This window comes from Coloeus monedula (genome assembly GCF_965178545.1).
Source record: "Coloeus monedula genome assembly, chromosome: 5".
NCBI classification, from domain to species: Eukaryota; Metazoa; Chordata; class Aves; order Passeriformes; family Corvidae; genus Coloeus; species Coloeus monedula.
Window position 1 is genome coordinate 47,715,239 of NC_138785.1, and position 120,712 is coordinate 47,835,950.

Below are 120,712 nucleotides of genomic sequence, written 5' to 3' on the forward strand. Positions count from 1 at the left end.
AACAGGAGAATATTATGTTCTATTTAAACATTTCATTTGAAACTAATTGAATTCTTTCAACATTCTTCTATGCAAAAGGAGAGATCTTAGGAAACATTTGTATAACGACAACAAATGTCCCCTTCATGATTATTTATACAACAAAGACATTTTTCCAGTTGCTATTCTCCAGTCTAGAGTCCAATCCAAAACACCAAAACACTCCATTAAATTTTACAGGGTACTGGTAGGAAACTCTTAAGACAAGCTGAAATACTTAAGGTTAGCCACACTGATCTGAAACTTTGAGCTTGAGAAATCTGTCTGGAAATCTCTTATATTCAGGCTTTATTTTTTATCTAGAATTCTGATACTTCCTGGTCTGTTCTGAGCAAAATACCAAAAAAACCACTTCTCTTCCAAAGAAGTGTAGAAATGAGAAAATTGCAGTGTGGGGACAGTGAAAGGTGAACTTCTTCTGGGTACATTCTCATCAGAGGTACAGATTTATTCCTTCATTTAGTTTTTTGCTGTGATTTACAAATTTGCAGAAACTTGTCCTCAAGAAAACTTGTCCTCAAAAATTATCAGATCTCATGTTAAAATGATACACTGTCATCTTCTGTGTAAGCAAGTTGAACAACAACCTAAGGATGTGTGAGCTGTTTTCCAATGTGGATTTCACTGAGCTGTTAATTACTCCAAAATATTTTAGATGCTGTTAAAGACTTACATATTTTCTTTTGACTTCTGCTCTATTTTGATAGCATAGATGGCAAAATGTTTTACTGTAGATAAATGTAACTATGGGCTTATGACTTTACTAATAATCATGAGTCAATAGGTCTCATGACACCTACAGTAGCTCACTAGATAAAGCAATATACAGATGCTTATCTCTGCAGAAAGATAAAATAGTAGAAAAACTTAGTAATGCTGACTGTCCTTCAATTCAGCATTGCTTAAGTTCATTGCAGGTCAGTTTAAAACTAAATCCAAGTCCAGTTGCCAATATCTGAAATTTGTTCTGTGTTCTCTCCCCCCAAAAAAATCCTTTCTAAAATGTCCCATGCTGCTTTCTGATCAGACCAAACATTGTCTGCTACTTTAGTCCTAGAGAGAAGCAGAAAAGGAGTGCAAAAATTATGTTTTTAAAGTGTGTTCCCTTTTGATTGTCACTCCTCAGGAGCAAAGTGTTAACCCTGGAAACCTGCAAAATGGTCTGCTAAAGAACTACAAATGTGCTTTGTTTTATGGATTATCATGAAGAGAATTATATTTTAGCTCAGAGAGTTTGGAGGAAGCTGGGAGGAGGAGGTATGGGCCATTAAGTAAGTCTAAGAAGCTTATACTACTTTTCATTTATTTAGGAATTGATGGGATTAACTTCAGGCTGATTAAAGGAAACTATACAGAAGGAGGCTACAGGGGTAGAGGAGGAGGTGCTGCAGATCCAGTCATGCTGCAGGAGAGCTGAGCAACACATTGCTGTGGCAAAAGGCTTGTGCATTAATAATCCTGCAATATCGTGTGGAAACCTGGAGGTGGGCCTGAGGCACTTGGCACGACTTGGGCTTGGGATTTGCAGCTCAGATGCTCTTCCATGAGGCAAGGAGATACCCAGGCTCACCTAGTGCATGAGCCAGCTGTGCCTTGGGGAGCAGTAAGGGATTCCTTGGTATTCCCTAAACAGTGTGAGGGCTAGGGCCAGCAAGGCAGCCTTTGAAGGCAGCAGAAAGCTGAGGAATTGGTGGCCTGTAGATGTGGAGGAGTTACTCAAATCTCTTCTCTGTAACTGGTTCCCAAGGCTGCCATCCTCCCACAGAATAAGAATTTGCACATGGTCCATGGTTTTCCACAAAAACCATCTCTCTAGTTATTATGCAAATCATATACCCTAATGCAAAGAAAACACGACTGCTGCTGTGGAGTTACAACTCTTGTTCCAACTCAGGAAAAGAGCCTTCTCCACGCCAGTGAAGCAACTCCATTGCAGTATGAGGGCAAGGTTTGATTGAAGTATATCATTCAGCCTGTTCAAAAGAAGCAGCTTGGTATCTTTCTGATCTTCAGAGCCTGAACAGGAATAATCCCACTTCTGCTGGACCAAACTGTGAATCACCCAGGAAATTTGGCTGGAATGCCTTGCCAATCAAGCCACATAAAACTATTAAGGAGAGAAAAAAGCAAGAAACTTTGTTTCTGAGCTGACCAGAAAGAAAACCAGCCAGCTTTAAATTGAGATTTTTAATGAAATTTTACAAGTATTTCCTGGAATGTCCTTACCCTGGGCTCATTCTTGAAAACACTCTCATGTTGTTATTTAAACTGCTCTATCTCAGCACTATTCAAAATGCTCAGACTGAAGTACTGGAAGCAAAGTGACATGGTTTCCTCTTTCCAGAGCTGTAAATTTGTTTCCTTCTTAAGGAAATATAGTTGAAACATGTCAGACTTGAGAAATGTGACTGGCAGCTGAGCTGTTGCACGTTTTCTAGGAGCTCTGTTAGTGGCTGCCAAAGAGAAGTCACCTGTGAGCCAGAGAAAGTGAGCAGAGGGCAACTGTCAGCAGTTTCAGAAAGGAGATCTTTGGAAGGGCCCAAAGACAACCTTTCCTCTTGCAATTTCTTCAGGTTCTGCTTTCTACAGGCTTGCCTTTGTTAGGGCAGTTAAAGGGAGGTAAGATTGGCTTGGATGCTTTTGCTTCTGTCTAGACATCCAGAGGCATTTTCATTTTGGATGCTGTACGTTGGTGCATTTCTGAAGAGCTTCAAAACCATCTCCTCCTGACCACCACTTTCGGATGTGGAACAGTGGGTTAATGTTGCTGACCCTGGTAAACCTTCAAGGGGAAATTCAGATGCCTTAACAAGCCAAGCATACCCAGTACAGTGTGTTCCTTTGCCTGCTGATCTTGGAAGTATTTTACCAACATCCGGCAGTTCACAGATCTGGGCAAGACCCACTGCTACTACAGAATAAGCTCCTTGGCACAGAAACACAGTGGTTCTGGCCATGCTCATCTGTATGTGAGCACCCATATCCATCACAGCACCGCCATTTGCTGCCCGCTCTGCAAAACGCTTTCTTCCCGAGGAAATAGAAAATCGGTGACATTTACAGGGCAGGGTGGGTTTCGGGGAGTAATCTGTTTCCCAAACACTAGATGGAGCTGGGTAATTGAGGTTCATTTCCAGCCTCCCGGCAGGCAGTGGCTTATGGAGGAGCTGAGGGAGGCGGTGGGGTTGGCAGCCCTTCACCCTGGTACCTTCTAGAAGCTGGTTCCAGACCTCTGTAATAGGGTTTGCTTTTTTTTTATGTGCAACAATAGCCTTATAGAGCAAGGCCAGCCTCATCCTGACATTACATTAAATAGGTCAGTATTTGGATAGACAGATTTATTGTGCAGTTTGCATTTAGGCTTAACAGTTAAAATAAATAGTTCTTTTCTTCCCTTAGGAGCTGATGAGCCAGAGTCACTTCCAAACAACTGAAGACTTCTGTACTTTTTGACAAACACAGTTCTCCAATTAAGAACAGTAAATAGGATTATACAGTATGAAAAGGCTCTTTATTGCCAGAAAGTTTGTATGTGGGAAGTGGGGGTCTCTCTTTAGCATTCATTGTAATTCTTTTAAAATACTAATGATTTTGTCACATCCAGAGTTCAGGGCTTTCAAAGGGAAAAGCTGCTTAAAGGCAGCCAGCCTTCTGATGGAAGAGATCTGCATCCATATGATTAATTCTGTATAATATATGCAGATTTAATATATATTTTTTAATCAAACTGTCTAAGATGCAATCTTTGCTTTAAGCCACGTGAAGAAATAAGTCGTATTTATTTTTCTTTCAGGAGAGATTTTTATTATGTGAGGTTGATATATATACACATGTATATACACGTATTTGCCTTTAATTCAAAGTGAAATAAATGACACAGGTCAGACAAGGCCAAATAGTTTAACACATCTGGAACTCAGTGGGACGTCTCTCTTGCCAGTTGCTTTAAATTTAATGCAAGGCCAGTGCAGAGGAGATAGAAAATAACCTGTTAGTAAGGGAAGTTTGATCCAAAACTCCATCAATAAGTACCTGGGTGATACTGTACAACATGAGGGCTTCCATCCTATATCACATGGCTGCAGATGTTCATATTATGTATACAATCATCTAATCTCTCTTGACTCTAGAACATCTGTGACATAGATTAATTATGCATTGTGTAAAGACAAACCATGGTGATTTAATTAGTTTTCTGATTACTGATTTCCAATTCCATTGGCTCCCTCTCTTGCCCTTGTAATATGAAACAGGATTTACCAGTTTATTTTCCTTTCATTTTTTTTTTCCTTCCTCTACAGTCCAGCTCTCTCACCAGGGCAGTTTTCCCTGTACTTTTCTCATTTTTTTTTTCACTTCCCTATGTCCCTTCCATTTCTGCTGTTTCTTTGAGATTAAGTGTCTAGAAATGTAAATATTAATCTAGGTGGAGGGAATGCCATCTGTTTCCAGTTTGGTATCCTTGGGTTTTTTGCATTCCAGATGCAGAATGATGAAATGAACTGCAATATGCAGAGAATACAGTTATGATGATATTGTAAGCCAGACAAATGATGCCCTGGACTTGCTACAGTATAATTTATACTGATGTAGATTACATTTATGTCCTTTCTATTGGTATCAGTTACATCCTTTTTTTCTCATTTTGTTTTCTTAGACACTCCTTAAAAGCTCAAGAAGTATCTGCAATTTTGTCACTTAGCCAAATTTTGCAAGGTTACTTTTGTTCCTGAGTTCTGTTTTTCTCCAGGGACAGGTACACCTCTCAGAGACTGTTACAAGCTGATTTTGCTGTCTCCCACACTTCTAATTTACAGGCAAATTTGAACTGCTTTCTTCTGCTTGTGATGTGCCTCAGGTCTGCTGGGCACTGAGATCGCATGGTAATTCCTATCTTTTCCTTACAGCTTGATGCTGAGCTGGCTCTTCTGCCCTCCTGCTCCCAATTTCCCCTCTCAAATTGTTTTGGGGATCATCACACTAGTCAAATGATGAGAAATAAAAACTGAAAAATAGGGTTTAAAATTAAAAGTTTAAATCACATCACTGATTAATTTTTGGTGTTTATGTACTACTCTTTGCATTCCCTGCACTTTTCCACAAACAGGGAGGGATCTGATGAAAGATGCTCAGTTCTAAGCACTTTCATAGCTCACCTCATGTGTGGGAGTGTGTAGATTTAGAGTACCAAAGAAAGAATTTACACGTGCTTTAAAGGAGATTGTCTTTTCATTTTTACTGTAATTCCCCAACTTGCTTACACTTGAAACATGCCCTTTTTCTCACATAAAGAGGAACCCAACCAGCCAGGGTGGGAGAGTGGAGCTCAGTGTGGAGTAAGACACACTGCAGCTGCAGTTGTTGGAAATAGTCTTTTAACGTCCTGGCTTGATGCCCCTGCTTTCTTGGTGCCCAAGGCAGTTTCACACATTTCCTAGCAATCCATCTGTGAACGACAGAAATGCAGCAACAATGCTCAATGCACAAGCATCAGCGACGGCAGAGGAAGAGCCTTTGCTCTCAATGGCTGAGCCCAGTAAAACACTGAGAAATTAATTCAGTTTGGTTGACATGTGCTGCAGAGCAAAAGGATGTTCAGGAAAAAAAGCTTTACAACACATTATAAAACACACATCTGTAAGTGACTGTAATTGCTAAGGTACCTCTTCCCCAAAACAGAGGTATAGAATATTAAGATTGTGGTGGTGACTATCTGCAAGAGAGGTTTTTGCTAATAGGTAACTGTTGGGATTATAAAATTACGAAATTGCATTCTGACACCATGAAAAGCCAGTGATACTCTCTTGGAAGGTGAATTTTCAATAAAAATGTCCTCAGTGACTTTCAGTTAGAGTATTTCAATTTTACCTGAAGTGTGTGTGGTAAAATATTATCACTCTCAGGAACACAGGATCTTGCTGTTTTAAATAAATAAAAAAATATAGCCTGTTTGCTTAGCATTCCATACTATATATATCCTTTTCATCTCTAATTAATTCCTTTAATGCCTTTCATTTTTGAGAAGCGTCGTCTTTAGACCTTTAGATGTTTAGTTAAGCTGGGTGATTTTCATGGAAGCAGGAGTTAGACTTACCAGTTCAGGAATGATCTGAAACTACATATGTAGGCTATCTATACATGAAGGCCAGCCTTTGCTTTTTTTCTATATAAGCTTGGCCTTTTCAAGCTCTGCCTCAAAAGGTACACCTCTCTTTTCAGTGGTATTGACTATTCATCCAGTGTGTGGTGTATTCTATGGGTGCCTACTGAGGCTAAGACCCTGTGCAATAAGATCAATGCTTGTGCTGAGTGTTTTTGTCATGTGCAACATGACACAACCTCTGAAATCCTTTGGCTTCTGCTCACAAAGGGAGAGCTTCGCCAGGAGGTGAATGCTGCATGAACCACCAGAGCTGCTACTGTACATCATTTTATGGTAGCTCATGCCCTATGGTGTAACCCTGCAAAGAGGTGCTTTCTGGTGTAGCTCAGAAAGGAGAGGACACACAGCTACTGGTAACCAGTTTCTCCAGCCCTCATAAGTAGGGCAAGGCCCTGGCCTCCCACCCTTTGAAGGAGCTGGCTCCCCAGGATCTGCAAGGACCTGGTGTATTTCCTACCCAGGGACATCGGAGGGAGGTCTTTGACCAAGCAAAGGGACACCCCGCTGCAGAGATGTGAGCACCACTGGCTCCTCTTGGATCACACTGCTGCCTACACCAGGTTAAGCAGAATGTGCTGTGGAAATAGCACACACAGTTGGACGAAAGGCAGAGAAGCAGCCCAGCGACCCAAAAGCAGGAGTGTTTGCCATAAATCCCAAAGCTAGTTTCTGGAACTAGAAAAAAAGAAAACAAAAAAGAAAAAAGAAACCTTTTTGGCTGAAATAAACCTGCCACAATACACTTCTAGGCTGAGTGGAAGTGAACACAAAGTGCCTCCTGTACTCCAAGGGTGTACTCTCACCCTTGGTACTTTTTCAAATCTGAGCAGTTTTAACAAAGAGGTGTATCAGAAGACTGACATTGTCAGGACAAGCACTCAAAATTCGCAAATGCTTCATTTGTTTTATTTAACCCGAAAGCTGATCTGTAAAGAGCATCTTCTGACAAGCCAGAAGCTTTGTGCTGAAAGAGTGCAGCAGTTCATCCAGTGTGGGCAAAGGCTCTTATTGCAGTGTCCAGTCTGCAAACATGACCAAGACTTCACAGCCGTAAGTGAGAGGTGGTATTATTATTGGTGCATGGAATGCATTTTAATATTGCTTCACATCAAAGGGCCTTGATATTTGCTACTTGACCATGAAGATTCAGGAATGAGCAGAACATTCAAGATTATTAACTCCAGTGAACCCTGAAATAAGAAGATATTACCTAGTTTACAATCTGTTTCTGAGATGGTAGAATGGCTTTCCCTTATAACACTTTCATTTTGAATTTCCTTTTCTTTTTCCTTTTTGCCCCCTCAGATTATTCTCATTTTAGTAGTATCATTGTCCCAGTAATTAACACTGTACATGACAAAGGTATTTCCTTATCAATGTGGTATTATTGATTTTATATGTCTGCATTCATATTTTTATACTTGCCACAATAGGATGCTTTGAAGCAGAAATGATGAAGTCATTCACATTAACACCTGGACTTCCTGAAATATCTGTTTGTCTCCCAGTTCAAAACCTCTGCCTTCTGGGGAGGGGAAAAAGGGAGGAACTTTTTTTTTCTCATTTGTGTTTTTAATGGACTGGAAAACCCAATGGATTTATTGTAATTACAGTGCATTTAGTTTCACAGAATTAATGCTACAAAGGATAAAGTTAATTTAAATTAGAGCTGTATGACTGGGCTTTTTATGCATTTCAGACCAGGAGTGTATGCAGGTACAGAGCCCCATCAGAATTGCTAAAACACTTTAAATTCTAAGTTAATTTGACTTACTGGACTATAATGTATTGTACAGATTCTCTGAGCTGGTCTGTGTGTACCTGAGTGTGTTGCTGGCTACCTTTACCAAAAGATTTGACAATGAAGTCAGAGAGGGATGCCAAACTAGCAGCTAACACTGTCATTAACTTTAGCATTTGCTGTGATTTCTTCGTTGACAAACATGTTTGTTAGAACACATTTCAGGCAGCATCATCCTAGGAGGGAAGCAAGAACAAGGAAATTAAGACAGTTTGCTTGACATGCAAATTATCATCTCAACTCTAACCAGCTTGTGAAAAAGATACGCTTTACAAGAATGACACACACAAGAGAATACACATCAGCCTCATTTTATTTTCAGGAAACTGCTGTTCCATTTTTTCACAGTATTTAAGGTAAACCTCTTCCTTTCCTAAGTATATTATTCTGGATTCTCTTTAAAGAGAGAAGCTTTTCGCTCTGGCTGCAAGTTTCCATCTTATTCACCTTTCTTCTCTCAGGCTGTAATTGAATCTGTAAGGCATGCTTCTTATGGTTCCGTAATCCGGTGTCATGGAAACTTTGGAGTTAGCCAAAAGAAAAGCAATTCAGAGGCTGGCAATCATTGAACAGTGCAAAGGATATTTTCTGAAAACAAAGGCTTCAAAATTTTAGACTTCCACAAAGATACAGAAACAAGTCTCGTTTGAGCCACACCCAGCACATACACAAGCTCATATACTGACATCTTTCCTTAGAGTATTGCAACGATGGAGACCTGCACCAAAGCTACCAGCACTCACACCAAAGCTACCAGGTTCTCACAAACTGAATTTTTCTAATACCTAACACTTAAGCAACTTAAGAACTATTCATGCCTAACAAGAATGGTCTGAAAAAACATTTGTTTGGGGCTAAACTCTTCATTACTAAAAAACTGAAATTAAAATTAAAATTAGATTTAGAATTAAATTTAAATTAAAAACAAAAACAAACCAAAGAAGCCTAGAAGTTGAATTTTTAAGGTAAATCGATATCTTTTATGAACTGGAGCTGTAATAAAAATGCTGTACACGTGTATAAAAGCTATTGTTTCACAAAGAAAATTATTTGATTTGCATTAATGCAATAGATGAGACTACAGCAGAAGAAAGGAGTGACAAATCAAAGTCTATGCTTCTGAACAAATTGAATCTTCCATAGCAGCACTTTTCGTACATACATATTAGGTATAGACACTTAAAGAAGCAAAACTGAACACAGAGAAGGAAGAATCCTGCACTTTTGCACTATAATCTTAGTATTACCTTGTTACAACTGAACTGCACAAATAAAGCAGCAAACTTGTCCCTTCAAGAGTAAGAATAAATAACACCAAATGCAAGTATGACACTATTACAAAAGAAATATATTTTGTCATGAAGAAGAGGACACTGAAAGTTAGGATGTAAAAGCTAGACTGATCTACATTGAATAAAATGTCTATTAAAGGCTTTTTGTAGCTAACAAAAGGCATTCCCAGTTCTCGGTTCTGGAGACAGCTGTGCCCAGCAGCACAACTCAGAAATATATCTTAATGCAGCATTTCAGCTTCTGGACCTACAGCAACTTAGTAAAAAGCCTTTTGCCAATCTCACAATGAGTGATAACAGGGTGTGAGGAACCCAGAATTACTCTGGAAATGGCCTTATCTTCACCTATTTCCAGCACATTGGACGTCTGAAATGGCAACATGGCCTAATAGCTGAGGAACAAAAGGGCAAAAGCAAATTTTTGTTTTTCTCACTTTGCCTTAAACAAAGATTTTGCATTTAGTAACTAGAAGGACAATGCAAAGCGATGGGACACAAATCTGAATAATTTGGTAGTGCTAATATAGTCTACTGGAAAACCTATATCTACCCATATGGTTCTGGCTTTTAAAAAGCCTCATTTTGTTTGCGAGGAAAATAAAAAGGCCAGTTATTCAAACTGATATTGCACAGGCAGTCTCATGAAAATAGGGCAGTTGAGCAAAAGCTTCCCTGATAATCAGAGCCAGCCCTTCTGAACAAGTGCAACACACCCAGCTGAGAGTGAGGGGCACTTTGAGGATTTGGAGAGCATCCCTAGATCTAAGAGCTCACTCTTTACAACACCCAAATTGCCATCACTACCTATGGCCACATGTTTTGGATATGATCCGTCCCTCAGTGATTTTGGTGTGTTTTAACCACATCACAGTGGAAGTGTCAGGCTTTATGTGATGGTTTTGGCAGTAGATACCACTTTAAAACTCCAGCTCGCATTTGGATGCTTCCATTTACAGCATTTACTCGTCTTGGTGATGATTTGACCCCAAGTCCACTACAAGCAAGAAACACTGGCACTGATGGGGTTTTTCTCACTTGTAATTCTTTGAAAGAAATGAGGCGTGATATTTGGGCTGCCCTGATGTTAGCATCTGTTTTGCTTTTGGGATTTTAAACACTGAGGTGTAATTTTCACAGCCAGTATTTATGACCAGACGTGATTGATACAAGTAACCGTCATCTGGTGGTGCCCACATATCAAGCACTGAAGGACCTAAATGGAATTAACTCTTAATTGTGAACATAACATTTTCGCCTGCAACTTGTTTACCTGCAAATTCTGTGCAGGGGGTGTATTCTAGGACTTGAAGATCTGACCTTCAGGTTTTTGGGGGGTTTGGTTTTTTTCCTTCTCTCAGCTTGTATTTCTGCCTTTTTCTGTTCATGTTCAGAGTGTTTTCATAGGAGCAAAACTGACTTTTCAATCTTTGCTCAAGTTAGTAATTTCTATGCAGTGTCCCATTTATTTGAGTAAGTATTACTCACAGGTAGAAGACCTTGCTGTTCTGGACTCCTTTTCAGCAGAAGAGAAGGCACCAGACAGCAGTAATCTATCTTGCAGCACATGGCAAACACCAAATACTGTGAGGAAGTATGTGTTTACTTTGGAATATGAAAAACAACTAAATGAAATGAATAGGCATGAGGCATCTATGAGACAACAGCAGGTGAATGTTTTCTTCTCCCCTCTTTCAAAACAAAAAGATGATGTCCAGGAGAAACAAAATCATGATACCGAATGGTGTCTCAGGAAGCTGTACTTGCCTGATGCTGTGGTTGGCATGAAGGATGATCTGCTATAGCAATGGCCTATGTTTTTCCCACTGATGTTTTATTATAAGCAGTCATATCAAAGAAGAAAAATACCTGTAGCAAGATTTTTGATAAAATGAGGGTTTCTCTCTCTTACTTACACTATTAAACTTACTGTCTTTTTCTAAGAAAGACACAGTAGCATGCTTTATATTTTTTGACATGTATAAAATGTAAATATTTTAACCAAATTGACACAGCTGCATGGCAGAGATATGCTTGGTATGGTTACCTTTCTTGTCAGTGGATTCACAGCTTCTTTTTAATTTGTTTTCTGCTGTGGCACCATGCACATCCTCTCATTTCCCTGGCAAGCAAAACAGAGCCTTAGGTCTCTTAGGGATGGTCCCAGGTCCATGGAACCGTGGCTGACTTTCTTGTCCATGTGTGCCAGCTGAAAGTTGTTCTGATAACATTGCTGTGGAGAGTTTCTGCCAGAACAATGCCACCCTATCATTGAATTTGAAAGTAATTGGATCTGCCAAGGGACGCCTCTGCAAGATGCAAGCTAAAGCATACTTTATTCAGTATATTTTCTTTAATTAATCTGCGTGGTCAAAACTGAGTCACAGATGCTGAAAATTTTTGGTTCATTCCTTCAGTCCATCCATAAACAAAACTAAGCATTCACCAGTGAGGATGGAATTATTCAGTGCAAATAAATTTAGTGTGTACAACAAGTTCCAGCTTAAATAAATTAATAGCTTGCAAAGTGATTGCCGGCTTTTCTTGAAGACATCCTGGCACATAAGGTTTTGCTGGGCACAGTGTCTTGGCTGGAGGGCAGCTAAGCCACAGACCCCTTCCAACACCCACCAGCTCTGCCAAACCACCAGCACCTGAACTCCTGGTGCCTGGAGTGTGATAACTGCAAATGGCAAACTGCATTCATCAAATGAACCTTTAGCACTTGGAAGTGCAAAGCATTTGGGGGCTATAACCATGCTCCACATCCAAGGTCAAACTGAAGGGACTGTCCTCTGTACATGTCACTGTCCCAGTTTTCACCTCTGCCCATGGAAAATGTTCACAAATTGGCTCATCATCTTCTTGATTAGCTGATCTGCTTTGCCTGTGCATGTGTGGGGAGACAGGGAGGAAAGGGATGGCAGCCAGATCACCAAGGAGGTGAAATTACTGAAAGCAAATTTGTCCCTGCGAGGCTCTGCACTTGCAGACATAGCCATGTACTGCAGGCCACTGACCAGCCCAGCACTAATCTGTTTTGTAGGTAATTAGAAACACTCACGATCACCTTTTTGATTAAGTTCTCAGTCCTCAGTATAATACTAAAAGAAGTAGCTTTCTACTATTTTAAGAAGAAAAATTTTTCTTCAGTGAACAAGGAGTCTCTGATACATTCATATTTGCTTTTTAACCAGTAACTTTTCCCAAAGGATAACTAGCTGCCTGCTTTCCTTGGACTTCATGTTGTTGGTGGCAATTCTGTATTGTATAGGATAATGTCTTCAGGATGACTGTGTTAGAGGCAGAAATGTTGCTGGAGACAATGGTGCAGAATGAATATGTTTGTATTTTTTGTATGCTTGGAGCAATGGCTGAAAAATAAGTGATGAATAACAAACCACCTACCCAAGTCAGCCTCTCTAGATGTATCCAACTAACTTTAAAAGTGCAGTGTGGAAAAAAAATTAAACACCAAACACTCTTTCCAAGTGAGTCTCTCTGGTATATCTGGCTTTTTTGCATACACTAAATAATTTGGGGTTTGTTAGGCAGTATTATTTTTACTAAAATGATACTTTGCATTCCACAGCTTCCCATTTCCTGTAAAGGAAAACAGTCTTAAAATACTTGGCTAGGCCACAGGAAGACAGGAACAAGCTAATGCACAGGTTGGCTCCACCTGTATTAGCCAGAATTTAGGAAAAAAACCCAGCAAACAAATAAAAAGTTACAAAGGTGAAGTAAAAGCAGACAGCCTACCTTGAACTTTGCAACTGTATTCAATTCAAAGTATCAAGAAACACAGCACAGTACTCTGTGTAGGCTTTTGAGCTCACACCTTATTAGAGGCAGCCTTTTTTTCCTTCCACAGGCTTCCTGACTCTGAAATAACTTCTCCCAGAGAACTGGTGTCTCTCACAAGGGTGCAGGACTGAGGGAAGCTGCTATTTGCAGGTTACCAGGCAGCTGCTCCAGGGAAGCAACCTGCAGGGATATAGAACTGACCTGGTCTGGGCAGCTTTGGATAAACACCACAAGTGGCCTTCCTTCACCCCAGTTTTCACAACGAGCTGGCTTTACCCTGCTGACACACATTTGTTAGCTCCTCCATGCATCACAGACTTTGTGTGGGCAGAAGCAGATAAGAAGGCCGAGAAAAGCTTTCTGCCAGAGTGTGCAAGTCACAGGACAAGGGACAACACTTTTAAACTAGAAGAGGGTAAGTTTTCATTGCATATAAGGAAGAAAATTTTATTATGAGAGTGGTGAGACACTGGAAGAAATTGCCCAGAGAAATTGTGGATGCCCTATCCCTGTAAGTGTCCAAAGCCAGGCTGAATGAGGCTTTGAGCAACCTGGTCTTGTGGAAGGTGTTCCGTCCATGGCAGGGAGTTGGACTAGATGATTTAAGGTCCCTTCCAAACCAAACTATTCCATGATTCTATGTACAATGAAGGACAAAGGCCATCCTAACAATGAAACCAGTGCAGATGGCTCTCAATATTTTGGCTGTGCTTGGAGGCTCCTAATTCCCAGATGGTAAATACTCAGTGCAAAAAAGTTAACAATCCTGCGTAAAATTAAATAGTGCCATTGCAATGGAATCTCTAATTCCCTGAAAAAACTATGGACAAAGCCACAACAACACATGGAGGAACAAGGCTAGTGAAGTGGCAAAGCCTTGATGCTACCTCCTCACTGGGAGCCAAACTGTGGCTGCCAACTCACTTGGCAGAATCTGTAGGATGTGCATCACATGATGGAGGCATCTCCGGGCCTTTCCCTGCTGCACTGGGAGCAGCGCTGTGCTCGGTGAGTCACACTTGTCACCGGCTGCTGCAGGCATCCAGTTACTGCTGGCACATGAGCAGCATCTGAAAAATTTCTTCTGACTTCTGCTTGGGCTTATTAGTGTTGAATTGAAAGTCCTTCCAAGGCTGGAACTGGAGTATGTCAGACACCTCCTCCCCATCTGTGGTAACTGAGATTGTCAATGCTGAGGTATACACTGGTAACCAGGACAATGGTATTTTCAATGCTAGAGCGCAGGCAAGGAGAAGTCCTAGGAGACAAACTGAGAGGCTAGAAGAAAAAAATAAAAACTTGAGAACAGGCAAACCCAGAGCACAGGAGTCTGGTTTTGTCTCATGCCTTCAACTTCGCTGTGCCTTTTGCCTTCATTGATTATGGAACCAGCCTCTTGATTTTTCTGACATTTAGTTGTTATTTTCCTTGTCTGAGGCTTCTTACACATGGTTTCCAGTTCTGAATTTGTCAAGGAAAGCATCTCAGAAATATTCTTCTTTGTTGATCATTCTCTTCCAGGTTTCTTTACTCACTGCTTTTGCCCATGCCCCAGGATGACCAGAATGTGCAGTGTTTCTACTTCCCTTCTCTCAGATACTCATTTATGAGGGATCTATCTAGCTGGTAACATTTTTCTCATAACAGCAAGATAAAAATGTAGCATTATGTTTTCAGAAAGGGCTGAATGCAACAAAAAGGCTTCCACATCAATTGAATATCCAGACTAGTAGATTCTGTGAGGTCTCCAAGCCTTTTATTGTGAGAACAGTTACCTCTGTAACTGCTGTGTTGGGACTGCAGCTTGCATGAGGGATGAGGAGAATGATTGGAACCCCTAGAAACACTTGAAACCCAGAAAGCAAGTAGCCCTACAACTCTGTTTAACCCAGTGTCTTCCAAAGTCAATGAGGAATATGAAAAATCAGCTGGCTTTGAATCAGGCCCCTGGTACCTTCCTGCTGGTTTGTAAGAAACAGGGAGGGCCAAGTGGTTACATGAAATGCATCATTCCTGGTGGGGATCTACACACAAGACGCAGAGCTGCACACAGATATGTGTGTGTGTGTGTGAAAGTACTGTTCTGCCATGGGAAGTTAGCTTAAACTTTTGCGGTTTTTTAACAGAATTAAAACCAGAAGGTTTTTCAAACTTCAAATATTTATGTGAACAGGAGTACTGTACTATATCAATCGAACACTTGAGGACTGAAGACACATTGAAACCTATGTACCTGCTCTCTCAGAGAGCTCTGTGAGCTGCTTGAAGCTAGTTTATGTTTAAAAAAATCCCTAGCCCAAATGATAATACCAGAGCTTGTTAGTTCTCTGTTTACACTGTGTGAACTTAAGTTACCAGCACGACAGGAGAGGATGTATATTTTAGATAACACAATCTGGTTTCTATCTTTCGTATTTTTAGGTTTTAATCCTATCAGCCTCTTAGCCAAGCAACTGAGTATCAGATTTAACTATTGTTGTGTAGAGGGAAAAATCCCAGCTTATCTTTAAAAAACAATAGGTTTGAGTATATATATATATTTAAAAAGTTAAACCTAATAATTCCTCTTGGAAACTGAGTCAAATTGCTCAGACTCCTCTTTTAGTTCATGAACTTAGCAGTGATAAAACAAAAGGAAATGGATTTCCAGAATTTTTTTTCTGGTGCACGCCTTTTATGAACAGAAATAGACTCTGAGAACTGCCTTCTGCAGGCATTATTTCTGAATGATTTCCATAACATTTCAAGTAAAACATCCATTTTTCCCCTGCCTGCCTTGTAAACACCAATCTGAGAGTCAAGCCAGATACTCTGCTCTTTCCATGCAGTTGCAGAGCCCAGCCCCACACCCAGAGCTGTTCCAGGAGCTAGTGGACCTGCTGGGATTATCTGTGCTGCATGAACAGGCCACCTTCATTTCCTACTCAGTTACTACTGCGTCACCCCACTCTCCTACTCCCTGAAATAACATTTCAAGCTAGTAAGTCTATTTCTTCTCTAGTGAGAAAAAACTGGGGCCTTGGAAGATTTATTAGCATCAGACAAGGTAGCTGGACAATAGTGCTGGAGAGGGAATATTTTGCAAAGATCTGACTGCTGTCCCAGAAAAATGGACTGGTCTTCACAATGACCTTACCCAGCTGTGCTTGAGGTTCAGGAACTGGCTGTGTCCAGGTGCTTTGTCCAAACTCTCCCTCACTGTTACATCCATATCAGTTGTGATGACCACTGCCTGCACAGGACGAGCAAGGATACCTTGGTAAAAGAAAGTTAGTGTCAAACTATATGTGTGGGTCAGGGTATCATGCAAGTTGATTTCTACTAAAGCAAGCAAAGCCAGGACATGACAGGAGCCAAAGCCCTGGTTAAAATAAAGTTTTTCCTGAGTAAGGTTTGTAGCTCAGGCCTTTAATACAAACTAAGTAAAAAAAAATATGTTTGACTCAGCACCAGGCTAGCTATTTAAAAAGCTTTGAGCAATACCTCTGATGTGAGTGACCTTGAAGAAATTTTGAATTCCTACAGCAGCTTTGCAGGGTGGTTTCCTAGGAAATTTATAGCAGTGGTAGCAAAAGCAGCAAAAGCAATTCAGATAAGCAAATAAGTAGATACAGACCTGCACTTTTCAGAGGGAGTAAAATGTAGAGCTAGAGAAAGAAGAGATCTGTGTAACTTAAATTATAGTACTTATTAATAGGTAAGGTATCATTAACACATTATTAATTCCTGAGGGACAATAGTGTGTAACTATTGTTATATATCATAACTATAGTGTATAACAACCATAGCAGCTTTTACTGATGGGCTTCAACTTGCCAGGAGCACAGACTAGGTAACCAGCTGCTGTGTATTCTCTCCCTCTGCAAGCACATTCTCATAGGCTTTCTCCACTTCCCCCAGTGCTACAGGCTGCTGCTCTCCCTCCTGGCCACTGCAGCCACCCACTCTCCTCCCCAACCACACCACCCCTGCCATGACAGGGTTCTGGCTTCTCTGATCCTGCTGCTCCCCCCTCACCTCGCAGCTCTGTTAATAAAGTCCCCAATACATCACCTTGCAGCCACTTAATAACCTTTTCAAAATGGTGTCTTAAACGTACCTGTGTACAAAGAAGAGCAAAGAAATATTCAGGGTTGGTTCCACCTCCAAAGCAATTTTGGAAAAAGTATCTGCAAACACTGGCAATTCCCCTTCATGGGTTTCTTTATGGACTCATTGCCACCAAAGTATTTCTTCCAGTTACTTCTGCATGAGCATGGTAAGTTTTGGTAATGCCTTAGAATATTTCTGAAGGTTTGCTTTGCCCCTGTCTTCATCCTCTTCCTCCTGCAGCCACCCCCAGTGCCCTGTGAGCCCCTGCACCTGTGCCAGCAGTGCTGATGGTCCGATAGGCAGTGCAGGAAGCCCTGAGGGAGGCTGAGTTCATACTGATTCTGGGGCTTCTGGGCATTTCAGATAACCACACCACAAGCTATAGCTGACTTTTGCTTTGGTGGTAGTGGTGGTGCTCAGTGGTCCCCATTGCTTAGCTGTTTTCAGCCCTATTACTTGATTTGCAGGGAGATTTACGATCTTTGTTCTTTGCAGCATGAGGAGCATGACTGATAAAAGGACAAGGTCAGGGGTCTTTTAAAGAGACAGATTATTATAGCCCTGTGACAAAAGTCTGAAGACTTTTGAAGACTAAGGTATCAGATGTCATCCTAGGAACACATTGACCTACTCATTTCAAGATACACTGTCAAAGAAAATTAACTACCTGATGCTTTTCCTTGTCCAGAGCTGTAAATATTTCATATTCATGTTTCATATTTTCCTGTGACCACATATGGTTATACCTTCTTAGCAATAATAAACAGCAATTGTTGCATCCACAGCTACAGGGTCTCAAAGCTTTATCAAATATTAATATTTTGGTTGATCTTCAAAATCCTCTAGGTACAGGATCTGTCTGTGGCATTCTTTAGTTTAATACATCAAATGTGAGGTAAGAGGCAAAGGCACTGACTGGAAACTGGAAACACAAATACCTGGGTGCCCCATTTCCCTTTTTAAAGAGGTTTAAACACCTCTTGGTTTCTGCAGAGGTTTAGGGAGCATATCACCTCTCTCTACAAAGCCTGAATGTGGCAGTGTGCCTGCCATGGGATGGTGTACAGGCCGTGGAAAGGGCCATCTTCTGGGGAGGCTCAGCTCATGCCCTGTAACAGGGGGGCAAAGGGGTTCCTCTTCAGTGTCCTTAATATTCTAATGTTGGCTTTTGTATGCACTGGGTACCATGGTCTCTCCCCTCACTGCAGCAGGGCTGGAGGGCCAGCACATCCCTGACACCATGCTCAGGGCAGTGACCAAAGCCAGCCTGGACATCTCTGAGTGCAGGTGTGCCCAAGACATGGGATGGAGAAAGTCAGGAGAAATGCCTGAGACACAGGTAGATTGAAATTCAGATACAGAGGGGGTTTAGAAAAGGAGGAAAGCAAGACAGATGAATCATCAAATAAATAGCAGCACGCAGTCTCTCTTTTCATACCCCACTTACAAAACAATGTGATTTTCTAATGAGAGATCATGGGACAGACCAGAGGAGAGCCAACAAGTGACTTACATAATAAGTTTACATTAAAAGATGAGATGCCAAAACACCCTGTAACAAGGATACTAGAGAACAGTTTTAATAACGTATTCCAAACTTCCTGAGGTTGTTTATACCTTACTTCAGACTGATTAAATACTTTTTCTTGCATGTGGACTCATGTGAAATAGCTTTCAACTACTCCTCAAAGATCTGGGTGTAAAACACAGCACATACTTTCTCAGCTAAGGACAGAAATTTGCTTAAACACCTCAAGAAAAAAGCCAGTCACTTAATTACAAGATTCAGAGTATATTCCAAAGCATTTCCTTCTATAAATTAATATCTCAACCAGGAGATTAACTGTTATTTTTAGAGTAATTTTATGGCATATTTGTTCTTCTGCAACCTTTTCTTTCTCAGACATTAGAAGTGCTATGGGTATCAATGAAGAGCTATGAAATGTCACATGAAAATAATTAGCCTGACCAGAAAGAGGTGCAGATTCAGTTCTGCACCTGGATGTATGCTCTTGCAAACCTCACTGACAGTGGCACAAAGTTCAAGAGTTACAACCAATAATCAGACCCAGAGTCATTACAAATTCAAACTAGTTACTAATGAATGATTTGTTTGGTGAGCCATATAAAAAAAGATGGTGTTTTCAGTACAGATCCTAGAAGACAGATGTCCACATTTTAGAAATTACTTCCAAACTGGTGCTACTTGGCACTCTCAGAAGAGAGGAAAAGAGATTTGAAATAACACTCTTCATCTAAAAACGTGTTTATGTCTGAACTATATTTACTTTCTGTATATGGCCTGTGAAATTTTGAAGGAAAGAACCATTTTTACAGCTGTGTTGTTGATTGGGGCAATCTTTAGACCTCAGAAATACTTGAATGCGTCTCACCCAAACTGATAAAAGCCAAAAAAGAATGCAGCTATTCTTAGTTTTCGTTCTTCTACAGTGTTGCAGCCCTTTACCCAAGCATCTCTCCACTTGTTTCCAGCTCTTCTGATTTACTGAATTTCCCCAAAGTTGCCGGGTGAGGATGCTGTTACAAAGGATTTAAAATGTGCCCTGCAGACTCAGGCTTCTTGAGCACTTTTCATGGTCCTTTGCACAGCTCAGAGACTGGAGAAGTTTCCACACCCAAAGGGGAACTCCACAGAGCCTCAGGCTTGGCACATATTCAGGGTGGAGGAAAACCCAATTCTGCCCTGCTTTCCTCTGTACAGGGAGATTTGTAACTGCATCCCTTCCCCAGGAGATAGTCTTATCCTTGCAAACTGTTACACCGTACTGAAAGGCTTCAGCAGCCTCTCCCCTTGGTGTGGTCTCACTTTGCACATTGCATTGAACATGAATTGCTCCAGAGGGAGCATTACAGTGCGGTGATTGGGGCACCCAGGTGGGAGCTGGGACACAGAGGACCATCAGCGCTAATAAATATTTAATCTTTGTATGCAAAGTGTAACAGCTTCATTGAGAGAGACTCTGCACCTGCCAGCTCTGCTCAGCCCAGAGCCTGCTCAGCGAGGGCTGCAGGAAGACGCGGCTTGAAGCAGATGGTGGAGTTGAACTTGGATCACCCAAACCATAAGCATGTGCTTTAGTCAATCTGTACATTCAGCCCAATTAGTGAATAGTGCCAGATCTGCCAAAGCCTCATTTTTCTCACGCTAAATGATTGATCAAAACAAAAGAAAACATCTCACCCAGGCTCACCAGTCAGTCTTGCTGCTGATCACGGCCCCACAGGCAGTGCCAGTGTTTCACAACAGTCGCTTTCTTCAGCTGTCAGCATGCATCCTTTAGACACCAGCAGGAAATAAAGCACAAAACTGGAGACAGGAAATTGTTTAATGATAGAAATTGGCAAAGACGGGGTAATCCTCAAGCTACTTTTAGCTCGTTTTAGGAAATAAGCAGGTATCATTTTGACAGCACACTTTTAGCAAAAAAAGGTAGAGATTTCCATGGTAAGACGTGTTCTTCTTAGAGGACCTAGCCCTCATTCTGTTGGTAAATTTTGTGTCAATCATAGTCGGGATGTGAGTTTTTGTGAAATCAATCTAGAAAAGGACACTTTAAATTCAGCTTTCAGTGCCTTTTAATGCTGTTGTTGGATGACAGCTATGGTGTGATACACATTGAAGGAAGTGTATTAGTACCTGCCCTTGATTTCACAGCCTCTGTATAAACACCACCTTTGCCTCTGATATTGTCCTTTCCTCATTTACAGCTGCTCCTTTGCTGCAAACTTGGAACCAGGTTTAACTTTGGTTCATTTAGTCTCTAGCACATTCCCTAGCTGTGGAATTGTCTCTGCTCTTTTCCCGCCTCTTCTCATTAGCCCAAGACATCCAGCTTTTCTTCTCAATTCCCCATTTCTCATTAATTTATTTTCCAAGAAGCAAAAAGTGAAAATAATCATACATCAAAAACACCAGGAAGTACCAAATTAAAACCAGGGAGCTGGTTTGGGTCCTGAGAAGACTGCAAGGTCACAGTCCTCTACTGCTCCTCATTGTGACCAACAAGCTTCCTTGACAGCTTTGACACAAAGAGAGAGAGCAGCCGTAGGAAAAAAAGGGACAAACATCACCCCTCTCCAGCTGTGCCTTCACATACACAGACAAATCCTGCTAGGAAATGACAAGGAGCAGCTAAAGGAAATGGACTTCAGAGATACAAAACACTCATCACTGCCTTGCTTGGAATGGGTGAGATGAAAGAGGAAGTGTCAAATCCAAACCAGACCCTGCATGTACACCTGTGACTGTGTACACACAGCCATCTGAACCTGCAGCAGATGAAAAGCAGATGAACAACTCAGTCTGATAAGGGAATATAGTTATTTATGTTACTGTGTGCTAATGACTGCACACAGGACAGAGTATAAACCTGACTTTGTGAAAATGGAGGAGATAAATAGAAATTAATTATGGCTTTCTTACAGTTCTGCTTTGTGGGTGTTAATATCTGAGACTGAAGGCAGTGCCTAAATCTCCTATTCAATATAGTTCCTGAACTTACTTTCAGTTTTATTCAGATTGATGCTAGTTATTAAAGCTCAACAGGCAAATTCTAGAATTATTTAGCAACAGATTCTGGGATTCTCGTTTTTAAAAAGTTACTAGCAAATTGAAAAAGACAAGAGAAAGGATATTTTTCCCTGACAAAGCATGTAACTGAGTATACAACTCTATCTAATCAGCTGAATGCTGGTGTTTTTCCCACAGAGTGAATTTCTGGAGAAGCTCTGTAATCTGTGAACTCCTGAGGACTTCAGGCAGGAAAGTGGGACTGGTGATGTGCTGTATCAGATTCCTTTGCCATGTCTTTGTGATGTATGGTGAAGTCCCAGCTACTGGAATCACAGCTTGCTCACTTTCATCTGTGCATTGCTAACTCTCATTGTTAAACAGCATCATGTGAAGCAAGCACAAACTTAAAAGTGCATCAAGTGGAACTGAAAGAAGCCAGCATGTTTTGTCTTGGTTTTAAATCTTGCTTTCGAGGATCAGCTTATGACTCCTTGTTGTTTGGTACAGAAATGCTTCAGGTCTTTTCTTGAGCACCAAAATCGTTTTGCCTCCTAGGCATCAATCAGGGTTAATAAGGTCAGCCAGTGAGGAGCAGATTGCCCACTATGTAATCAAGACAGACTTTGAGTCAAAATCTTTCTGTGCCAGTAGGAATATTTTCATACTTGTATTAGAAGATGAATGGGGATGAAACAGCATATGAGGACTTTTTTAATAACCCTTTGATAATATTTTGGAAGCAGAGATGAAAATGTGCCTTCATTTACAAAGGATTGAAGAGTCACAAACTGAGGAACTGGAGATGATATTGGGACACTGGTGCATATTGTCCATTTATCGTTTTGATACTACTGTTTCTCTGCTTTGCCTGTCTCTTCTCCAGCTGGCAGCTCTTGCATCAATATGCATATTTTTAAAGATACAGTCCCTCTGCGTTCCTGCACAGTTACTAACATGTACAGCCCTTTAAAATCGTAGGTTTTCAGCCCAAGGGCAATCTGTGATTCAAAGTATTGCAGTGAGCATGGAGCAAAGTACCTCAGTGAGCACTGAGCAAAGCATTTGTGTCCTCCAGAGCAATGTTCAGGCAAATGACTCACAGCACCTGCAGGGAGGGAAGAAGGAGTCAGACTGATCTTCCAAAGTACTGACCACTGACATATAACGGGGGTGATGTGGCTTTAAGGGAGAGGAAGGACAAGAAAGGACAATAGTGTTGTTAATTTGTGACTTCCATAATTGTATGTTTGCAGAATTAGGAGGGAGAGAAGCAGGAAAGACTGATGTTTATTAGTTGCCACTTTCTGCTTGTTGCATGCTAAGGAATATTTCTGCCAATTTCTTTGCAAAAAGAGCTCAACTTGCTGAAACCTAAGGTGGGGAGATTATACTGGGATAGGACATGGGCAAGCCCAGCCACTGCCCAGGGAGCCCCTGCTCCTCCAACTCTCCCAGGACCTTCTCATTGCCTAGCATCCTTTGCTTTCATTACTCCATCCAAAACAATAATTGCATTTTCATGCAAAGTGCTCTCTGCTGAGGAACTGATGCCCTTTTGAGCAGATATATAGCTGTATATTCACATATTTAGCAGAATTTATTATACAGAATTACTGACAAAATCACATGCAAAGGCTGGTAAGGTAAAACTGCATTTCAACCAACCATTTTTGATGTTGTCATGACAATGTAATGAAGAGTTTGAAAGATGTACAATTTCTGTAATAAATGAATATTTAGTTTTGTTCTGAAATATTAGTACTTGTGTCTAGACATTGAGTACTTCCAATCACAGCGACACTAAAGCCAGAAAAATTCAGATGGTTAGCAATAATGGTATGTCTTCAAGATGTGCCTGCTGTACTAAAAAGATTTGATCTCAGCCTAGGCTGTGGGTTGTGTAAGATAGATAATAATTGATTTTATTATTTATTTTATTTACTGCTATTTTTAAAATAGTTTCTATATTTTAAAATTATTTTTTTATTATCTTCTTTTTTATCAGATTCATTGAAAAATTAGAAACTTGCAAACATTCCCAATATTTGGAGTGCTTGCCTATTCAAAGAGAGACTGTCTATATTTACATATATATATATAGACAATCCAATCCCACGACATTACATCAGGTTCAACAATATAATAATATAAAAATGATAATCTGACAGCATTTTAGCTGCTGCATGTCTACTTGGTGTAAAACTCTAGGTAAAATGAAGAATGGGTGATCTGGGGAGTTGACAGGAGGATCAGTTGTCAGCTGTTCAAATCTAGCCCAGGCTGCCGACAGCAGTAGGGGTAGTAATGGAACTACCACTGCCATTACCTTCTGGCAGCTGTTTGACTGGAGTAAAATGAGACAGTGGACTACTCCCTTCATTTTAGGTTAACCATCCCTCCGTTTTCCAGACAGTGCCGAAAAAGCTCTCAGACCACTCCCTAGAAGAGAGGTGTCAATGCACAAAACTCGGCAAGGGTGTCTTGAGTGATGGTAAGCACATCCAGAAGTAAGAAACTCCAAGCCAGAATCACAACATCCTCTGAAGCCTAAAAGAGCCTCTTTGAATGCAGTGGCTTCTTTTAAGGTTTTGTGAAGGTCTCCTGGTGATAGCCTCAAGACTAAATCCTCAATTGTCCCTCTTGGTGATCCAGGAGTGTCACACTTTTGGACTTACTGGTCTTGACCAGAGTCTTGCTCAATGCTCCTGTGTGAATGAGAACAGAGGTGCTTTGTCCTGGAGATGGTGACAGGGTTTAATCCCTTCTAGGACTCTGGGATGTGTCATATTATGATGTTTATCCTGTCTAGTGCTTACATGGTACCATTCCCTCTCCCACCACCTACAACTGTACAGGGGTCCTTCTACCTTCCTCACCAGCAGCAGATCCAGTGGCCACCTCCTGTTATTGGAGACGTCTCTTGGAACAGAGCCACTGCTCCCCCCACACCATGAGTCAGACAGGTCTCAGCAGTAGGACCAGCAGTATGTGTGTGGCTGAGGAGCCTCATCGGGAGCCTGGGGAAAGCATGATAGACAGGCTGCTGGAATCAGATATAGAGTATATATATTCTTCTTTTCTGCTGACTTAGTACTCTCATGAGCTTCCTGCTCACTCCTTGGTGCAGGAGAAGAAAATAACGTGAGCGGTACTGTGACAAAATTCAGTGCTGGCACAGCAGAGCTCCCCTGGCTGAGATGGTCTCAGGATTAATATGTGGCAGGTTGGCAACATCTTTTATGAGCCCTGTCCACACAGCTGGCAAAACACAGGCAGGACTGGTGGCGTCTCTGACTGGCGTGGAGTTCTAAGGCCATGGTGGGGCTCGGAGCCCTCCTTCATGCTACTCCTGGGCCATAAAGGTGAGGTGCCCATGGGCAGGGAGGAGCGGGCAGGCGCGAGCCCACATACCAGTGCCAGTGCATTATGCTCACATACATGGGCCCTTTGTCAGGGACTCTCTCAGGAAAGGAGGCTCTTGCTGGCTCCCAGAGCTGACTGCCACAGGGCAGAGCAGGGGAACAAAATACATCTTTCATGCCTGGGCATCCCTTATCCACAGCCTGAGCAGCATCCCAGCAGACACAGCTCTCATGCCCGTATCCTCTCTCCCAGCATTTATTTGGAACCTCAGGAGGGAGGAGGTAAAAGTGGATTTCAACCGGGCCCAAAAAACCCAATAGCTCGCTTTTTACTCCATAGCAAAAAGGGAATTTTCAGGAGAAAAATCTGAATACCAAAATATTCAAGCCAAAAAATAAAGTTTTTAATTTTTGGCAGCTCAGGACAGGTTTGGGCTGCTCAGTTTTTGACAGTAAAGCAACATATATTCGCACCATTTTTTTCGTCTTCTTTTACAGTATGCTGACATTTTCAAATGCATTTTCTCTCAAAATGCAGTTTCTCTTGAACATTTTCAACACTTTTTCACGGTATTTAATTCTCAGGGTTTCTCACTGCCAGGGGAACAGCCAAGGATCCAGGGAGGAGCCGTGGAAACGCATTAGCTATGCTGGCTCTCAAGAGCAGCTTGGAGTGGCACTGGACCCCTTCGATTCTGGCCCTTGGCAGTGGTTGGTGTTGTCCAAGTTTGAAGTGGGGCAGAGATGAGCAGAGCTCACAGCCCACCTCTGGAGGAAGCTGAAAAGAGTAGGCACAGGAGAAAAGAGCCAAGTCAAATGCACCTTTGATCAAATGGCGCAGTCTTAGAAAGACAGCAGAAAAAACAGACTATGTCATGCCCCAGCATTGTCTCACTACGTGTGCCAAACCTTGCAGTCAAGAGAGAGCATCTCCTGAGCAGCCCACAGCTGTAAGAGAGCATGGACAGTCCCCTGTACTTGCAACCAAAGCCAGTGTCACAAGAGTCTGTGTTGCTACATTACGTTGTAGTTGGAAATGCAACGGAGGGTCCTCTATACATTCCTGCTTTTGCATACATAAAAACCAAGGGCAAGCAGGTCTGACCCAGCCCAGGAGGGTTTGGCAGTTGCACCCCTCCTGCTCTTCACAGAGCAGTCTCTCTGAGCCAACCAACAGGGAGAAACAGCTCAAAGAAGCATGAGAAGGTCTCGTGACAGAGTGAGAAAACACATTTAACTAAATGCACCTGCATTTTTTTACTGAATGAAAGTGTTATGCCATTTTTTTTTCTATAGGCATCTTTTCTCCTTCAGGCCAGTCCACCTCCACTAACTTCTAGCTAGAGGAGTTCCCGCTTCATATGCAGAGTATCGGAGTGATGCATACACGTAACCGGCCACAGGCAGACACCAGGAACTACACTAAAAACGATTAAAATATGCTGATGAAATCCCACTTCTCAGCTCATCCAGCCCATCAGACTAGAAATTGATGGGGTTTCTGACCTCCTCTGAGCTAACAGCGTGAAAATATAAGTCTTGGTTTGGTGCATGCCCAGAGTGTTGAACTAATAACACTTGTCTCATATGTAAGCAGCTGCAAAACCTGATATTTACACAAGGATTCACAGAGATGAGAAAAGACTGCTTTTTTTTTTTTTTTTTCCCTGCATGACAGGCTCTGGTTCAAATGGGAATTAATTTGGGAAAACCCTCTTCCCATACAGCATGCCAGGTTACATGACTAGAGTAGACTCTATTTTTTGGATAATTGAAGATTAGCTTTAGAACATTGATATCGTTCCCAAATCAGTACAGGAGCATTTTTAGCTACCAAAGCACCCCTCATTTTGCATGTCAAATAGATTGTGAACAAGGTAGAACTCTACCTTTTGTAGCACTCACTCAAGGAGATCACAAATGCACTTGGTATAAATACAATTACACCTAAATACGTTTGCTGGTGAGAGCCGCTTTTTTGCAGAGCTGTCTGGGAACCCACACATGCTTGGCTTACCTTCAACAAGGTGGCTGCAATTTCAAAGCTTAGAGCTGCCTTTAAATAGGCTTTTCTAAGACTCAGGTATCAGCTGGCACATGCTTCTGCTGGCAACACAAGGTCTGTTGTCTCAGCTACCCAGAAGTAATATGCAAAAGATGGCTTTTATGAGGCCAATTAGTAGAGCTGGAAAACACAACCCAGGTTTTAGCTACCCAAGCCTGACCTCAAGACCTGATATGAGTTTCTTCTCATTTTTTTCAAATTTATAAGGTGGTCTAATCTATAAGGTGGTGCAGCAGAGCTAATGGCAGGGTGGATACAGCAGTGTCTGATACATCAGATTGCTGCAGGGAATAGCTTGCAATTCAAGGTAATGTCAAACCTGCATGCCTTCTGGGGGTTACAGTTTGGGGGTCTTGGTACATACATTAGGCTGGTGCCAACTATTTTTTGAGTATCACAAAGGCACATGAATCTGGACCTCAGCTCTGCAGTGCTTCTAGTTCCTCATCTTGCACCAGCACAACGCTAGAGCAACAAAAGAATGAATGCAGAGAAACAGACTTCATCTCAGGTGATATTAGGATATTTAAGGTCTCACTTCTTACCACACTTAAAATCATATTTTATTTTAAATCCCTCCCTCTCTTTCCATGAGAGGTAAGCTTTTTGAGGCAAAAGGCAGAGTGCCCTTCAGCGCTATCACAGATAGCAAGGCAGTTGCCAGTCTCATCCTGCAAAAAACTGTGGTTATCACAGTAGGTTCAAAGTTCTTCCAAACAAAACAGCTGGAGCTGATGGACACTGTATGTTCTTCCTATTGCTTTAAGAGCTCCAGCTGCCCTGCCTCTGCAGTGGCAGTACGTCTGTGTTGCTGTGCAAGCAGAAACAGAGAAAGGATGAGGAAAAGAACAATTTCACATATTTTTGTCTGTTGCTTCCATCTTGTGGCCAACTCAGAAAAGAAAAATTTGGGTCTTTATTTCAATAAAGTTATTATTAACAAATGAAAGGAAACGCTGGAAATTTTAGAGGTGGTTCTAATCCTTACCTCCAGTTGTTTGGATGGGAATGAATTGGGGTTGGAAGTTAGGTTTTCCCTTGGAAAAGCATTGAACATCAATGCTGGCAGACGAAGGGGCTGGTGCCTCCTCTGCCACACACTCTGTTTTGGTGTCACACAAGCTGCTGTGCCAAGGGGTGCAGGACTGAGATGGCAACAGGAGGACAAGCCCATGAGTGCTGAGCCCAACCCCTTACCTTGCTGTAGGCAGCAGTGATGGGACTCCCACAGAGTATGGACTCTGCTTCAGCTGCTGGCTTCATGAGCTAGCCCAGATCCATGAGATGACTTTCTCTCCTCGTTGTTTTTGAGCTGACAAAGGCTTTTCTTTGTTTCCCTTTCACTTTTCCTGGGGACTATGCCAGCACACAGCTCCCATACCACACAACCTCTAACAATGGGGATGTTGATGGGACTCAGCAATCTTGCTGAGACAGTTGCAAAGGCATCATGCCTCAGGTTTCCCGAGCCACTGGGAGCATCTCAAGGTGGCTGGATAACTTCTTTCTGGCTGGTGAACATGCTGCTTCCTTTTTGCACCACTCATAGCCATACAAAAGCTTAGCTAAAAACCTTTTTACCTGCATAACCTAAAGCCATTCCCTTCCTATCCTCCTGGCCAGAAGCCTTCCCTTCTCTGCTCCTGGCAGAGTTCTGCTCTCTCCCAATTCCTCTTTCCTGGGCAGACTGCCTCTGCCGTGTGCCAGTGCACTCCCTCAGCACATTTCCAGCCAAATACTTGCTAGGGATAATACTACATACATATATAGTATTATTATATATGATATACAAATACAGCCTTGAGACAGGGAGCAAGACGATGTCGGATCCCCAGTCTGGTGGAGCAAGGGGACTTTTGCCCAAAATGGATCTGCTTCAGCAAGAAGGTGAGAAGCTCACTACCAGTGCTCCCCAGCACAGACAGATATGCTCACAGGCACACACAGCCATACCCTGTGCTTGTGAGAATGCTCTGTACCCAGGCTCTTGCATAGAGAGAGATTTCGGTACCCCCACCCTTTATCCCACACAGCACAAATAACAAGTCCATTAGTCCTCATGTCTCACACAGCTGCTGAGCTTCCAGAAGAGCAGGTGCACAGCTGAGCAGGATGTAAGGGCATAAACACATCCAGGACTCTTTCCTGTCCCCCTGTGGTGACAGGAAGTGGTGTGTGTCCGTGCAGTGTTACAGGATAAAGAGTTCTTTCAGCAAGGAGACACAAAGGAGAGACAACAACCTACTCTCTTATCTAAGGCAAGGGCCCAGGATGCTGCACCCCATTTGAATGAGGAGGGGGAAATGTTAGATGGAGAGTTTATCTCCCAGCAAGTTCCCAGCAAGAACAGTGACCGCCCCAAGGACAGAAGGTTACTAACCTACCTATCCACAGGGCGTTCCCACAGCCAGCCCTGCCTAGCTCCCACTGGAAAACCAAGACAGGCTTTTGTGCAGGAAGTGCAGCTGTCAAGTTTAACTCTGACTTCAGGTTGAAATCTTGCAAATCTTCTCAAATTCACATTCACTTAAATACACTGTGTAAAATTGATTACTGTGGGAGCACAGAACCATACTAAAAATCTGGTTTGATTCACAGAGGAGGTGAGTTCAGCACAGGTTCAAAAAACGCTGTAGCCAGAGGCCTTTCCTGAGTGTGTGCAGACCAGCAGGCATCAACTCCCCCAGCAGACATGGTGCCAAGGCCAAGGGTTTCATCTTGTGCAGGGAGCCCAGTGCCCACTCACCCACTCAGTGCTGGAGCACCACACCTGCTGTGTCTTGGGAGGTAATATGACTCCGCACGGATGTCACTTGCTATCCAGGTCATTTGCTGCCAGCACTTCCTCACTATACCCACTGGAAGGGCTCGGAGACATACTTGTCATTATTGCTTGATGCCTTTGCAGAGAACTCAACCAAAAACCGCTTGAGGGAAAAAAATCCCTGAGTAAGACTGATTTTTTATAACCATCTTTCAATAAGTGAGTATAGACCCCTCACATATCCTTAAATTATATATCATTTATTGAAATATAGAGATCTTAATTTACAAGATTTTTTCAAAGACAAAATATCAACAGGGGCATTTTTGAAATACATTTTGTGCCTACCACCACTCAGGCCAGTTTGCCCTTCTTCAAACATTTCACAACAGCCATCATTTTGGAAACACTTCCTTTTTTATTATTCTAAAATATAACTTTTGGACATTCAAAGTGCAACAGTTAACGTGCCTGTGGAATATATCACAGTAAAAAAAATATAAACAAAGGCAGTGATATAGCTGTCATAAATGTTTTGGCAGTATTCTAGAAGTCTATATAAAAATACTTATATACATATTGATGTATAACATCATCATATCTCACGTCCTTCATCATGTAATAGGACCATTTTGTACAAGTTGCAGACCACGCTGTAAGGAATTGGTTGGCCATTCCAAATCAAAAGCTGCATTTCATAGGATAACACTGATTGTCGTTATACAATTACTGTAGCAAAAGGTTTGGGAATATCTCTTCCAGTGGCTTCTCAAAAAGTAAGCCGTAAAAAAAAAAGTCTGTAATACTGATAATATTGTGAAACTAAACAATTCATCCTCTCACACTTCTCCCTCTATAGTAAATCCTCTGTCTTCCTCTCCTTCTCATTCCAGTTTCCAGGCCAGCTTATCTGATTCCAAGCCTGCAGTGAGTTGGGTTTGGCTAGACCCCTGCCATGGATGCAATTCATCTGCAAAATACTATGACAAGATGGAGAATTAACATTACCATGTACCAGAAAGTGAGCCAGCTCTGGTTCACCATTTGAGTCTAGCCTGAGATGCACTGTGAGATACAGAATGAAGCTGGTGAGGGGAAGGCAAATCTGCATGAAAATGTCCTTAGATTCCAGTAACTGATATAGTAAAACATGCTGGGGCTGATTTTCAAACCCTGAAGAACACTAGGCCATGTGCAAAAATGCAGGTGAAATTGCTTGCCTAATTTGAATGTCTAGTTGTAAAGACTATACATGCAAATTAAGGCACTTGTGCTCTCAAGTGGCCATACAGATATCTGGGATATCCATAGTTAATTTGTGTTTCCTCAATTCATAGTTCGTAACCGGAGGGAGATTTCACATTGTCTCATCTGTCCTGGCTGCATCAAGAGTCTGTTTCACAGTTGTCCCCATACAGAGCTCAGTGATGTGCTTGGCTAAAGCATGGTCCCAGGTAGACACTTGGTCTTGATCTGTCAAAAGTAGAAGTAGAGAATGCACCATCATTCACCATTCCTTCTGATTGTCAGCTTCCGTCGGGGTTGAAAATGTGGGGGCTCGCTTCAGGTCCTGTTTTCACATTTGCTGTGATTTTGTGCGCTGCCTCAGCCAGGTGACAGTTTGAAACCCAGACCCAGAATTATTTGCCTGTGTGGTGTCCCACACCATAACACTGCCAATATTGCATATGATTTTATTTGGTCCAAAACTGTCCACAATAAGTGAAGTCAAGGGGACTTGCGGAGCTTTTTGTAGGGCCATCTGAAGGTAAACTGTAGTTTAACATGGCAGCATGTTCTGTCAGTCACTGCTGGTCCGCCTTTCACACTTCCTAGGAAAATACTGCAACACAGGAATGAGTTTGCACCACATTTGCATTGGTTATGTTGTAACCGAGGCTGGGCACATCCTAAGAGGTGCTCACTGCACTGAATTAAGGCAAGGTTTGAAAGTTGAGCATCAGAAAGGATGGGGCCCTTGGCAGCGATGTGGCTTTTTTCACATGTAAGTCTTCCAAAGCATCATATCTCAGTAACACATTGTACAGTGATAGCAGTAATCATAATACTTTGCTCATATAAGTGGTGTCAAAAACCAACAATTGCAGACTGAGAACAGGTTCATTTTCATGCACCTTCTTCCAAAAACCACTCCTAGAAGCATTTACCTTTTGTAGTTACAGTCTGCAAAAACAACAGAGCTTTCTGCTCCTGTTTAAACTTGAAAACTAAGACAAGAATATTTGCTGCAGAATTATTTCTGCTTATTTGAACTCGAGTTTCAGTCTCGTATAGGAGATATGTCTTTATTTCTTGAAAAGTTCAAATATCGAATCAGTTCTTCACAGCTAACCCCAGGATAAGATTTATTTTGAGTACCCATGAAACACTAATAATGGGATATTGCTGGTGGTTTATCATAATCTTCCATTCCCCAGCATCTTGGGAATCTGTCATAATTTTTTTTTTTAATTTAAATTTTTAGAACCTCAGTCAGAGGAAAACTAATTGCTTCTAGTATATCCGATTAGAAAAGCTCCTCAGCTCATTAGAGGAAAAAAATCTTAAATTTTTTCTCCATTAAAGTAGTTTTAGCTAACCAGAACAATTATCATTCTGTGTAGATCAGAAAAAAAAAAAAAGAATTGTTTCATAAGAATTTTTGGGCTGGAATTTTCTCCCCTGCACTTAAAAAGCTTTTACTGAAGGACAATGGATTTTAAAATATACATTTAGTGTTACTGAAAACAGTAGTAGTATTATCTTGAAAACAGCTACCTTCTATAGTTAATAAAGACTTACTAGGTTCTAACACCTATTATAGACTGACTTTTAATTATCATTATTATTATCATTATTATTCCCCTTTACTTGCACTAATGGTAAAAAGTAACATGTTTTATAGTACCGGTCAGTCCCTTGTGGTTTTAGACCTTTTTGGTCCAAAAGTGGTTTTTGCATGTTCTTCAATTCACATGATAGTTCAACAGCAGCTGACATTGAGATTGAGGGAGGAAGTACACAAAATTCGTGAGTGACCTCTTCTGAAATCCATGGCATATGTTCAACATGCACCTCAAAAGATCCTTGAGTAGACAGTTATTTACATAATTACAATGGTGAAGTATTGCTGCAGTGGAAAATTGATCCATCAAAGTCATATGAATGCCCTTGAAACACAGAACTGGTCTGTTTGTGGCCTTTCCCTTCATCCTCCTACCAGTTCAAATGGCAAACGACACTGAGATGCTACTGAAGTACTGCAAGAAGCAACACTAAAAAATCCATCTTCAACATGTCTCTTTCATTTATACTCAGGCTGATTCCTCTGCCCATTTCTGGGAGTTCCTCTCTACAAATCCACCTCCTCTTCACATCCTTGACCTTTCAATAAAGTGGTTTTCTCTGTGGAGCAGAAGTCTGTAGACAATACAGGAAGCTTCCCCTTGTGCAGAGCTGGAATGTGTCGGTGGGGTTACAGGAAGCTGTCCTCCACCAGGTCTGAGGAGTCGATCCCAATGTCATCCATCATGTCAATGTCCTCAATGGTCTCGTCCTCTCTCTTGATGAAGGTAGAGCTACTGGAACCAGTTTCAATGGCACTTTCTTCAGATGTCTGTGAACTGGAAGAGACAAATACCTCAGAGATAAGGTACATGGTGACTGTGGCTGGGTAAATATTCCAGTCTCTAGCAGAACCAAACACTACCACCAGTTTCTTAGGACATGACAAATCTCGTATATCAGAAGTAGTGAATCACCTTGGATTTCAAAGGAGCAGGTTGTTCTTATGTTCCTCCAAGCACTTTCAGCCAGACTCTTGTTGGAGAAATAGTTTTATGACACTACTGTGACAATAGGTCACTTAGGTAAATCTAGGGAGGTCAGGTGAAAAGAAGATAGCAATAACAGACAGTAAGAGAACAGAGAGAGGTAATATGTCTTAATTTTGATAGTACTTTTAGGGACTTCTTTCTTCCCTCTCTTGAATAATGCACAAAAATATACCAAAAAAAAAAAAAAATTCTAGGTTGCTGATTCTATATACTATGAATTAAGTGCTGAATTAAACCTGCACCATTCACAATTAGGGTCACACAGTGTTGTGTTGTAGTGGAATTGGTCACACAAGTTGACAAGAGAGAAGTAAAGAGTTCTGGATACCCTGCTTTCATAGAAAACTCTACCATAGAAGATATTATAAACAACTTCTCCAAAATTTTGAAATTTGTCTCATACAAAAAAATCAATCCTTTGAGATCTCATATGAAGCTCCAAGCTGCTGAGCTGTGGAGGTAAGATGTGCTGCAAAATGTGCCCACAGAGCTACCAGACAACCACTGTGACTTGACCAAGCTTTTAAGGGAGTCCCAGAAACATGCAGAAGCACCCTACCAACAGTCCCCTTACCCTGGCAACCACAAAACAGGCAAAATTATTTTTTTCGCATTGGAAACACTGTGGTCAGTCATGCTACCATATTTATATGCAACTCCCCCAATAAGTAGTTTCAAGAGAGCTAAGGAAAACATTTGCAGAGTATGATGCTGGAAAGTGTAATGGACATTGCCAAACATGACCCCAAATGGTGACTATGGGCTACGGGATCTGTGAACTGCACCTACCTGTGTCTGTTTCTTTTGCCAAGCTCATCTTCAGAAACAGGGTCAATGTCAGGCAGGGGAATGATGTATCCACTGTCAGCACTCAGCCTCTGCTCATCAAATCCACTCTCCCTGTCCTTTAGCTTGTCTTCGTTCTTGTAGGTTACACCAATGTAAGCATTGTCACAATCCCCTCTCATGCGTGTGACAGCTGGGTGATCACTTTTCAGGAAGTCCAGATGAATCTTCTCATAGCTCTGAAAATAATCATTTCAACCCCCTCATTAGATGCTATTCACTAAGGCTGCCTTTCTTCAGATGGGCAGCTGTGATTCATTAGCCTAGAAAATATTCTGCCCTATGAGCCAGCAACATTGGATAGAGAAGTCCAGAATCTTCAATTGAAGGGAGAAGTGACACCTAAGTTTTAGATGATGCAGGAGCAAATGTAGCAGCACAAAGCAGACAAATAGATGTGAAAGAAGTGTAGGGAGAAGGGAATTAAGGTTGGTGGGGAAAATGAAACACTCAGTGATGGGGCAGACACAACTTGGCCAGAGCTATCAGAGGTATGAGGGGAGAACTTGCTGGCTTCAGGGTCCAAGGAAAGAGTCAGGGAGATTATACACATGGGCCAAGAAGTCCCTTTTATAGAATTATTTCACTGCCTACAAAATATCATGAAAATACATAGTTCTCCAGTAGAAAAAATGAGTTGATAGGATTTAATTAGACATGAAGAGTTCTGCTTCCCAGTTAATACCGCAGAGCTGCTTCTCTCAGTAAGCTCGAATGAAGAAACTGAACGTGCAAGGTCCCTATGCTAATCACACAATTCACATAGGTTAGAATGTGCCAGTTCAGCACCCATGGCTCTGATGGCTGGAACAATTCTTATAATTCCCTCTGAAGCAGTATACAGAAAACACGGAGAAAATTAAAAGGAGCAAACCTTTTTGTACTCTCCAGGCAATAAACTCTCCACAATTTCACTCAAATGGTAGAAAGAAGGTCTCTTCTCTGGTTCACTGTTCCAGCACTTCACCATAATCTCATACCTGCAGATAAGATGGAAACCAATTTAACCAACTAGTAGAGGAACATAACCGACCAAACAGAAACTAAAGCCAAAATTCTCTGGAGACTGGCCAGGTGTGGAAAAGCCAAATGCACACATACACTTCATTGGTAGCATGATCGGGTTTGGCCATTCGGTATCCACTCTTGATCTTATTGTAGAAAGTGGAATCGACCATCATGCCAGGATACGGTGTGCCACCTGCAGATAAAAGAGAAGCAAAAGTACTACTCTGTACTTGCCTATCCATGCGGAGTTCCCAAATACTGTCTTCCTGTTCATGTCATGCAGTGTTAATGCTGTAATTTAACATGACATCAGAATGATTCTTTCTTAGCCAGTGTTTCACATCAGGGCTATTGTCTTGACGACATTAAGCCCTAATGTGAAACACTGGCTAGGAAAGATTGAAGTAGTTACTAGTTAGAAAAAAAATATTTTTACAGTGTTTTTAGAATGTATTGGGGACAGAGAGTGTATGATACCTGGATGAGGTCATCAGCCTGCATTTGGCATGGCTGAGGTCACCGCTGTGCCCTGCCACTGCCTTTCTGTGAGAACTTAGCCCAGATACTTGCTCTGTCTGGCATTATTGCCTTTGGCACCTGTAGGACAGCTGAGAGTGACACAGCCTGAGTAACACACCTCATCCTGGCTGCAAGCCCAAAGCCTTGGTGTAAGTCCCCTTCATACCCCACTCGTCCCAGCTGGGCAGCTGGCTTCAGACAATAGCTAACATGTCACATGCATGGGTTGTCAAAAAGTTTGGACTTGGCCCAAGCTGACACAGTTAACTAATAATTTGGGGCTGCAGCACAGCGACATCCTTGCACTCATGCTCGGTTGTTCCTGATGTGTAAAAGGGTCATTCAAGCTGAAGTCAGCATGGTAGCAAGATGTTAAAATGTTCTTAACAAACACTGCTGAGGATATGTTTTACCCTCCAAGAAAAAACAACTTTCCCAGATGGAGGAGGCATACAATATTATTACTTCAGAAACCTCAGCCCTTTCAAAAGCAGGATTTTCACCTAAAACTTGGCTTCAGAACCTTCTTTAAAGGTAGGGCAGCAAACTACAGTGCTTCACATCCTGAGCTATCTAACAGCACTCCCATGCCTCCAAGGGGTGTTGGGGAATGGATATTTACAGGATCCTATAATGCCCAGATATTACAGTAATCAATACCATAAATAGTGGTGCAACTGTTGTTTTCTGAGAAGCAGTTATGTGACAACTTATTCTAGAAAATAACATTAGGCTTGGGCTTGCCGTGGGGTAGCAGTAGATCCCATACAGGCATGACTAATTCTGCTGGCAGTAAATCTGGGCAGTGCATGCTCACTGAAGCGGGCCATCCAACCATCCAGGAGGCTAATTAATGAGGCTGACGAGAGAGCCAGGCTGTTCCCAGCTGGGAGCTGTACATTGTCTGTAACTGCTATATATTGTCATAACCACTTTATGCTGCCATAAACCAACTGTGTGAACAGTGTTGACCTGCAAATGAGAAATCAGTGTCCCAGAAGACTGACATTTATTTTCATTCTGTAATGGGACTGAGACAGTCTCTTTTGAAACGGGTATGAAGAGACTGTTTCAAACCAGCTGCTGAGCTGGGCTGCAGCCCCAGGCACCCCATTGCAAGGGAGAAATATGTTCCTTCTCATATTAGACAGAAAATCAATCCTGTTGTGGCACACCGATACTTTTCCACAAAAGATTTTCACACAGTATTTTTAGTTTTATAGAAAAAAAGTATATTTCAAAAACAAACAAACAAAAACAAAACCCCCAAACATTCGAACAAAAAATCCTCACCAAAACTAAAGAGAACTTTGGGAGAGTATGGACATTTTACTTCACACCCAACACTGGAATCTGAAGCCCCATATAGAAGAACAACTAAGAGTGGGTTTCACACATATATTTTTATGTGTAGAATTTGAAATACTTCATGTAGAACAGTTTGAATTGAAAAAACTTAATCACTATACATAGGAAAATATTCACGGTACATACCAAGAGAAAATATTTCCCACAGCAGAATGCCGTAAGACCAGACATCACTTAATGTTGTGTACAGGTTGTCAAAAATACTTTCAGGTGCCATCCATTTTACTGGGAGGAAAGTCTGTAACGAAAAGAAAGAAAGCCCAAACACACAGATTAGTCATTAAAGAAATGCCTACCATTGCAATTGTTGTTTGATAGCCAGGACTAACCTCTCCCTATAAGAAAAGTTGTATTAACCTTGCTAGTCTTTATTTTTAATTCAATTTAATACAGAGGTACCAGGATGCTACTCGTTGCTCCTCACAAAAACTAGTTAAACCATAACTGTATTCATTTTGTTACTAGCAAATGACCAGTCTGATTGAAGGTATGATGCAAAATCTGGCACTGCTGAACTAGGTCTGATATGTCATTGTTTGACAGTTCCTGAATAATTTATCCAGTCACAAAACTTGCCGGTTAAAAATGTACAACTGCGAAGTACTAAATGTGTACTTTTTGGCTTTAAAACAGAATCAGAAAAGTTACAGAAATTAATGAAGATAAATTGTTCTGAGGAGCATTCATCCCAACGGTCAATTACTGTAACCAACACTGAATGGCAAGAACATGAAATAGCATTTAACACCAGCAGTTTTCAGTTCAGTTAAAGCAGAGCTCTGGAGATTAAGTACATACGCTGCCCTTGGAGACATAGTTGGAATCATGCATGATGTCTCTAGCCAGCCCAAAGTCACAGATCTTCACAATTTTTCCTTGAGCTAGGAGGACATTACGAGCGGCCAAGTCACGGTGCACACACTGTATGGAGAAAAATGAAGTTGTTCAAGGACATGCTTATTCCATGAGAGCCATTGCCCTTACAAAAGGGGTTGACTTTCTAGGTACAGTCCTAACAAGAACTTCTACTGAACAAGCACCTGCTAACAGGGGCAGGAAGGCACCAGTCCTCAGGACCAGCGAAGTCTCACATGGATGCATTGTAGGGGGGACGCAAAAGTGAGGTCACCCTTTCCCATTGTACCCATCATGTACTAATGATATGCCTATGCTTCTGACCATGCTGGTCTGTGACTGTATGGACCCTTCACCCAGACTCTGCTCTGATCTTCCAACATCTCTGACACCCTGACTCCAGCAGTGCCACTGGATGCAGCAGGAGAAGAGGCCAGACTGCTGCTTTGATTTTTTTCCCACCATGGTGATCTCTATCTCCAGGTAAGTGAAAAAGCTGTCTATATCTCCAAAAAGAATACTATATTGTGTCATATGCTCAAAATCTAATTTAAAACCCATAGCTGCAGAAGAAAATTTTACACCTTTTTCCATTTTACCTGCTTTTTTAAATTTACTTACATTTTTAGAAGCCAAGAATTCCATTCCCCGTGCAACCTGGTAGGTGAAGCTCAGCAAATCCAGTAGGCTGAGGCCCTCTGAACTGTCATCTGAAAGAAGGTTTTTGACTTCTGATTCTATTGAAAAAAGAAGAAAAATATGGTTTTGCTGTGGGGTGTGAAAGTAGCATTCATCTTTCCCTGCCTATCATGATTCTGAGATGATGATTTTAGCAGAGTACCATGACCAAAACAGTGTTTTGATAGTAACTATTACCACTTTTAATGTCTGCATCAGTCACTGACACATACTGCATTCTTAAAAACAACCAGGGTTAAATAAAGGTTTTGGGTTTTCTCCTGTCTGTAATTTTTTCCCCTGGGAACGATAGGAAAAAGTAAAGTTAAAAAAGTTTCCTGGAATGTCACACAGGTTGTTTATTCAGTGTGTGGTACAAAAATATTTATTCAGAGGTGATGCCTTCATTAGGATTTTGTGCATGCATGTACATTTTTATCTGTTTATTTTTGCTGAATTTTGTTGTTTCCCAGGAATTATTCACTGGGACTAATCCAACACCAGCAAAAAGGGTCAGGAATTCTATGGCAACAGTTCTTATTTCTTTTATGAAAAATGTCAGAAAAAAACAGTCAAAAATTCAGTGATTCATTTTCCCCGACTGTCCTAGAGCACAACATGAGTGCATAAGTCTGCCATGTAAATCTGGGACTGGATATGGTTCCATTTCTGGGGCCTGGAGGCAGAAGTGACAGTGTCTGTTTTTAAACAAAAGCATATTTGCTTTCTGAGAACAGGGACAGGGAATAGGATGCATTCATTAGCTTCATTACATAATCCAGGAAAGTATTTGGGAGTGTTCTGGGTTTGGTAAGTTTCAGTTAATGTGAAATGTAAGTGGAAACAGAATATAAACTACTGATATTATTGGTCATTGCTATTGCTCAAAATCCTTCAAACTACAAGACTGATAAAATCACTGCCTCCAAAGAGTGCCTACAGCCCCATTGCAGAGCACAACCACCCAGCGCTTCAGCACAGAAACAAATTCGCAACTGGATCCCTTCTGCTCCAGCAACATGCACTCCTACCCCCAGAGCATAATGGAAGAACACAACCACAAGCTTTTAGCTTACAGCTTATGCTCTTGCTGAACAGAGCTAAGCAGTTTGTGTGCATTTAGAGGACAAAATAAGATATGTGTTTACACTAGAGTCATTTGTATTAATGATATATGCAGAAGGGACAGTCCTACATTACCTGTCATGGATTTCTTTTTATACGAAGCAGGCCGATCATACACAGATCTCTGAATATCAGAGTATTTAGAGCCCTCCTTCCTCTCCAGCATTGGCACATACTGAGTGGTATCAGCTTGTTTCATGTCCATGTATTCTCCAGTGTTTTCAAACGATAATATCACGTAACTGAAATTGGAAAAAAAATACAAGTGTATTCAGCTAGTGACTTCCCTGTCACAGCATGCATGTATCTAACAGTTCGCTTAAGGTGTACCACTGTACTGATGTGAAATCCAACATCTGGCTTCTTGTTAGGGAATACATATATATACATATATATCATTACCACATATCACATATATAACGTAACCATCACTTATTGTCATACATGAAATCCCTATTTGTGCTTGGTCTTTGCATAGTAAGTGCTTTAACTAATTAATTTTGAGTTAATTATTTTTAAATTGAATGTTACAATTAACCCATCAGCCCAGGTACAAAAATCCAGTTCCATTATCAGTGTTTCCATTTGTTTAAAGTTTATTAATAGAGTTGCACCCTTCCCAGTTAAAATTTTCCCAGTTAAAAATCATAAACTTGCCCCTTTTCAAGCTTCAAACCACTGGTACGCCATAAGAGTTACCTTTCCTGTGTTTACTGTATACTTTTACAAGTGTTTTGAGGTGTATTGGATGTATTTTAATACTTTTTGTAGGTGTTTCACTTGCATTTTGATTCCAAGGCCAAACCCCCCACCCCGTCTTAATAGCCAGCAGCTATTTTTAGCCACTACCATTACTCTGCAGGCAAGTTCCATGGCAACCTGAATACCTGAATTTTAATGAAGGCATTGTATTCCCTTATCTCGACCAATACCACCCCTCCCTGACAACGATGAGCCATTGGTGGACGGAGACGATCCATCAAAGGGGAAGCACCAATCACTTTGGACCGAAGGGGCGGGCTGTGGGCGGGCTGTGGGTGGGCGGGGGGGGGGGGATGCAGAGCAAAAACTATAAAAAGGACGAAGCTGAGAGGTGGGCTCTCTTCTCTCTTCCCCTCTTGCTCTCTCCAGAGTAGCTGTGGGAGACATCGGTGCTGGGGCATTCAAAGCCTTACCCCTTTTAAGGGGCTTTTAGTAATTTTTTTTAAGTCAACCCAGCACTGCAAGTTCTTTTTCTCTACCTGAGGTCTAGTGCTGTCTCAGCCAGAAGATCTCAAATCCCTGCGCTCCTGGGGCATACCATCTACTGAGCCATAGGATCCCAAATTTTTATATTTTTCTGATTTCTGTAATTTTTCAATTTTTCTGTTTTCAATAAATTAATCTTTTTAAGAGTTGTCTCATTTCTCACACTTATTAATACATGTTACTGTGTATCCTGTAGTCAAACACAAGCACTTCAAATGTAGGCTTTTGCCAACAGTCAGGTATGTAACCATGCCTTATGTCCCAAAATCCCACTGAACTCAAGTATCACTACCTAGGGCTTTTAGCTCAAAGTATTCCAAATGATAGATGTAATTTATTCACCCAGACAGTTTGCATCAAATCCAGTCCTGCTGAACAAACCCATGCCCAGATGAATAGTCCTGGCTTTACTCAGCTACCAAGTCAGTTATCTACTTGTCTGAGTGGTTTTTTGAATGAATCTCTGTTTACCTTTTAAATCCTGGCTAGTTTTATGGCATTGCTTTATTGCTGAATGTATGATGACAAGATTCCTCAACCATCGTCTGGAAAAAGCTATGGGATGAACATTAACCATTAGGAAACTGTTGAGAGTGGCTCTGGTAGATAAAGGAGAGGACCTGAACTTGGAGAACAAGCTCTGCCAGATTGTTTGAATGGAAGGAGTTTTAGACAGTGGAAATTCCCCAAGCATGGAAACAAGCAGACAGGTAGATGCCCTTTACTTTCAAAAGTTTGGTGTGTAGAGCCAAAAGGATATTAAAAAAAAAAAAAAAAAAGAAACACTGGGCTGTGATTTATTAACAAAAATCTTCTTTGGGACGTCAGGGTGTCTATGGAGAAACCACAGGGGTCCTTAGACTGCAGGCATCTCTACATGCAGGTAACTCAAATCTAGGACAGGAAGACTGAACAAGAACTATTGAAACCTTCCCAGACCTATGAAACCTGACAAATAAAAGTCTAACGAGAAAAATTAGGGAGGGCTTTAAACTAATGAATGAGAGTAATGGAATAAGGGTTAATAGTGACTTAAGTCCTTAAGTTGCATATCAGGTATTTCTTTTTTCCTTTTTTTCCCCACCTTCTTGTGCTTTCATCAGCAGGGTTCATCCCAAAGATATCCAAATCTTTTTTTGGCTTTTCTGGGTGTCGGTTCAGGAAGTTGTCCCTGTTCTTATGCAAGTAGTTCACCAGATCACCATAAAAACAGTATTCAGTAATGATGTAAATAGGACCTGTTAAAATAAAGCAAAATTATGCATTATGAGTGGGGTCTTTGAAAAACAGAAACAAACACAAAAAGACTCCAAAAGTAGTAGAAAATGGAGTTGTGAGTTAATGCATTTCTATCTATTAAGTTATGACTGCAATTATTACCAAATATCAGGCAGGTTTCTGAAAACTATATTTGTTTATATTTGTTGGTAAATCCTTTACTTGAAACCTGTGTTTATGCCTGGAAATAGAACACAAACTTTTCTAAACAATGTCAGAACAATAATATAAAAGCAAACATTTACTTGAAAGCCTTCGGGTACACAATATAGTAAAAAAAGTGCTCCAAATTAAATTTGTACAATTTTATAAGATCTGGCAATTAGAATATGTAGCCAATGTTGTCCAAACAGAGGAGCAGTTGGTTAGATAATCTGCCTGGGTTCTGCCCCGTTGGAGCTCTCCTCCCAATCTCCTGCCCTACCTTTGTTGTGTCTATGATTACATGGTGCAAAAGAAAAGGTCCTTAGTAAACTAACAGGCAAGACTAAATAAAATTTTTAAAATGCATCAATAAGCATTTGTTCACTGTGGGAAAGAAAGCTGGGAAAGTACTAGAAGTTATACCTAGGCATTTAACAGTCTACAAAGCTACAAATACATGAAGATTACATAAAAAGCCAAAAATCTTTAGGCATTGATGTGCTTGTTAAGTACAGAATGATGACCCCACAGCAAACCTTTATTTTGTCAACCAAACCCACCTGATTTCGTACAAGCTCCAAGCAGATTTACAATATTCAGGTGGGGGCCAAGATGTGTCATTATCTTCAGTTCAGACATGAGTGCCTGTTTTTCACTGGATCTAGCTGTAGCTGTAGAAAAAACACATTAGCCACTCAGTGGGAGCAATCACCTTTTTCATATTAACAAACAATTTCTCCTTGCTTGCCTCATTGGAGCATTGCTGCCATGGTTTCTTGAAGAAGACCATATCCTTTACTTGATAAGTGTCTTTCTTGGGACTTGGAGAGGAGTCACGAATGATTAATAAGGGACTCACTTGATGTGGCTCAGTAGCTGACCCAGTCTGTTTGTTCCTCTCCAGGAGTGTAGTGTGGCACAGAAGCAGTCTACAAGCTGCTCATTCAACACAAGCAAGCGCCCCATGGCTCCTACAGAATCACTGCATCAGATTCTCAGTTCTCATGCACCAGGAAATCTTCAGTGAACTTAAGATTCTTACACAAGACCTGCCTATTTCCCTTTGTTGTGTAGCTCTCATCTGTTCACAGACATTCATGGTTACTTTAGCTTTCTCAGTATTTGTTGAGTTATTGTGGCTGCTCAGCTAAACCTGAACTTTGGATGTTTTCAAAAGCCATGTACCTTCATGCTTGAAATGCCATAAAACAATATAACATATAATTTTAAAATCCAGTCATCCTACCATTCATTTTCAACTTTAGATATGAAGAATTAATTTATAACAAGCAATGTTTGAATAACCCTGTGGGAACCTGCCCTACCTAGCTTGGGAAATGGAACCATGATGACTTACGTTTCAGCATTTTCACAGCTACTTTCATTACTGGCTGAGAGCGACTCAGTCCATATGCAGTCCCTTCAACTACTTTTCCAAATGCACCCGAACCAAGGATCCGACCTGAACACAAAGGAGAGCATTATTTATTTCAGAAAGTAACAGCAATTCAGCTCCTTTCCTGTCTCCATTCCTCTGCAAGTTGATTCTTGTGTGGAAAGGGCACATTCCCTTAGCCAGACCACTGGTATTATTTCTATTCCTGTTGTTTCTAAGCAGAAAAAGCAGATATGAAATACTGTCATTAAGTACAATTCTTAAAAAGATGCAAGCAAACATCAAGAGCACACCTGCACCTGGAAGCTCAGCTCATTGAAATTCATTTCTTCCTGTACCCTGCCATCTTCACTTTGTCCTCTCTAATCATGGCTTGTCCTAGGCTCAAGCTGACCTCTTTGCCTCAGTCATCACCTGATTAAAATATAGGTGTGTACCTGACTTACAAATCTGAATTGGGTCCCTCAGCTGTAGTTTTGGTCTATTATGTAATGCTGGATACATCCAGCAGAAAAATGGACTAAAGCACATCAACAGCACATTCAGAAATAGACAGGCAGGACCGCTGCAGATCTGCAAGAAGCTGAAATGCATGTTGACCATGTATGAAGGGAGACTTCTCTGAAGTTTAATGTACAAGTGTGTTTCATCTGCTGGAATAAATTGTATTGCAAATTTCCAAGTACTGCAATGAAACACCTAATGTTTATAGATCCTTTACTCTTCCCACAAATCACTTTAGACAAAAATTTTGGATTAATATATCCTGTCTTCTAATATGGATACAGTCTCCAGAAGAATTGTGTACAGATTGAGCAATATTTTAGAGAAAAATGAACTGTACAAACATACTCCAAAATACTGTATTTCATAGCTTCTGCATTGAAAACCAAGTTCATCAAGGCAACACTTAGTGAATGAACCTGCATGAGGTCCAGATGCCAGAATATAATCATATGCCTGACAAGCTGTCACTTTGATTTTATGTTACTTTTTTGACTTTGAGCACAGGAAGAATTAGTAGTGACTTTTACTATGGAGATAAAGCATTTTGTCTTTGACATTCATTTGCAGTTTGAACTTGTCACCTTTTACACTTCTGAAGGTGTTATCTGGCATGCAATGCCATATGTTTCTGTTATCCTCTAGTTACTACCCCCACTTTTATTGTACACATGCTTTTGAAAGAAAATTTCCAGCCTAACAATATCTACATCATTAACAAGCACAAGAAATGGTTAGAGAATGCTTAGCTGAGTTAACACTGACAAACCTCTCCAAAATTATGACAGCATAGTTTGTCATGCCCACAGAAACTACGTGATTTCTTTTCAAGATTCCCATGCTCCAAAGGTTGTCCTTTCCAATCAGGATGTGAGAAAGCTTCACACTAAATTTCAGACTAATTCAAACAACATGAGTCTGAAATTTGGCCCCTGAAACTTTTCAGACTAAAGGCCTGGGAGCCATATGGCAGGATGCAGCCCTTCAGAATGTGATGGCATTTGCTGATGCTCCTTGATCTTATTGTCTTCACAAGCCAATTCCTCCCCAAAACCATATCGTCAGCTGAGCATGAGGCACACATCTCCCTCTCCATCACCTCTGCTGGGCTGGGGTGCATGTGGAGACAGTGAGAGCACTTCCGGAGTGGCAGGGAGCCATCACTGCTATTTCCCCTTTTCAACCCTCTCTGCAGATGTAGCCCAAGCCCCATTTCTTTTACATTTGAAATTTGGAGCCAGGTGGGAGCTAACTGTTCAAGAACTGGAAGCATCTGTAATGCCATCGTATTCTTGATGAGTGCTTCATTGAAGCTCAAAATTATAGTGGGAGTTTACTTTTCAGTATAAAGGCACTGCTATGACCTGCTTGCTGAAGGAGCAATGCTGCTTCACCACCATAGAGGGACTGTGCAGACACAGCAGCAGCTCAACACCCCTCAAACTAATGGAGGAACAGCAGCTGATTCAGCCTCTGTACCCATCCACAGAGCTTATCTGCTGTGCCTGCCAGAGAGGTGCTGCTTCTCTGCTCAGAGAACAGAAATACAAAGGTGAAGTCTGTGAATTTGTTCCAGATGCAACCATCTCAGCTGGGTGCTTCTTTTGCTAAAATTGACCTGGGATAATCAACCCACTCCAAATGAAGCAATAAGTCTCTTGGTCTATATTAAAAGCCAAACAAGCATCAAACTTTATAATCTACCCAGTCTAGACTCATGAAATTAGGTACCACATCTCTGAGTGCTGTGTGACTTGAATCTTAACTTGCCTTTTTCAAGTGGGCATGGGTCTGATTCTGTGTCAGACCAGCATTTCATTTTGTTGAGGTCACCAGGACAAATGAGTGGCTTGCTGGGAAGTGATGAGAGCAATTCTGCTGTCTCTGTACAGCCACCCTAGTATCCTGAGCAGCAGCACTCGGACCCCATTCCTCAAAAGGTGCTGCTCTCAGCTCTGTCAGCTAGACAAGGAGGCCCAAGTCCTGCTGGAACCTCACTAATTCTCAGCAGAGCCAGGAGAAGGCAGTGATGTTCAAACAGCTCATGGCATTACTGCACTGTTCCTTCTGGTACACATCTCCTGGACTTGCACCAGTTCATGGGCCCTTTAAACAGCAGTATCAGCATGGCAGATACTGTGGATCAGTGAGTGCAAAGGGAAATTTGCAGTGTAACCTAAATTTATCAATTGAAGCTCCATCCAGCCAATGTTCAGAGTTGGCATTTAACACAGCACTGCACTCCAGGAACTACTGGCTAGAAAAAACAAATAAATGCCAGCTGTCTTACACAGCTAGGATGGGAAACACTCATCTGGCTGAGCCAAAATGGGTTTGTAACCTGCTTCAGAGCCTTCCTGAACTAAAGGTGTAATTGCTTTGCTGTCATCTTCCTCTTAGATAAGAGAAAATCCACACAAACCAGAATTGTCAGCCCTGGAAACAAAAGAGGGTCCCCCCTCACCGGCAAGAATTTAATATGACAGAAGTGCCAGCGGGTAAGTATGTCAAGAAAAGCACTTGTGCAATCCAGATTGCCAAAAGGATATGGAGTATTGGGTTTTAAAGTTACTGACTATTCTGAATACACTTGTAAACAAGAAAGCATTAAAGCAGGCTGGTGTTCATGAGTCAGAGGGAGACAAAGTCACAAAGGTGGTCTTTAACAACTCAGATCTGACAAATCCTATTTAGGTATATAATTAAAGTCTGGGTTGTAATAACATAATTCCATAAAACATCCACCCTCCTCTAGTCTTCAATTAGCAATATGAATTTAATTAAAGGATATTGTTCCTGAACCAGAAATTTTTGTCTTGCTTCTTTCAAGAATTAACTCTTTCCCTCTGATGGTGAAGAACTACACCAGGGGAGTATGTTGAAATATATCAAACAAAAGACATTTCTTCTTCTTCTCCTCTGTTTTGTGATACAATTTGGTGCACAGATATCTCCAAGAGAGGCAAGCCTTGTATGTTTAAAGCACTATTTGGATAGAACATTAAAATTTTCTATAGTCATTACTCTTTCAATTGATATAAAAGCGAGATTGGGCCAGCCTTGAGGAAGTAATTATGACTGAATTCTGTATGAATTCCAATGAGGAACAGCAAAGCAAGAAAGCAGAAGGGGAAGGAAGAAGGACAGTAGCCACAAAAATATGCAGTTACTCAGCACTGATATGTGCGTGGCATGGATTAATAATTTTAAAAATATTTTTAATAAAACTACATAACTAGTTGCAGATTTGCTTGGCCTCTGCATGTAAGTATATAAATGTCTTGCGATAAAATATACTGACGTCCTTCTTGTGGATGCCTTAGTAGAAGTGAGTGTTGAAAAGGGCATTTAACACTGAGACAGTCCCCTAAGTCACATAGGGGTGGACACTGCACACAGGGCACGTGGAGGAGAACTAGAATGGAGGCACAGGAGACACTAACACAAAGACCTCAGGGCTGGTGCCACTGTAGAAGAAGAAGAAGATCAGGAAGGAAAACTGAGGAGAACAGACAGACACAGAGAGACTGTGGACTTTGTGGCCATAACTTCCATTGCAAATCCTGCAGAGACCTCAGAATAGTCATTAAATTTCTCCCCAAAGAAGGGTGAGGTTATTCCCTTACAGAAAACTTACCAAGCACTAACCCATCTCGAGGAAACTCCCATCTGGAGTCATAAGGCAGTTGCATTGGGTCCACATAAATATACTCGTGGCCATCAGGGCTGATAGACTCAATGACTCTCCATCTAATCTCATACCTCGGCTTCTGCAGAGCACATTGAATGCAAAACCAAGCATTAGTCCTGTACCCAACTTTAAAGCAGATCAAAACCCAGCAGGACTCAGCACCCAAACTGAAATACTTTTCTATATTACCTGTTTCCATATGATGACCAGGACAATCAGGGAAATTATCACGATCACTAACAGCACTAAGACAGCAGCAGCCACCGTTAGCTCTGATCTCAAGGCTGTGGAGTAAGAAGATAGACCATATTTTCCTCCTGAACCACATGGAACATCACACAGATAAGACTCTCCTATCACTGCAGTTGCCATGTCCTGCAGAAGGTGGCAGGAGCAGTTCCTGACGCTGGTGACTGTAAAGTCTTTCCAAGGCCAGAGCTGCTCTGCCATCTTGTTTCAAAACCAAATGCAGATTGTCTAGAATAATGTCCCATAGCCAGTGCTAATAAAATGGCAAAATGAATTCTGGAGCCACATAGTAAGCAAAAAACAGATGCACCATAAAGACCTGTAGAATGCCTTACCCTCAGAAGTTCCAGGGTGGAAAAAATATCCAATTTAATTCACTATCTACAACAATTCACATTTTTAGCCATTAGGAAAACTGGGGTGAGTTAGAGGAGGGTCGGACTGGCTGCTGAAATTGCATAGAAGGACAAAGCAAACTCACTGGGAGCCACAAGCTTCAGTTCTCGAGTAACAGCACCAAGGTCATTCCTTGCCACACATCGCACCGCCAGGGTTTCTTCTACCTTCTGGAAGGTCACCTGGCTTTCCACCATATTTTTCTCATCCAGGTGGGCTTCCATGTGAATATCAGAGATATTGTTAGTCAAAAGAGTCCATGAGGTGTCATTGCTGCACCTGCAGAGAAGAATAATGGGGGAAATAGGCATTTGCTTTAAGTATGGGTAAATAAGAGTGAACAGAACAAGAATTACCTTTCCCTGCAAATTTCTTCTGACAACAATACATTTAAGGGCCAGAAGGGTCTTTAGATTGCCTCTGTGAAAAACCTGCACCTTTCTTCCCTCAAAATAATTTGCATAGTGATCCTCCTTACTGTTGATTAGAGGGCCCAACAATGCAGCCCAGCAGGTCTGGTAGAGATAGAGCTTGGTGTCACTGTGTATCCAGTGGAGTTATGGCACTGGATGGATCTCTAGTTCTCACAGAATCCTTAGCCCTGGACAAGGCTTCTGGGGGCAGGGCTAGGAGGACAACCATCCCACCAGGCAGTAAGTAGTTTCAGCATAATAAGAGCAGAACCCAGCCTCCTAGCCTTCTTCCATGCATCATCTACCCCTCCCTGTTGGATAATATCCTAAGGAAAAAAGCAGCTTTCCAGTACACACAGAAAGAGCCAGTATAGAACTAGCAAAAATGGGAGCAATTACACCACATGTCTAAAATACTTAGAAGGTGAAAATTATAATTAGGGGGGAATAATTACAAGTGAAAATATAGAAACACACAGGAGTGGTAATGAGGCAGACTGAACTATTTGGGAAATTAAAAATATTCCCTGAATGAAGGGACAGCTACTTCTCAAAATCCTTACTCAAACCAGGACTGTGAAATCCACAGAGTTGGCTTATTGAACAGAAAGCTAATTATGTTAAGCTAATTGAGGATACAAGTCATATTTCAGATAAGAAACCACCCATTCCTCTTACTTTTTAATGTCCTTGCAAACCAGCCATTCCACATCGGGAAGTGGGGTCCCCTCTGCCAAGCATCTCACTGTCTGCCCACCTGCAGAGCCATGGTGATCATCCACAAGGGCTGAGATCAGAGCTGGAACTGGGAAGGAGTCAGGAGTTTGTTAAACTATTTGTCAGTGCCTACAAAAAACCACAACTTCAAATTTCAAAGCAGGACAGGTGTTGTTTGGCCAGCATCTTAGCAAGAGCTACAGGCACAGACTCATCCAGGAGGTGCTTGTCTCCTGTAGGACAGAGTGGATTCTAGGCCAGAGCAATGAGAAGGAAGTGCTGCAGTTGTGCCACGTCTCCATGTCATGCTAAATTAGCTATCATTCTGCTGCCAGCTGGAATAACTTAGCTGGGAGGATAAAGTTTCTTTTTGGCTCAAGGCCAGTGCAGAAGTGAAAGCCAGGATCAGGGTAGAAAAGCTCCAGAGACTAACACACACGCACTCCTCCACTCACCCTGGTTCATGCCTTTTGTATATCCATACTCCAGGCAATCCAGTGTGTAAGTGGATCAAGTCTTTGCTGTGTGGCATGACTTCTGGGGGGCAAGGCTTTGGGGTTCCTTACCTTGTATTAGCAATGAGAAGGTGTATCTTTTAATCTCATCTTCATTTTCAGCAACCAAAGTGTAGTATCCACTGTCTTCCTCCTTGGCCCGTATCAATTTTAAAATACTCTGAAACCTGCAGAAATGCAAGGTGTTGTTTGTATTTTTAATACAGGCATAAAAAATTCATTTTGGTGCAACACATAATCTGGGTATGTTGCTATTACAACATAGTGACATTTAGCATTTTTAGCACGCCTTTAACTAAAGTCATTACTCAAGTGGTAAATAACTATCAACATACAACTGAGAAAAAGTGGCCTTAGTTACTTTCTGCAAAGACCTGACAAAGCCCTGATTTTACTGGAAATAGCTGCAAATTATTGGTGTGGAGACATGTTGAAGGGAGCGAAGAGGTTTAGTGCTCAGGAACCTTGAAGAGGTTGATGTTATGGAGGGAGTAAGAAGAAGTAAATTAGACATCGCCTTTTAGAATAGAAAACAAATAAACTATTTTTAAATGTTGCTGAGGAAGGAGCAACAAACCAAGGTGTAAAGAGTGAGCAGGAGCGGTGCCCAGGTTTCTTGGGGAGGAACTCGAGTCAGCATGGCAAAGTAAGGATCAGAAGGTTTTTTACCTTGTTTCCTGGACTCTGTTGGAACTAGTAACAATCTCTGTAAGATTTTCAATCAGAGTCACATTATCCTTCAACCAGTACATTTTTGGTGCTGGGTAAGCCTGCACATCAACAACGAAGTTTTTGACTTCATGCAGGTTGACAGCTTCTAGAGGGCTAAACTGAGGCTCCAGGTGAACAAAGCCTTTGTCTGTAAATGAAAAAGCCTTGGGTAAACAACACTATGCAACATTTTTCAAGAATGGTGTTTTCCAATGTGTTAATAATTTACACTTAAATCAGACTATACCATGAACTGTAATGACTACTTTCTTATTTTCCTTAACCTCCTTGGTTGCATGCCGAGCAGTGCATTCATAATCTCCTGTGTCTTTCACTGATGCCTCAGGAATGGTCAAGGTGTAAACCAGCTTCTGCGATGGGACTTTGATATCATCAAGTTTTATCAGACCTTTTTCTTTCTGTAGTTTGGAGAAGGAAAAAAACCTTGCTTAAGTAACTGAGCTGAAAGCACATCATTGAGGATCTTTGATACCCCTGAAATGAGAACAACCATCTAAATCCTGTGTTTCAGAAGACTTGTTTACTCAGTTAAGGATGCCTTTTTCAGCCACAACAGAAAAGCTGTGCCTATAAATAGACCCTTTTGGGAGCGGGCACAGAAGGTTGAGGAGGTTGAGAGCTGATATTTTGTTCACACGAAACAAATACCTTTGAAAAATGGGGTAAGCAACTTGAAAGAGTGATTCACTGTTTATGCACTACCTTTTCCTCAGATGTGAAAGACGCTTGACTCCCCTTTGTTCAGTGCCCATGAAGTAAGATGAATTTTTATCCCCTTCACCAGACAAAAAGTAACCAGTTACTAGATGCTACGTTCTGCATCCTCTCAAAACAAGAATAATTTATTGACAAGGAGAAAACTCCTGAGAGTAAAGGGATGGTAAGAATGACGGACCATGTTACCATGAGAGGCTAGTACAAAAATGTACTGGGGCTAGTTTTGAAAGGTGGTATATAGCAGAGACTATACTGATGTGTAAGATGGAAAACAAAACAAAACTTGCTTAAATAATTTTTCCTCTTGGGCTCATAACTTACCTCAATAAAAGGTGGGATTTGGAGTAACAGCTAGGTACACTTCAATTATACCATTCCTTCAACCAGACTTTTTACATGGGATACTCTGAAATTGCCTGGAACTGGCCCTAGCCAAGTTTCACTGAATAAAAGTTTTCACTGCAAAAGGATGTTAAACCAGTTTGAAAGATTTCAGGGTTCTACAAAAGTTTTAAGATTTTCTTACTAGATGTTTCTCATTAGTAATTACAGTGACTGTAAGACTCATTTCAGTTTACACCTGCATAATGAAGAACACTTAAGATTATAGACTTGATTCTTCATTGTCCGTTATTATCCTCAAGAACCAGGATTTAAGAGAGCCATTTTAGAGCTTCAGACCTTCAGTAGCAAGCAGAGCTCTACTCAGATGTCCAACACACCTAGATCTTTCTATTTTCACAACATTTCTCTTTTTTGCAGCAGCACAAGACCTGAGGGACAGCATTCCTTCCTCAACCATACCTCAACTTCTTCTCAGGTTTTGCTTAGTTACTAACAGCAAATTTACCTTTTGGGACTGACTTTCTTTCACGGTAACCTAAAATTAAAAGAACTTACTTGGTTTTGTCTCCTCAGCTGTCCTCATTCAGATAAGAGAGAATATTTTACAACCCCACTTGCTTGCCTAATAAGTAAGTACAAACATTGAGGAAAAAGAAATAAAGAGAGATATTTACCACTTTCCCAGGATAATTCCACTGTAAATTAACCACCTCATTGTCAAAGACCACACAAGTTACTACGATGGTCTCGCCTGTTTTGTAGACAGTTTTAAGAGCTTCAATTTCAACAGGCAGCTGTGAAGTAGCTAAGGGAAGAGAGAGATCTCATTTAGTTTTTAAAAGATGCAGTTTTCACATGGTGCTGTTTCAGAGGATATCCATTTCACTTCCTCTACTGAGGAATCACCTTGAAAATTCAGTTAAAGTACTGCTGATCTATACTAATATAAACAATTTGTATTTAAAGCATGAACTGTACAGGCATTGAGTTCAATCCCACAAAGAAATTACCCACAAATAAAATTTCAGTTAGAAGTTCCTATCTCAAATCCCCCTGTAAAAAGGCATTGGGTATAAAAGCAATTTCCCCTTTTGCTAATCAGTGACCTTGAGAGTCTTTGAGAATTCCTTGATGGCCAGGAAAAATGTTTTCAAAATAATTAAATCATTACGTTTTTCAGGCTACCCAAAGGTCTACAGTTCAAAGCCACTGGGAAACACCAGCCTTTAAAGTTGTGTTTCAGCAAATAGGATGAAAATACATGGACTACAAAACATTTTTCTTGCAATAATTTTGGAGAAAAGATTAAGTTAGGGACATGTGATTCTCATGAAAATCTTAAGTAAACATGCAACTAAGTAACTGGCAGTACCTGCCAGAGGAGCAAGGAGTTCATCATTAGAGAAATATCTGATATAACCCTGTGATGCTGGTCCTAATATGGCTCTTACAGTGTGGAGAAAGAACACAATCAGTTTTTTCTTTTTTAAAAAATGAACAGAAATAAATACCTCTTATAATATAGATGAGGAACTCATCAGACTTGAACTCCACACCTTTAACCATTGTTTTGCATGTGTATGAGCCCGCAGGAAAATTCCCTATGAAGCCTTGTTTGGTGTCATATAAAGCATACACAGACTTGTCTAAACTGTTAACTAAAGTCACTTGAGCATCTGGGTCGCTTGTCCGACAAGGGATAACTGTGGGATCACCTTCTTCTACTAAGATGAACTGGTCTTCTGGTATAGAAGGAACAAAAGGCATGTCTGGATCTGTAAAAAACAAGAGGTAATATTACACTGTCTTGTTTGTAGCAAGTCCACGTACAAGGATCGGATATCAATGACCACCTATAAGTCATAACTGAAACTTGCATAGTTCATTCTCCCAGTTTTTCAGATATTGAAGGTAAGGTTTTCTAATTTCATGTGGTATCTCATTTTAACTATTTGATGTGACATGTAATGAGACATTTCTCCTAAGCAGAAAACAGGAAAGGGCTTGGGTTCCTTTATGACAACTCAGGATGCAGAATGAAAAGGACTAAAGATCCTCTCCCCAATATGTTAAGTGTTATTAATCACAAGTCACATCATTTTAAGTTAGATTGTTTCCCATTTCTTATTAGTAGCTGTCTCCTAACCAATACATAAGCAGGGGTAAAAATAAAAATAAAATAAAAAATCCAAACACTTTCCAAGTAAAAAAAAAAGTAGAAGTCAGTTTCATATTGTTTATGTTGAACACCACTAAAGCCACATTTCATCAAAAATAGTTCAAGGTACTTATCTTCATGTATTTCTAACATGTCCAACATTACAGTTATGAGACATAGTTAATTATGGTCACAGCATGTGGTTTTCAAAATATAGTATTCAACTAGGAAAAAAAGCAAACAAGGACCTGGTAGTTTTATTTCTTTCAAAGTCAACAAAATACATGCCAACTTTCCTACTCAGCCAATCCAAAGTCTGAGTTTAAAACATAATAGCATAACATTATGCACAAAAAGCATAGCTCTCAAATCATCTCCATTTGGCCAATCAGAATAAACAAATAATCCCTGCTAGCCTGAAGCTTCTGTGCAAAGCTTTATAATAAAATTTAATAAATAGCAATCCAAATCCCTCCAACAATAGACTTTCTGCTGCACTGGCAGGCTCTTTGTAGCAATATTCCAAACACAGCACTCCATCCCAAAAGCTCTGCCAACTCCATGTATTCATTTTCCCACTGTAATTTAAAACAGAAACAGGATTCACCTAGTTTGGTTTTCTATGTGCTGTTAGTGAAAATAGGATATTGTGTGAAGTCTCAATGTAATCCTCCCTGGCTAAAGAGGGTTGCTGCCACCCATTGCCCTCCTAATTCATTGCAGGAAAAATAATTGTAAAGACAAAGTTTATAGTGGAAACAGAGACATTCTCTATAATTTGGAGAAAAGGATATGTTTCTGCGTTTATGACATCTTGATGGTTAGCAAGTGGAAAAAATTACAGGGTGTCTTTGCCCTGCAAATCGGGTAGGCTGGCGTCTAGAGGCTTTCGAAAACCAAACCAAAAAGTCCTCTTGAAGAAATCTTCCATCTCTTTCCTTTATGTTCCTTCACTGTGTGAGTTACAAGACTGCTTTACATAAACAACATCTTCGGGTTATTTGGTTAGAGCTGCTTGGATATTGAGATATATGTGCCAAAGCTGGCAGCCCCTGCTGAAACATCTTGCTTCAAGAATGAGCACAAACACTTTACATTTGTTGTGGCAAATGGAGGGAAAGTCTTGGAAGAATCACTGTCCTTGAATCACACACTGTCAACAGCAAAAACTTAATGCCACTGCAAAATACCCTTTAAAACAAGTCCTGTTATTGCTTCCTGGCTTTTTGCCCTTCCAGAATCTTCCTTGCCATTTGCAGACATCCTCTCCTTCAGAACATACTGCAGTTTTGCAGGATGATTTGCAATCTCTTCTTCTCTCCTTTGTTTCCTGTTCAAAATATTTACTGCCAATCCAGTGGCCTGATCTCTTCTGGCCCTGCAGTTGTGACCCTCACCCCCTGAAGCCCAGCCAATGCCGAGGAAGCATCCAGACAGAGCTTTACAAAAGCAGTCAGTCGTGGCTCAGCCTTTGGTGCCTATCTCAGCTATGGCAATAAAGATTTTCATCCCATGGAGATCGTGGAAAGCCTTTAAGCAGATTTCCAGTCAGAACAAGGGGGTGGGAGAACAAAGCTGGAAATAGGCACTTCCAAAAAGAAGGGATGCCATTTCTTCTGAGTCCAACAGTTTTCCACCACTAAAGAGAAATGCAACACAGGGCTTGGGAAGGCTGTGTTTGCCTTGAAAATTACAGGGCACTGCATAGTAACGCCATGTGTTTAATCTTGCATCAGATTGGCCAGCAAGAACACTTCTTTCGCCTCCTTCTGACGGCCACCCCCAAGACATCTCCGTTGCTTTACTCTTCCCAGACCCTGTGCACACATGAGTTTTTTCCAGTTCTCAGTTCAAGCATAATGCAGGTTAAGAACAAGATATGGCCTTCCTCATCTGGCAGAAGCTTTAGTATCATACATGGCACTGGTTTGGTCAGTACACATCCCAAGATATCTGCCCAAGTTCCCCCTGAAAAGACTAGCATTTCTGTTAATCCCCACCTGGGAGCCAGGTGAACCTAAAGGCTGGACATGCTCCCACAGATGAGCTGACCTGGCCACCAAGGTCTACTCTCCACGCCCTGATGGTCAGAAGGCCTCAGCTCTAAAGTAGTGAGTTCATCATTCTTCTTAAGAAATAAAATTCTTATCAAAAAGCGAAAACCAATAGAAAGAAAGAACATATCCACAGATTCAGAGGGGCTGGTCTTGATTTACACACTAGGAAATGGCCCTGGGGTTATTTCTCTCCCTCTAACAGTAAATTGTCACCAGCAACACACCTCTTCTGAACATCCATGGTTCAGCTCTCCCACCCAAACCTCCAGGTACAGCTGTGGCATCCCCCACTTACCAGGCACATAGATGTAGATGTCCTTCCCTTCCACTTCCCCATCCTCCACTTGTGTGTGGTTATAATAGCAAACATACAAGCCTGTATGAGCCGCCGATGCATTTCCTACTTCCAGCACTGTCACGAAGAGGCCACTGTTGTTTTCTTCGTGTCTAATATCTATCCTGTGGTTTCCCTCGGTCACTGGGTACTGCCAGCTCACTTCACTGTCTCCAGAGCATTTGAGTGTGAAATTGGAATTCAGCTGTACCACCATTTCATTCCTATTGGGAACAATAGTTGGCAGAGGAAGCTGGCAAAATGTTATGAATGGTCCTGCAAAAAGACACAAATAAATAGCATGTGAATACACAAAACAGCCTCAGCATGGGGATGTGAAAGGAAGCAAATAGGATCCAGAGGAGCTTTTTTTTCTGACTATTTCAGACCAGGAAATTTGCCCTTGTTAAAAGCCAGAGCTTTGCCCAAGGGATAGCAAATGGTTTTCCTTTGAAATGTTAAGTGTTTGCTTGCTGACTTCTGTTTGTCAAATCAAGAGGTGAAAGACAGACAAAGGTGAAGTTAGAGATAGCTCCCAATTGACACCACAGGTGTACACAGCTCTACTGCAGACCAGTGAATTCCACACCCTGGCTGCTCAGTCACAGGTATGTCAAACCTCCTTGCAACCATGGTTAGGAAACCAGAAGTCCTGTCAGCCTTCAAGCAAGCTCACAGCTGAAATTTGGAAACCACTTCCCAAGACTAACACTTGCCTTTTACGTCTGACTTCAATTTCTGCAAAGGGCCAGAGCAGGAGCTTCTACATCAGGTCTACCTCTAGCCAAAATGTACAGAAGGCTTGTAGCCAAATAAAACTGCAATTCACTGAACTAGATGTTGTAGATGGCACTGGTTTTCAGACACAGTCTCCAATTACAGGCTCAGGATTGCAACTCTAGGTAATTTGCAGGTGGGTTGGTGCAGGTCCAACTCTCAGAAAGAAAATTAGAGGATCCAAACCCTACAAAATGAGGAACTCACCAAGGAAATATGTTTGTGGTTTCAGTCCCCCGAATGACCTGTACAATAAACAAACACTTAGGCCCATGGCGTGAAATTGGCCCTCTCTGCAATAAACCGCCACCAGGAATCCAGACTGTCTTTGAAACCATTTTCCACTCCTGCCCAGAGTTACCTCTTTCTACAGGCCCTTTCTATATTTGGCACCCTGTGGCAAAGCTTGCCCTGCCCTCCCATCACCATTTGTTTGGCAGGTGTTGGGAGGCTGGGCCGGCAGCCCCAGCGAGTGCAGTGCGGTGCTGCGGCGTGGGAGGATGTGGGGAGCCCACACAGGCAGCCTCTCCTGCACCACTGCTGGAGAATACCCAGTGGGGCAGGTGTGGGACAGCCGAAGGTGGGCAGGCTCACTTTCCCTGCACAGTCAGACAAGTCAGGTGGGAGGTTATATCAGCACAGGAGTGCCAAAGTGGTTGATATGGGCCAGCAAAAGTACTGCCTTCTCAGTAGGTCTCGTCATAGCCTACCAGAGGGAAAAGCAGAAAAACCAGGTTTGTAGCCAGCTGGCAACCATGTGGCATTTGTTATTGTGGGCAGAATGAATGCAAATTTGAATATGGATTTATGAAGAATTAGGGGTGGAGAGGATTAGAGGACTGAGGAACATTACCTGTGAGAAAACATCCCAGGATCAGGAACGTCCGTGGGGAAGTACCCATAGCTACCAACAACTGAAACAGAAAGAAGAAGGCAAGAGAGAGAGAGTCAATGGACTGACAACTGTATAAGAGTTAGGAGGACTCTTCTTCTGCAGTGCCCAAGGGCAGCTTCCCATCTCTCCACATGGTGCCACAAAGAGGAATGGCCCAGGCACCCCAACTCACAGCACAACCCAGTGAGACTCATGTCACCTCCTCCCATGAGCTGCATGTGGCCACAGACAGATGACAGGCAGACAAGACACCATAACCCCTTCCCTCTACTGGCAGTGTAAGGAACCAAGTCCAGATTTGTCCCTTTCAAACAGCCTGCAAGCAGCTCTGCTCCCCACTGTAGCCTCTGGGACTGAGCCCACAGAAATGCCCCTGCACAGAGGCAGCACCCTCACAAGCATTGATGAAGATGTAACATCTTCATGCAGTAAGTTCTGACCTTTCAGCTGCAAGCAGCTTTTATGGGAGAAAAAGCACATTTTAAAGCTACTCTAATTACAAATAGTACAACCCAGAGTGATCTTTTTGTTTTGCCATTGTACATATGTGTATATATAGCTTACAGAATACAATGTAATACAATAGTGCTTATTGCTTATTTAGCAAGGATTCCCTTGATTGAGAGACATGCTATTTAAAACATATGCTGAAATTTTCTAATGAAATAAATCCATGACAGACTGTAGGCCAGCACTGCCGTTCATAGAGCATCTCTTTTCCCAACAGTGCAGAGAGTCATAGATCCCATGCAATTTTTTCAGCTTTCAAACATATAATCCTAAAGCATCTGTCTTATAGAGGCAACAATAGCAATCAGCATCTATGTAATTTTTGTGTCATGTAATGACATTTCTACATAAAACCCTCAAGCAGCGTGCTAGGTAATTTCTAAAGGAGAAGATCCTACAATCCCTGCTCCCACTGAAACCAACAGATGTTTTGTTGGTGACTTCTAATAGCAACTGGATTTGGCCCAAATCCAATATATATTTAAAAAACACTGCACAGAAGAGCCCCTAATTTGAAACACTGACCAAGGAGTGAAATAAAGGACAATGAGCCAAGACAGGGACTACTTTTCAAAGGTTCTGGAGAGTTTCTATTCATCCTCTGGTATTCAGTTCCTGATGCTGAGATAGGAAAGCACATAGGTGCGTCTAGTTGTTACAACTGTGGCAGTGCCATATGGGAGCAAAATGCTTACAACATGCCAAGGAGTGTTTTTGATCTAGTCCTGCTTTCCTCCTGCAATGGGTGGAGCAGACAGCACCGCTTTGCAAAGCAAAAGAATTTGAAATTCAAATTAAACATAAAGGTCTCAGAAGCAGGATTAGAAGACTACCTACCTCAAAAACATGTACAAACACCTTCAGAAATTCAGCCAACAATGTTCCAGCAGAGACAAGGCATTTTGCCTAATTCTTCAGTTAGCAGTAATTGCCATATGTTTATGTATCTGTCTCTCTTTGATAATTCTCTCGGTTTCGGCCTCCTTACTCATTTTTATCACATTTATATCCTCCATTTTTTTCTAATAAAGTAACCCTCTGTAACTCTTTAAAGACTTACCATGGTCTGCTTTATTGATTTGACTCCTAATCTCCCAAGATCCACAAGACTATGTTACCCCACTTCTGCCAAGCTCCCTCCCTTTTCTCACTGAAAAGGCAAATCTCTCCCCCTTTTGTGTTGTTTTGCCAGACTATTCAGTGCAAGTGATGCAGCACAGGAGAAGAAAAAACAAAGCTAGCTCGTGTATTGCACACCAGAAGCTCTGCTGAAGTGGACTTGCAGAGCTGTGTGTGTGAGGACTGAAGCCCAGTGATGTAAATACAGGTGATGGCATTTCCAAAGCGCTACTTTGAACTTGCTGTCTTGGTTGGGCTGACACTGAAATCAATGAGTGTCTCAATGTAGCATTGCAGTTTAAAAACTCAAGGTCTTAACTAAATTTGCTTTCTCCATCTGGCTCTTCTTTCACAACCCAGAGCTTTGATCTTTCCTCAATGACCCGTTAATCTCATCAAGACCCGGAGCAACACTTCTTCACTGTGAAAGACAGAATAACATACTAAGGATTCACCATCATCTGTATTCAAAACCTATTTGAACTGAATTTAGTTACATCATGGATCTGACTTAAGAGTGCTAGTGCCATCACCAGCGTACCCTCACACATCCATGCTAGACTCAAGGTTTACCACAGGCACAATTTCACATTTATGGGCAGGAGAGTTTGCTCATTCCCACAACACCAAGCAGCTACACCTATCCTGGTTTTTCTTTATTTACAGTCACATACACCTTTGTATGCACTTATTTAGCTCTTTTACCCTCCTTCGGTTCTCAGAATCAAATCAAAGGTTCTCTTTGTCCCCAACTGTCCAAATCTCAGCCCTGGATAAACACATCAGATTCAGTTCCTAACACTAGTCTATCAATCCATAACTTGGTGTAGCCTTGCTGAAGCCAGTAGGTTTATGCAAGCTGAAACTCAGTATTAACAGGACACATACAATGTGAGTGTGAGCCAACCTTAATTCCTTGCATACTTAGGACATTGCTAGCTAAAATAGAAACATGGGTGTGTCTAGTAAAAGCTAGGTGATGCCCTGAGGGGTTTGCGAAACTCCTTGCAGGGCTTTGCCCCGGGTTGAACAGTCATTGAATTTACACAGATTTTGAAAGGTTCTGACTGAAATCCTGATATCTCTCTTGTGTGCCTTAGTGATTTAAAAAAAAACACTCAGAAAACTAACTCTGAAGAACTGTTATCAGTCAGGCGTCAATTTTCCAAACACTAACTGGTAAGCACTGGCTTCCTATAAAGGAAGGTTTCATTGACTGCAGTGCAGAAGACGAGGTAAAATCAGCGTTCACAAACTCAATGGAAATATATGTTTGGAAAATTATGATATTCCTAGGTGAGTGCTCTACATGACCTGAAGAGAAAGAGCGGAGGGGAACCAAAAAGAGCCAAGGGAATATATTATTTTCATACTGCTATGAATCAACCGAAGACCTCTCTCAAGACAGAAAACCAGCCCATCTACCGGAGCACCGGAGGCTACTGGGCTGATTTCCTGCCAGCTACGTAGCCACTGCAGTTCACCCTCGTGGCCACACGATGGCAATGTTGATCCACATTAACGAGCCACATGCCTTGTCCGGCAAAAGGCAACGCTCGTCTCCAGCGTAGCAGTCTAAACTGGGTCTCCTGGATCAACTTAAAATTCAAAATTCCTACATTATTAATCTCATGTGATTAAAAAAAAAAGAAGAAGAAAAAAACCCACAAAACCAAACAACACACCAACCCTGGTCCCATTTTCTTTGTATTTACATAAGTGATAGGACAGTATTTGGATTGTAAATCTTGGCACATAATGATATGATTATCCTTGTTATGAGAGGGCTGGGTAATTTCAGTCGTGATTTTGTCAGAGTGGCAGTCTGTCCTTCTGGGAAAGCTGATCTTTTCTAGGAAGAGCTAAGGCCAGCCCAAGAAAAGACATTTCTTTCTTGCGGTATATGTCACCAGCTGAATGTAAATATTCAGACAGGACCTCCTGAAACATTTCTTGGTTCTCAGTTCCCGAACTGCAAACTCAGCTCTCCACAAGAGCAGCACTGCCCTGCAGCACTAACATGTGGGTCTGATGGGTTTTGCTGGGGAAAGGCTCAAAGGTTTTCAATGAAAAAAGACTGGCATAAATATTCTCCAAAAAGTGAAGCTTGTTTCACATCCCTTTAAATATTTGAATCCAGCATAGCCTGTACGTAGAAAAACCGTGCATCAAGAAAAGCCCAAGGAATAACCATGCATCAAGGATAGGCCAGTGCTGGGCTCCTGGTGAGTACTTTGGGCTCTGCAGGACACATAGTGATGGCTGCCTCCTGATGAGCCTTCTGCTCAGACCCAGTTCTTCAGCCTAACCCTCCAGGGCAGAGTTCCTCAGTCTAGGATCTAAAGGTGGTGGGGGAATTGCAAAGCCTAAATTTTCCCACTTGATCAAAGGAGGGTTTTCCAGACTGTCCCAGAAAACAGGAAAAGCAAGCAAACAAACAAACAAAACCCCTGGCACTTCCAAGTAATACATCTTCCTTCAGTTCTCAGAATCAAATCAAAGAACACCTCAGATCCCAACTCAACCACTAAGAAGCATTGTAAGGGAAAAAATATCCATCTCTGTTGACCACAAGAACTAGGAAGCCTAGCTATTGCAAACTTTTCCCTTGGGTGCCCATGCAAAGCTTTATAGGCTTGAAAGTGGTGAGTCAAGCAGGAGAGCAAGGCAAGAGGGAGAGAAAGGATCGCTTGCTTTCTTGCTTGTTTTTTTTTTAATTATCATCAACTTTTGCCACCACCAGGAAAATTCACCTCTCAGAAGTCATTCCTTTGTCTTTAAGTCTTTAAAAGAGGAAAGGGAAACATCTTCTATTAAAAATTTTAGAGTTCACGTGCAAAAGTAGGTTCCATTGTAGTCATGATGAAATAAGGAGGCAAGCAAGGCAAGGATTATATAAAGTTATACATTTCAGCCTCATTTTTAGACCAACTAGTATAGCTGCAAATAATCTGCGAGGTCTGGGCTATGCAAGGCTTTCTGTCTATATATATTTTACTTCAATCCCAGCCCAATGGTGTAGTACAGAAGAGAGGTATTTTATTAAAATATTTATTGCTTCCTGCTTTCTTGAAACCTAATACCTATGTATTACCCTCAGAGCCACATGAAGATTTCCCATACATAACAAACTATTAACAGCAAATATGGCCGCAGTGTCCGATGGCAGCTGGACTGGCACACCTCCTTGCCCCTCAGTGCCTGGAGAGGAGTACCAGAACAAGGGATCTCATTTAAAAGCAGCAGGAGAGTGCCTGCAGGCTGGGAGGGCTGGTTTGCTTGTGGACTCCTAAATCCCAGTGTTTTGTGAGGTCTCCTTTTTCTTCAAACTTTTTCCCCAAGCTTTGAGGCTGGCTAAACCACTGTTTAGCTGAGGGTCCGTTCTAAAATGCTCATTGTTAACTAGAAGCTAAACCCGAAGTCCCTTGCTGGGAGATCTTTCCCTAGCGTTTCTACACGCAGAGTTAAAAGTCAGATCTCCACAGTTCAGATTTTGACGAGATGATGACAGGAATCTTTGATGCCTGTCTCCTTGCTTTGATCCTGTCTCTTGTCCCATCAAAGGACACAGAGCTTAGTCAGCCGAGCTGGGACTCCAGCTGGTCTCTGCATCGGCCCTGGGAGATGTCGAGAGCATAACAAGCCACCCCGCCTCCCCTGGTGCGCCCCGTCGGGGAGACAGCGGCCGCCTGCAGCCAGTCGGGACTCGGGTGTGGATGATGGTGGGAAGTTCCGTTCACACTCTCCAGCCCCTATCAGGCTGCAGGCGCTTGACAGACCCTGCCGGCCCGTGGGGAGCCCGAGCGGCAGCCCCCGGGGAGCGGGACAGCAACGCTGCCGCGGCTCCCCCTCGGTCCGCCCACCCTCGGCGCAGCCCGACGGCTGTAGCCGCTGCAGATCAAAGGCTGCTCGGGACACCGAGCAAACCTGGCAGCTGCCAGCCACCTCGCTGTTTGTCTGGGAAACAGTAGGAAAGCCTTTGCCAAACTGGAGAGACTTCTTTTTCTTTCCTAATGAGGGGTAGCCGGGAAAAAGAAAAAACGGGTTAGGGGAGACGGAGAGGAGCAAACCGCAGAGGTATTTCCCTACGGAGCTGGTGCTACGACCCGACGCTTCTTCTCCAGCCCTCTCCGTCAGGCGAAGCACGAAGCCCCAGGGCACGGGGTCTGAAGAGGGGGGGAGTCCCGGCGGGGGACAGAGGTTGCGCCCCGCCTGGAGCTGTGGGACCAAGAGGGAGCGATGTGCCCGCAGTCCCGGGAACGGGTTCGTAGGTCCACATAAGGGCCGAGGCGATGCGCTGCCCGCTCTGGGAGTGCAGACTCAGGCCCCGAAGGAGCGCTAGGGAGCTCGAACATTGGCAAGAGACCCGCCGAAAATGCCGTCGAGGGGCTCTGGAAACATGCTCCCGGCACTGGTGGGGGTCAGGGCATCGCTCCCGCCTCTGGTCCGCAGCTGCCTCCCCGACGGGGTGCGGACGAGCCCCGGGGACTGGCGGCTGTGCCCTGGGACTGCTGCTGCCTTGCTAGATCTGTCGCTGCTGGCTCCAGAAAAAGCTGTCCAAGTCCTGTTCTCTGGAACGGTTCCTGAACTCTGGGGATCCGCGTCCAAAAATGTTGAGCAATGCCGCGGATAGCCAAAAAGCCGTTTCCTACTTGCTCCTAGGACTTTTCCAAGGGACTCCAGCCTGGCAGAGGCTGGCAAGTTTGCAACTCCGCGCTTGACAAAATCCAAAAGGTGGCCGCGAAGACTTTGCCCTTCCCAGGGTAGGAGGCAGTGGGGTCCAGCAGTCCGGCAGGGCATACGGCAGGGCTGGCGTTCCCGTTGCGAGGGGGGCTGCAGGCTGGAAAGGCTCCAGGTATCAGCCCTTCCTAAATTCAGCATCTTCCCTTTCACCGAGACACGTCAAAAAAAAAAAGAAAAAAAAAAAAAAAAAAGACGGGGCGCGCAAGGACGGAGATCGGGTCGCCTTTCGGGGGCTGTGTGCGTGCCTTCGCTCGGGACCTCGGGACATTTTAGGCTACCGGGTCGGGGGGAGCGAGGTGAGAAAGGGGATCTAAAGAAGGGAAGGTGATGAAAAACAAAGGGTGGGGGAAGGGACTGGAGAGCAGCGGGGTGAAGGAAGTGAGGGATGCGAGAAGAGGGGGAGCCGCTTACTTGGTCGGTGCGCGTCCCCGCTTTCCCCAATGGGGCGGGCACCGCCGCTGCCCGCGGAGCCCCGGCGGGTCGCTCCCGCCCCCGCGGCAGGAATGCGGGAATGCGGCGCGGTGGACCCCGCCGTCCCAATGTGTTTGTCATTAGCGCTGCCCGCGCTGCTCGCCGCCGCACCCCGACGGCCGGAGCAGCGCAGCGCCGCACCCCCACTCCCCTCCGCGGGATCGCCAGCGCCCGCCGCCTGCGCCTCGCGGGAAGAAGCCCTCCGCTCGGCTCAGAGCATCGGGGAAAAAAGAAAAAAATAAAAAGAAGAAAAGAAAAAAAAAAACCAGAAGAAAACCCCCAACAAATAAATAAAGAAAAACTAATAAAATAAACGAGGAAAAAAACGCGGGAGAAAAGGCGTAAAAAAGAAAAAGGTGGGGAAAATGCCCCGCACCTCTTACCTTCTCCTTTAAAATCCGCAGCCCCAATCCTGCAGATTGTAAAACATCCAAAATATGTCCACGTCTTTTGTGACTTTCCCTGCTCAGCCGCGCTCTTTCCCTCCCGCTCGCCCTCCCTCCCGATCCGACTGTAATGGTCTCACAAACCGCGTCCCGTAATTGATTCAATGTTATAGACCATCCTTCCAAAACTAATCATTTGCTTTAAGTAAATAGCTGTCAGGAAATGAAGCCCCCCTCAGGCCCCTTCAGAATAAGAGTGTGTTGGCTCTCTCGGCGCCCCCAGCCCCGCGGCCGGAGGCGGGCGCGCCGGCGGGAGGCTCTTACGCAGGCAGGGGGGCAGTCTCTGCCTCCAGATTTCAGCAGCCTTGCAGGGGAGGGGGAGGTTGGCCATATGGCAGGGGCGAGGGGGAGGAAAGGGGGAAGCGGGGAGTTTTGCACTGCAGGGGGAGAACATTAAAAAAAAAAAAAAAAAAAAAAAAAAAGACCCAAAAAACTTTCATGAAAACTCAGAGTGCTCCCAATTTCATGAATGAGCCTTCCCTCCTCAGACCCTCCAGGACGGTGGGTCGGGCGCCGGGTTCGATGTCCACGGTCACAGTGTGAGCATATGGATGGGGAGTTTGATTTGGAAACGAATTCGCGGCTTCCTCTTGTCCTTTGTACACCGCTGGGCTCGGGTTTGGGCTAGAAAGCTGGATGGACGGCCGTGAGCCAGCCAGAACCAGGAGGCACAGAGAGAGAGAGGGAGAGACGAATCACTAACATTTATGAATGAAAGACACAACGAAAGGTAACCTTCGCCAGGAGTCAGCCCCCCCAAAGCCCGCAGCTCCGACGGGACCGAGAACGCTCTTCTCTTCGTCTCTGCCTTCGCTTTGCCCGGCGCAAACAGACCCCAGTAATAACCAAACCAGGGACACGGCAAGGGCCGGAGGTGCCGGCGGAGGCGCGGGCAGCGCACGTCCGAGCCCGTCCTGTTTGAACACGCTCCAGACGGAGCTTTGATCCCCGCCGGGGAGCCAGCACTGGGTATCTCTGCTTTGTTGGCCGTCGCTATCACCAGCGATAAGCGGTGGCCGAGGGAGCTGCCGGGGAGCTGCCCTTGCCGCCCTTTTGCTGCAGGCTTCGTGCGGAGCGAGGCGAGCGGAGCCGGCGGGGCGCGGCGATGCGGCGGCCGCGGGAGAGGGGGCAGTGCAGCCCCAGGAACGGAGCGGAGCGGAGCGCAGCGGGCCCCTGCCCGCCGCCTGCCTTCTGGGGAGGGCACCGGCCCCACAGCCACGTCCCGGGGCTTCTCCCTTTTCCTTCCCACTCCGGCGCCACCACCACCCGCACCTCTTTCTCCCATTCAGTATTAAACAAAAGTTTGTTCTCGGAGTCAAAAGTCAGGACTTTTCTCTTTCCTAAGGGAGGGAGAGTTAAGCCTCTGAAACGAAGATGCCCCGAAGAGAATAGAGGCAGAAACAAGAACCAACTCCCATGGATGCGCGCTCAGGCTGAGGGACCCCTGACTGGGCTCGCAGGGTTCCCGGCGGCGCTCCTGGCCCTTTGCAAGCCCTCCACTAGTGCATCCTCGGTTTGGGTGAGTGCACAACCCCGCTATTGCTTCCACATGTTCCTCCAGGAAATCATCGGAGTCAGATCTATGAGCAGCCCCTGGTCGGAATGCTAACAGGATACCGTAATGCTTGTGAATAAACAACAGGCTCCCAGTGAGTCAAAAAAGCACGGAGAAAAAAAAAAAAAAAAGAACAAACAAACCAACCAAACAAACAACACACGCGAAAAAAACCCCACACCGCACCCTGGAACTCTCCATCTGAGAGGGCGAGCGCACCCAGCAGCCTGAACCCCTTAATTTGTGGAGGGAAATGCTCTATCATGACTTGGATCAGAATTGCGGGTTCTAGCAAATTTAAGCCCCACGAAGATGAGCGTCAACTGCCTACGCGCCGGAGCGACCCTGCAGGGCTCGGGCCACGATGTACCGGTGTGAGCGTATCTGGTTTAAGGTGCGGGGTGATTCCTGGCCAACCACCATCAGGATGGGATGTAGTGCGAGAGTCAGTCTTGCGAAAAGAAAGGAGCAAAAGGAAAGGGGAGGAGGCGCCTTCTGGTTGCAATTACCTGCTTCATTTGAATAATGCCTTTGTCATGATCATTATCTAGAGGTCGTTAACGGTTTCCACGTAGGATCTCACAAGACCCAGCGAAAAATAAAAATTGCAAACTGGGGGACTGGGAAGGCTGCCTGCTAGGCCGGTCTGGCGCTTCGGGCGGGGGCCCGACGGCTCTGTGGAGATAGGGACGGAGGTGTCTTGCAGCCCAGAGACCCCTCTGGGGAACGGTGATACTGTTCCCGACGTGGCGTTCCCTTCCCCACACAAAGGGCCGGGCCACGCCGTCCGCACGCCCGCCGCCCGAGGAGCTCCGAGCCGACAGGAGCCGGGCTCTGCCCGCTCTCGTCGTCGGGCCGATCCCCCTTCGCAGTGCCGGCGGTGCCTATGGATTGGTCCCGCGCAGAGGAGGTGGTAGTTAAAATAAACCCTCCGGGACGGCTGCTGAGCTCTGCCTCCCGCCCCCTGTGGTGCAGGGGGGTCCCGTCCAGGGAGGCGAGGGAGATGTGGGGTTAGCGAGAGGACAGGCTGGGGGCGGGGGGATTTTTTACCTCTCCTCTTCCCTGTCCTCCCGCCTTCCCCTCCCCGAAGGGCTGGAGCATAAAGCATCCCGTTAGAGTGTGTTTATGTGGTAACAGATGGAAGCTGCACGTCTCAAACAAAGTGCGGCGCCCGGGCTAGAACAGCTCTCGCCTGTTTATGCTCCCAACCTGCCCCCCGGGATGGGCGGGGGTGTGTGTCCCCCTCCCCGGGCCCACGGCGCCGTCAGAGTCCGGGCAGCGGGCGCGCCGACGGCTCGGGTTATTGCGGGGCGGCTCTTTCCACTCTCAGACGCTTCCAGGGGGACTGGGAGCCTTCGAGGCCCCTTTCCCCCCTCTTCTGCTCAGCAACCCCCTCCCTGGGGAAATTACAATTTGTTTCAAGTAATAAATCCTTTCCTGCGGCTCTCTCCCAAGGGTGAGCCGGGGAGCGGTTAACTGGATAAGCCTATTGAACCACCTTGTGTGGCCACCGGCGGGACAGGGCAGGCGAGAGGGGGTACCCCGGCCCGGGCTCAGCGGGAACCCCCGCTGAGGGGCCGCAGCCTTTTGACTGGATGGGAAGGCATGTCTGGGTTGAATTATCGTTACCCACGTTCAGCGACGCACGGAGCAGTCAGTAGTCACCCTTTTTTCCTTTTAGAGCAGGAATCCTGCGTGAAGAGCAGCTACAGCCTGGAGCAGATACCCCTCAAACCCCTGAGAGAGGGAGAAAGCAGAGCGGCCTCACATCTGTCTTCGCATCTATCGCGTAGGGAGGAGAACGCAGTGGTGAGGGCTGCCTCACCTAGGAAGAGGAGCTAAGCAGGGGATCGCCAAGGGCCCGAGCACCTCCGGGAAATGTGTTCTGCCAGCGGGAAGGTCTTCTGTACATTTACAGTTTTACCAGATTTTTAGATTTTTATTTCTTTCCGTCTTTCCACAAGTACTGATATCCTTATTTTGTTTGTTTAACAGAATTTGGCTCTGAATAGCAGGGATCCCGTGTCACTGGGAGGACAGGCAGCCAGACAAAAGAAATTAACTTTGCCCAGCCTGCCCTCCCTAGCCTTTATTTTTATTCGCCTCATGGTTGGCTGAGGTAGTTCCCCGTACCCGTCGTTTTCCTTCCCCATCCCCGTCGTTTTCCCACCAAGGCCGCTGCTGCCACGACGTCGAGATGTTTTGCTTTCATTGTTGCGTTTGGCTCTTGACATTAAAAGATGCCAAAACAGCCGTGGAAGCCTTTTTCTTTGAAAAACAGACTTTGTTTTTCCTTTTGCTCCCGCCCTTTTGTGACTGCGACAAAATAAGCAGCCCGCTCTGGTCCAGAAGCAGGCTGAACCCAGTTGAGGGGCGAGGCGAGGCAAGGGGAAAAGGGGCTGTTACCCGCCCGGCCCTTCGGCGCCGCCTGGCTCCGCGCTCCGCTCCGGCCCCCAGCCCCGGGCGGGGAGCCCCGGCCCCGCCGCCGCACCGACGGGCGGGGAGGCAGCGCCGCAGGGGTGCGGGCACCTCCGGGGTGCCTTCACCGCCGGCCGAGGGCGCCCGGGCAATGCCAGCGCCGCCCGCGACACTAGAGGGCACCGGAGCCCGCGGGAGCAGCCGGCCGAGCCCGACAGGGGCACCGCGCCCCGCCAGCCGCCGCCGCCTCTGGGCTTCAGTAGCGATCACCGGCTCTGGAGAACATGGCGAGGAGGGGCCGTCCTCCCCCTCCCGGGAATCTAATGGCTCCAGCCCTGTAGGTCCAGCCCCGCAGGTCCAGCCCGGGCCGGGCTCAGCAGCTCGGGGGATGCGGCACGTTGCAAGTAAAGCAGCGAGATAAATTCCTCCCGTGCCACAAATGAAAAGTTTTCCCTCTGAAATCAAAGGATCCTCTGCTGATTCAGCCCAGGTTTGACTTCGGTTCATAATTCCCGAGACCATTATCTCTGTCTTTGTTCTTTCGAGCTGCTACAATTAATGGATTACAGCAGGACAAAACCACAGCCAGACCAAGCTGCTTTCGTTCTGCAGCTATTTACTATTAGTACCAGCTTTGCACCCCTCGGGCTACTGTGCTAGGGAACCCAGCCCTGAGTTCTGCACGGGGGAGCTGGATGCTGTGGAGGCCACCCTGGATGTCGTGGTCATGGTCACCCCTGACACGGCGGGCATGGGCCAACATCTGCATCAGTGTCAGTCCCCACATATGCCTGGGCTGATCACGTCCACCATACATTCCTACCATGGGCACAGGAGAGCCAAGATAGGCTGAGCATCGTAAAGTGTCAGACTCAGGAGAGAAACATGTTTGTTTACTGAGTACCCTGAATTACCCGTGCTCCAGGCAAGGGATGTCATTTTTCTGCTTCATCCCACATCTTTTCTTCTGATGCTTAGTGATTAGCACACACCTTTGGGTGTGATTCGTTGTGGAAATACTGGAGCTACAGCCAAGGTTTATGAATTGTAATTAAGTTTCTAAAAGGATCTCTCTCCTCACCGGATCTTTAGTGCTCCAAAATACTCCCACAAACAAAACGCTGTCCCTCTGTTTCTGTGGCATGGAATGTTTCTGAACATGGATCTTCCCCATCCTAAGGATTAAGAAGATGGAAAGCCATTAATGCTTCCTAAGAGCTTGCAGAACTGGGTTTTGTGTGGAGCCACCATTAGGAGTTTCAAGAATCAGCATCTATGTTGTCACAGCAAAAAGTTCCAGACCTGGAGATAAATGTAGCCATTCCTCTTAGTCATTGAATTTGTTGACTCATTTTACTCATATTTACCAAGATTATGCTGGAGGTTTGTCAGCAGGAGCCATGAATCACACAGTCGTTCTTCTTGCAGCACTATGTGTCTCCTGTACTCAAGGTTCTGTGGCCCTGATCAGTGATGGAAGAAATCAAGCAGATGCCAATCACACCTTGAGCCATTCCAAGGAGTGGCCAAAGCCCACATGCTCGTTTTTCTTTCTTTAGTTCAGAGACAGGAGAGACTGAAACACTGAAATGTCAGGGGAAACTGTTCCTCCCTTTGTTACTTCTCCAAAAGACTACTTGGCCTTTTTCACTGAGATCACCTTGTTTAACCTGTACCTCATCTAATTCTGCAGAGAGACTTTCTGCCTCAGTTACATGATCATTTGCCTGTCTGCTGTTGACAGTCCTTTAGAGAACTCAGTTATACTCACTCATCTTGAACAAGGTGAATGTGGAGGGAGAAATGAGAGAGTGAGATGAGAAGAAAATGCAGGTAAAGGTTCCAGTAGCCATGCATGTGAAGCTACAGTTCAGGCTTAGACAGGAAAGCTCTGGTGTAGCTCAAGAGCAAGGATACAGCAGCATGTAGTTAGATTATGATCCTTAGACTGCTGTCTTTTTTTGTCAGGTATTTTGCTTTTTAATCTAAATTATCTTTTGAGAAAGTCTAATGTGGAAACTGGGCCAGATTCTGCTTTGTGTAAACCTGGTGTAACTCTAACTTCAAGGGAAATATTCCAGATTGAATCTGGGATAATTAAGATTAAAAATTGGCTCTGGACATCTTTTCTTTGGCAATAAAGTTAGAGAAGTTCTGCAAGGAAAAATAATTAAAACCAGGGCTTTATTTCAGTGCTCTTTTAAATAACATGTGCTATAGGCGCTTTGAAGGCATTTGTTCTCTATGACAGCAGTATTTTAAAACTTTCACTAAGTTCCACTAACCAAGTTAACCCTTAACAACCAACTGTGCTTAAAACACTATGTACAGAAACTTCTAATTTTGCAGGACATTGTCCAAACAAAAAACAAATTCCATTAAAATGATACGATTGCTGCCATGGCAGTAGCAAGCTTCTGCTTACTGGTGAAGTTATGAATTTCACTGCTCTAGCCACAACACAAGCATTGAAATCATTCTGAACTTATACCTTAATCAACATGGGTTTTTTCATGGTGCAAACCTTGTTATCTGACTGCTAAACTCAACACACTGAGAAGGAGCAATTGTCAAAAGGCAGTTCCTTAGTATCCCTGGAAAGCACACTCTGAAAGGAGTTCCTAGAGGAACTCTGAAGGACTATAAATTACTGCGCAATTTTCTATAAGAAAACAAGATGTCATTTAACAGTTTCTGTGTCCAATATCATTGTATTTGTTATGCCCATGCCCATCATAGAAAATATATCACCGTAGTTTGATTGCAATTGGTGAGAAGATGTTGGCCAATTTTTGCCAAGTCTGGCTTTCAGCCCCAATGAAATCACAAGGACATTTGTCTTTGTCTTGACTGGCCCAGCTTTTCATCATGGATTAATCAGGTCTCTCTTTAGGGTGTATAGGAAAAGAAGGTGTGAAGGGGAAAGTAATTTATCTTTGATTTCTTGTGGTGTATGAAGAATACATATTTGGAAAATGTATTTTGCTCTTTTTGAGTGGGGTTGGCATGTAGAAGGAGTCCAATCTGTATTGTTATTTCAGAAGTACATAAATATCAAGCCTTGTCAGCCTTCTTTTTTTGGTAGAGGATTCCTTGCTGAATCAATGAACAAAGACAGCATGGTGAAGCTGACTCTTTCACAGACTAATCTTTTAATCTCTTTGTTGAGTAGGTTTGTAGAATTTGGAAGCAACAAGACACACATCACACCCCAACCTTCTGTTGAAATGAGCTTATCCACCATCCTTTCTCTATCCTACATGAGTGCCTTGGAAGGTTGCAGGAAGCAAACATGGGAGGAGAACCCAGACTGCAGCTCTGAAAGAACCTGTACTGCAAGTCAGGAAGATGGAGCCCATTCTGATTTTACACATTTGAGATTTCTTTCAGAGAAAGGGAATTGTAGGGTAATCCCTCACCTTCCTGGCCCCTATTCCCATCCATGTTCTGCTTCCTTTGTCCCTTGTTAACAGGGTAAGTGCTGAAGGAATAGCAATAAGGATACAAAAAATGCCCAATTCAGAAACAGTTCTCTTTGTCCATCAGTCATGGACACCGCAAAGAAGGAATAGGTACAGGTCACTTCATCTCTGTTTTTTATTTCATAGTCAAAGGAAATACAAGCATGCTCTCCTTATTGTCAAGGGAGTACAGAATTTCCTTTCCCTCTCTTTGCAAAGAGAAAACACTTGTAAGGCCAACATAAATCCAAATAAATTCTTGCAATTCCTATCCATCATATCCATCACCAAACTTATATCCTTAGTTATTTTTCTCCCAATGTATTATATACTACTGTAGGAAAAAGTTGTTATTAAAATCCGTGCGTCTATGAAACTTTGTTGGGAATCTCTTGCTAAGCAAGCTGCAAGCAGAGTCTCTGGTAGTCTGAATGAATCTATGAAGCCTGCTCCGATTATCCTTTCCCAAAACATTGTAGGATTTAGTCAACTTGACAAGATGAAGGGTTTGAGGAAACGCTTTAGTTCAGAAACGTTAGCAGCTGTACAGCTGGAGGCTGATAAAAACAGTGCTCAGAAGTATAACTGTAGCCCCTGCCATTAACAGGGATGTTGGAGGCATGCAGCTCTTTTTAGGGGAGGTTAAAATACACAGGTAGTTAGACAGTTTGAGTGGACAGAAGCCATTGTAAATATCTGAGGAGTCTAGTGCTTTTTTTTGTGGGAGACAAATGGTCCCCCAGCTCACTTAGCACCTGCCAGTGTTTCTCTGCTGCCCTTTGCCCTGTGAGGCTGCTTGTTCTGACAGCTTCTGAAGCTCTCCTGGCTTCAAATTCCTTCTCCGTATGTTGGCCTTTTCCATTGCTGCTTATCCTAATATTGACTTAAGAAAGAAGGAGAGTTAAAAATGGCTGGCTCCCCTACTGTCTACAGACCTTCTGCCTAGCCTTGCTTTAGGCCTATGAATCACAAACATTGGTTTAAACCGTCATTAGCATCTGAATGAAGATAAAGGGACAAGAGGAGCTAGGCAGGCAGTCACCTTGTGTAAATATCACTCCTCAGTTATTTTGAAGAGCAGGAGAGGACCAGGATCAGAGTGGAGGATGTTTGCATCCCATTTCAGCAGTGAGGATTATTTGGAATTAAGGGTGTAACAAACCGTCTTTCAAAAAACCATGTTGGATCCCTCAAAGCACCCACTGGAGCCTGAGTAAAGCCTGTTGTCACTCTTGGGTAGCTTTGTTTCCTCCCTTCTCTCTGCCATCATTGTTTCTAAGCTGCTCTGCCTGCTCAAACCCAGGAGAAGCAAGGGTGAAGCCCCAGGTCACAGGGGTATGCAGTGTGAAGGAGGATGTGTGTGACGGGGAGGAGGCGTTCACTCTGCAGCGGGTGGCACAGTTTTATGAAGGTCAGTAAACCTCGGCTCCATCAGACCACCAGAGAGAGTGGGTTTCCCAGCTGGAATCACTCAAACTTGTGGCCCTGCACTGAAAAACACCCTCGCTCCAGTCTCCAGGAATGCATCTCTGCCATGGTTAGTAAAAGTGTCCCAGAATATCTCAGCGTCAGTGTTACACAAGAAGAGAGCCAGACTCTGAGAAAGACACATTCAAACTGGGATTGAAACCAACTGCTGCCTTCCCACCCAGAAGCAAAAATAAAATGAACATAGTCTGTAAGCAGAGGCATCATGGGCTCCTTCCACCCAGCTCCATGGCTTTGCCAGCTCTGCAACTCCTGCAGCATCTCCAGAAACCACAACAGAAAGCAGACACCACAGAAGTCAAACCCAAAATAGTCTGTCATGAGGTGTCCTTCAGGGAGAAAAGTTTTCAGATCTCTACGGAGATTAAGAAGTGCCAGGAGTGGTGGTTTTTAACCTGTTTGGGTAAAAAAATAACCCTTTCATTATGAGAGCAGGTAATGAATCCAAAACATTGCAGCATTGTGGCTTTGGTAAGGAGTCAGTGCTGAGAAATATGATGTCATCCTGATGTCAGCTGGAATATGTCACATCAATATGGCAATGTAATGACTAATTCCTGTGGACTTGTGTCCCTACCATTTCCTGGGGAGGACCAAGGATCAGTCCCACCACATCTGGGCATATAGATGTGGCCAGAGGGACAGAAGAGTAACACACTGGAGGATAGGCTCTCTGCTGGAAAAGACCTGGATGCAGTCCATGGTCTCCTGAGGTCAGGGATTATGCTAAGACCTGGAATCAAAACAGGACCACAGTGCAAGAAATGCCACATGCAGAGGGTACAGGCAGAGTACTTCCTAGTCTTTAACAAGGTGGTGACAGGTCTCCTGGCATACTGAAAAGCATTGGTGCCAGTCCTCAAATCCTTCATTTGGATGGGGAGAGTTTTTACTGATGATTAGATGATTAGGTCCACATTAGGGGCACGAGTTTGTCTGGGGCAGGGAAAACCCAGGGTAGACAGAACAGCTAAGCCTGTGGAGAAAGCATAGGCAGAGGCCTGTGTCCTCATGCTGGCATTTATATTATTTGTGCACTTAGATTTCACTAAAGCAGGTACAAGGCTACAAAGGTGAAAGTTCAGACCACTGTTGCTGACCACCTACTATTTCTATTCGTATTACCTTGGAAAACTTCGGGCCCATGTGTTCCAACACAAGAAATACCCTTTGGAGTTACGGTCCAGAAGACTGGGTTCAACCAAGTGAATGAAATGGATCAGCTCATGTTTAGTGCTAGTTGTACAGGGAGAAAGATCAGTCACTTCACAATGATTACAGTAACTTCACTGATGTAAATGAGGGATAATGTTGAAATCCACAAAGTTACAGTGAGTGAAGAGTGGGACCAAGACGATGGGTCTTTCTTCTTTGGACTCATAGTGGTCACCCATGATGTTTTTCACTTTTGGGAAACTGAAATGGTAAATCAGAAAATCTGTAAGGACAACATTATACGTAACAAGCTCTACCTACAGGGATTTGTTAGATGTCTCTCAGAAAAATCAGCATACTGAATGTGGGGTTCTAAGAAAAGGTTTTAGTGTTTTTGTTAGGAATATCACCAAAAGGACTTTGTTTTGGAAACAATAAAAACCAGAGCCAACTTTCCACTTCCAGCATCTCCCATTCAGAAGGAATGTGCAGAAGACCTTGATATGATATGAATTAAAAGGATTCTGCCTTTGCCAGCCCTAAATTCCAGGAAGTGAGACATAGCATCCTCGTCTGCTCTTGCAGGCAACATTTGTTTTTACTCTAGCCTAAATACCAGACTGTTTCCTAAATCTCAAGAAGCTGATGGTTCACTTAGATTCCTCAGCCTCTCACAGCAGAGGAGCAGGCTCTACACAGGCATTTCAAGTGCTCTTGCATGCCATCCAAAATTGACTCCTGCCCCTGGAGATTTAGAGGCGCCTCTGAAAGAAACACAACGGGATTCCAGTGTGTGCAGAGCTGGTGGGACAGAACTGCCCCAAGGCCCCTTGGTGGCAGTGCACAGAGTGATGGGACCAGGAGATCCTTTCCTATCTGAAGCCAGACTAACACAACAGCTCATGACCCTGCAGGGGAGTAGATTTCATAAAGTAGGTTCAGAGCTTTGTGAAACCCTTCCATAGCCCTGTAAGGGCTGCTTTCAGATTTTGCTTCTTTCTTTCCTCTTTATAGTGCCTTTCACTACTCTATTTTCTGTTCACAGGCAGCAGGCATCCTAGTTGCTTTGCACGCATACTGCCAAAAATATGCAGAAATGCTCTCTCTCTGGATTCTGAGCTGACAGATATTACCAAGCCAGTACTTCACTCCCTGCAGATCAGCTGGGCTGATGCTCTCTGAGTTTGAAGTGAGTGCATCGTGCTAGCAACATCCGACACTCTTCAAAGAGGTTGTGCACTGCATCTGGTGGAGTCACTGGATTTGCTGTTATCATGTAGAGGAAGGATGCTGACAAAGAGGCTTCTGCAGCCACCAGACAGCTATTAAAATTTAGAGGTCCTGATCCTGAGGGCAATAGGGTCGATAAAAGTCTTCCATTTGTTGGGGTGCCCATGCCTGCTTTAAACTGGTGAACCACCACCCTTCTGCTTCCCCCTCCTCTCACCAAGTGGTGTCCCCTCTGGTGTAAGGTAATTTTTAAAAAAATCATGAAAAATGCACTGTAGCATACTAAATATTTTACTAAATACTTTCTGAAGTTGCTGAGGGATTTAAGTAGTGAGCAACATTACTCACAGGTAGTATAGTAGCTTTTCATCTTGAAATACAATTAATTAGATAAAACAGAATATTTTGGCAAGCATTGCTCTTTCCCAAACATTAAAAAAATATTGTAATAACTACATAAGAATTAATCAGGGACTCCATAAGCATTTGGTCAAAACCCATACCTCTGAATATCATATATAAAAAACTTTCTGCTTGGCCATACTACCTGAAGCCTGAGTTAAGATCAGGGTTCCTAAAACTCACTATAAGGTTAAAAAACTTCCACAAGCTATACCAATATGTACATCTCCTCATGTCAGGGGTTCTTTTTCGGCATCACTATGAAAGAAACTCAGAGCACTGAATGTAGCTCGTCAGGACAGGATAGATATCCTGTCATCAAGTAGGATATCTTCCATCCCAAATCCCTCTGCAGCAAACAGTGCAAAATTGCTGCTCCCAATGGGCTTCTGGCAGCTGTTAACATAAATTAAAAACCTACAATAAGCCAAAACAGATCACTGCTTTTTTGCTGGAAATTTTTAACAGACTCTTGTGGAAGTTTTTTTTCTTTTTCTCTAAGAAATCTCTTCCTTTTAGACAAAATTAAGGTGATCCAAATTGTAGCCTAGAAGAAAAAAACTGTTTAAAACACTACCAGGTTCCCATCTTCCACATTTCTTTGAGTTTTATTTTTCCTTTCTTTTTTTCTCGAAGTGTATAGAAAAAAATAAAAAGAGAGAGAGGGAGAAGAATGGGAAACATCCCTGTGGCATGGTGACTCTCCCCAGCTTGAGAGCTGACACTGAGCATTGGGGTTATCTCAACTCCATATTCCAGCTGAGCTTGTTTACTCCTTTGTGCAGTGATGAAGACGTGCTGGCTCACTTTCAAGCTGTTGCAACAGTCACATCCTGAGACTTTTCCTCCATCTGTCTGTCTTCAGACTGTAGCACATTCTCACTTATTGGACCAGGGACAGAGAAAAACTGGGTCAAGAGAAAGACAGGTCGGTGCTTGCTCCTTTGTGGCAAAACCAGCGCCAAGGCTTTAAGCTGTGCCTGTGGCACAGGCAGAGCAGATGCTTTCTGCAGTTCTGGACAGAGTCAGCAGATAGATACCTGAGAGGGAAGGAGACTGTGATGGATTTGGTCAACCTGGGGATGCAAGACTTCTCTAAACAGTTTTGAGAACAGAGAGTGGTGAAAAACAGGAACAGGATCAAAGAAATGTACACAGTTCCTTTCCAGCCTCTTCTGCCTCCAGTATCATCTGGCTGATGTGGCTCGCTATGGCTTGAATAGGCAGGGTGATTGCAGTCTTAAATGTTCCTACAGTATGTGAAAAGACAGGAAATTTTGCAAAAATAAATAGTTTTTTGAAAATATTGATAAGTGTTTGGTATGCTGTCTCAGGAAAATGAGATATGCAGCACTTTCAGTAATGCAGATAATATACATACAAGAAAAAGTTGGGAGAATATGACTGCATATAACAATTAGGCTATTTTTTACTTTATTTGACAACTGTTTTGAAGAGAAAATAGCATTTTAGAAAGATTTTTCATTTCCTATACTCATATTAAAAGGATTTTGAGGTGCAAAGGTCACCCATTTTTCTAAAGGGTGTGGTGACATAGATCAAAAAGTTATATCACAGCATTAAATTTGCTTCATTACAAACTTTGATCACTATCGGGTTGTTATGATTCTTATTGGAGAAAACCTTTGAAAAAATCAAGTCGCACTAGCACAGTTTTGAAATGCTATCTCAAGCATTTCTTTTGAAATTCCTTTGAAATATTCTTGTCACATTATTTGTTCTTACAAGTTTGTTTTCCTGATCTTTGAGTTTTATATTTTCACAAGGAACCTTTTATTTAAAAAAATTTTGACTAGCTCCCTCATAAGAGAAAAAGATATACAAAGTTTGCTGAGTATATTGTATATTACTTGCCTTTTTTTGATATTTACCTTATATGCAGACATGGGCATAATTTCGAGTTGTAGCATTACCTTACATTTTGATTTCAAGAATGCTGTTTTATTTATAAGACCTGACAGATTTCCATAAACCAGCGAAGTTGTGCAATTCTTCTCCTGTGTTTTCATCTCTTAGCACAGATCAGTAATTTTCAGAAAATAAGGAAATTGCACCACTTCTGGAACAATGTAGATAACTTCATAAGTCGTCTCCTCCAGAGAAAGATTACAAAAATCTATTATTTGGTATTCTGACTAATACAGAAACTGCCAAAACCAGCTTCATTACTGTCTAGAGTAAAGAACTGAAAAAATAAAAGGAAATCAGAATAGGAAAAATCCAGGATTTATGGGTAAGACTGTAAGAACAGCTGTACTGAGCAAGACCAGAGGCCCATGGTCAACAGCAAGTAACACAGAAATAGAAGCAAATGCAGAAGGAGACATTTAATATTTTATGTTTAATAATTCCCAATGTCCAATAATTTTTCCAGTTGCACTTTTTACCCCAGGAGATTCTTATTCCCTGCACATCCAGCATCAAGGAGCTCCTTGGAAAGAAGTGTCATTAGAGTCTCAGGAGAGATGAGTACTACACAACAATACAGAAATTGGCAGGGTTGGAAAGACTCAAAGTCAAAATGTGAAACTAGATTTTTGAGATGCTAATAAAGAAAACAAATTACAGCTGGCAAATATTAGGGAGAAAATTAATAGGAAGGGTCATCATAAACTTCATAAAGAGAAGCACGAAAACATTTAAAACAACCAGTAAGGTGTTCTTTACCGGTATTGGAAGGAAGAGCTTAAGGAAAGACCGTGGGGTTTGCTGGGTCACCAAGGATAAAAGGCAAAATTTAAAAAGACATGCTTGCTAAGAAGCTAGGTGATTCCCTTTCATTTATACTCATCATCAGAAATGTGGAAAGGGGTCTGCACTGAAGTTGGTCGCTTCCTTTAAGAACCATTAGGCCATCTTGTAGATGAAAAAGTCAGAAACAGAATTTACAGTGCAGTAAATCTCCAGTTCCAGATGTTATATATATGTAAAGGCTGTGATGAAGCTCAAGGCTGGATTTGCTGAGCAGCCAGTAACAACATACAGTGTCCATGGTGGCTCTTCCAGGAGACCAAAGGACTGCAAAGGCCACAACTGCTCTCCAAAAGCCTTTCTAGAGCAGTACAGCAAGGAAGAGTCTGCCAATATAGTCTGTTGTCATCAAGCTGGGAGGCATCACTGGTAGGCAAAAGGACCAGGACAGTGGGCACAAAAGAAGTTGAGGACTGAAGCAAGAGAAGTGAGAAAAATTCTGGCATGAGAAAGTGCAAGGTCATCTACCAATGGTATATGAACAGTTTTTTCTGTGGATATTAGAAAGACTTGTAGACTGGCAGGATAATTTTTATCTCCTACACACATAATGGTCAAAATAAAATATTTTTTTTAAAAAAAAAAGCAATCAGGTAACAGGATATATCAAGATAGAAAGTAACATCAGAGAGATGGAAGAAAAAATGCCATTCTATGAGGCACTGGGTTTACCTTGTTCAGCTTTATTCAAGAATACCCATGAAAAGGACATCTTAGGTACAGGAGAAAAGCTACACAGAAAGTGGGAGGACACCCAGAGAGCTTGGCTACCTCAGTCTGTCAAACTGTAAACTGAAGAAGTACAAATGTCTTGAAAACGTATCAACAGAGTAAATACCACAAGAGAGAAAACTCATTAAAAAAAAAAAGAATAAATGTGCTAAAAGATAATGGTAAATAAAACATCAATAATGAAGTAAATATTGATGATGCATATGTTTAGGATGATAAATAAAACGCTTCCATTCTGTCCCCTAAAATGGTGGGCTGGTCACCAGGAGTACTGCAGCAGTCTGAGAGGTGAAAGGTCTCTCATGTCCCTAGTCTCAGAGGACCAGACTCTATCTTCCTGAAGAGCATTTGTTTTGCCAGAAAGAAGGGACAGCAAGGTAAGTGGCCATCAAAACTGTTGTATCCCATTCTCAACTTGGGGAACCAAGCTGTGAAGCAATGGCTCCTCTTATGGGGAGGAGGCATCTCCCTCACCAATAACCTCTGCTGTTTATACACCAATTCACCTCTTGCTGATGGCTGCAGTAAATACAGTCTGATTTTGCGGAGCTTTAAGATACATGGAAGAGGCAGAGATTTGCTCATGCTAAGAGTTAGTGCTGAATTACAACACTCCACAACCCACTGCAGCGCAGAGAGGTATATATCTCTTTATTATGATTTTTAAAGGTCCTAAATAAAAGGAAACCATTAATTGCACTGATAGTTCATTAATTGGTTCTTTAGAAGTTCTGTATTTGCTCAAGATTTCCTGGATTACTGGTCAGGTCATCAGAAAGATTATACCTTTCTGAAGCTTGCAGTAATTAGCTGCTAACTAGGGTTACTCCTCAGTATTGAATTAAAATGCTGGGACAGGAGGCAAGGAAAAGACCAGGAATGGAACCAAAACTGCAACCTGCTAACTTCACTGGTACCTGGCACTCTCCTCTGAGAGCAGCTCAGCACATTGTTAGTGCATCAGCTTGTGAAGGCTCCTTCTCAGCACACAGCCCTTCAGAAGCTGGCTGGAGGCGTCAGCATTTCACTAAGTACCTTGGCCATGCGCTGAACCGTCTTGTTAGACCACCATGAGTAAAGGAACACTATTAAATCAGGCATAGCTGGAAGTCATGTTTGAAGAGTGGTCTGGACCTCTTGTTATTTATATCTGTAAAACAATTAGCCCTTGCACTCTTCTTTCAACACTTTATTCTATCTTCTTTTTGAAACGATAAAGGGAATGAAGTTTGTGGGTATTTCTCTAGGTAACTCTGAACACAGTTGCCATCAGTGTGGTCTCAGGGATTTCCCTCTCCTTTTCAGCACTCACATCTAAGTTTCTTCAAATAACTGTATATATGGGCTGATGCTGTGCCAACCTCTTCTCATTTGTGTACACTTGTTGCCTCTTTGTTGCTGACAGACACAAAATGAAGATTTTCCCCAAGGTGGGGAGAAATATTTCATTCTGTTTGCTCAGGCTCACATGGCAAATGCCACCCTTGCTTTGTGAGTTTCCTTGTCATTTCTCTATCTCCCCTTCTTCTCTTCTACTTCCAGAGAAAAAAATATTTTGTCTTGAAATAAACTTTCTGCATTCCACTTGCTATTTTTGTGAATGGTGTAAGGCAAATGCCTGCTTTCCATTACTCTAGCAATCAGCCAAATTTTTTTTTCTCAAAGCTTTGGGAACACTTACCTGAACAGGGATGCTGGTACACCTCTGTGGGTGTGATTCACTCTTCACCTCTGGGAACATCACCTGCAACTCAGGGAACACAGATCTCTAATTTGAAGCTGAAGGACAATACTTCTGTTTCTATGCTCACAGCTCATTGAGTTTTAGAAATAATTTGTGTCAACTGCATCCTAAGTCTGTGCCACACCTCCATTAACATACCTGCAAATCTATTAGAAAAATACACTGTTTGACTGCATTGAATGAAAATGCTGCGTGCTTCCTGCAAAAAGTGACAAATTCCACCATTAATCAGTGAAAAAGGAGGTCTCTGTATCAGCACACATGGAGGCAGAAGGGGATTAGAGTCCTTTCAATAATTAAAAAGGTATAATTTGAGGCTTCACTCAAAGCCTGAATCACAACGCATTAAACCTGCTGGAGTAAGTCCAGAGGCTGCAGTAGGCTTTGGATCAGTTCCAGACTCCAAAAAATAAGTAGGTGAAATTTAATATCCTGAGATATACGTGATTCCACATTAGACGACCTAATAATTTCATTTTGGGCTTCAATTCCATGCATCTTGTTAAGTCTGAGGCCTTTCTAACCTCTCAAAAACAGCTGTAGCATGAATGGTCTGAAGAAAACACAAAGTAGATGTCTACACTACACAGCAGGACATTCTACAGAGACCCCAGAGCCACTGCTGGCTGCACATTGTCCCCTCAGCTGCATGGCACCATGCCCAGGCTAATAAGACCTGCTGGGCAACATAGTTTGTTAACATCATAGCAGCTTGGCTTTTGGAGCTTCCTCTGCTCCTCACACCCATCCCCACATGGAAACTCCACCAGTTTCTGCTCTACCCAATCAACTGCTCATAGGATTTCTCCCTAATATGCTTCTCCTAAAATGGCTCAGGTTAGCCAGAATCACCTCGTTAAGCCAATTAAGTTAACCTGGTCCATCTCTATCGTCTATAAAAGAAAGCAATGGCCTTATCACAGGTGCTCCATGAGCAGATGCAAGTGGTGTGGAGCGCCTGGGAGCGTAAGGATAAACAGTTGTGTCAGAACATCGGTCATCTAGCTGCCACCAAGGAGTTTACCCCAGAAATGTTGCCTTGGTCTGTCATCTAAAAGTGTCTGTGTCTTTTTCTCTCTTAAAAACAGTACAGCAAGTCCTAAACATCTTATCCCAGGCAACGCTTGCAGCCTTTTACACTGGTATAACTTTTGTTCTTGAGCAAAGTTGTAGCTCATCTTGCAGTTAGGAATTTGGGATTCAGCTTCATATTGATAAAAAGGCACCAAATGCAAGTACAGCAATTACAAATAAAACTGGAAAAAATCCTTTACTGACTTCTTTTGTCACATTTCAGTTGTTACAGGGCAGAAAGCAAGCGTAAAAGGAGAATGGTATTGCTCCATCTGCTATGGGTTTCCAAGCAGAAAAAATTCTCTGCCGTCTTAAATACACAAACACCAATATGGTAGGACAGTATTTTCCCCAATTTTGGTTTTGTCAAGTCTTATTCCCTCTTTACACTGTTAATTATGTTTCTATGGGAGAAGAAGGTCTATGATTGCAGGTTTCTCACTAGTGTTGCACTTTCTAAATACTAAAAAGGCTGCAGTGGCAATTTTGCTGAAAGGAAATATAGTAAGCAACATTTTCCCACCATGCTTTAAAGTTGCTTTTGAAGTGGAGTGAATCAGCACTGTTTTTCAAATTCCAGGAAGAGGCTAAAACTCTTATGAACTTTAGAGGAATGGAAATAACAGTTGGTCATTTTAATGCAAAAAGTAATATTACTCTAATGTATCATTTGAAACCGCCACACAGCCCATTATAACTATTTTTAAAGTCAAACTGTAAGGGAGTTAACCTCATAAATATGAAAATGGTCTAAGTCCTCTGGAAATGACAATACTTTCTTGATAGGCCAGATTTTGCACCACCAAAATGAAGAAAGATTTTTGCTTTCTTGGGAAAAGATAAGAAACATTTCTGTTGTCCAAGTTAAGCCCACTGTTTTAAATGACAGCAACTCCAACTGAAAATATTGAGTGCTGCATTACAGGCATTTTCTCTCATCAGTCAAAATATTTTCCTGAGCTGTTTAACAAAATGTTCATCAGCTCAGCATAAAGAAATCCCACTCTTGCCTACATGGCCCAAATCAGGAGGAATCCCATTGAACTAACACCATTGCTGCATCCCTGGTACATGAAAGGAGAATCAGGTAAGAGAATAAAGCAGGTATATGTTACCTGCCATTTTATATGAACTACTCCAGGAAAAAACCTGAGAGACTTCTCAAACTAAGCAACTGTTAAAATTATTATTCAGCTGTATTATGGGTAGTCAAAAAAGAAATCTTTATACATATGTGTTTGCATTTTAAAATATAGATTATTTTCCATTAAAAAGGCTTCATTCTTTCTTGCACATTACAAGAAAGTTTCTTTCAACAGGCCAGATCCAATTACTGGTGTACAGCATGAATTTCCCAAATTTTTGGTCCTGCAGAAATGCTTCATGAATTAGCAGTGTTTAGGAAAAGGAAGCAAAGCATACTAAGCAATCCACTCTGTGTGGACAATATACAAGCAGCGTAAATCTGGGGCCAAATACAGAAACTTATAAAGATGACCTGAAACTGAGGTCAACATCAAAATGAAGAAGCAATGTCATCAATAAAAGTGTATGTAATATTGTATCCTGTATGTATCCTCTCCATCTGTAACTAATCTATATCATGTGCAGAGGTGCTTCTAACTAAAACTTCACAGAAGTTAAGGTATTAGATAAATCTGGTACTACCCTCTCTTTTTTTTCTTAAAAAGTTGTCAAAATAGCGCAGTAGATACCAATCAGGCCTCGTAGGCTTTTGCCCAATCTTTGCCTCTTTGCCAAGACTGCATGAGCAGCGTTCCCTCAATAGCTCTTGACTTTATGACAGTGAGAGCAGAAAATCCCAGTCCCTATTGTTTCCTGACGTACTTGCCATACAGCAACCAAGTGTGAGCTGCTCTGATGAGTTCACTCTGAAGCACACCCCACGCTCTGACAGCCATGGTACAGGTTGGATGGGGATGGAGGAACAGGGAGAAGCAAGAGGCTTGACCTCACTTATTCTACATTTTTTGGCCAGTGGGTTTACTTTCTTGCCTACTAAATGACTAATGTCTAGTCACTACACCAGACTGACTATGCATCTGCCCATAACTGCTATTCCTAAGTCAAATTATTCCGGGTTTCCTCTGTTAGAGCACCTGATCCAAAACAAAACCCCTCTGAGATGTTACTACTTTCTCTAAGGAGTAACCTTCCCCAGGAAGATCCATAAAAAGTTCACAGAGGCAAAGATGAATATAAGGAATATAGAGAGGGCAGGACTGGAGAGCAGACCTCCCACCCACATAAAAAAAACTCTACACCTGAAAAATTCTTCCAGGTCTTTCTACATCACTACCCTGTGCCCAAATAAAATGGGAAAAAGTGTAGGAAAATCTCATAGTAATTTCTGAGCTGGCATGGAATACATCCAAAATTACTTTTCTCCCAAACATTAAGGGTTAACATTTAGTAGTAAGAAAGCCAGCGGGAGCATCAGACAAACTTGTGAGCAGAAGACACCCACTGCTGCAGCCTTCAGAGCTGTAGCATAATGAGCAGCAGAATTTGCCCAAGAGAGTGTAAAGCCAGTTTGAATGAGGTTTTTATACCACCAGACAGACCAAGAGAGGAAGACACTGGCTGATGGGGCTTGATATATGAGATCTGAAAATGAAAAACCGTCTAGCCTTCTTTACAGTCATATCCACCAAGAAGGAGCTCAGAGTAGCCAGCACTAGCCTTCTGTGTGCAGGTACTCAAGCTGAGTTTGTCGCCTCTGCATTCATGGAAAGAGAGAGGTGTCTCCAGAGAGTGATTCAGGGAAGCACTTAATCACATACTTAACCTTTGAAGTGGGCTCAAACAATTTTGAATTCTCTAATTAAAAGGGAACATTGCCAGTGTATAGCCATAGCGATGAGAAATGCAATGGACACAAAATACTAAGAGCATCAATCCCCTGTTACCTCTAGTTAGAAACTACTCTCAAGATTTCTCTTTAGAGCACATGCCTTTAGCTGACCTATTGCAGAGTAGAAGGAGGACCAGGTCAGTAAAGAAATCATCAAATAAGAAAGTCTTCTGATTCAAAGGCCTGTTGGACTAGGTTCCCAAGGGGAAATCCCAGTGCACTTACACTGGTGAGTGGGATTAACAATAGCACTGTCAACTCATCTTGTAAATCCACTACAGTACCTCTAGAATGGTTCACTTGAAATACTATAAACAAGACATCTTTTGTGTTCAAAGCGACAGAAATGTTTGCTTACAGTGAAATGTGTGTCTCTCTCTCTAAAGCTCTTTTAGTATTTCAAGCTGAAATCCTCTATGCAGTATAATGACTGTTTTCCAAAGAATTTGAACACGCTGCTGAGTATTTTAGGCACATAAAAAGTAAAAATATTCCCTTGACAATGCTGTATACTCAATTTTATCAACAAAAAAAAAAATAAAAAAGAAAGTATGTATGTAAATGCTGAGGCATACTTATAACATTTTATAATCGTTACTTAGAGCAGAGGGTGGGTGGCTGTCTTGTTTTTGACAGTTCTCACATTTTTGCAGTCTGAGGAAATGTGAAATAACAGGTAGCTCTGACACCCTATAAAATATATAGCATTGCCAATTCTTGTACTTGGATTTTTTCTTCCTGCCAGTGAGAGTTCATTTTGTCTCACTTCAGGCATCCCGTCTAAGAGGTTTTTAAGCAGGCTGGAATACAGTCCCTGAAGGAAAATAAGTATGCTAAAATGGACAAAACCTGTGCTTTTTATATGTTATTTATTTTTCCTTGGGTTGTTGTGCTTAAGCTAAAGTTGTTTTCAAATATGTGCTTAAAATGTTACCATTCAGTATTAACAGAAAATAACCTGTGTTCACATTTCTGCTTGAAAGAAAAAAAACATAACAAATGGCATTTCCACCGAAGGTGTCTTACTGTGTGTAAATTTTTTTTTTGCATTTGTATTTTCTGGACTTTTTTGAATGAATGGGCACTTGTTATAGTGCCTCACCATCTACAGAGCAAAGGCTGCAAGTTTTCACGATGAATACCAGAAATACATGTATCTCTCAAAATTTGCAGTAAAGCTTTAGTAGTATACCTGGATCTCAAAGCCAAGGGTCTGTTGCCCACAAAATGACAGTAAAATCTAGTGTGCACAGTAATTCAGTATAAAAATTCTCTCCCTGAACATTTAATAAAGCACATTCTTTGTTGTTGTTGTCTGAAAATGTAGGTGTTTGAGGAGTAATGTATGACAATGCATAGAAGCATGTAATAGGAATAGCCATCTTGTGTGGCATTACAGTCTAGGGTTTGTATGCCCAAAGTTCTCGAAGTTCTTATGTCAGTCAATATTAGCTTAGGAACTCACCCTGCAGCCAATGAAATCAAGGAGTGCTTTGTCACTGGTTTCAGAGGAACATGCTCTAGAAGAGTAGGCATTCCTCAAAGTGAAACACTTCCCTCTTCCAAACCTTTTGGGTGACCTATAGGGAGACGTAGAACACTGGAATGGCAATCTGTTGAGTGCAAAAGGGCAGATGGCTCAAGGGTATAAACAAATGTATCAGCATTCAGCAGCAGTCCTTCATACTGGGCTGATCTTGAGTAGTGAGTAACAGAGACAATAGCATTTGCAGAACTTGGCCTTTGGTCTCATCTCTGATCATCTGTACTCAGTGGTGCATTATTTTCATCCTCCTCACTCAACATAAGAACAAGAAGTGTCAGTAATTGTTCTCTAAGAAACAGATGGGGGAAGCTCCAGCAAACAACACTTTATGCAAGAAACTGAGAAACTTAAATAAATAAATAAAATCAGCTACAGCACTATAAAAACAGTGACCGCTTTCCCTACAATTTTAGCAGAGAACTATTTTGAATCAAGGTGCAGTTTGCTCTGCATAGCAAGTGCAGCAAAGTAGTTTGGTTCCTTGAGGGTTAATATTGGTCTAATGAAGCCTTAGAAGAATAGAAAAAGAAAGCTGATAGAAATTCTCCTGCATTGCTGTTATTTCTGGGTTGCCCACAGCATTGGTGATGATGCCATTGCTGCATAAATGCATTAGCTCATTTTCCTGTGGATGTCTGAAAGCAATACCAACATCAGTCTCTTCAGGTTTGCATTTGAGTATAAACCTTCAGAGACAATACATTTCATTTAGACAACACGTTAGCACCTCCTGCTCTTTCATAACCTGCATATCTGGAAAATTATTTTGCCCTCATGTTGCTGAGAAGCGCAAATGCATTGCCATCCATTCAAATAAACAATTGCACTTATTTCAGCACATAGCACTTCCAGTCTTCTCCTGTGCTTCAAAACCTATTCCTTTGACTCAGAATACTGATAATAAATTTAACATGAGATCAGTGGCTATACATACGTGATGGGTAACTTCCAAATACCACAATAGCAGAAGGGCAGTAGGGCCCTAAAAAAGGAGAATTTTTAGATTAAGTACCAAAAAGTATTGAAAAATGCAAAATAGGAAAAATAGGAAATTCCTCTGGCATGGATAATTAAAACAGAAGCATACAAACATTTTTTGTGTTAGATGGAAGACCTAACTAGAAGACCTAGAAGTGAAGCCATCACCCATCCCATCTCCTTATCTTTTATCTTTACATATCTTTTTTTAAAAAATCTAATCTACATTATAAGCTTAGCCTAGGTATATTTCCCCCCATAAGTATCTCTTAAAATTGTCATTTATTTGCTAAAAGATGTATAATGCTGTCATTTTCTGAGTGTTCTGATACTATGCCAAGTGTGTATGTAGAGATATATAGAGAGATACGTAGATATCTATAGTAGTCACAAAATCTTGTAATCCACTTTTAACAAATTCTGTTAACAAATTCACTGGTCTACAAAAGATTTACCATGAGAGTTAGAGAGTCACCTAACTGGAGAGACTTGGCTTTCACCTTGGCCCACACTTACTCTCAGTCCTGCTGTAGCCCTACTCCAACTCTGGCTTTAAGATTTAGCAGCTCTCTAACAGTCAACAGCTCTCTAACAGTCCCCAGAGGTTTTTCCATAGGGATCTGTTGGACCCTTGCTGTAATTCACTCCTGAATTCCTTTTTTTACTCTTCTTCTAGCTGTTTACAAGCCCGCCAAGCTCTGCCTACAAACCAGCAAAGCCTTCTCAGTGCTTTCCCAGGAGGGTGGGAAATGGCCAACAGCATGAAGCGGCCCAGGCAAATATCACCATCCAGCTTCACTTTCTAAAATAATTACAGCAAAACTTTCATGCTGCTTTCTGCTCCAGCTAGCTAGTGTATGTGAGCAAACTCCCATTTACATATACATCCTGCTTTGCTTGTGCAAACTCATGTTTGCATGGACACTTCAAGGTTTGTTTGTAACTCCAGTTGTGTTTGCACATATCTGAGCCAGGCACAGGGTTTGAAATGTTTGTCCCTTGACCTTTTTTTGCTGAGAAAACAGTTCATCTTAGCAAAAACATCCCATTTTTTGAGTGCTCTAAGTGGATGGAATAGGCTTATACAGAAAGCATTGCTTTAGTCACTGTAAAATCACTTTCATGAAGCTGTAGAACAGTTAAAATATATTTATTGATCAGCATTAATGTACTTACAATGGAAATTTCTGTTCTCCAAAGATGAAGATGTATTTGCTAATTCTCTGCTGCAGGGCTACAAGCGTGCAGTCATTCTAGCAGAGAAACCAGCAAATTACACAAAATAGAGAGCCAAAGGGTGTTAGGACCACACAAGTGTACCTTGTTAGGACTGGAAAGGGTTACCTTTGTGCCATTCCCTTTCTCATTTACAATCATTGCCCCTAGAATGGATTCATGTTGTGCCATTTTCTCTTCTAACTACAATAACAATGAAGTTTTCAAATCCCCGTCCCCTCTTTGATTTGATGGTCATTCCTGTTCTCTCTTTTATACAGTCGGGCAGCCTGAACAGTAAAATCACCAATGAATCAAAATACTCCTTTTCTTAGGGAAAACTTTTGTTCTCCAGTTGGGTTTTTTTTTTCCAACTTTCACATTTTGCTTTCACCATACCTTCCAAAGAGAGCCCAGGGGGGAACCACCACCCAGCTCCCCCGAACTGACCCCAAACTTCCATCTTTTCTTCTGCTGCAATGATTCCCACTCTCCATTAGGTGGCATTAATTCAAATTCTATCTTGGAGCAAATTGGTCCAATGACTGTTTCCCATTAAAGTCCCTCCGTCGGAGTTGGCTGGACCATGTCTTCTTTCACTCCTTGTTTCAGACCTGGACGTTGCCCATCTGTAGAGCTGTTAATTTTGTAGGCTCGCCAGCGTCCCCTGCCAAGAACATGCCTTTGCAAATGTATACCATTTTGATTAGTAAATAATCTTTTCAAACACAAAATTTCCTAAGTGTTTCTATAGTTGCTTTCAGTGTGCAGAAAGAACAGTTCATGCACATGTTTAATAGTACATATGTGTATAAAACCAACAAAAGAACAATAAACCATTTCCTGACATTATTCCGCTTGTTTCCAAAGAGTAAAGATCTTAAAAAGTGAAAGAGAAGCATTTCCTTATCTCATTCCTAAACGACCTCCAGAAAGAAAAAGGGAATAACACAAATCCAGCAAAACCAGTTTTTTCTGTGTTGGTAATTCTGTGAAAGACAGCATTATGTGGTAGACAGGCTGGGATATAATACACCCTGCTTTCCTATGAAAATTTCAAAAAAAAAAATTATTGCTGCAAAATGTGACCTAGAAGATTCACAAGTTCCCTCAAGATAAGCTGAAACCTGAATAAGATGAAATGGAAAAGCCAAGGTGGAGATACAGAGGGGGACATGCTGGCTGAGAACTGCAGCTTGCTGCAGAGGCTGGGGAAGTTGAAACTGGCCATTCTAGATTAGGGTAAGACAGAAATAGTTTTCAAGCATCTATATTTCCTGTTTATCTTTTTACACAAAAAATAGTCTTTAATTTCAAATGTCAAATTTCTTCAAATGCCCTGGAGTTTCCCTTGGTGGGAAGGGCATTGGGGAGAACACTAAAATAGGGAAAAAAATAGTGAATCTTTTCCATTTCTCTTTAGAGTATGGGAAGAATTAAACACAAGACTAACAAGGGGAAAACACCAGTTTTGAAAACAACAACAGATCAGTGTTGCTCTAAATATGCACTATGTTTACTCTCTCCTCTTCCTGTAATTTTATGCAAGTCTTTTCCTTTTAAGTCAAAACCCCCTACCTCTTATAGGCAAAGGACCAGCAAAGTATGTCAGCTTTATGGCTTCAGGCTGATATCCCTGTATCTCAAGCACAGCAAAAGTCTTCCTCAGGAATAAATTCTTTCAAAGTCTGCATTTACACTGAAGGGGTTTTTTAAACCATCTCAACTTTGACCTAGCAGCTATGGGAGTGCAGGTTCTACCAGCAGCTGATACTGCAAATCTCATATTCTAAAGAGATTAAGTTTATGACAGCGATCTGTCTGAACCTTCCCCTGTCTGTCTCTCAAGCTTGTCCCACCCACTCAGCTCCCCTGCAATTTTGGGATCTATTAGCCAATGCCAATTAGAAAAGTGTAGAAGTCATACAGATGTACTGATGCTCTCTCCTCCCATGTAGGTGCAGGGCTATAAACAGGATGACCTGATCACATCCTTTGATTTTTTGTATTTCTCAAGAAATGGAATGAAGGCAAGGGCAGAAGTTTCCATAGGAAAGAAAAAAGAGCAAAACATGGGACAGTCCAGAGAACTGTGAATGACCAGAGGCAAAGGCCATCCTTTTCAGCAACAACACTGTCCTCTTTCATGAGACTCCAGCATAAACAGGGCTGACACATCACTCTGGCAGCCTGCACTTCTCAGGATTTACTTTCATTTACTTGTACATGATTTCCCTCAATGCAAAAAGTAGCATCACCCCCTTTGCTTGTCTGATGGGCACAATGCCGTTACCCTCAGGATGGTGAGCTCCAGTACTGCTGCTCCAATCTCATCAGCATCAAGTGGCTCAGGTCAGCACTGTGGCAGGGGACATGTCCTGCCACCCCATGGAGACACCTCCTCACACAGGGCAAAATAACTGCTGGTCCTATTACCTATGCTGATAGTACAGACAATGAAGAAACCCTCCAAGTATGAAGGTGATGATCTCTTGATCCTGAATATTTCCAAAAGTATCGAGTCCCAAATCAAGGAGTCTGAGGGATTCAGTGCCTGTTTTGGAAAAGATCTTTTGCTGGGGTTTTCCTTCTTCTCAAGCTCATCTATAATGGCAGCTAACCTGCAAGGTCTCAATTGCATCCCTAAATCAAATTTCTAGCTTAAACTCATTCTGATAGTTGGTTTTGAAGATAAAAAGGTCTGCTCATTTTATCACAAACTGCGAGACTGTCTCAAGAAGAAATCCATTGCTGAGGCAGACTAGTGGGGAGTAAGATGCATTTGGAACTCAATGAATTTTACCTTTGCCTAAGAAAGAAAAAATAAAAAAGCTTGAGAGCTACTTTCTGTGCATACAGTCATTACTCATATTTAATAGAAATTAGAAAAGAGAAAAAATTTGACAACTTTACTGCAATTTGACAACTTTTGCTAAAAATCCAGTGCATTGAACTGCCACAACCTATTAAACTCTACATTGCCTAAACCCACTCAGTCCTGCACTAATTATATAAGAAAAATCAGACCTTGAAAAACATTTTAGCAAGAGAAAATGGACAATAACAAAACACCCAAAAACTCTTGTGATTTTTCTTAATGGCAGCAGCATTTCAATAATGATTTCAAACTGATAATATGAAATTGGCAGGTTGTGCTTAAAAACAGTAACAAAAACAAACAACAAAAACCCCTCCTTATGGCTTTCCATTTGACTGTCAAAAAATGTGATTTCAAAACAAAACTATGGAAGTGGATAAAAATTATGCCAGCAAAATTAAAACTGATCTTAATGGCATCAAGTAGCAATTTTCTGTTACTCTTCTAGCTCCCGTCAGGGTTATTACGGATTTTAGACAAGCAAGATTGACTCACCTACACTGTTCTCCTGTATTCGGTTGAGTCAAGCACATGTCTAAAGACATAGCGGTGTCTTTATGACTACTAGTTCAACCCAAGTCAGCATAGGATCCCTGTCTATCCACTCCAGAAGATGTGTCAAAAGCCAGGACTGGTCTTTCAAAGGAACTGAAACAAAAAGGAGTGTCTCTCTCCTTCACAGTACCTAAACTGGGGATGTCTACTTGCTTTTCTGTAGCAACCCTGAGGATTTGAGGCCATGGCTACTCTGAAAACTGTTCTAGAAGAATGCAATAAGGGTGGTAGGTTAGCTGAAATCTAAACATACTGGAGAAAAAATAGAATACCAAGTTTTGTTCAAATGCATTTTACATGTCTTATGCTCCTTGACTTAATCCTATTTGCATCTCCTGCATGTGTGGTTGACCACATTCTGGCTTAAACTTCATGCCATTTTGAGAAGACTGCAAGCACTCATAGCATAAAAACAGATTGAATTTTCCCTGTCATGTTATACTTCTACAGAAGGAAAGGGAATGATCCGTGCACACATGTATGCTTTGGTGGTCAGGGTTGAAGACCGTGATTCCAAGCACAGCTGTCTGTGCAGTAGCACATAGGTCTGAGCTAAAACACCTCTGGTATTATAGGAGTCAGATTATTTAGAGTAAGATGACTACAACATGTATGATATTTCTCAGACACTTTGGATTTTGAGGTTTGAAATTGTGTTTTACATACCAACTACAGCTATGCATATATTATGTCCTGTTGGCTCAGGAAGGTAGAACTGGAAAGCAAATGAATAAATGAATTGTCTGGGTCAGTCTAAATGTTAGGTCTCCAGTATTTTGTCTGGATGGCCTTCAGTCCACCCCGGGGTTTCATGCCACTCAGCCTGTGAAAGCCCCTTGGCAGTTCACAGTTGACCCCTGTTGAGCGACAATTAAGAAAGAGAGAGAGAGAATTCTTGCAGGAAACCGACAGCTTTGCTAGTATATTAATCGACAGTTTCACAGCCCTGTCCTGCAGCCTGGCAGGCAGCTTTCCTTGCTCCTCTTTGCAAGGGGACGCTCCTGCCGCTCTGAGCGAGACCCGGCCCGCCGGGGCCTCCGTAGGCCGGGATTTGTACGCCCCGGGCGGCGCCCACCCCGCCCCTCCTCCTCCTACCGCCCCTGCCACCAAATTACATATACAGATAACGGGAATGACGCATAAAACACCAAACAAACATACCCAACACCCAACCCAGACCCGCGGTTGTTGGTACTTCTCACCGCCCCTTCGCATAATGAATATATTCGCGTTTCCTCCCACTCTCCCAATGGGCTACCAGCTGCAGAAGTCCTGAATAGCGAGCTTAATTGGGCTTTGTCATGCAGAATACCTCCATTTTCTATAGCAGGTTACAAAGGGGCCCTTGGCAGACGTGGCGGGCTCCTGTGGCGACGGCGGGTCCTGCCTGGCTGCGCCAAACACCTCCGCACACCGCGCAGGTAGCGCAGCCGCCACCACCCCCCGGCGTAGGGCCACCTCCAGCCCACCGCCCCCAGCACAGGGTCACCTCCAGCCCACCGCTGTCCGAAGCTGCCCAGTGCAGCATCACAGCTCCGTTTCCGCTGCTCCCCGGGCTGCTCCTAAACGCCCCCGGGACGCTCCGATCGGGCCGGATCCCTTTCCCTTTGCTAACACGGCAGGAACGTCGGACAGAGTTTATTTCCGACACGACCTTTTATTAAACCTCGGACCTTATGACCAAGTGTTCCCGTTTCACTGTAAATTGGTGTGGTAAGGATTAATTGGCAAACCCCGGGCTCAAAAGAGATTTGCCATTATGGGCTAATCATACATTCTCTATTTGATATAAATGGTGTAGAGCACGGAGTGTCAATATTCACCGTGAATTACATCTAATTATCATTTGGAATCCAAGCTACTACTTCTGCCCATTGACTGGCATTGTTTTCTTCGGACTTAACTTTCCCCCCCCCACACCCCCTCTTGTTTCTTGTTTTGACAGTTTAAATCCAGGTCTATATGACATAGAAAGCTAATAAAATTCTCATTTCATTGTTAATCTGATTTCATCGCAGTATAGGTTTTACCCCCACACCTGCGTAGCAGGGTGTAATTCCATTAATAATAATGATAAAAAAACCCTAAATCAACATATTCATTACATGTCTTTTCCCTGATGATATATTGTGAGCAGTGAGAGTTGAAAAAGAGCCATTTATTCTCACCGTGAATGAGTCTGCCTGGAACTGAAGACTTCACCTGCCTCCTCAGTCAATTAGGAATGTATCGAAAATTCTACCAGAAAACGAGTTAAATTAACCGTTAGCTAATTTCCTTGTGTCCCTCCTACATAATCCCCCCTTTTCAGTTTGCCCCAGAAATTACCACATGTTGCAAGGTTCAAATAGTGCCTAATGAAACAGTGACTAAATGGTTCTCTCAAACCCACAGTGAAGCCCTTTTGCTGTGCCTTCAAAGCCTGGGGGGCTGCAGCGATCGGGGGTCCCCATCTTAAAAAAAGATTTTACATCTATATATATGAAATAATTAACGATTTTGGCAGCAAAATCTCCCCCAGCAGGGCTGCCACGTCCTTCCCTTCCCACCGCGGACACTCCGGGGCTGCGGCAGCCCGGCTGCCCCCCCTGACAGACGAAAGGTATCGTCCCACCAGAACGCGGCGGGAAGGGCCAGGGACCTGAGGGGACACGACCATGGAGAGACTGCGCGTACACGCGGGACCGTGCCTCGGCGCGGGTGGGAACACGCGTGGTCTGCCTGGGGGATACCATACAACTTTATTTCCAACACCCTGTGTCGGTGCTTCCTCCGAGCGTGTAGCAACTGGTTTGGAAAGACCGCCCCTGTATTGCCGGGCTCTGCCGGGAGACAGCGTTTCTCGCTGGCGCCGTCGAGGTCTCCCTTTCGCCTTCTTTACATTCACACGCAGGCGGAGCGTTTTCCCCTATTTTATAGAGCGATTTCACGAAAATTGTAAACCTCGATTTTACCGAGGTTCCTTAATTTAAGGACGGGAAGAAAAAAGCAGCTCCGGATCAGCAATCTTCTACCTAAAACCCTCCCGAAGAGAAGCTTTGCCCCACAGTCACGAGCTCTCATTCCTGTCTAAAGCGGCTTCACTGAAGTGTCATCTACTAAAACTCGGTGAATTCCGCAAAGAGAGTAGAGTCACTTATTTGAAACGGTAAGGCTAATACAAAGTCATCAAAGCACTATGGTTCTTGTCTTTAAGTGACAACCCTCTTTATTGAACTGTTTGAAATACGCCTCCTGCTTTTCAATGTCTCTCTATCCATCTTTGTCTGCTCTTCAGAAAAGCAGACAATATAAAGCAAAGCCTGGCGAGCTCCCCACGCTCTGGCTTGGGCAGTGCCAACGTTAGCCTTGAAATTGTCACTCCTTCATTAATCTGAAGCTAGTTATTTTTCCAGAGCACACAGCACACGCTTCCGATCTCTTTGGGTTCGCTTCCAAGAGCTTAAATCCCCCCGGACACGCCGGCTGGGGTCGGGGCAGGGGGGAGGCGCGGAGGGGCCGAGGCCGGCGCATCGCCCTGAGCGGGGCCGGCTGGGAGGCGCGCAGGGGGGCGGAGAGGGATGCGGAGCAGATCCTGCGTGAAATCGGCCCTTTCACGGCGAGGCTGAGCGCGCTGCAGCGCGGACACACGCCCCGAGGTTTTCCGAGTGGCATAGTGGGTTCGGGCTGTTTGTTATTCCGCTGTCATGCGGGACTCCCCGGCAGCTGCCCGGCGCACGGCTTTCCGTCACCGGCGGGGGCCCGGCGGAGCGAGGGCGCCTTCTCAGGGCCGGGGTCCCACCCAGGAACCCCGGGCCCGGGCTGCCAACCTTCCCCGGGGTTTCTCGGCCAGACCGAGACCCCGTTCAGCCGACGGAGGTGCGCGGAGGCTGCGGGGTGCGCTTCCGGCACCCGTACTTAGCATGCTTTTCAAGCAACCGCCAAAACTTGCGCAACAGCAGTAGTGGAAGGAAAAAAAAAATTAAAAAGTTTTTTGGCCGAGTTTCTTTCCCGAAGGACTGCATGCGGACATCTTTAGGCTTCGGATCCAGAATGGGAGTGCTCACCGCCCTGACCGCGTCCTCCGAGCTGGTGTCAGAACGCTCGCTGGGGTCCCGGAGCGGTGGTAATAGGACTCGCCCCTTCCTGGCCGTCTTATCCCCACGGTCACCACGGAAACTCCCAATGGGCCTGATCCTTTCTGGCAGTGGCCTCGTCCTGCGGCTGAGCCGTCGACTGCACCGTGCAAGACGGAAAAAGAGCCCCGCGCAGCAGCTGAGCCGCCGAGCAGTGCTCCCGCAGATTCGGCTGTCCTTGACTGCAAGGGCAGCACCAGGCACTGGGGAGCCGCACCCGAGGCCGTGTCCCGTGGGGGTTAGGCGAGCGGGAGGGGCGGGAGTAGGAAACTAGGACAAACTAGAGGTGAATGCAGCCGGATTAGATAGCCTGTCCTCTCTCTGCCCCAGCTCCAAACCGGAGGTACTGAGGAAGGAAAGTTTCCTGCAGTCCCCTGGCCTGGATCCCTGCACTGTGAGCCCTCCTCTCCGTGAGTACTTGTGGCCTGACTGATGAGGCCCAGCCTGACCCATCCACCCCACGGAGGATGTGCAGCCGGCCAGAACTGAGCTCTTCGGTCTGGGAATCTCTGGAGTGTACCTGCCACCGTGTCCCAACTATACCACGGGTGGAAGCAAGGAGCTGACCCAAGGGCCTCCACTTCCCCATGTCCAGGGTAGAAGTGCGAGATGCTGGCAATGGACATTGTGGCAAGAGTTCAGACAGCAGGGAAAGGTTTCAGCAGCACCTGTGGGGACTTCAGGGCATGGCTTAAAAGAGCAGCTGAGGGAGTGTGGTGTCTTTGGCACTGCAGAGTTCCAGCAGCCCATGGCCAATGCTGCCCGTGGGCTAACATATCTGATCAGGGCAGGGAAGCAGGTTCAACCCCACAACCAGAGAAGTCAGTGCCACGAGTCTGGTATCAGCCATGCAGACCAAGGTCAGGGAAACTCCTCCAGATGGATGTTTTCGTCTTCTGATTTTTTTTTCTAATTGAAAAGAATAAATAAATATCTCGATGAGAAAACTTTTCTGGAGAGATGCTAACCCCACAGGATACAGAAGGTCAGTAACAGGGTCACTCACACAAACATGTCTTGCATCTCTTGTGCAAACCCTCAGGCTTTAGGTGTGTGACCTTCCCCTTGTGGATCCTTGCTTGTGGGGGGTCCAGCACAGCAGCTGCTGGGGGGCCTAAGTAAGCCAGAGGGGCATTAGGGGCTGTCCCATACCTGAAATCCACCCAGGACACAGGCAACTCCTCTGCCACCAAGTTATGCCAGGATGAGCTCCATCAGGAGCTGAACACCGCCTGTCTTAGGCACTGGATGAGTGAGGGGGAAAAAATTGCACTTCACATTATGTGGGAGGAAAAAGAAAGGATAGAAAGAAGAAGGGGGGGTGGGGGGGAGGAATGGGAGGGGGAGGAAAAACCCAAGGCATTTTAATGTAAATTTGCCTAAATTTCAAAATGTTGAACATGGAAATGTTGAACATGGAAATGTTGAACATGGAATGCTGGACATGGAAACCCTACAACACATTTCCTACATATTAGGGTGCGTTCAACTTGCAGTGGTGCTCCTGTCACACCAACTTTGACTGCCCAGTGCCAGGTTCAGGTTGAGCTGGTTGTATCAGTTTTTTGAGATATGTTGGGTCAAACCATTGCATCATTCCTCTTTTCCAAAGTTTTTTGCATGAAACATTTACTTTGAAATAAAATGAAATATTGTCTTAACTGTCTCAATGACAGTTTGTATGTGATGATGATGATGATGATGATAAGCCACAATTACCTCTCAACCTTGAAAGATACATGCAAGCATTGATTACTATAAGAAAGATCAACTAACTTCATTATCCTATTTTTAAGAAATTACTAAATACTTGCAGTGAAGAGAAACCTTACTCTTTATCTTCTAGAAACAGAGGGAAATACCAATTTATTCACTGAGGTGCATGTTTCCACAGAGTTACACTGAGAACAGATACACTCTATCAAGTGTATCTTTGAAGTTTCAAAATATCATTGAGTTTTTCAGTCTTCGATTTCAGAGACTGATGCTTTTTCTCACCCAGAAAAGCTTTGCTTTCCCAGGCTGCTGCAGGCCTGTTGACTCCCTCCTGTTACAGTATGGGATGACACTGCTGAGAGGATGGGCAGTACTATCTGTGGAACTAACGCCTGCTCCCAGAGCTTCAAGGATGGAAAAGGCCCACTGTGATTATAGAAGCAAGTTAGACACAGGCGAACTGAAACTGAGAATCAACAGTTTCCAGATTCCACCTCAGCAGATTTTAGAGGAACAGGAGACAACCTCCTCAGCCAGACCCTCCATGAGGTCCCCCTGGGAAGGAGTCACAAGGACCTCAAGCCTTTGGCTCTTTTGTCTCCCCAGCCTGGCAAATGAGAGGATTGCCACTTGGGTGAACAACATCCCCAGACACTCAGCTGGCATGTGGACTTCTGGCCTCTGTAGTCAGCTCAGGCAGTGAAATGGTAGTGATATGGATCAGTGAGATTTTGTATTTGTTTTCCAAGTCCAGGCTAGAAATGTCGGTCCTGCCTTTCCCTTCCTGTTAGACGTGGGTGTGCTGACTCTGACTCTGTCCCAAGCCCTGAGGCTGGTCCAGGCTGTGGGGCACTGCCCACACCAGGCTCTCTCCATCCCACCCCAGCCCTGCCCCTGCACCTGGCCTCTCCTCCAAGACCGGCAAGCAGTGCAAGTGTCACTGCACTGGGGCTGCGTCTCTCTTCAGCATCCTGGGTGCTTGCAGGCAAATCAAATTGGAGACATACTTCTGAGCTGAAACTCCGAAGTTAGGGATCAAACACAAGAAATAGAGGGATTGTTGAGGGAATTATTTACGGAAAATGTTTTGGTACAGTTTTGGAGGTTGAAGTCAAAAGTGTATATTGGATTAGTGGAAGGAAAAGGTGAGAGAAATAACAATGTGCAAAAGGCACTTCTGATTTGCTTACGTTGCTTGGTATATATATTGTGTCTGCCAGTACTGCAGGAACTAGGAAAAAAAGTTATAAAGGGGCTCCTTTGGGACTGACTAGCTCCAGGTCCATCCCACTCTGCACCAGCCCCTGTAACTCTCCTGCAAGGAGCTGAGGATGGGGCTGCCTAAGGCAGAGGCCGGATGGGAGCCGTGGCCGGGAGCTGCCCAACGCAGACTGCAGAGCACTTCAACCGTGTCTCAGCCTAACGGGCTTGCACTCAGATATTCTCCCTAAGCCTGGTCAAGGCGCCTAATGGAATCAACACCGAAAAGAGCAAACGCTGCTCCGGCGCCTGACGGGGGGGAAAAAAATCCCTGATCTCTGCTTAACATCAACCCGTATAATAACTTAAGCGGAGTTTCAGCCTAGTTAAGGGTCGACGTGTGCAGCCAGGCCCCTCGGTGAGGGAAGAGCCGGGGCTACCAGGCCGGCGGGGCGGGGAGCTGTGTGTGCGGGATCTCGGCGCACAGAACTTCGCCCCAGCCCCGTGCCGTGATCGGCGGCCCTGGGCCAGCGGCAGCCGCGTGTCCCCAGCGCGGTGCCGCCGGGCCAGCAGACGGGAGAAAGCTGTCAGTCGCCGGGAGGGCGTGCGCTGGCTCCGGCTGGGAAGGAACACAGGGCTGCTGGACTCAGAAGACGGCCGTATTTGCATTCCGGCCGGAGCGGAGTGCCCCCCTTCTCCGCCCCCCCAGCCATCCCGAGTCACAGGGGAACAGAAAACATGTTTGTGTTAGTAGCCGATGGCTTTTATTTTTACTCTTTACGGAGACCTGACACATACACAGCGACGCTTTCACCGTACGACAGACAAGGACTGCAAAGAAAAGCACCTTGCCCAGCCAGCCCATCTTCTCTGCTGCGACTGGGCTGGCACTTGGTCGGAGGAAGGGGGAGTTGGGGGGGGGGGGGGAAATGGTAAGAAGAAAAAAATTTAAATTCTCGTCTGATCTCATTTATTTAAATAAATATAAATATATTTTTTATATAAAACTATTCACAGAAAAACAGCCGTCCCAGACCCAAACGGCCGATCTTTATGTCTTTTCTTATTTTTGTTAAGAAGTCCGTCCAGAAGGTTGTCTACAGGTTTTAGTTTGCTTTTCATTTTTTTTATGTCTCGCCTTTCGGTTTGAAATGCGTTTAGTTTTTTTCCTTTAAATTGCCTGTGGGGATACAGACGAAGGCACCCTGGACCATGCGAGCCCTGTCCCATGTTACATTTTAGCAAGAGCAGGTGCCCTCTCTTGGGGTTACATAAATAACGTTTTAGTTGAACTCCCACGACTAAAACACTTACATTTCGAAAATATATTTATATATATCTCTTTCTATTACTGCGAATGGATGACAATTAGCCTCCGCGGCGGGGAGGGCCAGCCCGCTGCAGGGTAGCCGGCCGCCGTCCGTGGGCAGCGGTGCCAGGTAAGCGGCCGTGCCGCCACCTCGCTCCGGGCTGGGACCCGGCGGCGGGAGCAGAGCTCCGAGCCGGGCTCATAACGGGGAGATCTCTTTATCCTCGGTAGCCGATGAGGGGGATAGAGACTCTTCATCCTCCGACCGGGGGTAATGCCCCTGGCTGGTGCTGCACTTGCAGCCCCCGTGCGAGTTTCGCTGGGTGCCTTTGCCTTCTTTCTTGTGCTTCACTCTCCTGTTTTGGAACCAAATTTTCACTTGCTTCTCGGACAGGTTCAGGTACGTGGCTATCTCGATCCTCCGTAGCCGGGACAGGTACATGTTGGAGGAGAATTCCCTCTCCAGCTCCAAGAGCTGGGTGCTGGTAAAAGCAGTCCTCATCCGTTTCCCATTTTGAATTTGGCTGGATTCGGACCCTCCTGGACGGGAGAGAAATGCGAACTTCAGCGGGACAGGGATGAGGGGGGGAGGGAGGGGAAAGGGAGAGAGAGAAGACATTCCCCAGCAGCTTTCCGACCCGGGGCAGCCGCTCTCCCTTGGGGGCACCCCTTCTCCCACTGCCCCCCTTCCCCGGCGGCCGCAGGGCTCCTACCCATGCCGAGGCAGTGAAACCTCCGGGGGTCGCTGACGCTGTAGGTGGTGGCGGCGCAGGCAGGTGGGTGATGCGCAGGGTGTCCCAGGGCGGCGGCGGGCACCGAGGCGGCGGGCGGCGGGTGCTGCGGCGGGTGGTGAGCGTGGCCGGTCCGTGAGCAGCACTGGGCCTCGCCTGCGGCGGTGGGGAACTGGCTCTTGAGCAAAGGGATGGCTCCGCCGGCGCCGCTGGCGCGGGAAGAGTGCAGGTGCGAGGTGACACAGAGCGGGCAGACGCAGAAGGCGCCACTCTTTCGGGACGGGCAGCCCGGGCCCGACACCGACATGACGAGGGGAGAAGGCATGCTGAGAGGGATGAAGAAGTCCTGGCCGTGATGATGCTCAGGAAGGGACGGAGCCGGCCTCGAGGAGTCTTTGATGATTAAGGAGTCGACATAGAAGGAGCGTGACATTGCGGAAGGCTGCGAGGCCGGGGGCGGCTCTCCCAAAGTCGGGCTTTTCCTTCTTGGCCAAGTTGCCACTGAAGTCCTGGCGAGTCGAGAAGGTGCTTATGTTTGAGAGCTGAACAAAAGGGTCCCTGGAGAGGGCTGGTCTTAAAGTCCCCCCGCCTGGATCCCCTGCGCCGGGGTTTTATATCAACTATTTAAACACGTGATGGCTGAAAGCCTCGTAGATCTAAATCTCCCCGGCTTCTCAGGCCGGCAGGAGAGGCTGCCGGGGGGGGGGGGGGGGGGGCGGCCAAAGCGGGGTAGGGGAGGGGGGCAAAGTGTGCGTGCTTGCTCGTTGCCCGATGACTTCACTCCTTTGCCTCCGCCTCAAATAAATTATAGGAGCAGAGAAAGCGAGGAGGGGGCGGCTGCTCCGCGGCCCCGTCACACGTCTCGCTCGCAGGCATGTCCCTCTGTCAACACAGCCGGGATGCTGGGGATAAAATTAATCGGAAGGAGTTTCTACCCGGGGGTTTTCCCCGAGGAGAACGCTCCTTTCCCTCGCCGGGAGGGAAAGAGAGGTGAGAGCAGGTGATGAGCTGAAACAAGCTGTTCGACACCGCCCCCGTCACCCCCAGTAAAATAGCATCCAAACGGCCGTGGATCCCACGGAGGCCTGGGGCCAACACCTTTCCCCAGTCCTGTACTCAGGACTCCTTCAGGAGGCCCTTTCTGCATCAGAGGAGCCAGAAACACAGATGCAGTCATAGGGATAAAGTTAGGGACGGCGCGCGTTTGTGTGTCTGCGCATACATATGCATGTAGGGTGGGTTGGGTGGCTTTTTTTTTTCTCCTCGCCCTTTTCACCTCGAGTGAATCTTGCCAAATTGGCAATTACTGCAACGGACAAAGCCTTCAAATATCTGGACACTCCTCAGCCAAACGGTATAAAACCGGAAAACTTTAAAGCGAACTTCCCCGCCCGCTCCAGGACCGCAGTGCGCAGCGCTAATGAAAAGCGAACATGTCAGGGAGGGATTCTTTGATCTCCACCAAGTTTGCTGAAGCAATCATTCAAAGTAAAATTGGATAAACAGCTAAATACGGTCGGTGGCTCCGAAGCATTTCAGACTGCATTAAAAAGCCAAGGTATTCGCAGCATATTACGCGATTTTCCAATGACCTGTTTTATGGGACTTTAAGAAGAGACTTATCGTTAATAGAAGGACGATCGCGTTCTTGTTTAGCGGATGCGAAGCGGCGTTTAAAACAGACTGCGGATCCCATCCCACTTGACACGGGAAAGGGAAGTGACAATTGTGCTCTAAAGCAGAAAACACAGGCTACGCCTGATTACCAGAGGCTGAACAGAAACTCGGGAGTGCAGCAATAGCAGAAACGTGTTCAGAAGCGGTTATCATGCGCAAGGGCCGGGCCGCAGACATCCTACCATACCTCCCGCACATCCACTCTCCCGCTGTTAAACCTAGCAAAATAAAACCGCCTTCTGGTGGAGCCGGCATTTCTCGCCCCGGGACCAGCGAGGCTCGGCGGTGCAACTCGAGCCTTGCTAAGAGAGGGGCCAGGTCTCGCCCGGCCGTGCTATCCCGTCCCCATCCCCAACCTGCCGCGGGCAGTGCCGTTGTGCAGCCCCCCCGAGCAGGGGCCGAGTCTCCCCTAGCCCTGCTCCCCTTTCCCCCCCACACCTCCCCGGGCAGGCACGATGCAACAGCGTTTTTAGGGACGCTCTGCGCTCGGTGATCTGAGGATTTATGGATAGCAATTAAAGTTTTATGAATTGCAGCTGAGGCTGGTTATGTGGCTATTTGAATGTGATTAGAATTCAATTAGAAAGTGTTTACCGGCCGGTGGGGGCTCCGGAGTGTAAACAGACAGCTATTCCAGCAATGCGCTAATCCCGCGTCTTGTGACAACAATTAGGGGCTCGCGGGGTTTAGGCGGGTCGGCTCCAACCTCACCTACTTTTCCCCAAACTGCTGCCCAGGGCTCAGCCAAGGCCTCGCAGACTCCAGACCCTGGAGCCCCAGCGACCGCTTCCCGCGCCGCCGCCGAGGCCCGGAGGTCCGCGGCCCCGGAGATAGCCGGGGGCTCTGCCTCCTGAGCTCCGGGGCGGCCGGTGAGATTCTAGTCAGGGTCACCGCGCACAAGCACGGCATTTTTTGGTCCGGCTCTTCCCGTTTAAAGCAAACTACATCTGGAGAAAATTTGAAGAAATATCTGCCTTTTATTTTAATTTTAAAAAATTTTGTTGTTGTTGTTTTCCTTTAAGAGAGGCTATTCTGGAAAATGAAAATAATAATAATAATAATACAACCCCAAACCTCAGTGGAAAAAGCTGTCTGCAGTGATAGAGTGGATCTGGGAAGGGGACTTTCGTAAGGGAAGGAAGACAGAGCAAGAGTCGGATCAAAATTGCAATTTGTAATTGTTATAATAAACCAAATGCAGTGATAAAAGAGAGAGAGAGAGATCACTAAGAAAAACCCACCCCTGAAAGCCACAGCAAGAAAAGAAGTCATTTGAAGCAAAGACATCCCAAACCAGGCGGAATGATGCAAGGCGTGCGCCCACATCACATCGGCCTCGTTACAATTTTATTTTTCAATAATTCTGTCCGATAAAATTTCATTGTCCATTAAGTAATCCCCGAAATGAGAGCTCTTATGAGCCTATAATGAGCTCTAATTGCTACGACTGGGAGAGCCACGTGGAAGGATTTAGAAGGTATTAAGCAGTTGGGTACAGAGCACAGGCTGTTACCTAGCCATTACTTTCATAATTCAAGGAGAAAATTAGTCCTTTTAAGGGAAAATCCTTTGATTCCCTTCATTCTGCTCGGGGTGACAGAGTATAGCTTTGTCTGCCTTTAGTTCAAGACAGTGTAACAAATGAGAATGTAACGAAATTGCCCCCTTTTGAAAGTGGAGCAGTTCAAAAAGAACATCAGAGCCGCTCCCTGGTCCGCCGAGCGCAGGACTGGGTGCTGGTCCCTCTTTTCTTCCAGATGTCTCTAACACCTTTATGTAGAAGAGATTCACGGCTTAAATGACAAAAGCAGCTCTTTCCCTTCCCTCCCCCAACCCCCGCAGCTCTCGACAGAAGAAAAAGCCATGCCCGCCCGGAGAAAGCGCCGGCTTTCAGGCGCGCATCTCCGCGGAGTTCACGGGAGGAGCTGCCTCAGTGGAAACGCTGGAGCCCGGGGATACGTTTCGAGCAGAAGAAAACCCCCCAAACCCAAAACCAAACAAAACTCCTAAATAAACAACAAAAACCAAAACGACAAACCCAAAACAACACCTGCAGAGCAGCCGTGGTCGCAAACATCACACCGGGGTGACCGGCGGTGGCGCTGGGCAGGCTGCGCCCCGGGCTGGGGCAGTTCCCGTATGGGAAAGTCCCGCTCAAAATAAAGCCGTGCGTGGGTAAGTGAAAGGCCGCGGGCTCCTGTGCTATAATCGCATTTATTCGCTACTCTAACATTGATTTGCTATTAGTTTCCAAAGTGATCGGCAATCCTGACGCCGGCCTTTCTGAAGTGAACGTAAGCTAAAGACAGGACTTGCCCCCAGCTCCCATTAAGGAGGTCATTATAAAAGCGTGAACAAGTCTATTAATGTTTTATTGAAAGCGCATCGTTAACTTGTATCCATCCTTTTCTGAATTGGCATTGTGATATTGCTGTCTGTGGCACATCTTACCCAATATAGCCCGAGATTTCTCCATTATCTGTAACCAAGCAACACTTTCTGAATACCAAAAATTGAAAAGAACCGCTTAGTCTTCAAGAAAGTCCTCAATAATAGTGGAAAAGAACAAAGATCCAGGAGACAACAAAATGCCACAGGGGTGACTTTTCATGAGCAATTATCTCTCATTAATCAGAAGAACAGCTGCAATATTAATTTTCTCTCTTTCTTCCTCTCTTTTCACAGTCCCCAACATTTGAATAATCATAAATTTTGATTTCATGGAGCAGCAACATTGCCAGCGACTTCCAGACACAAGCTACCTAGGCAGGGCGCACGCTTTGCACATAGCTCTTATTTTAAGGCTGCCAAAGAATAAACTGAAGAAAAGAAAAGAGAGGAAAAGTCTGGATTGCTTTCCCCCCTCCCTTTGCCTCGGAGCACGGATTAAACCAGCAGCCCCTTCCCTCCACCCCTGCCGCTTTCACTCATGGAAAGTAACAGGCGAAAGTACCAAGCGTCTGCGCCAGCTTCAAGCGTGGGAGTTTCTACAACCTCGCTGTCCATTTAACTTCCAAACATGAAGCCAAGCGTTGTAGATCTGTCCAAAGAGACAATCTTTGGGCGTAACACGCATTGTGAGACATCAAAAGGCCCTGGCGTTATGCGCACTGAGAAGCGTATTCAGCACGAAGGGTGCAATGCCTCTCTTTTCAGGGGCTCAGCCGCGGATTGTTTAACAAGTGACGTCGCCGCGGCAAGAAAACCGCGCTCCTCCAAAGATAAGGATGTAACATTAAATCTCGCTTTTTTGGATTTCAAAGAATCTCATTAAGGGCGGGGGCCGGAGGCGGCCAAGCTGCGAGCGGGAACCGTGTCCCGGGGATGTGAGCACTCAGTGCCGCCTGCCCAGCTCCTCGCTGCCTGGGGGAACAGGGCAGAGTCGAGGCCGAGACCCCACCACCACTCGAACTATGCCCATCTTCGGGCATCCGCCTTTCCCTCTTCGGGCCCGGAGGGCAGGGGAGCGAAGCCTCTCTCCGGAGACCGTCTCGCAGCCCGGCAGCGGCCAGTGGGCTCGCCCAAGGGTTTGCGGGCTGACCGCGGATTGAGGAGAGCGAAAGCAGCTGGATCTCCCCCTTTTCCCGAAAATGTAGATTCTCGGCGCCCTTCCCTTCCGTGAGAGATTTCCTTTGCCTCCATCCTCGGTCATAAATTACCCCACCTAGACTTGGCACGACAACCCTCTCCCCCCTCCAGGAAATGGGCCGTTTCCGAGGGAATGAAGGGGCGCCCCTGCACTCAGGAAGGACAGGCCACGGCTGCCCTTCCCGGGACTGCCGAGCTCCTCTTGCCCCAGCGCCCTCTCCCACCTCGTGAAGTGCGGGTGGTGGCGGATGGCGGGACACGGGGCTCCAGCTGGAGTGGGAGCGGCCGCCTCTCTCTAGGAAGAAACCTGCTACGTCTTTCTACCCCTTTACAGCCTTTGGAGAGATGACGCTGCTCCACGTTCTTTTCACTTTCACAAAGTTAGTCATTCACACTGATTAGCAGCAAATTTCTTCATGAGTCCTTCAGGGTGACTATGATCACTTGCATTTGAAAGAGTGCTTCCAAAGAGCTCCAGCAGCAGCCTTCTTCCGCTCTCTCCCTTCACAGCCCAATTCAGTGCCTTTTGCTTTCACCTGCAGGCCTACAGTGGCAACTGTCTTTCATGTAATGACCAGACAGAAGGCTTAATTCTGTTATACATTTTATTTGGAGTGGGAACTTTAATTATTCACTTTTTGAGGTTCTTCCTAAGTCAATCAGGTCTGCTCATGTATATGCTGATGTAGGCCTTAATTCTCTTCCTCTTCAACCCTCTTAAAAAGAGTGTTAGCACTTTGATGGGTTCCCTTCAGTGTCTAGAAGCAAAAACCTCTTGTCTGCGTCTCCTCACCATATTGCCCTTTTACAACAGATTGTGTCAAGGAGACAGAGTAAGAAGATGCCCAGTGAGATTGTCATCCACAGTCTCGTCTGGTATTTCTCTGAGTCTGCCATGTTTCTAGTACTCTTCAGGTATGGGGCAGCATCAGGCCAGACACTACAGGCAGTCTGGGCCCTGGTTTCATTACTGGCCATTGTTTACAGCTCTAACAGATAAAATTGCTAGCTGTTACACACGACGTGTGAGAGAAAGCTGTGATAGTGTGTCTTTAAAGGCGGTAAAGTCAAACCCCTGCAGCAGCCTCAGTGAAGTTTTATGTTGGGAAATCAAGATGAAACCCCAAGGTCATGTGAGTAAGAACAAGGATTCAAAATGCTGCTCTGGACTCTAGAACACACCAATCATGACCTGTTTTGGTTTTACAGTGATGTACCACAAATCAACAAAAGAGTGATACTTTGTAGTGATACAGGCCACAATTCAACAAAGAACATGAGATTCTGTGTAATACTAAACATCCTACTCAATTTCTACTCTTGAAATTCAGACCTCATGCATTTTGATCCTTAGGTGTCATGGTTAGGTTGAAACATTCTGCTTAACAGTGACCAAGAAGCAGTGACCTTAACAGTAACCAGCCTTCTAGATTTTCTACCAGAGGAAGTGCCACATTTTTTAAAGCCAGATTAACAGGAATGGACATTAAATGCTGCTTGTGGGGAAAATGAAGAGGTCATCAAACACATCATCATATTGTAGGAGCTAACTATTTCACAGTCAGAAAACTCTGTAAATTTTGAGTTCACTTCACACAGCCTAAACAAATAAAATGGTTATGATTTCTTTCTTTTTCCTGTAATGAAATATGGATGTGGGATTGTTCAAGAACTGTAGACTGATGAAGGAATTAACTAAGGAGAGATGATACCAGTCCTCCAAATTCAGAAAGCAGAGGGGAATATGGTTATGATGGAGTTCCTCAAGGATAAGTCTCACAAGCAGTTGAAATACTTTGTTTAATTTGTTTTCTTGCCACAGTCAATAGGAATTCACTATTCACAGGAAAGAGGTGAAGTCAGTATCTGTGGAGACTGGAGAGCCACACTGGAAGAAGTGCAATGACAAAGCCAACACAAGCTAGGAGCTCCATGGCTGAAGGCAACATTGTGACTGGGGCACCTGGACACATTAATCCACGTTTACAAAGCATTGCTGTGGTATGGTTGGGTGACAGGTCTCGCAAAGCAGAACAGGCAAGGCCACTGCACTAAGGAGACAGAAACACTGTGCATGTGGACTTTGGAGCACGCCAACCATACATGGAGAAACCCATGTAGATGGTCAAAGCCCATGACACTGTGCGTGGAGAAACCTTGTCAGTGATGGCAGACCGTTTTCCATGTCCATCTCAGAAAAAAACCTAAATCAGAGCACATCCAATGAACAGCTTTAGAAGTATAGTATCAGAGGAACATGGAACCCCATGAGAAGAGAAGACTCAGAGAGCGGAGGCATGATTGTTGCTTATACCAGTGAGGTAAATACCCACAAGAGAGAAGAGCTACTCCATCTAAAGAAAGGTATCATCACGAAAACAGGTGGATATACTCTGGCCATGTAGAAATTTAGCATGGAAAAAAAAGCAAAAAAACCCTTCTAATTACAAGAGAAATTAAGTTCTGGAACTCCTTGTTCCAGAAATTGGAAATATGAAATAGAAGTAGTTTTAAGAGAAAACTTGACACATTTCTGACTGTTATGTAACAGTTCCTGAAGTTATGGGATTTTTTTCTGAAGACACAAACTCTGCTTAACATCCATTTTGAAATAGTACTGACTTAATTTTTAGTTGTTGATTATTTCAGGGAATGTGTTGTCTAAGAAAAATCCTGGATTTGTACTCTTAAAAACTGAGGTCCACAGAGCACCTAGAGGAAGTCTGGAAGCAGTGCTCTGCTGCATCCTTCCGGTCTTCTACCCTATACCATCCCTGTTCATTGCCTGTTTAGTGTTCAGCCTCTGCTCCAGCAGGAACTGTTCCTTTCGTTTGGGTTTTTCCCTTGTTGTTACGATGTGTAATAAAAGCCATATGTGCCAAAATGGTCAGTTTTTTTCATATGTCAGAATAAACTTAAGTCTGATTTTGATACAATCTTAAACCTCTACAAGAAAGAAACCAATCCTTTCATTTCTTCAGTTCCATTTTCACAATATAGTCTTAGCTTTGCCTGAACAGCTGTTATGTGAAAACTAATGCTTCTAGCTGGAAGCAGCCCTTTATCACATTCATCTTTTTATATGTATTTGTATCCTCAATTTAAAACACAGGAACAAAACCAAAAGTTTAAGGAAGCAGAGTCTCAGTTAAATACAGGCTACTCCTGCTTTCCTATGAAGAAAGTAACATATTGAAGAAGGACACAATATGAGCACATCAAAATGAAATCAAAGTGAAGATTGTTATTAAAAAAATATTTAAAAATTTGCATAGTCTGCATCTTCTTATTTCTCATGAATACATTGTCCAAGCTTGTATTTGAAGCTTTTGGTTTGAAAAATCATGGAAACAAAATATTTTCACATGTTTTATGAACTTGTGTAAGCTTATTAGTTCAAAGCTTATTTAATATGCTATAATATTGAGGCTGTGTCAAAATGTAATGGAAAGAGAATGATAGCAGTCTTGAAAATCATATTATAAAGTTCAGAGCAGTCTTCTAAGAACAAAAAAAGAAACACATTAAAATGAAAGAAACCCCCCAAAATCAACCAAAGAATCTAAAACAGTATAAAGCCTCTGAAGAAGGAAGAAGTATTGGAATGTAAACTGGTAGAAGATGTAACCATGAAGGTATAAGTTACAAATTTATTGTGCACAAAAATTACTACTATACATTGATTAGATGAAAAAAACATCAGCCAAAAAGGAGTCCAAAGTTTTAAGAGCAGTTCAGACACAACTGTGTCCACATTAGCAGTCTGTGTTCTCTCCGTTACACTTCAGCTGAGCCAAAGAACTAATATTCCTATTAAAACATGTATGTGTCTAGAATATGAGTAACACTACAGCGTACAAGAGGTGTGACTGTCTGCACTCTCAGACATTCTAAGACAGACAGTTACAAGTCAGAAGATGGAAAGGTTTGGGTAAAATACTACTCTCAGTTCAGAGCTGTAAGACAGAATAACTCTGCAGCTATTCTGAATGGTGCAGTGGGAGTAGAATTTGGCCTGGTGTTTTCAAAGGTTAGTTAAACAAAATATGACCTTTTTCAGGCTAGGGGAACAAAAGAGGTCAGCTCATTCTCCAGAGCTACAAAAGGTCTTTCAAGGATACCAAAGAAATAAAAATAAAAGCCACGATCACACTTCCTAGATGCACACATAGAAGCAACATTTGTATGTTAAGATATTACCCAGTAGAAAAACCCCTGGGAGCGTCCCAATTAATAATGAGTCCTGCCAGTAATTCACCTACTGTGGGAAAGGTGTACATATTCAAACAATCAATTTTGTCCAAGGTCCCAGGGCAAGCCAGTTGCAGAAATGAGATTTGACCCAAAATCTCCTACTTTTCAGCATCTTACCATATATAACAGTGGTTGATAAGGCACCTTGAAGAATTGCAAAGAGTCTGCTGAATCTGACTGCACTTTAATAACTCAATGGGCAAAGGAAGCCTAATGCAGCTTTCCCATTCCTTTGTGGGTAAGAACTTATGTAGGTTACTCTCCTGCTTGCAAGGGCATTCTGGTACAAGCTGGCCATTGTGTACAAACGGATCAGTTACCCAAACTTCACTGATTTAATTCTCTGCTGCAGGCTGGAATTGATACTCTAGTCCCTTTGAGGGGAGCAAAACTCTACTCCAATGTCACAAATGAGCTGCAGTGAATCTGATCACAGAGTGCCTTTGAATCAGATATGCAACTTTTTCCTCTGCTACTTCTTCACATGTGCATCAACAAACTGTAGCACCCACATAGTGATGGGATAAAGCACAGATTCTCACTGAGCTGCATCAGGCAATGCTTAGGGTGAGACTGCTAGCAGTCAAAAATGAACTTGAAGGAACTGGATCCTGAAGAAAAGCAATTTTTTTCCAATATCTCTCTTGCTTTGAAAGGAAAGTAAATTTATTTGAGGTTGCAGATTATTCCCCCCTCACGCTTTACCACAGAGGTTGGAATTGTTATTTGTTCTCTACCTTCCTTGAGAAAGTCATGCTCCAGGAATGTAATATATTCCACTATACATTAATTTGTCATACTTTAAACAACTCATAATAAGAATGTCTGTTTTTTCATGATTTAAGGATCATGCCCAATACTATTAGAGAAAAAATATATCTACTTGGAAGCAGAAAGGATGCTATTTTAAAGATGTTCAAAAGCAAATAAAATTGACATATCTGAAAGAGACTGGTGCTAGAAATCTTTCTTTGCTTATATGCAATAGGAATGAACATGTTAGCATTCCCAAATATTAATGAACTTGAAAGCATTTAGAGGAAACCTCAATTGTTCATGTTTTGATGATTTTAAACGAAAGACACCCTTCCCTGTTCTCTTTAGATCAACATTTGTCACAGTAACTAATGAGGAAGTAATTATAAGGTAATTTGTCAGAATAATCTGACAGGCAAAGAATTATGTTCTCAATCCTAAAGGACTACATAGTTCCAGTTTTCCAACAGAATGGGTACATGTGGGTGGCATAGCAGAGGGTATTTGTCTTTAAGCAGGATAAAAACTTTTGCACTTTCAATTCTCAAGCAAAAATGGACAAAGGCATTGTCTAATTCTCTGAAATACGTTACATGAAGGCATTTCACCTTAATACATATTAGTAAATTTTATTTTAACAATTTCATCATATAAAAGCTACTTCTTTTTACAGTGACTTTGAGATTTATAGCTCAGTTGCAGTAGTTAAGTAGTCACCCACTGTTTCTTTAAGACAGTGAGTAAACAATTTGCCATTCAGTCATATTTACCAAGAGGAAAATAGCTTTCCTCAGAATAAATATAAACTACAAGAAGGCATTGAAGGATGGAAAAACAAAAAAAACCAAGAAAAAATAAAGACATTAATTTAAAATCCATGCTGGTGTTCAGGGAGGTGCGATTGTTCATTCCAATAGCAGCTAGAGGAGGCCTGCATTTGTCACTGACCATTTTGGTTTGGGGTATGTTTTGGTTCATTTTTTTAGAATAGAAGTTGACCACAGCTTTACCCAAGTAACAGCATCTGTATCTCTAATATATACAGCAGAGGACTCAGCCTGCATTACTCCTTTGTACTTGTTTTCAGCACTTCCAGCAGATACCGTTCTTAAGGGTGACCTTCTGAAGAACGGATTGATATCGTACATTTGCCATTTTAAGAATGTCTTTAAAACCTAGAACTTGCTGTTCCATTTGTATGTTTATATGATTTTATTTACATTTTGCTTTAGTGGACTTTATGCTTTTGGTCTCCCAGCACTGAATAAAACCCCATTAGTTTCAATGATAGATTAATCTTAAATAAAATGAGGAAGTTTCTTGTGTGTTCCTGTTTAATTGATGGGATTATAGGAAAAAATACCCTAAAAGCCAAGCAGCATGGATTCTGTTGTACTAGATTCTAATATTGATAGGAAGAGAAAAAACAAGTTGCCATGTATATTTCATGTCAGTGAGTCCTACAAGAAGAAAACAAAACCCAGTGTAATGCATAAACAGTCAAGAGTTTATCTTGCGCGTGGGTTATGTGAAACACAAGTAGGTTTTTAAGTCAAACATATCACAAATTCTTTATGGATTAGGAGATTCTGCCTTCAGTAACATGTAGTCATTCAGTCCTTGAATGATCAGGAGTATCCAACTCCACTCACCCACAGTTTTAACAGACTTGAAACTACAAGGACTGTCTTTTTCATTTTGTGACATGTTAAGGAAAAGGGGGTATCTACTTTTGTCTTTACATGCAATCTGTGCTTTCTGTACTTTATTTATGCCTTATAAAGAGTCTCTTTCAGAGATGCTATTTTCTATATAGAGGTATCATTTGAACTCCTCTCATTAACCTCATGCAATGTAGGAAGCTGGACAAAAAGGAAAATAAAATAAATTGCTTGACAGGAGGAAAAAAGGCTAATAAAAAAGGACATGAATTGGAGCTATTCAACATATCTTTTTACTCTAAGAGCCCACTCAATCCTGCATCATAAAGGCAGAAACACAGATCTGACTTACCATAATGGTTTGGTGTCAAGACTTCCCTTTGATTTTTGCACAGAAAATCTTGGTTAGTTTATTTGTGGTTTACAGGGATTTTGCAAAATAATCAGTTAATCAGCAAGAAATGACATAATGAAATTGGTCAGACAAATACAATGTCATGACTCTAACAGTAAGTTCTGCTGTGTTACTTGTAGCTATGTACCTGTTCCTGACTTTGCCTTTCCACTGTTCTGCAATACTGTAACTAATTTTTTTTTTTTTAATTTTATTTGATTTTGTTAAAACTCAGGGCATGGTGGTCACTGATGCTATTAGGAGAAACACATACATTATCAGATGTACTTTATCCAGATTTGTCAAGAGCAATGGGACATTTAAGCAGGACAGAGGAGCCAACCCAGGGAGGGGCTCTGTGTCAGGGGAAGGGACTGATGACCAGGTCTCAGAGCAGACCAAGTAAAGCACAGTCTGATGTGAGTGCCCTTGGAGGTTTGCTACAGTTCTGTAGCTTTGTTAAACTCCCTCTGCGGTGTATATTATTTCTATCTTCTCTTCTCTGGCTTCTGTACCATCCTACCCTTCCCTGCTTGCCCCTTTCCTTTGCTATTACCACCCACTCTCATGTTCCTTCTGGCTACCTCTCTTCTCTTAATTAATCAGGGAAAGAGAAGCTGTTCCTGCCAGCTTTGCTTTGCTGTTGAGTAGTGGTAGGAGTTCAAAGAACAAGGTTACGCCTGCACCTGCTGCTTGTTCTTTGATGTCCTGTTGCATGAAACAATTTTCTTCAGAAGTTCCAACAATGTACTAATTAATAAGGGAAAAGACAGGGAGAAACGAGACAAAGACCGTGGGAGGAATGAGGTGAGTAACAACTGAGAAGATGTCAGAGGAAAGCAGAGGGAAGAAGAAATGACAAAGGAGGAACTGGGATAGAAATACAGAAAAAAGGAGAGGGACAAACAGTAAAGGAGAGGAAAGTAAAAAAAAGCAGAAATCAAAAGGAACTGGGATAGAAATACAGAAAAAAGGAGAGGGACAAACAGTAAAGGAGAGGAAAGTAAAAAAAAGCAGAAGTCAAAAGACAGAGGGAACTGGAATAAATAATTGCATAAAAAGAAATTATTTAAAGTCTCCTTTAGATTACAGAACACAGTTCTTACAGAGCAACTCTGAGGACAGTGAGTACCTCTATCAGAGAGATCTGTACATGGTATCAGTTCTCCCCTAGTGAAGTAAGGAAATTCACTGGGGAGGGAGGGCATTCCTACCTGGAACAACAGCACAATGCTTCTCAATCTGGACTTTAAGCCTACCTTCTTTATTTAGATAAGAAGAGAGTTAAGTTGCTTAAAAATGCAATCAGTACAAGCCTGGAGTACTCTCACTGCTCCCAGAGAAAGGACAATGAATGTGAGTCCCACCATGTTGGGCCAGAGTAGACACCAAAACAGTCTCAAGCAAACTCTGTGATGTGAAGGCATGGACTTGGAAGTGTGTGACTGGTGGCAGGGCTGGCACATAGCAGGGACACATCAGCAGTGGAGAGGGAGTGAAAACTCACCGATACTTCTTGAAACAAAGGAGAGGCCTGCCTTCTTCAGTGTGTGTGGTAGAACAAGCTGCACAAAATGAGTCTCCTTGCAGCCTCTGAGGGTGGTTCAGTACCGCTGAGCCCAGGGCCAAAGGCTTTGAGCACACCAGGTGCTGCGAAGACATGCTGAAGCATCATGGGCACCTCAGCCTAGAAACTTAGAACTTCCACATCATACCTGCTACAGCTCTTCATCTGTTAAAGGCTGCCACATACTGAACAGCTGGAAACTGTGGACTGTGGAACCGGCATTTGTTAGGCAAGTAATGTACACCTAAAGTGATGCTTGGGACTTTCTTCTTCTTTGTCTTATCTCAAATCCATCAAGTGAGCTAACCAAGCCTGTCATGCCACACAGCACAGGGATCTGGAACCTCAAACAGTTACTGGTCCCTGCAGCACCATTCCAAGGGCTTAAGTGTGATGTAGGTAAGCCCATCCCTCCAATGTCATTTCCAAGACTTCCAGCATGGTGCTGCTGTTCTGCGCAGCATTAACCCTGATTACCTGTCTGCTACAGTGAAACAGGTATCTGAAAACAAACTGGTTGCCAAACTCATCATAGAGTGAGGTAGAAAAAGGTGGCATAGTTCCACTGAAACCACTGAGCTTTCTCTTGCTTTTGCAAGAGAAATAAATTCAGTCCATTTTCTCAGTTTCAGGACTGTTAGACAGGACTAATGAGCCATCAATCCCGCTAAATCCAATTTCTATGTGTCAGACATATAAGGAGAGTAACTAGGTAAAACCCCTGAGTTAAGCATACTAATATGAAAGTACACAATTACTCAGGTGAATTCTGTGTTATTCTGTAGAATTCTGTTACTCAGGAAATGAAACCTGTTACAAGTAGCTCATGATAGAAATACTGTCACACTCTTCTAGTGTGACAGCACAAAATGCTGTTTCCTCCTTTGCAGCAAAGACAGTGTCACGGACTCTCACAACCACACTGTTTCTACCCTGGTTTTACACAGAGCAGTAAGCATCATCACATGTTTGTATACACTCTACTCCTGACAAATACACCATGAGGGTCTTTATGAGTAATGGAGAGTAAGTAGCAATGTAGTCTTTCAGAAAATAAACTGATCAGTATATACGAATCCAGAGAAGGGCCACAAAGATGACCGGAAAGGTGAAGCACCTGTCCATTGAAAACTGGTTGAGAGAGTTGGGGTTGTTCAGCCTGGAGAAGGCTCTGTGGAGACGTTATAGCAGCCTTCCAGTACCTAAAGGGAGCCTATAAAAGGCTGGAGAGGGAGTTCTTACAGGGGTCTGTAGTCATAGGAGAAGGGGAAATGGCCTTAAGCTGAAACAGGATAGGTTTAGATTAGATGTTAGGAAGAAATTCTTTCCAGTAAGGGTGGTGAAGCACTGGAATGGGTTGCCCAGAGAAGTTGCAGATACTCTGTCATTGGAAGTGTTCAAGGGCAGTTTGGATGGGTCTTTGAGCAATCTGGTCTAGTGGAAGGTTCTCTGCCTTCTGCAATGTGTTCTAATGTGCGTGGTCACCTGCACAGTAAAGAAGTTCTTTTTCATATTACGGGGGAACTTCCTGTGCATCAGTTTCTGCCTGTTGTCCCTTTTCCTATTGCTTGGCACCCCTGAGAAGAACCTGGATCCATCGTCTGACATCCTCTCTGCAGATTCTGATAGCCATTGATGAGGTCCCCTCTCAGACATATCTTCTCCAGGCTTAACAGGCCCAGCTCCCTCAGCCTTTCCTCATAAGAGAGATGCTTCAATCCCTTAATCATCTTTGTTGCCCTCCATTGGACCTGCTCCAGGAGCTCCATGTCTCTCTTGTCCTGAGAAACCCAGAGCTGGACACAGCACTCCTGATGTGCCTCACCAGGGCTGAGTAGAGGGGCAGGATCAGCTCCCTTGACCTGCTGGTAATGCTCTTCCTAATGCAGCCTAGGATACCATTGGCCTTCTTGATTACAAGGTTTAAAGCTTTTTTTGGGCATTCATGAAGTCAACAAGGGGGTTCAGACACCTGCTGTGAGCTGAGGGGGTGCCCATTGGTCCTTCTGGCTTAGTGCAGAGAGATGTGGGGAAAGTGTCCCCTGGCCAAGGCTGACCAGCTCACACAAAGATTGGGACCAGGTATCTGCATGTCCCTTGGTGCTGTCAGTTCCTGGATTTGCTATTCCTGTAACAGCCTTGAATCCTCCATGGAAAGTACCATGGAAAGGCCACTGTTTGCAGAGCAGATGAAGAATGAATTTGCAGAGGAACAACCCCTTTAGGACTACATAGGTGAATGCTAACCAGAAAACCCTAAAAATGGCAGGAACTCTTCTTCTCTCTCGGCAGTTTTGGTATTTGTCTTAACCCAAACTTAAAACAAAGGCTGGAAAATGCCAGTGTGAGAACAATGGCCTTAGTAACAGGTAGGCCATTTGCTGTTGTGACAACAGTGGAAGGCAGTGCTGACGTGGGATTTAGCAGTAGTAGGATGTCATTTTAAACATGGGGAGCAGACCTTCTTTATTTGATGGAGTAACTTATAATGTCAGAGGGTTCAGCCTGAGATAGTAAAAAAAAAAAAAAAAGGCAAATCTGCTTCTCATAGAATCATAGAATGGCTTGGGTTAGACAGCACATTAAAGATCATCAAGTTCCATCCCGCCCTGCTGTGGGCAGAGACACGTTCCACTAGACCAGGTTGCTCAAGGCCTTATCCAACCTGGCCTTGCACACTTCCAAGGATGAGGCATCCACAGCTTCTCCGGGCAACCTGTTCCAGTGTCTCACCCTCACAGTAAAAGTAAAAAATGTGTCTTTACCCTCACAGTAAATAATTTCTTGCTAATATCTAAGACATGTCCTGGCAGAAACTCCCTCTGCATCTTTCTTGTAGGCCTTCTTCAGGTACTGCAAGGCCACAGTCAGGTCACCTGAAAGCCTTCTCTTCTCCAGGCTGAACAACCCCAATTTTCTCAGCATTTCCTCCTAGCAGAGGTTCTCCATCCCTCTGATCAACTTGGTGTCCTCCTCTGGTGTCCTCCTCCAGCAGGTCCATGCCCTGCTTGTGCTGGGACCCCAGAGCTGGATGCAGGGTTCCAGGTGGGGTCTCACCAGAGCAGAGCAGAGGGGCAGAATCCCCTCCCTGGCCCTGCTGCCCACGGTGCTCTGGATGCAGCCCAGGACACGTTTGGCTTTCTGGGCTGTGAGTGCCCATGGCTGGGTCATGTCCAGCCTCTCACCCACCAGCTCCCCAAGTCCCTCTTGGCAGGGCTGCTCTGGATCTATTCATCCCCTGGCCGTGTTGATACCAGGTATTGCCCCAGCCTAGGTGCAGCACCTTGCACTTGGACTTGTTAAACCTCTGGAGATTCCCATATGCCCACTTCTCATGCTTGCCCAGGTCCCTCTGGATGGCATCCCATCCTCCAGGTGTCGACCACACCTCTCAGCTTAATGTCATCTGCAAATTTGCTGAAGGTGCAAACTAGATCCGTTTGTCTATGTCATTGATGAAGACATTAAACAGTGCTGGTCCCAATACAGACCCCTAAGAGATATCACTTATCACTTATGTCCATTGGGAGCTGTTGATCACTACCCTCTTGATGAAACCATCCAACCACTTTCTTATCAATCTAACAGCCCACCCCTTGAATCCATCTCTCTCCAACTAAGAGAAAAAGATATTGTGAGGGACCATGTTACAGGCTTTAC

At 43.6% G+C, this 120,712-nt stretch overlaps 2 protein-coding genes across 2 annotated transcripts; both read right to left on the minus strand.

The window, feature by feature from the left end:
- Nucleotides 1–30,265: 30,265 nt before the first annotated feature.
- PDGFRA (platelet derived growth factor receptor alpha) lies at nt 30,266–66,030 on the minus strand. Its single transcript, XM_082282605.1, has 23 exons — nt 65,944–66,030; nt 58,676–58,736; nt 57,007–57,321; nt 54,008–54,271; nt 53,171–53,301; nt 51,661–51,832; nt 51,372–51,561; nt 50,754–50,869; nt 50,149–50,275; nt 49,143–49,336; nt 48,602–48,696; nt 48,359–48,491; nt 44,179–44,283; nt 43,382–43,492; nt 42,484–42,637; nt 40,227–40,393; nt 38,970–39,085; nt 38,292–38,414; nt 37,620–37,731; nt 35,700–35,799; nt 35,473–35,578; nt 34,542–34,777; nt 30,266–33,539 (listed from the first exon to the last, which is right to left on the minus strand). Exons 2-23 carry the CDS (start codon nt 58,722–58,724, stop codon nt 33,392–33,394), a joined length of 3,264 nt encoding a protein of 1,087 aa, XP_082138731.1. The 5' UTR covers nt 58,725–58,736; nt 65,944–66,030; the 3' UTR covers nt 30,266–33,391.
- A 36,593-nt stretch (nt 66,031–102,623) lies between these two features.
- GSX2 (GS homeobox 2) lies at nt 102,624–103,588 on the minus strand (the record flags this gene model as incomplete). The annotated part of the gene is made up of 2 exons (XM_082281525.1): nt 102,624–102,964; nt 103,138–103,588. 2 exons carry the CDS (start codon nt 103,586–103,588, stop codon nt 102,624–102,626), a joined length of 792 nt encoding a protein of 263 aa, XP_082137651.1.
- Between the last annotated feature and the right edge of the window lie 17,124 nt (nt 103,589–120,712).

Excerpts from the sequence above, each read along its gene's own strand:
- PDGFRA (XM_082282605.1), bottom strand. The coding sequence starts at position 58,724 with ATGGGTACTTCCCCACGGACGTTCCTGATCCTGGGATGTTTTCTCACA. Across the intron at positions 53,302-54,007 it reads CCTCATCTATATTATAAGAG|CTACTTCACAGCTGCCTGTT; the intron begins GTATTTATTTCT and ends CTCTTCCCTTAG. Across the intron at positions 49,337-50,148 it reads GTTTGCAAGGACATTAAAAA|GTGCAGCAATGACACCTCAT; the intron begins GTAAGAGGAATG and ends TCTTCTCTGCAG.